We start from the raw sequence: 144179 nt of genomic DNA, 5'->3' as shown, positions 1-144179 counted from the left end.
TTCTGAAGGTGCTTGATCTCGCGACGGAAGTAAACTTGACATGATCTTTATTATAATATATTTCTAGGAATATTATTCTGATGTATATCTGAAACATTATCGTCTCGTTAATATATGTGTATACCTATAATGTATATAAGTTCATTATACTACTAGTATAGTGAAGTTTATTGTCTGCTAGTCATATCGACTCATATCACTCTTCCGGTTATACCTGTTCGATAACAGCATTATCAAAAAGTAACTACAAGTGTACATTTTGTTTATTTATTTTTTATTGAAATTTAAGAACAATGTGCTTCTTAGTATTTGTTTGTGAATTTAGTAGGAAGTCTTATATTTGATGTAAATAATTGCATAAAATGTTTTTTATCCCTTAAGTTAATAATTGGCAGGGTAGCAGCTGATTAAATTGTTCTCGCAAATTACTTAGTTAATTTAGATGGAGAAAAAATGGCCACATTAAATTTAATGATACAATAGGCAAACTACAATAAACTATATTGTGATGACTGACTCTTTTCGCCGCTTGTATAGTCTGGATCGAACTTTCCAGATTATAGGACTTGAAAAAAGATAAAAAAAGTCGCTTTAAACAGATTGGAGTTTACTTGATTCTCGACAATGTATATTCTCACCATATTTAACTAATCAAAATTGAACGACAAATGGCAAAGTTACAAGAATGTTACCCTAAACTTAAAGTAGTAATCGATAAATTCAAGTCATGGTGGACCATTTTAATCTATACATGGGTGGACCATTTTCAACTGATATGGCTAATAGCTACTTTTATAATTAATTAATCAAAATATAACTTAAACAAAAAAACAGCCTGAGGAAACCCCCACCCTCCGGGTTGCTTTAATAGTCCATTTAGGGCCTAAATGGTAAGAGAAAGAATATTAATTTAAATTAGAAACTTTACCCTTATAAAAAATATAACATTTAACTTTCGTAAGAAAAAGCGTTTATCGATAATTGTAGGTCAGGATGCAGGATGCAGGTCATGGACACAGGTGAATGTCCTCTATTTCCCTTGATATCTTTTGGCTAAAGCATTTTTCCATAATGGCATATTTTTATATCGCATTTCCTCTGAAAGCTGACGATTTCCGAAAAAATTGATTAAAATGAAAAATGTTAGCTTTTTAATGAGGACCAACTTTCTAATTTAAAGTGTTATTCTATCTTTTACCATTTAGGCTCTAAATTGACCATTAAAACAACCCGGAGAAGTAGGTCCAGTCTGATGTCAGAAAATGTTGTCTCCCATCAAACACTGTAACTTTTGTTTAAGTTATTTTTGCATTGGTTAACTACAAAACGAGTTAACCAATCAAATAATTGATTAAAATGGTCCACCCTATATGTCAAGTATTTAAACAATCAAATATCACTTACTTGATTGCATTTAATTAATTAAAGATAAATTTTGGTGGATTGTAATTATAGAATTGCAATTAAAATAATCTTAAAAAAGTTGTCTTTAAGACATTCGACAAGGTTATTTGTATGAAAAACATATCATGACAAGGTGAAATCAATTTTTATTTTATTAATTTGTATTTGATTAATTTTGTATGCTCTAAGCACCGCCAAAGTGTCTTTAAAAATATTCACTTTCTTTATTTGAGAAATCTATACAAATAAATAAAATTAAAGTGTCTGTTTGTAATGTCAAAATAACAGCTTTTTACTTAATACTTTATGTAATATAAACTTATAATCTGTGCTTAATATATATATTGTTTAAACGGTAAAAACCAATTTTTTACGTGCTTACAGTCCTGCACCTCCACACCCTTTTTATATAGAAATTCAATATAAATATTTTCAAGAATAATGAATGAGAACTTTAGGATATTTCGAAATAAATTTCTTTTGTCCCAATTTCCTCAGTCAATTTTTTTTACTGCAGTTATCCACCAAATTAGCAACGAGTAACATACACAATAAAGGTAATTACGATTAGCTTATTCATACTGATGATGACTACTTGGTAGTTGAAATACCAAGTAATTTTTTTTATTATATAAATAAAAATTTATATAATACAAAAAATTGATCTAGGAAATTGGGGCGAAAATGGAAATTTATTTAGAAATTTATTTTTTTTGTGATATTTAAGGATTTGCTTCTTACCTCCACAGCTTCTAAATTGAGTTAAAGGTTCGACCATAGTACCTATATTCGTTGTGTGCGTAGTCATAGTAGGGACAGTAAAATCGATGCGAGCGCTTCCAGTGAAAAATTTTGGCGTTTGAAAAATGTCAAATCAAAATTATTGAAAAACACTAATAAATAAATTAAACTTTAAACTTAATGCACTAAAAATTATGAAAATAAGAATTCAAATTGCATAAATATTATTTTTTAAATGTAAATTATCATAATTATTTATTTAAATTTTTTGAGACAATAATATTAAATTTTCGTAGTAAGTCATAAATGCAATCCATACAATTCTATAATTAAAGTAGTGTATCGTTACCATGGAAACGCCTCCTTTAAAACTCACGCACGGAGCGAATAGATAGAAATAATTATACTATATAAAATTTAGTGTATAGTTGACTATAATTAGAGCTCGTGTAAAGTAAGTTCACTAAAGCTATAGTTAAAACTATACGCTGAATTTCTGTCCCGCTTAGTAGCTTTATGGTCTAAGTATGAATAAATTAATTTTAACAAACTAAATTGGTAAGGAACTAATATTGTCAATCTCACTTGTTATACCCTATAAATATGAAATATATATCAAAGTATACAAGTTTTAGTCCCAAGTTTGTAACGCTTAGAAATATTGAGGCTTCAATGCTTTCATTTCAAAACAAAAGAGTTGAGTTTTCTGACTTTTTTCCGGAAATTTGGTATAAATACTCCCCTGTGCGTCTGTCGTAATTCAAAAACAAAAAGATCTATCACGCTGAAATTTTTATAGCGTGCTCAGGACGTAAAAATTGAGTACGATTTCGTAAATGAACAAGAAAGGTAAATTGGGTCTTGGGTCTGTAGGAACCATTTTGTAAACCGTTAGAGATAAAACAAAAGTTTAAATGTAAAAAATGTCCCTTATAAAAAAATAAACAACTTTTGTTTGAAACATTTTTTCGTATACATCACTGTTTACCCGTGAGGGTGCAAATTAGAACAAAATTTCTAGAAAATACAATCGAAAATTTTCGAAAACCCAATTGTGTTTTTAAAATTTTTCTAATTTATTAAAAATAGTGCAAGCACTGAAATGAAACACTTCGAATACAGTATTTCAGAGTATTTCCACAATTAACTTAGTCAATTGTTTGTTTTCACTTGTGTGTTTTATAATTTTTGGTGTGTACAATTAATTAAAATACATTGTAGATAGATAGTAGTTAGTGGTGATTACTAAAAGTAGGTTTGTAGTCTCAACAGTCAGCTCAACTCAGTCCAATTGATGACATCACGTACTAAAATTATCTCACGTATGTTATAATAGGTCTCATTATTTTCTTGTTGATAACACATTTATATTATTACGATGCGATGGATGGATGGATAAATAGATATGTATGTAATAATAAAATAATGTGTTAGTTATTTAATGAAAATTATTATTTTTATAAAACTACGTTTCCTATAAAAACAATATTATAGCCTTGACTACAATCATAATATTTACCATTTATTTAAAATCAGAAAAATTATTTATTATTTACGTAATAATAAATTTTATGAAAATTAATTTATAATACTAATAAACACATAAAAATATCTTTCATCTTATTTATTTATTCTACGAAAATATTTCCATTTTATTATGAAAATGAATCAATTCATTTTTCAATCAAGTTTTCCTTGATGACATTGTTTAACAAACTTTAAATTAGGGAGCGCCCATAAACCATGCGTCCCAATCGAGAGGGATGCCCGGTCAAGATGTGTGGGCTAAGTTCAAAGTTGCGAAAGGGGGAGGGGTAGCAATGGAATCAAACTAGGTAATTTTCTTGTCTTTTTTTCGCAAAATAAAAATTATTTACAGTTTTAGTTGCGATATATGGATCTTTCATTTCAAATATTGTAGTCCCCTCAGGTTCTCTCGCAGCACGAGTTGGGAATTTTAATTTCGCTCGCGTACGTTATTAATGCTGTTTTCCCACTAATATCGCAAACTATTGTTTATGTAAACTAAAAAAGCAAAGATAATGATTTGTTATTTGTCATTACTCAACACTCAACTCAACATTTTGCTCTAAACTTGTCCACATGTACCTAATCATTTTCACAAGGTTTGATCGACACATTTTAATTAAATATCAATTTTTATTATTGCTGTTTTTAATAACCAGTTTTATTTTTAAACAGTCTGAAAAACAAATAAATAAATAAATTTTTGATAGCTTACGTAACTAAATATCAAATTCAAAATAAGAATTAATTTAACGCCAGGCGCTAGTACCATACACATAATTCTTGTTTTTGGTATTTAGTCACGTACTATGTCGAAATTCATTTTTCCGTTTTAGTTTGTTGAAGTAAATTAAATTGTATTTATATATAAATTCAAATATGGTTTTATAGTAGCAAATTTTGGTTACAAAATTTATCGATACATGCAAATATGAGTCATCAAATACTTTTAAGCTAAGAAATACAAACTTAATATTGAAATTGATGTCTGACTCATAATTTCTTGGATTGAATAAATCATAAATTTTTGGGTAAAGTTGGCTATGGGTTGCCTATGGTTTCAATCTATTCATTTGCATGTGAAAGTTTTTTAAAGTTTGCATCAAACAAAATTTTCTTCTTTATAACAAGCTTTTATTTAACGTGCAATGTTCGATACGTTGGATCCTAGATGTAAATTAACGGTGTAATGTTTATATGTCGTTGTGCATATAATGATTTTATACTTTTCCCGCCGCTTCCACCAAAATTTTAATGTTAAAAATGGATGTGCAGTCAAAGCAAAATAGTTATCTACAAAACCACACAATACATTATTCCTACTTTGGACTAAAAAAAATTTTATGCAAAGTAATTTTGGCGATATTTAAAAAAAATTATCATGTTTTTTCCCTATTTTAAACAAAAAATTTTAATACTTTAAGACAAATAAGGCAATATTTCCTAGTGTGCCTAGAGCATCTCTTAAACTAAATCCGGCTCTGTTCATGAATGACATTTAAGTTTGTAATTTCAGGGTTGATTTAGGATTTATCGGTGTCAAAGGCAAATGAGAGAAAACAAAGATCATACAAAATCGATGAAGCATATGAGAATTAAGCTCGTACGAAGCTGAGATTGGTTGAATTTTTACGAATGCCACAGAAGGCCTTAGATTGCTTCTTGATTGTTATAAATCCATATAATCTTACAAAAGGTTTAGAATATAGAATTTTTAGAATGTTTCAGAGTGCTCTAAAGCGCATTGGAATTCGGATTGTGTGAAATAGTGGCTAGTTTAATAAAATTTTATTTAAAAGTAGATAAATTTTTGTTTATTAAAAATTTTGTTCACAGAAAGGGCAACTATAAAAGTGCAAGTATCAGTGAATTTTAGACCAAAAAAGATTTGATACAAATGTAATTTTTAATTATGAACTATCATATATCGGTATTTAATATTTACATAAAGATAAAACAAGGGCATCGGTAATTTTAACGGAACAAAATGCGCGAACACCCTATTAACAAACTAGTACTAATTAATTGTAATTCATATATTTAAATACAAGAGTCTATTTTTAATATAATAATATAATGTTAAAATTTACATATTACATAGTTTTAATTTTCAAATATCTTTTTAAAATTCAAATCAGCAATGTCAAGCTACACACTTTCCACATTTGTCAATATATTACAACATTTACTGCTTAACAAAAACGTGATCGACTATCAAAAATTCGGCAGGGTATACCATCAAAATAAAAAGAGAGACAATAGACATGCAGGGTGGCCCATTTTAATATATTATGACTAAACGATTTGTAGTTAACCCATCAAAAAATAACTAAAACAAAATTTACAGAGTGTGATGGAGGATAACATGTACTGACATCAGATTGGACCTAGTTCTGTGGGTTGCTTTAATAATCAATTTAAATTCTAAAAAGCAGGAGATAGAATAACACTTTAAATTAGAAATTTGATCCTCATAAAAAAGCTAACAAGTTTTGTATAAACATTTTTAAAAAACATTAGCTTTCAGAGGAGATATGTCATTATTGCATATAATAAAAAGAAAATAAGCTTAAGCAAATTTGAAAAAATTTTTAAAACAAAAGCTATCAAGAACAATAAAACCCAGAAAAATAATTTTTCTGTGTTAATAACTTTTAAGCCCAGGTAAATTTTCATTAGCATTTGAAGATCAAGGCCAAATGATCTTGAAACTAGAATTTGAGGTCAAAGTCATGAGCACAGGCAATGGTCCAGTATTATCTTAGACAACTTTTGGCTAAAAAATTTTTTCTGTAGCTAGTGTGTTTTCTTTTGATTAAATGTAATAATAACAGATTTTGAAGTCATTTACTACAAAAGCTAACGATTTTCGAAAAAAAGTTTTAAATGAAAATGTTAGTTTTTTTTATGAAAATCAACTTTCTAATTTAAATTGTTGTTCTATCTATTACTTTTTAGGATATAAATTAATTGTTAAAGCAGCTCGGAGTGCTAGGTCCAATCTGATGTCGTAACACGATGCCCCTACAAAACGAACTATTAGACATATAGATTAAAATGTTCCACCCTGTATACCTTATAATGACATTTTATATTGATATACATGGTTGCCAAATGTCATGTAAACATACGTTTAAAATATACAAAAACCGTACGATCCTTTTCGAACCACTTACAATGCACGACTGGCCATGATCGTAATCAAGTCTTACGATGAGCACGTTTCTTTTATATAATAAACAGTTAAACTTAGACTCTTTCCAAGAATTCAACCTGTTTTCTTACTATCAATTTGCCAATCAAATTGAAATAAATGGAAATAACCACAGAAACTTGCTGGGTGCAAACTATTTTCGAACTGGTTTGAAATCTAAATTTCAATCGTGTGAAGAGCCTTAGTAAATTTTGCACTCGAATTCCACTGCTTCCGTAGGACTTGGGAGCTGTAATCAAATTTTTATATTAACTTTAACAAACTCGCATACTATGTTTTAAATTCATTTATTTTTTTTAATTCGAAACTACAATTTTTAGGCATATAGCAATAAATCGGCTTTTTTATAACTGCCCTGAGCCTAGATATACAGGATGTTTCTTTAGATGTATACATCTTTGAGTAGGCAACACTTTTTTGTTTGACTTCAGCAGACAAAACTGTCTGCTGCCAACACCGATTTGGCAGCAGACAGTTTTGTGTTTAGTTTGGTTTGCTATTTTATAATGAATTTGTCTCGCCAAAGCTATCCGCTTGTAAATTGTTGAAATTTGTATTAAAATAATGGTTCTGTTTGGCCACATAAACGAAATCATGGTATAAAATTATCTCTCCATTAAAATCTCTAAAAAACACCTTGACGTTACTAAATATTGAAATATTTGAATTATTTCGTAAATACTCGAGATTAATTTCTCGATTTAACTTCTTTTATTTCAACTCTTTCGAATTATCTCATTTTACTTTCATGAAGTTCTTTCTCGCACATTTAAACTGCCTTAAGAGATAAATTATATGGTGTTTTTCCTATGAATAAACAAGTAAAATATTCATTTATTTATTAATATCACCTTGATCCTGAAAGGAGCGCCTTGAAAATTAATAAATATTTATAAATTTTTTTTAACATTATATTATAATTTGTGACATCTTTTTAACATGAAGTGTTATTACATTCCATTGTAGATTAAAATCATTAAATATTTTATAGGCATAGTTTTTAATATCAATTACAACTTACGAAATATTTAATATTAGTCATTTTATTTCTGTCTTTAATAACTTTAAAACGTTGCTCCCAAAAACTATTAAAACTTTAATGACTTGGACACTAAGATAGCTTATTTGGCTCGTAGTTCCAAAGGTACAAACAGATACAACTAAACACGCCCTTTCTGCCTCGAAGCATTTGTAAAAATTAAACGTAGGCTCAGAATTGAAAATTTAACACAAGTTTCAGAACAGAGTATAGAGTTAATATGCAGTTCCGTCTGAAGTACATTTCTTATTTTTCTCGCTTTGTATTTTTAAAATAGGAGATCAGACTAAATTTTTTTTATCACTTCAGGTGAAGAATTTTCACTGAACGTGCAGAAAAGTGAAGTTGGTTTAAAAAAATCTTAATTAGTATGCCAGATATTTAAAATTCCTAATAAAACGAAAGAGAAAGATACCTACTAGAGACGTCATTTGTGGGTATCGTCTAAGAGATTACACATAAAACTTTGTTTTGCTAAAAGGAGATAGAAAATCTTTGATTGCTTATAACTTCTTTGTTTTTTAATTAATTTTAATTTCACTTTCAAATTTTGTCATGGTATTAAGTCTAGTTTTACATTTTTTTCTTTGGGAAATATGGCCAATTCGACATTAAGATTATCCCCTATTGCAACACAAAAATGTCTTTTATTTGAGTGTTTACGTGTTCCTACAAATAAAAAATCAGATAAAAGCACCAAAATTGATGCTATCTACATATAAACTACAAAAATTGGCAGGGCTTCTAACACCACCACGCGTATTTTTAATTTATTTCGTTAAGTCGGTTTGGTTTTACATTTTTTAGTTTGTTTGTGGATACCTGCGGTTGACCCATATATCATTTATGAATTGTTAAACATAACATTCTACACTGTATATATATTTCTTGTATATATTTGAAAATATGAATAATTGTTACTTAATCTTAGATTATTGAATTATAATATATTTTTTAGTTCAAGTTCAAAATAATTTAATATCACAGTCAGTAATTGAATACAATACATCCTAAAACTATATATTAGGCTAGTGCGTAGCCTATACTTTACCTATAAGACGTATCATTAAATTAAATACTTCGAAATTTATAAACATTATTACATTTAAGAAATGGAAAAAGTAAATTCAAAAAACCATTGATGACAAAATTTAAACTAAATTAGATGGACGAAATCAGTTGTAATCGATATCATGTGAGCATGCGAGTGCTTTTCCTGAAGAGCATATACGAGTTAAATTACAGTTCGTGATTTCCGAGAAAGAATTCTTGCGAGATGATTGAAGAAAGGATTATAATCCTTTTATATAGTTTTTCACCAAACTGCGTAGTTGGATTATGTCAATAATTTAGCATTATCAGTATTCGATGTTTGACCATGCTGTGGATAAAGATACAAATTCATATCTTTTATCTCATTTCTTAAAGATATAATATGATGTACAGCTGTCATATCGTACCTTTTAGAAAATAATGAAAATATACGACTTCGTACTTCGACACTAAATTCTTAAAGATTATTCCTAAAACTAAAAATTATACCTGGAACTAAGCTAAGTTCCAATTGAATTCTACAAAACTAAAGCGAACATAAAAAATGGGCTCGCATTTCTACTGTTGAAAAAAAATTACGAGATATTATTCGGTATTTAATCTTATCGAAAATCATTCATTACATTGAATGTAACGTAATTAATTTGACGGGTTTTGATGAATCTGTTTAAAATATTTCCACTCATTCTAAAAAGCTTTCTTTAATTCAATGGTTCTTAATTTATTTAGTTAATTGACTAAAAAATTTTTTTTTTCATAATTATAAACTAATCATATTTTTTCTTTTGTTTTAGGTAAGTGCTTTCGCTAAATCTCTAAATATGTATGGTAAAGTATTATCGTGCGCCCGGACTTCAGATAGTCAAAGAATGAAACTTTTGCAATTTTTAGTTCAATTTGCAATTTCTAAACGTCATTCCGAATCCAACGAGCTATCACACGTATTTTTACGACCATTATTTCCATATTTCACCAATTTGAACTTGTTGTCTAGAAAATGAACGAGTAATAAATGCTCAAATTGATGCGAAACTTTTTTGTATCGAGGATGTCTAGTATGCAATATTAAACACTTAATCTTTATCTCACACACATATATAACTATTTTCAACCACAATCCATACAAAAACTACTTTTCGGAATTATAAATCTTTAAATATTTAATACAAACAATTTTCATTTTCGATTCTGTGTTTTAAAAACACACATATACATACTCAATTAAAATTTTTGGCAAGACAATATTGTATTATAACACATATTTAATGTGTTTTTATGGATGTGTGTACAAACAACTCAAACTCAAACTAGTAGAGCAAATAAGGGCGCACCCGTCGGAAAAAATTTAAGATTTGATTTCTTTGCAGATTCACTGCAAGACACTGCTTAATAACGATCGACAGTTTTCCAGGCGAAAAAATCTAGCCACATTTTCTTTCAATGAATTTTCTTTTGGGCAACTGGAAAATTTCATTTTTTCGTTCAACATTTTCAAGTTGTTAACATGTTTGTTAACAATATTTAGAGGCACCAAAAAAAAAATACCACTTTCAAATATAAAGCCAATCCTTAAAAATTAAATTTATATGATTACCTAAACCCTTAAATAATCTGATTCCGTCACTCTAAAGTCTTTATTTTGAATTATTAAAAAGATTTTCCTATGAAATACAGGGTTGGGGCGGGAAAAGTTCAGTTTTGAAAATGCCATTGTAAAATTAAAGGCCATCAATTTTTCCAAATTTTCATTTTTAACCCCCGAAACAAAATAGGGGTGTTATAAGTTTGTCCGCTTTGTGTGTGTGTGTCTGCCTGTCTGTCTGTCTGTGGCATCGTAGTGCCTAAACGAATGAACCGCTTTTAATTTTTTCTGTTTCGTTTGAAAGGTGATTTTATGGAGAGAGTTCTTAGATATGTTTCAAGTACGAGTTTACGATTCTGTCTCCGAAAATTTTTTTTTAAAACGAACTCGAATTTTTTCCCCAACAAATGCGTCCGTATATGCTACACTAACTAAACTCTCTCTCAACTTGAATCTGAATTTATTTAAAATTTTATTGATAATTTATTAGAAAACATAATACTACTGACTGGTAGACCGACTGACTGACTAACTGACTAATTTAAAATATGTGGGTGTTATTATATTTACATATTAATTTTTTTAAACTTATGTTATAACATCTTTAAAAATAACAAAGTTATTTTTGTTTTTTGTTTTTTAGTTATATGTAAGTATGTGTTAAAATTTTATTATGTAATTCTTGTTTATTCTAAAACAACAACGTGGTGATTGAAGTCGGAAAAAATAAAACCTATCAATTATTATGTAATACTTTCATGTAAGCTTTTGTTGTAGCGCGTTTTCACTCATCAGTCTGTTTCGAAATTAACGGACATAAATTGTGTATTATCATTAACTGATCATTGATGAGACAAATCCGACTTTATACTGGCAGAGATTCCGACTTTACAAGGGTCAGTAAGACTTATAAACAAAAGGAATCAGTGCAGTGATTTATTGTTTAGAACTGGACTCAAATAATTAAGCCTTTAGACCGTGGGATTGAAAGGGTGCTTTGTTAAATGATAGGCACATACTTGAAACTTCGTGACGGGCTTCTTTTTGGCGAGTCTACCAAACTTCTCTGTACGACTTTTTCGAATGTGCTGCGTATCCAAATGAGCATGAATGATAACGTCATATTTAAGCTGATACGGACCCAAGACTCAATTGACCTATGTAACTCATTTACGAACTCGACCTCACTTTCTTCGTCTTAAGCACGCTTTGAAAATTTCCGATTGATATCTCTTTTCGTTTTTGAGTAATCGTGATGAGAGACGGACAGAAAGACGACAGACAGACAATCAGAAATGGACTAATCAGGTGATTTTATGAAGCGTTACAAACTTATTACTAAACTTAGTACACCTTGGTATATTTCATATACATGGTATAATAATTGGCTTATGATATATTCTCACCACAATATCGAAAAATCCAATAATCAAATTACATCTTGATTCTAAAACAATAGAATGGATCAATATAACACGAAAATATAACCAACAGTTGGATAGACCGAATTTTGGATTGAAAATTTGAATCTATGATGCTTCTCGTGTTCGGTTAAATAGAGACATACCTAGTAGAAAATACTATTAAATATATTAAATTTATAAAAACTGTTGCATTAACTTTTAGAGGCCATCAGTTAAAAATAATTACTTAGTAATGTACCAAAAATATTAATATAATAAAAGAATTATCATGTATCTGTGTGCCAGTTTTCAAAACTAATTTTTTTAATATTAACTGTGCATTAATGAATATTATGAACAATTGGTTCATTATTAAAATATTTGAATAATAATACTTAGTGGCGTGATTATTTGGGGAAATATGAGAATATTAACGTTAAACTATCAAAATATACCGAAAATACCATACAGTGGAAACTCGGTAATCTGGAAAATTTGTCCGATTTTTAGAGTACTGTCTAAGACCTCCTGTAGTCCGGAATTTTTTACGAAAGAGTACCTTGTAATCCGACAAATCACAAATCCAATGATAAAATTCTATATGTTATATGTTTAATAATATGTACCTATTTACTATCTTTGAATAAAAACAAATAGTCCGGATTACAAGGGGCACCAGATTAGTTAGGGGCCGGATAACCGGGGGTCTACTGTATATACCTATTACCTATATAAGAATGCTATGTGCGTTTGTGTATGCTTCAAAAACTCAAAAAGTTCCGCATCGATTAAGCTCAAATTTTGGCAAGATATACAATCCACTTCAAGGTTTCTTGTTTGTCATTTTTAACCCCGGAATGGAAGCGTGGGAGTGGAAGTGAGGATAAACATTGGAATAACTGTCTTATCGGGAGTCTATAAAATTTACTAGCTGTTAAATTTTTCTCCTATTTGGTCTAGTTTTTAATAAATATTGATACCTATTACCAAATGTAGAAATATTTAATAAATAGAGAATAATGGAAAGAATGCACATTTATCTTTTATTGCACCTTGTTTATTATCATTAAATTAAAGGTAATGTCATTTGGTTACAAATCATGTTTAGGATATGAATAACCGCTTTAATTGACTCTAAGACATTTAAATTTAAATCAAATTAAATTATAAATGAAGTCATAGTCTTTTGTATATAGGTCAATAATGTATACACAATATAAAAAAAATATGAATGTGGTGTGGTCACCACTTAACCTCCATACACTACCACAACTGCTAAATATATATGTGTATTTTTCTAAGTATAAATCGAAACCTATATGTATATATAAAAGAAGAAACTGACTGGCTCACTTACTGACCGAGCAACGCCCAGCAGTAACCACAGGGTTAGGAGTATAAAATTTCGCAGAAACGTTCCTTTTGTGATGTAAGTGTGCACTAAGAAGGGATTTTTGGATAATCATATATGTGCTCTTTGCTTGAGACGAAAGTTTACTGTATCACATTTTTATGAAAATTCATTCTCTAAGGGGTAAAATAGTGGATGAAAGTTTTTAATCCACCCATCTTGTGAACCGTTAGAGATAGAACAAAAGTTTAAATGTACAAAATGTTCCTTATAAAAAAATAAACAACTTTCATTTGAAACAATTTTTCGTCAACATTGTTTTCTCGTAGGGAGGGGGGGAGGCAAGCGTTTATTTGAAAATTTTTTTCGTATAGATACGTCACTGTTTCCCAGTGAAGGTGCAAATGAGGACAAAACTTTGGTGTCCATTTTCTCCGGAAGATTCAACTAATAGTTTTCTGAAATATTCACGAAAAAAAAAAAATCTTGAAAAATTTTCGAAATTTTCTAAAATCAAATTCACATTACACATATATACATGTCACACATACATAACTGATATTCCCATACTGTTCAATTTGAGCCTAATTTGCGACCTCACTAGTAAGCAGTGATGATTACGAAAAAATGTTTCAAACAAAAGTTTATTTTTTATATGGAACATTTTCTACATTCAAACTTTTGCTTTATCTCTAACGGTTAACAAGATGGATCCAACGGATCCAAGACCCAATTGATATATACATGATATATACAGTGTGATATATACATGTCACACATACATAACTGATATTCCCATACTGTTCAATTTGAGCCTAATTTGCGACCTCACAGGTAAGCAGTGATGTTTACGAAAAAATGTTTCAAACAAAAGTTTATTTTTTATATGGAACATTTTCTACATTCAAACTTTTGCTTTATCTCTAACGGTTAACAAGATGGATCCAACGGACCCAAGACCCAATTGACCTATGTTGCTCATTTACGAACTCGACGTTATTTTTTACGTCCTGAGCACGCTATAAAATTTCAGCTCGATATCTTTTTTCGCTTTGAAGTTATCGTGTACACAGACGGACAGACGGGCATGAACACCTATATCAAAATTTAGAATTAATATTTTTAAGCGTTACAAACTTGGGACTATACTTAGTATGTATACCTTGATATATATTACATATATACATGGTATAAAAATTCAGGACTGATATTCAACACTTTCTATACATGGTATTTCAACAATTAACTCAAGTCAATTGTTTGTTTTTACTTAAAATGTAAATAATAATCAACCTGACTATTATTATTTTCACTTTAAATGTACAGAGTGTGCACACTTATCAGGTGTGCATAGAGGTATAAAACCTATTTATTTCGAACATTTTATATTTTGGTTGGAATATACACAATTGTTGACGTTACTACTGGATGAACTAATATTTAACATTTATTTTTAGTGAAATATATACTACTGATATATATTGTATGCATGTATATGTACGTATGCAACTATGTATGTAAATATATGTATATGTTTTTAAAGTAAAATATAACGTAAACGTTTTTAAAATGTTAAAAAAATTTAATATTCTACAAACGTATAACGTAATTTTCTAAAAATATAGAGAGCATTAGTTGTAGTCTAGATGTCATTTATAAATCTGTTAGTTTTCTTTATATATATATATTAAACTACGTGAAAAACTTTATTACAGGAGAAAGTTATCTAGGTGGGGTCCATGTCGACTCAATCCAATCTTTAAATTTTCGTTTTGGTACTATAAATTTGGCTCTTTCTTTCTTTAAATTTGGGAAAACTTCATAGGTTTGTTTTGCTATCATGGTATATAAATTAAAATTTTTTTAATTATGTAATTGGAAAAGAAAAATGAAACCATTGTGGTAAGTATGGTGAATGTACAGCGAGGCTCATGTTTGGAAATGTGTTATTCAATCGCATGATCTGTTTGGATGTGGTAAATGGTAGTAACTAATAAGACAATTTCGATTTTATTCGCTCTATTTTCTGTCCTAATATTGTCAATAAGCTTAAGTCTTAATAGGCATAATAGTCTAGCCAACAAGTTCAAATTGGTGAAATATGGAAATAATGGTCTTAAAAATATATGTGATAGGCCCTTGGATTCGGAATTATGTCTAGCAATTGGTTAAGATGCAGACTAGTAATCCATATGTCGCTGGTTCAAATCAGGATCCAAGCTTTCATTTTTTTTTTAAATAAACCTATTAGCATTTATAAACCTTTTATTTTGTTTACCTGCTCATGTAGTTGTGACAATCACATGAGTATCTTGTAATATTTATAAATGGTAGAACCAATCAAAAAAAGGTTGTTTAAAACTATGTTGCATTTCGAAACAACAATTTTACAGAAAAAAGTGTTGTTACAGTGACAGTATATTACTTTCATATAAAACTCATGCGTTTGTGTCAACTTCACCGCTGAATCGTAGTTGTATCGTACGGTAGTTGTATCACATTCATGGTACCATTTGAGACATCTTCATATCGGTTGATATTAAGAATTTTTTTCATTGTACATTTCTTAATTTTAAGCGATATCCCTTTCAATTTGTAACAAAGAACAAATTAAAAAAATACTATTTTTGTCCAAACCTCTGCAGACATGTGCTTGAATCTTCCAAATTCTTAAAAGAAAAATGTGTATATATATGTAAAAAGTACGGCTGACTTTGACAACCTTCCCATACTGTACTGTGTTTTTATTAAAGAAATATTGAAATTTATAGAGTAAAGGTGGGTATTATAGGATATTTTTTATTGTTCATATTGTATTACAAATCTTCTACACTTAGACAAATCCTTCTACACAAATATTAACGTACACATGAGACAAAAAATATGTTATTTACTCCATTTATTTTGTACGTTTTTGCAATCTTCTGCAGATCATTTGATATAAAAGACAATTTCTCATTCTTTTAACTTGATCCTTATAAACTTATGTCAACTCAAAATGAAGAATATAAAAACGTTACACCCATAATATAAATGCTTATTAGAATGTACGGACGCCTCTCTGTAAAATTCTGGGAAATTATGATTAGAAAACTGTCGAATCAAATATTTTACAATTATTAGGATAGTCAATACAGATACTAAAAGCAAGAAGTATTTCCCAATAATTAAGGAAAACTTCGGATATCCTAAAATTATAAACATTTAAATTGTGAGAAACGTTCAGAGAAAATATTTCCCCTATCCGTATGTGAAAACAATTTTTCACTCCTGGGATTGATAGAAGAATATTATTCAGGACTACCTGGAATTTTATTTAAAGTCAAGTTTCAGTTTTATTAAATAGAGAGTTTAAATTTCAGTTTAAAATATCTCACTTCCGAATTAGTTTTTCCTTAGTTAAAATAACTTTTACAAACAAAATGATCAAATTGAATATCTTTTTTTTTACTTCTTCTGTAAAATGAAAAATAACAAAGCTATTGTTGATTAAAGATCCCGCGTCCAAATTCTTAAAATTTATATAAAGGATATGCTTTACATAATTGAGAAATTTTTAAGGGACGTTTTTTAAATCTATCTAAAACTATTTTTTTTATATCTTTTACATGAATCTACATTCAAAAATAAGAGTTTTTGTTTGAAATTTTAAAGTTTTTTATCAATAGTTTTTCGTTTTTCGAACTAATCAAACATTTTCAAAAAAAATTGAAACTCATCTCTTGAAACGACCCGTTTTTGAAACTGAATCGAATTAATTGTTTGCCAAGTTTTACATTGTAACTGCAAGAAAAAATTTACTATTGGCTTTAAAAAAAAAGTTAGTTAAATGTTAAAATTTTAATAATTATTTTCATTGTTTGACATTTTTGGGTTACGTTAATGTGTGCCATTATTATCAAAATTTTATATACTATTTGGAAATCGTACCATTTACAAAATTATGCCAAAAATATGAATAATATGTTCTTAAGTGATTTCAAGTAGCTCGTTGTCAGTATAAATTGCATGTTTTTCTGTTCGCTGGCTTTGGAACATTGTCTAGACCACAATTTCACGTGTCTCAACCGAAGGTCAACATTGATTTTTATAGCATCAAATAATACCTAGTATATTTTTTTCTGCAGAATAAGATAAAGAATAAATTTTATAATGGTCTCAATTGACATAAACCAATTTTTTTAACAAATCCAAATGTGGTTTTATTATGGACTTTTGGCTATATTATCGAAATTAATGAGAATCGTATTTGTAAATTTTTATTTTTCATGGACAAATGAAAACTGAAACAAAAAGACATAATTTATTTTATAAACTTTTGATCATAGTACAGTTGAAAAAATTACTTTAAACAAACATTGAACGTCCAAAACCTGACCAGGTGTACGTTGAAACCCCGTAGCGAAGGCTTTTGTTCCATATATAAAATTTGAATTACCTTTAACTAACATCACTTTGTGGCCAAACATATTTTTTGTATTTATTGACAAACTATGAAATATGTTATATTGAATATGACTTGTATTTCCAGGTAATTGGTACCATTTTTTAAGCATATTCAAAACAAAAGGAGGTCAATATTTGCAACGTCCTTGTCCTTACTCATACCTGTGTTTTTCATACAATATAGAGGAAAGTGTTGTACCTGAAATTAAATGCACGTTTATTTATTTTTTAAAGCCATTCATTAAAATATCACAATGCAAATTGTTTATGTTTAAATTACAGTTATTCCTCAACACTAGACAGTGTGTCGCATTTAAAATAAAGATACCCTCATATTCGTTATTTATAGGAACAGCGATTTGAAATTTTGCACAGTTATCCAGGTGATGATGTCACATTTTTTAAGATACTTAACCGAATTCACAACTTTAAACCCAGCCTACTACAAATTGACAAATAGGGCTGATTCTTAATATTTTACCTAACGTTAGAGATGGTTAGAGATATCGAAAAAAATTATTAGAAAAAGTTGCTTATAATATTTTTTTTATACTTATATACTGACTTTCATGATAAAAAATTCGCATTCTTAATTTTTCACGCTAGGCAAAATAGTAAGAATTGGCCCTATTTGTCAAATTATAGTAGGCTGAATTTATAGTTCTGAATTCGCTTAAATATTTTAAAAAATGTGACCCATCGCTTTGTATGACGACGAAATTTCAAATCGATATTCCTAAATTAACAAAAATATGGGGGTGTCTTCATCTTGAATGCGACACACTGTGTATTATGTAACAACTATCGATAAAACCGTGTTGCAAGATGTGTAAACCATGGTACAAAATCATAATGTATCATAGTTCACACCCAATTGTACCTGGAATCACCTCTACCCAATATATCTGCAATTAACTCTAAGAATCAACAAAATATTGAAACATTGAAAATCCTACACGTTTCTCTTTATTGCAAGCATCCGCTACTTAGAGCGTTTAACAACAGTGTCAATTGATAGTTTTAATCGGCATGAATCAAACTTATATTTTCTACTCATACTTTGTTTACCTATACTTGGAAAAATAATTGTAAAATTCATTGCATACATATTACCAGGCATCGAGGGTATATACATTTTGTTAGATTCAAGGTACATCACTTTACGTATTTGAAACATAACCACCTCAAAATTTAACCTTATCTTTAAATCTTGAATATGGTATAACAATTTAGTCACCCAAAAACCAATGATATACACTGGATGTAATTTATGAAACAATGTGCATCGGCCGCTTTGTAAGTAGATATTGTAAAAATAACTTTTTTTTTCCTGAAAAAAGTATATTATATTTATTCGAAAACAAAACCCCATTGACGACCACTCTTCAGCCCATTTGCATTATGATAAAATAGTATCATTTCAAAAGTAAATGGCAATATCTGCTGTGAAACTACAGAATGATTCAGAGCACATAGTATGTACTCCAGGTTCTACATCTTGCCTAATAAGATTTTCTAGCTTTTCAATTTTATCTTTTGAAATCAATGTCAATGCATTAGTTAATAAAAATTTGAAAGCATTTTTGAGATACAGTTTTTCCGATCTATGATATCATCAATAATCCTATTTTAAACACTTTGTGGGTGTGGATCCCTAAAAATCAAAATCGATACACAGTGTTTTTTTTTTTTTATTTTAAATTATAATTCAAGCAAGGAATATATATTATTTTTAGTTTGTACATAAACAATAAATATCCGGAAGTTGTCAAGAATATGGGTTTGGTACTTTACTATTATATTCGTACCTATTTCCGCTTGTTAGCTGTTAATAGTAATGGAAATATGTATGAAATCATAGTGTATTAACTAAAAAAATATTGTAATAGATTCCTAATCAATTGTTTCTTTAACAGTTTGATTAATAAACATTGTATTTTACATGTAAATGTTATTCTGAGATATATATAAGAGCCAATAATTTATAGATTTCGACGTCAGTATAATAAATCTTTTTATCAGAATAATCCGCCTATAATATAAATGGTTTTCCATGAGTAAAAAGCATTAAGGTTTTTAGCACGCTTTTACTAGCTTGACCTATAACTTAATGTTAATTGTTAACGTCTTGATAAAAAATTTAGAATTCTTGAAAACAAATCTTACATTTTAATTTCGTCCCAGAGCCACTATAGATTAGGATCCACTCACAATGAAGTGAAATTTCTTCTTGATTAAATATACGGAGTGCTTTTTGGAACATCTTGAGCATGCATTAAACTTGGCCTAGAATTTCAATCTCAATGAAAAGATTACTGTACCTACTCCATAACTGGTAAATTGATTAAAATAGTAACATTTTTTGTTCAGAACCTTTTTCCGCAAATCGTATTGTTTAGGCAAAAAGAACTGACAAGTTTTACCCAAAATTGTTATTTCTTATAATTGTTTTTGCGAAATCTAAGCATTCTTCGAAAAAAAATTCCCAATAAATCCAATAAAAGTAATTTATTTTTCTTTAAAGACCTTTTTTGTTCAAATTGAATCAACAAACGCACAAAAAGAGCTAGATTTTTGCTGTCATTTGTTGCCTAAACTTTTCGGTTTACAATAGAATGTTTCAAACAAAATTTTTTTGCGTATTTATATAGAACAACTCTCTTATTTAAAGCGTTCATCTAATGTTTGCCAATTATGAATCAGAGTGAGGTTTTAATTAAACCTGAAAACTTAGATCGAATTCGATGCCGTTGTAAGATGTGCCGATGCCGATTATTTATCGAGTTTCAAGCATGTTAAATTAAAAAATCATCCTGTATATGAAGGTATACTAATTTTAGTCTCAAGTTTATAACGCTTAAAATATTGATGGTACGAATAAAATTAGGGTATAGATGTTCATAAAACCACCTAACTACTTCATTTCCGTATGCCCGCCCGTTAGCCTGGCAACACGATAACTGAAAAACGAAAAGAGGTATCGAGCTGAAAATTATATAGGGTGCTTATGAAGTAAAAGGTGAGTTTGAGGGTCATAAAATTGGCTAAACGAAAGATATACATTTGGCAAAATTTTTGTATTTTTCGCAATAACAGAAGAATCCGTGATTGAATAAATGTATGTGTTTTTGCAAAAACGTTAATATCGAGAATGAAAAATCGATAAACGTGTTAAGAAGATAAATTACATTTTCAACATGTGGTAACCCTGAAATATTCTTACAGTTAATCTTTATTGATTATTTAATCTTTCGTTAACTTGTTTGTTAACACATGCAAGTACTTGTGCTACAAAACTTTAATACAATGGATATAGTCAAAATATGTTTATACTTAAATTGGAAAACTTTTATTCAAATTAATATTCAAACTTAAAATGAAGTACACGAAATGAGAGTATCAAGGATGACCTCAAGGGAAGAATAAGTGTTGTAACAATTATCCTCAGAGAATCGTATATTGTTCAATTTTACTTTTGGTTACTTCCATCAGTGCAATACTTACAACATTATTTTATTTTATTATACTGCTTACTATCTCTACTATTATAGGGTGGCCAACTTGATTAACCCCAAGATCTACTGTTGACTGACGAAATCCTGTGCGATCACCAATTACACAGGTATTCCTTGAAAATCTATCAAGACCTTTGTTTTTTCTTAGCTGTCGAGAAATCATTATTTACCTTTTTTCGCCGTTGTGGATATACTTACTCCAACTTCATATAAAAAAATCAAACTGTTTATTTAAAATTGCCTTGGTGTTCGGACATCCTTAATCTTCTTAGTAAACAACCCTACATACGGAATGTCAGCTCATCTGAACAAAAGAGTAACTAAATATGCCCAAAAGTTCATAAATCCTCAAAACCCCCATTTTTGGTTAAATAAAACTTCTACAATAAATTATGTATAGGAAATTTAAAAATGTGAAAACAAAAATCTTAAAAAAAACCTAACCTGATTCAGCGTGCCAAAATCGTATGACACCAAATTCAATGTTAGGCAGTGAAGGTTAAACGAATTATAATTCAATTTTAATCATTAGCAGAGCCGGATTTAGAAATTTTGTATCGGTAAGCAGTTTAAAAAATTAGCGATTAATAAAAATCTATCAATAAAGACTTTTAGTTTTACTTTTTTTACTTCTTTAGTTTCAAGTTCTTTATTTTTTAGAATCTGTAAAATTACGTTGGTTCGTTGCAGTTCTCCATCTCGACTCGAGGTATCGTTCTTAACTAAGGAAGTAGATGGATATATTCATCAAAAAAGCACTTTTCTTAAACCCAAGAAAAAAATCTTTACTAACATACTTGCCCTATTTTAAACTTCTTCAGTGTTCAAATTGATCCAATTGCTTAAAAACGAAAACTTACTTTCTGTACAATACTCGCCTCTTTTGAAGTTAAATCATAAGTATGTCATAATGAGGAAGTAGCTTTCCTCGGCAAATTCATCTGCTGTGAGCTTTTCCATTCTTTTCTTCGTTGTGCCCTTTTCGTATTCTTTGACTACTGGAAATTCCAAGGCTTCCTGTTTTTTTAAATTTTTCCTTTCTGTAGAAATTATATGAATTAGACTGTCGTCATAAATTTGAATAACTGTGCAAATGTTGATATCAACGGACTATAATTTTTACATACTTACTTTCACAGTTAATTGTACGTTTGTTTAAAAGTTTACACGCGCGTGCCCTTTTGTAACCTCGTGTCTACAGGCACGCGACTTCTTTGCCTTATAGGCAATTCACCTCTGATCATTAGAAACCAAATTTTGAAAAATAGAAACATAATTTCGAGACACCGTATATGCATTTTGTTATCCAATAGGATCTAGGACTAGTATACGATATTTGAAATATGTAAGGACAACATATTTTCTTTTACAAACATGAAACAGCTATTGAGGCTAAGTGAGTGAAGTGTTATACAGTGTTTCTCAACCATTGGGTTGCGACAATCATTAAAAAAATAAAATATAAATATTTTGTCGCTTTTTTATAATCACTAAATTCAACAAGTAACATAATAAATAAACAAGATAATTTTTATTTAATTATGTTTTTTAATTTTTTTAATTTATGCATTAGTATCTTATTTCTCAGTTTCTTTTTTAAAAAACTTAAAAAATCTTTGTAAATTTAAAGAATATTTTATACTCTTTGTACAGAAAATTATGCTATTTTGTGACTCTAGCTCTCAAACTAAATTCTTAATATTTCTGGATAAAAAATTATGGCAAATTTTTGTTCAAACAATTCAAAATATCTCAATTTTTCTAGACAAACTGCTAAAAATTTTGAAAATGTTTAAAAACTTTTCCCAGATTACCTACTTATGGAAATATTGTATAAAATTAAACTAAAAATTTTCAACTTCCTAACTACTTTTCCTTCTTTTTTATACCAAAAAATTATTTATTTTCTTCGAAGTTTTTAATGGTTTGTAAATTTTTAAAGGTTTCTTTTTTTTATGCCAAAATATCATATATTTTCACGGTTTTTATGGCTTTGCACACCGCCAACATCCTACCTAATTAAGTTGGAAGAAAATGGAAAATTTTTATATAAATTATAAGTTAAGTAAGTGTCAAGAAAGTGCCTTTTTTTTGGGTACCGACTTTATGTACTCTACACGTCTACACTCTCTCTAAATTGAGAAGTGCCTTTTTTAAAATAGACGATATTACCAAGAAGTGTACCGGTTGGTGACAAAATGTACGAACATGAAAAATGTTGAAAAACACTGGTATAGTAGTGTAATATAATTTTTAATAAATGTTTTATACAACAACGCAAATATCATATTTATATAATTATTATTAAATTCATTCTTGAACACACCCTATTATTACATACAATATGGTATATGGTTTGGTATGGTAATGGTAATGGTAAACTATAACTTGGTACTTGAACTAGCTACACATCGAACGAATCGGCAGCGGCAGTTAGCAACATATTACATCAATATGAGTTTTATTAAATAGGTTAGCCATTACAGAAGGATTATGTAGGTCACTTGTTTTTTTTTCTGCTTTGGTAAATATATTCTGAAATTTAAATGAATTTTGTTTGTATATATCTTGAATTGAATTGAATATATTGAATGCTCATACAAGTGGAAGATTTTAATTGGCTCGTCATTTTATGATACAAAGTGTTCAAAAAAAAACATGCATGGATCAAGCTATGCCTAAGCATATATTGGGAGTGGGAACGTCATAACATTATATACCAAGGGCCAAAAGAACTTGCCAAACTTACGTCATACGGATAAGTCACGGTATCTCATTATATTTTCGCTTTAACTTCTGAAAGACAGTCTGTTTTAAGAGCCAAGCTCAGTTCGACTAAATGCAAACAATAGGTAATAAAAGCTACCGTACATTTTTTGAACTTATTTTCAACTAAAAGATGGTCAAAAATTTGTGGGGATGTAGTCCTTAGATAATCTAACAACACTGAGAAAGAGCGATATTAAAATAAAAGCGAAAATACGCTACAAAATAGAAATTAGGTAGAAAAGCAGAAGAGTGTAGATATCATTTAAATCAGCTATTAAATATAAAAATCTATGAGCACTTTCATTTGATAAAACTGAAAAATCGGTAAATTGGAAGCTACTGACACCATGAAAGGAAGAGAGAAAGACCAAAGAAAACTTTGAGGCAAAGTGTAAAGATTGTAATTTCTGGCCTTACGAATTTCGAAGACGAATATTGGTCTCCTTGATATTTATACATATTCGCTTGAAATTTATTGATGGTAATAAAATTCGTTAAATAATATAATTAATTTTCTCTGGAATTTTTATATTTTCTTCGAGTATTAGTCTAATTCACTCTACAAAAGTAAGACTAAATTTTTAATTATTATATACACATGTACAGCAAAATCGTTTACTGCTAATGTAAAAACTTTTTTGATGGGTATTTGCATAGTTTATCTCTTACTTTTTATTTAATGCAATTTTTGCCGCGATGATTTTGTAAAGAGTATAAAGTTAAATAGAGATGACAAGCTGAGATGGCACTTTAACAAATAAACCAGAAATTTTTTTTTAAACTGTATATAGTTTAATTGAGTTGATAAATAGAAATGATACTTTAACAAAGTTATAAAAAAATTGAATCAGAGTTTTCAACATATTTTAAATAGGAGCAAGTATTGTGCCTTTAGACACAGAATAACATTTGAAATCAATAACTCTCTGTGAATTAGTTCAATTTGAATACAATGTAAATAAATATATTTTTTAAAATGGACATAAAAAGTAAAATTTTAATTGTCAATAAAAAATATCAATTCTTATGTTTCGTAGATGCTACTGTTTTTCTTCGTAGATGCTATTGTATTTTTCATAATTTTCGTTTGTGAAACCTACGTGTACAATTGTTTGCATGTAATTTTGAACATGTATAAAGCATATGGCTAGGCTATTTAAGATTTTGCTTGTTTTCAACTAGCAAAATCGAAATCTGATTAATCGATAGATACGATTTCTATTAATTTATTATTACAAAATAGAATGATGTTAAGATCTAATTAATTATTAAGAATAAGGTTGTGTTTATGGATCTAAGAATTTTTGAACTCGAGTATACCTTTGGACAAAAATCCAGGATTTTGTAAATATTGTTTTACAAAAATATAGTAGGTACTATCTAGAGAAACATTAAATAATATGTATAATATTAGATTAAAATCTCTAGAACTTTTAGTTAAGCATAAAATCACTTGAAAAGTTTTTCTAAAAGTGTATAGGTACAATTTGTCCCTGCTATTACTCTTTAAAAAAGCTTTAAAAATAGAAATATAGTATAGCGTTTCTGCGGCTTTACCCATGCTTTTTATTAGACTATACATTTATTAGGAAAAAAACGAATGATTTTGAAAAATAGCAGAGAAAAGTTCCATAGAATTATCACAGAAAATTTTGAGAATTTCGTATTCGCCACGTTAGGGAAATGTTTCTCGATTTTTTTTTATTTAGTATGATAATATATATTTAGTATAATAAACTTTTAATGAAGAAAAAAGTGAAGTTACGTATCTAAATATTTTTTTGTCTCATTATATTAATTTAGCGAAATTATTAATTTGCAACACAATATGTACACATTATAATTATTTTATTAAAAAAACTTTAATTTTTTATGCCGTCTTGTCTCATTAAACAATTAAATAGTCATTTGAAAACAATTTGTTTAAAATAAAAACTTTCAAATTACCAATGTGTCAATATTTAGATAAAAAAATCTCACTCATTTGACGTCTATATACTGACAGCTATATATTTAAAAATTTCAATAATTACTTGTAAATACTTACAAATAAAAATAAAAAGTGAAATTTTGAAAATCTTACAACGCAAAACAACTAACTAATATTTTTACATATAATATTAAAAATTATTTTATCTTTCTTATGAATTGATGGGAAAAAATGATTCAGTTCCGACCGTACATAAGTCGTTTAAAAGTGTACACTTTGCCCCACAGATTATAGTTTTTAATTTAAAACAGATCTGTGACTCGGAAATATTTTACTATTTTAGTTCTTCCTCTGAAGGTACCTTACTCAAGGTGTCTCTATACACGTTGTAATTGTGTCGGGTCATCTATTAGTTTGGATAATAATTTACCTATTTCAATGGTTATTGGAGAAACAATATTTTATATATTTTTAAATAAATAAGTAATACGTCTTTCAAAATTCATTTGTATATCGGTCAAATTCGTTAAGTTTTTTTGTGTGTATTTGATTGCGTTTATTCTCATTGATTTAAGTGTTCAGGCCGTTTTCATTGTATCCCTGCTCATTAACTAATTAGTGTAATTTAGCTTAGGAGTTTATTTTAGTGTTTAAGGCTTGCTAATCGTGTTGATTAACTTAAGGTCGTGTTTATTTGTGATTATTATTGACTATTAATGAACTAAAATGGTTGGACATTGCATTTAACTGACATCAAACTAGTAAATAATTGTTAATAATAATGTGAATATAATATTAAAATAAATGCTAATTTGTTTCAAATACTGCAAAAAATTATTATTTAATTATTGTTATTTTATTTAAAAAAAACGTCACTTTATTTTATAAGAATACAAATAAATACAAAGAAATTAATCAATAATAAAGTGAATAGAAATAATTCAAATAGTAAGTAATTCTCGTCTTTTTTTTAATCAATAGTTCACAATCTGTGGTCTGCCCTCTAAAGGTGGTATTCACGACTTGATCAGACATATAATTGTAACCAAACTTACTTCTTGTGTTTATTTCTAATTAGACCACTTTACAAATAATATATTAATGGATATATATTCATTAGAATTAAAAAAAAAATCGATTTATTGAATTACCATTGAAATACGTTTGTTTATTGAATTATTTCAACATTAATTAATCTAATACACTGTAAATTATCTCATAAATCAATTAATACTCTAATTGAATAAAAAAATAGGCTTTGAAGTTAATGTAAATATTGATGTAATTAATAAACATCATTTTTATAAACAACTTCAAACGAAATACGTGTACATCGTTTGTACATATTATATGCAGATGATTATATAGCTAGGGAGCAGGTGGCTGAAAAATAAAAATGAATTTATTATATAACAAAATATTAGAATTACAGATTGTAAGTACAGGTGCCCATCGGCATATATTTTCATAAATATACTTCTAGAAATTGCTGTATGGTTTAGTGGCTGAAGGTTTTAAGCCGCATTAAAGAAAACAGCCTACTTACATCAATTTTCGTAAACAAAAAAAGTTGTAAGACTAAGCATAGTTAAGTCACAAACCAATTTCTATCAGTATATTTATCAATACAATGTATGCTAATGAACAAATACAGTACAACCTTGCCTTGTTGAATGATGTTGAATGTCTTGAAAAAATCTGATCGAATTAATTTTGGCGATCCTTTGAAATGAGAACCGAAAAACCTAAAAATGTCAGGGAATTTTTAATTTCCGGAAATGTCAGGATTTAGTCAATGAATACATGCTTTGTTCATTTATGTCAATAATTTTGAGATTTCAAAACAAGTCCAGAGAATATTTACTACCATCAAGGATTTAAAGAGAACAATCGGTTATAATCCAGGAATTTAAATTTTTTTGGTAAATCAGTATATTTGTACTTATTGAATTGGTATAACGAGATTGCACTGTAATCTTTTTTGCTTACGACACCAGTGAATATCAAGTGTAATTATTCAAGTGTTTTTTTTTTTTAACAGATGTTAATGTCAGAGATCAGGACCTTTTTTTATTTCCTATTTTTAGGGATTATGAAATATGTCTTTAAAAAATTTGTATTATTGTATACTAAATTATATTCTATCGCAATATTGAGAAAATCACTGATAAGGATAAGCAGTCAATATGGCTGTCATAAGCCGGCTTAAATCTTTTAAAAAAAGCAGTAGTGGTCTGTGGAATAACTAACTAGACCACTGAAAGAGCGGACTTTGATTACAACTAAATTCATTAATCACATTTTAACAATTTTGTTGCAAATTATTATGGTTTCTTGATGTCTTTGATATCAAGTATTCAAGTGTTAATTTTAAACAACTCGTAGGTTAGATATCAGGGCCTTTTTTTTACTTTTTTCTAGAGATTATGAAATGTGTCTATGGAAAATTTATACTACTGTATACTAAATTATATTACTCTCGACGTCAAGCAGTTTTCATCTATTTGCTGGAACCTAGTTTACGACGGACTGTTACCGTTCTATTTTAATTATCCGGTTTCCGCATCCCAAAATGATTTTTCCAATAATCAATATGAAAACTTCAAGAGGAAAAATTATTAACAGTTCTATAACTCAAAATAAAAGAGCATATGCATATTTTGCTACTAAATCTCGAAAAACTAATCATAGGAGGTCTTGGGCCGAGACCATTCGGAATTTGCAAATTATTAGATTTTTTCACTATGTAGGTGAAATTCTTCCAGAAGACAAACTTCTAACTCGATACTTTGGCTACAAATTACCCTTTCTAATAACTTCTTCTTCTAGTTAATAAATAATCAATAGAAAAATATCTTAAAAAAAAGTTAAAGAGTTAGATGGGGGACATCATATTCTGACATCTGATTGGACCTAGTTCTCCGAGTTGCTTGATAGTCAATTTAGATCTTAAGAAGTAAGAGATAGAATGACACTTTAAATTAGAAATTAAAAAAATAACTAATATTTTTTTTCTAAAACATTTTTGCGAAAATTGTTGGCTTTCGAAAAAATTCCCATGCTAGAGGAAAAAGCTTTAGCCAATAGTTGTCAAAAAGAATAGAAGACATTGGCATGTGTCATAACTTTGACCTGAAATTCTAGTTTGAAAGACCTTGATCTTCAAATGATCTTGAAAATTTACCTGGGCTTAAAAGTTATTAACATCGACGAATGATCTTTTATTATCCTTAGGTATCCTTGATAACTTTTGCCTAAAAAATTAAGTCACATTTTCTCCGAAAATTAACGATTTTCGAAAAAATGTTTCAAATAAAAATGTTAGTTTTTTTATGAGGATCAATTTTCTAATTTAAAATGTTATTCTATCTCTTGCCTTTTAGGATCTAAATTGATTTTTAAAGCAACCCGGAGAACTGTCCAATCTGATGTCAGAACATGATGCCCCCATTCAAACTCTGCTTTTTTGTTATTTTTTTATTGGTTTGCTACAAAACGAGCTACTAGCCATAATATATTCAAATGGTCCACCCTGTATAAACATTGTGTGATGTGTACATAAAAATTTTTTCTATAAACTTATATGCCAAGATTTTCTTGATAGTTACGCTATCTAATGATTTTTATAATATGCCATAAACCTGATAAGGCTTGTGAAATGTTATTAAAATTTTATAAAAAATATTTAAAATAGCTGATTCTCTAAACTGAATGTTCTTATCAAAAACCATGCAAGACATCGATGTATATTAAAAAAAAAAGCTATGTATAAAGAACATAAAATACTATATTTTTATGTTTGTTTTATCAATAATCAGAAGAAAAAGAAATAACAAAAAATTCAATTTAGTTTCGTCAAGCTAAACTTAATAAATTACCATGTAACACTTGTTTACTCTGTTAGTACAGCGGCCAAAGGCGGCTCACTCCATATTTCGTGTACCCTTTTCCTCTCAAGCTTTTCCTTTTTGACCCTCTGATTTCGAATTTTGAGGGCAAAATATCCAAAAGTGCAACCGTCTGCAATTACCTAAAACAAATTGTTATAAACAATTGCAATTTTGTCATTTTCTGGTTTTGCCAGAAAAATTTTTGGTTGAAATTTCTAATAGATAGAGAATCGCATTTGTTGTGAAAATTTGTAACAGTTGATTAAAAATGAGTAAACGCACTTTTCCTAGGAGTTAACTATACTTGCTGTGGTTTCGCAGAAGTTGATGAAAGTAAGTTAATTTAGTTGAAGTGTAATAATATTCCTTGTTGTATTGAATGGTAGTCTACGTTTCTATTAGTTTTTTTTTCCGGTAAGGATATACAGACAGTATTTTTTGTTTAGTGTGTGTTTTGTTGTCGTAAACAGAATATTATCTATGTTTTTCGAGGAAAAATTAATATATTTTCCGTGTGATTGCGTTCATTCACTGATCCATGAGTTTTAGCGTGAAAGCGTAACAAACAAACAAAAAAACATGCTTACTTTCGCATTTATAATATATAGAGATTACACATCAGGAAATTTCAAAGAACATGATGTTCTTTACTACAAAAATTTGTTATAAACAATTGACGAAATCACTTATGGGCATTCCGTCCTCAAAATCAATGCATCGAAATACTAAGGAAAACCAAATACGCAAACCGCCCATGGAAATTGTATTATCTTCTGTGTTTCCGTAATTAATAGAAATCTACAAACATAAAAAATTAGATAAAACAAAGTTTGTTTTTCTCTGTGTATCTAGTTTAGCATGTACATTAACACACAAATGGATACAAAAAATTTCAAAAAGCTATTTTTTCTTACAACATTTATCTCAACTCTTATTTATCCTGGTGTGAATGAACATATATGAAGTTACGTAGTCATTGAACCAGGGTGTGTGGTAGGGGAGACCGAGGTTGGAAGTCACATTTTCGTTCTTTTGTATTAGTATAGTCTTAGTATAGTATTGGCATTTATACATCAATGGACAGTGTATCTAATCTAGTTTAAAAATAAATAAAATCTTTTTGGCTATATCATTTTCCATTGAGGAAATATTACATTTTTGTGATAAAGAAAAGTGCGATTTTTATCCCCGTGTCAGGGGATTAAAAAAAAAAACATTTATTTAAATCAAATTAACAGACCAAGCAAAACTCTTCATCCTCTTTCTTATCTTTGTCCTTGCAAACTAGGACCAGGAATAGGTTCTCTTCCAGTTTAATATTGCAATGATATCTTGGTAGAACTTAGGGGTGTCAACGTACGAACGTTAAGGTTAGAGTTATTAATTTGTTCAGTGATTGCGATATCTGATTAAAGTGCGATAATTAATTTCAAAAACCTTCTCGGCAGACATTATAGATTTGCCATGGTTTTGTAGCTCGTAGCACCAAAGCTGGTGAAACAGGTATAATTTTATACACACATGAAACTTTGCACTTTCTCTTGTTTACACTAATATGATTTAAATAACCTATAAAAACATTCGCACTTACAGTGTGTCGCAATTAAGAAGACGACACCCTCATATTTTCGTTATTTATAGGAATATCGATTTAAAATTTTGTACAGTCATACAGGGTGATGGGACACATTTTCTAAGATACTTAATCGAAATCTGAACTTTAAACTCAGCCTGCTACAAATTCACAAATTGGGCTGATTGTAAATATTTTGCCTAGCCTCGAAGATGGTTAGAGATTACGAAAACGAATTATTAGAAAAAATTGCTTAGAATATTTTTTTAAACCCAAAGGTATACCGATTTTCATAACAAAAATAGCATTTTTATTTTTTTTCATTATTTTGGTCTTTACTCGAAATTATTACTCAAAGTTAATTTTTTAATTTTATAACTAATGTGCTATGAAATGTAAAAACTGGACAAATTGATAATTTAATAGTGTTATATTTGAAATATTTCAATAAAGTTGTAGTAATTTTGAATGTAGATTAAAATATTGAAAAAATTAAAAATGCGAATTCAATAATGGAAATTGGTATATGGGTATAAAAAATATTATAAGCAACTTTCTAGAATAATTTTTTTCGATATCTCTAAGCATCTCTGACGTTAGGCAAATATTAAGAGTCTGACTTTTAAGTTCAGATTTCGGTTAAGTATCTTAAAAATGTGTTCCATCTGTACTACTGTTCAAAATTTTAAATCGATATATCTATAAATAATGAAAATAAAAAAGTATCTTTATCTTAAATAATACACACTGTATAAAAGATGCATAGCTCATTTGAGTAACTTTCCATATAATATATGAATATTATGAATACAATGAGTTCACGGCAGCAGCATGTACTTCTAATAATTATATGATTTTATTGTTTTATTAAATCATAAACGAAGCGCCGCATATTAACACATATAACATTATCATAACTAATAAAGTAAAGTGTCTTCGAATAATAAATATATAGACACGAATATCAATTATAAAATACGTGACATCGATTGCAAAAAAATGATAATATAACTTAAAAACTGATTTTATCTCATCTTTTATTAATAATAAATTGTTACCTTTTATATTATAGAGAAATCCATTCGACACTTTCTATCATTTATTCACATATTTTGTTTTCAATGATTTTCTTTTAATATATTTGGATGATTGTATCGATTTAGACACATAGAAAAGTAACAAATGGAATAAGCCCATGTATTGAAGGGCTTCGCTCACACACGCTCTCCGTTTTTTATAAAGGCGTCTACATCCTATAAAAAACAGGCAAATGGACTAAAAAAAATAAAAAAGATGAACGGTTTAATTCAGACAAGTTTTTGAATTCGATTACCATTATAAGACATTCGAAGCATAATTTTCTTTATTACAAAAGTAACCTTTTCAAATCCTTTATAAGCAGAGAAAAAAATTCCTAATTATTCATTTCTATATGCACATGTCATTTTTCAATTGGCTAAAATATAATTTTAGAAGCTTTTAATTAGGGAGAATCCATAAAAGAAGTGGTTCAATTTCCGAATCTTTGGAACTCCTCTCCATAGCTTTTCCGTTTTTCTCTGTAGCTTTTGAACAAATTCCTCCCTCCTCCTGGATGTTATGGAAGTTGCTTGCCTTCTATAATCATTAATCAGTAATCAGATAAACTCTATATATTATTTCTCAACCGTGTTTTTTTGTCGATATAAAATATCTATCCTCCTTCCCAATATATCATCAATTTTAATGAACGTGGTGTCATTTTCACCACTAATGATGAAAAATAATTTAAACAATCGAAAATTATTGTTTTCGTTACAAAAAAGAAATTTTTTTTTAATGAAATGAGATTCTCATTCGGTAATATTATACTTGCTTCTTCAACATATGTAAAAGAATGCCTCTATTTTAAACAATTTTTGAATATGAACAAGTGATAAGAAACAATTGACTAAGTTAATTGTTGAAATACCATGTATAGGCAGTGTTGATTACGGAATCGTTTGTTTTTTCATGTAAGTAAAGAGAGATAGCCAGCCATAGGTACATAAACACATGACCATTTCCATATAATACATACAATACAATATTTGAATCTAATTTGCGCCCTCTCGGGTAAACAGTGATGTTTTCGAAAAAATGTTTCAAACAAAAGTTTATTTTTTTATAAGGTACATTTCTTACATTTAAACTTTTGTTGTATCTCTAACGGTTTAAAAGATGGATCCTACGGACCCAAGACGCAATTGACCTATGTTGCTCATTTACGAACTCGACCTCACTTTTTACAACCTGAGCACGATGTAACAATTTCAAATTGATATCTTTTTTCGTTTATGAGTTATCGTGAAGACACGGACAGACAGACAGACAGGACAACCGGAAATGGAAAGATTTCCTCTATAATTGAATTCTAAAAACCTGATTCTTCATCAATATCTTATAATATTATATTTATATTTTCATCAGGGTTGCCAGTTCATTTTATTCATAAAGCTGTAAACAAGTAAGAGATAAAGAAAGTACATCCTAAATAAATGTCAAGTAAGATATTGGCAATGAATTTCCATAATATTTTGACTTTTTATGTGCATAAATAATAATTTCTATGAAAATTTGATATTTTTTTTTGGCAGCAAGTCAAAAGGCATGAATAAAACGAAATTCTAGTCGTTAATATCTACTAAGGTTTGGTTTTGAAAACTGTTTTAGCTATCTTCGCAAATATTGCTAGCTAACAACAACAACTGCTAGCTAGAAGTGGCTGAAACCAGCCTCAATATTTTCATTGTAACTATTCATTATACCATGTATATACGAAATATATCAAGGTATACTAGATTTAGTCCTAATTTTGTAACGCTTGAAAATATTGATGAAACAAACAAAATTTTGGTATAATTAGTGCATTTTCGGTTGTCTGTCCGTCCGTCTGTCGACAGGATAACTCAAAAAAGAAATGAGATATTAAGTTGAAATTTTATAGCATGTAAAAGTGAGGTCTAGCTCGTAAATGAACAACATAGGTCAAGATCTTGGCTGGCTCCGTAGGACCCATCTTGTAAATCGTTAGTGATAGAACAAAAGTTTAAATATAAACAAGTGAAAACAAACAATTGACTGAATTAATTGTTGAAATACCATGTATAGACATTGTTTATTACGCAATCATTTCTTTTTTTGCATACATGTCACACACACATAACTAATATACCCATATAATACATACTATGGAATTTGCGCCCTCAGGAATAAACAGTTTACGAAAAAAATTTTCTGGCAAAAGTTGTTTATTTTTTTATAAGGAACATATTTAAACTTTTGTTCAAGCTCTAACGATTTAAAAGATGGGTCCTACGGACTCAAGACTCAATTGATCTATGTTGCTCATTTACGAACCGGACTTCACTTTCTACGTCCTGAACACATTATAAGAATTTCAGCTTGCTATCTCTTTTCGTTTTTGAGTTATCCTTTCGACAGACAGACAGACAACCGAAAATGGAGTAGTTAGTTGAGTTTATAAACACCTATACCAAAATTTTGTTCGTAGCATCAATATTTTTAAGCGTTACAAACTTGGGACTAAACTTAATATACCTTGATATATTTCACATGGTATAAAAATGTTTTTTATAAACAACTTTACTTGAAAAATTTTTTCGTTAAAATCAGTGTTTACCTGTGTCCGCGTAAATTAGCTTAGAAACATTATATGGTATGTATATTCAGGTACTTTATTGTTTATATTTTAAAATACGTTACATATATTATGTATGTGTTTGTTTGTTTATCTTTCTTTACTTACATGACGTAAAAAAACAAACGAATGCGTAATCAACACTACCTATACATGGTATTTCAACAACTAACTCAATTAATTGTTTGTTTTCACTTGTTTTTAATGAAATTATCTTTTTATATCATTTTATTTCGATTTTATTGTAAAAAAAACTTCACTGTTGTGAGGCTGTAAACATGAATTTCATTAGGAAGCTCTTGTTTAAAGTAACAAAAAGTAATAGAAAACTACATACACGGATTCGATAAAAAATCTCTAGAATGAATAACAAACATAGTGAAATAAGACAGAATCTTTAAGCCCAATTTGTTGATAACTCTTCAAGCATAATGCATAAATATTTTCTAAGAACTAAACGTTGCGTTATGTATTTACATCTTACATATATTATATTAAATAAAATAAAATAAAAACGTTAAAATTATAAATAGGTCATCATACATATTTTCAAATGTATATAAATAAATACTTCACTCATGATATCCAGCTACATTATACATATAGACCGGGATATAATGACAGAAAACGTTCTCCCATTTTCTACTGCATGCTTTTTAAGAATTAATAGTTAATCCTAAAATATGAAAGATAGAAGAGTTATTGGCAGCTGCACGTCATAAGGCATTTTTGTAAAAAAATTTAGTGGTTTTTCGTGATATTATATTGCCTACCTTTGTAACATAAGATAGTTCAAACAAAATCAAGCTTTAATAGTTGATGGCATGCAATTCACAACGGCCGAATGGGCTCAAAGGGCTACGTAAAATGATAAAAAAAGCAGGACATATCCATATTTTCAAAATGCATGCCGATATAAAACATTAAAATTTCCATCATAAAAACACTCTGCAAAAATTGGCATGCGATCCTCGTATGACTAACAGTGAAAAACCACTAAATTTCTAAAATTGACGAAAAACCATTAAAATTCTTAAAAAGGTATGCGGTAGAAAATGGGAGAACGTTTTCTGTCATCATCTCCCGGTCTAATAGTACTGTACTATACTGTACTACTGTATGAGTACGTGTATGAATGTATTCTTTGTAAAATATTCTAACTCACAGCATAAGCTATTAACGATGCATACAAAAAACATTCTAAGAAAGTAAAATTGTTGGTACTCTTCGATATAAAGTTCGTCCTATACTTCTCACAAATATTCTCAAAGATCATCCTAAATATTTCACCCCTACAAAATCCTGAAAATTTTTTTTAATTTTGGCCTTTTCACAGTAGAATATAATGGAGAAATTTTTGTGCTCAAAATTGATTTAAATGGACGAACAGACAGAAGCATGTTCTGCTCGTGGTCTGTAGTTCTTTGAATGTTGTTGTCATTATGTAAAGGGGCTGTTGGGGGAGCCTTTTTCGGTAATGGCGGATAAAATCACTGATGCGCAGGTGGAGGATGTGACGGTGAAAGTGAAAATCTGCTCGTAATATGTAATATGTCCGCCCTTTTTCCAATATGATTTTCCCTTCATTTGCCATCATTTATCCCCTTTTTGTTCAAAATTTCTTTGGTTTTTTTTTTTGGCACGGATCCCTTATTTTTTTGAAAATAACCAAAATTAAATTCAGTTCTGCTAAAGAATGTTTATGTAAACTTTAAAGAAGATTGGACCAAGAAATCACGTTATTTCCATACGAATTTGCGTCCCCTATTTCAAATCCTTACAGTCCTTTTTTCGCATTAGTAGCTTATGTCCTTCCTCAGACTCTAGACTATCTCTGTACCACATTTCAATTCAATCGGTTCATTAGATTAGGCGTGATTGCGTAAAACACCGACAGACAGATATATTATTATAATATTAGTAAGACGTTACGTGATTCTGCAATTATAAGTTGCAAAGTTTCACTGGAAATTTGCTTGCTCCATTCTTTTACTTTTGCTTTAAGCTGTTCTTATCTCTTAATTTTAAAAGAAAAAGAGCAAGTTTGCGCAGGATTTTTTTTCATAAACATATTATAGAATACTAAAACTTTGCTTTGTTACAAAAACTTTTGCCCGACAAAACCTGGCACATAAACAAAAGCATTTAGTAAAAACATTAAAATTAATTAAATATTATAAATGCGAAAGTAACTCTGTCTGTCTGTCTGTCTGTCTGTCTGTTACTCTTTCACGCCTAAACGGCTGAACGGATTTTGATGAAATTTGGTATGGTGATAGATGATAACCTAGAAATGGTCATAGGCTATAAATAATCACGCCATCGTTCTTAGGGGGTACGCAGTAGGCAGATAACTAAATTGAGTTTGTGATTTTTAGTCGTTTTTGTTGGGACTTTTGCTCTTTCACGTCTAAACGGCTGAACAGATTTTGATGAAATTTAGTAAGGTAATAGATGGTTACCTAAAAACGGATATAAGATCAAAATGATCACGTCATCGTACTTAGGGGGTAGGAAGTAGGCAGAAAACTGAATTGAGTTAGTGATTTATGGTTTTTGCTGGGAGTTTTGCTCTATCATGCCTAAACGGTTGAACGGATTTTGATGAAATTTAGTTAGGTGATAGATAGTAACCTAGAAAAGGATATGGAATATTATGGGAGGGGTTAAAGTGGGAATGTTGCCCAGCAAAGCGGGTAATTCACAGCTAGTTTAATATAAATACTCCACTGTGCTTCTGGCTAAACAGCTTGAATTAGTTCTGCCAATCGTACTTACTTTAAAGTAAAGTACATCTATCTTATTTACATTGACGGGTACTTTTTTTTGTATTGAATAAAATGTGGTTACCAATATGGTTACCAACACAGGCCTAAAACGAATGCTATTAAACCAAACCCAACCGCAAGGAAGCCCACTAAATTCAATGAATATGCGGCTCACGGGGCACAAATAACAAACTCAAATTTTTTTTTCATAGTGCAAATAATCAATTTTGTTATATCATCGATATAAAATAAGGTAAAAAAAAAAGATATTGCGTTTTATTTCGGGAACCCTAATAGAAAAGTTGGATCTAAAATTTGTTTAATTTTTGGTGTCACGTTAAGGACTAATAAAATAATGAATATATTCAAAAATATAATATATTCTTCGTGCCACATACAACTTCCAAAAAAGACGCTGATAAAAATTTCAGTTATATAAAAATAGAATGATGATTGGGTATTTAAAAAAATACTTAAAATATATACCAGATGTTTTATTTGGTGCCCTTGTAAGTGTGAACTCAAAAATAAAACCATTTTAATTAAACTAATTTTTATTTATTGACCTTCAATAATTTTTGTCAGTATTATTTAATTAAACAAGAGAGCTCACATTCTTCATTTAAAATTAAATTATTTTATCGGTAGGACGGAAATACTTTTAGTTTTTTTAAGACTTTTGATCTTTCGTATTTGTATTTTTTTTTTTTTTTTTTTTTGACATCGAAATACCATTAAAAATTTTACCGAAAATAAAATGAATTGTCATTTTTGTTAATAGTTGGAATGGAGTCAGTGAAGCTTAAAAATTATCAGTTTTTAATCTTCAATATAAACTCACTAACTCATATAACCAAGGATATAAAAACAATTAGGAATATTTTAAAATATTTTTGGTATGCTGTAACTTCGTGAATAATAATCGTATCGAGACGAAAAAAATTCATCTTTCTTGGACATCACGCTCGACGCTATTCACTAATTGCGTAAAGAAAGCATTTTATAGATTTTTTGTATTTTTCAAAACTCCCCACATAAAGTAAAATTTTTCTGGTATAATCAATGTAAGGATATAAATTGATTCCTTGTAGTTAATTGTCGTAGAATGCTACATTACCGATCGTGCAAGGCTTTTCCGAAAAACCTTTTTTTACATTTTCGCAAATTTTGCTGAATCTTTATATTATTTTGTGACGAAATGTGACCTATTTTACAAAAAGATTCCATTAAAAGCTACTATTTGAGCACCAAACGGATTTCTTGTGAATCATACAAGCTGTGAAAATGATTGGCAAAAAACATGAACAACGTATACTCCGATTTTTTCCAAAGTATTTGTTCTTAAAGACAACTATTTTTCTCCTTAGTAAAAAAAATCATGATGGCCACATTACTAGAAAATCTGGAAATGTCAGTAAATTCATATTGTAATGGGAATTCCCTAATAAAATAGAATAGTCAGGGAAGTTAAATTAGTTTCGTAACAAAGATGGACATATAACTCGATGGATAGCATATATGATTTACATTGAAAATTTAATATTATTTTCTAACAAATTTAAATAAGTAATTATGTTACTTTACATTTAAAAAATATTATTTATACAATTTCGTCAATTTTGATACAAGAATTGAAAATTAGTCATAGCTCAAACACCCAAATTATCCACCGGAATGGCTGGCGTCGATTTGATTGTCTCTACTGCGTACTACTTTCAAAGCAATTTAAAATTAAAAATTTTTGGATCAAATCACCTTCAATATTTGTATCGAATAGCCAAATTCACCTTATATAACATTTTCTAAATAAATATAGGTTTCAGAATATTAAAGTTGAGAGAAATAATTAAAAAATAAATACCTATAATTTTTTTCTTTTTTTTTCAGTGCACTTAAAACCAGAACCAATACCGGATCAACTCGGTAGTTATTATGATAATCTCCCCAACGATGAAGCGTCCGATGAAGGAGATGAATATGATTCGTATGATGACAACGAGGGTATCATATCTCCAACCGATGATGAAAACGCAAAAATTATTAGTGTACCTAAAAGAATTTCAGCTTTAGAAGGAGATAATGTTGAATTTGAATGCCAAACTGACAAACAAGGTAAATATAAAGTTTGAACATTTTTTTAAATTATTTCTATCTATTTTAACCGACTACGCCAGAAGAAGGGTAATGATTACGAGTGTATGTATGGATGGATATTTGTTTTTCACGCTCTGTATACATCTGTAACCTAAATGGATGAATTTTAGCGGAATAGATGTCGTTAAATTCGTATTATTTTTGAGACTAATACAATTATATATAAAATTATAAAAATTAAAATCAATTTTTGGGTGCCATATTATACGTATATTAAAGTCGCTATGTAAATGTTAATAGTAAATTAGAAAATGGAACTTTTTTTTAAACTATATACGTATAACGGTGTCTGCGCAATAGCGGATTAGCCAGATAGAAAGAGTAGCAGATGCTACAGAGCCCTCGCAATCCTATTTCTAGAATTCTACAATTAATTCATAAATAGCCATACTTTGCCTGACCCGCCTAGCCCACCCGCTAAACACAAACTTTACTTGCATCTCTTGGTTATAATTAGATATCTTCAATTCATAAATAATTATAATATTTTGGCATTTGCCCGGCTGCCTTCCTACCCCTTAGATGGGGCCTTGATGCCTAATATATGCTTATTTAAAAAAAAAAGATGTCATAGATCTTTTAGTGATTACAAATTCGAGTGATGAAGATCTTTCAATGACCCTGAAGATCGAAGTCAAATTTAAGGTCTTTCAGTGTTATTCAAACTTGAAGGTCAACAACTTTTGCTAGAAGCATTTTTCTATGTCTAGGTTACCCTAGATATTTCCCATTTCCTATTATAAAGTGGCTAAGGAATTCTGAACCATACTGGTTATTTATTATTCTTGGATAGTTAAAAATATTAAAATGCCTTAGTTATTAATTTTCTATTTTCCATTTTTAGGCTTGTCATTTGTCGTACAATGGTTTAAAGGGAAACAATTGATATTCCAAGATGATTTGTTTGCATTAAGTCGTGATTTAAAAGGTCATTATCGTAAATCTGATAATAATACATTAACAATATTAAATGTAACAGCTGAAGATAAAGGTGATTATATTTGTCAAGTTAAAGCAGCAAAAGATTTAACCATAAAGCATCATTTAACTGTTAAAATTCCACCAAAAATCGTTCGGATTTTACCAAATGATAATTATCAAGCCGTATTAAATGATCGATTAAACATGGTTTGTGAGGCTACTGGCTCACCACCACCAAAAGTCAATTGGGCAAAACAGGGTGAACGATTACCACAACTAAATAAACGAAACTCAAGTATAATTACATTTGAAAATATTAAATTACATGATGCTGGTACTTATCAGTGTATGGCTGATAATCAAGTTGGCGATCCAGCTATTTCACAAATTACAATTCGTGTTGCACGTAAGTAATAATTTTCATATTTTCATTAGAAACTTTGTTACATCGAAGGACCTTATAAAATTTTGTATAGGATGATCTTTTCAATAAAATTATAAAATTTAAAAATAAAAAATTTTTGCGAATTTACTAGTATAGATAATTTATAAAAATTAAATATTCTTCCAGATAAACCACAGATAGAAATTGAAAAATCTACAATTAGTTCTGAAAAAGATTATACATCAGTGTTAACATGTATTGCACGAGCAACTCCACCAGCTCTTACAGAGTGGTTTAAAGATGGTAAAAGAATTGAAACAAACGAAAAATATAACATCAGTAATCAAGGACACTATCATATATTGCAAATAAAGAAAACTGAACAATCAGATTTTGGAAAATACACATGCGAATCGAAAAATGGTTTAGGTACAACAAAAAAAGTTATTGAATTGACAGCGTCACCAGTACCAATTAAATTTGAAGCAGAGCCGAAAGGTCATAAAGCCATTTTCAAATGGTCATTCCAATCACTTGCTCCTATTTTATTATATGATTTACAAGTCAAATATCCCAATGTAAGTTGCTTCTATATTTAATCCAATATATACTTTATACAATAACCATAAGTACACTCTCTGTCAAAAAAAAATCGCAAGAATTTCAGATTGTACTTCCTTTAGATCTTGATATTTTGTCGAATTTCGTTTTGTTATAATAATTATTATTGTAAACAGACGGAAGCTGTAATTGGGAACCTATCATCCATACCTATGAGTTTTTTAGAATAAGTTTCCTTGAAGACGAGCTTTATTCGAATCCAGCGGCGGTGAAGAACATTCCCAAAACACCTATCCACGTTTTCGAATTGAAACGCTTCTTAAAAGTTTCATCACCTCCACATGCTATTTCAATGAACAAATTGTTATGTGAATTACTCGTTATCATTTAATATTTGAATCAGCACAAATCATTTCTACGAGAAGTTTCAATCTACTCCTCTCGTGCTAGGGAATATATTCGAAAAAAGATTAAAGATATTCGAGAAAAGATTAGTCACTTTTATTTTGAATTTTATAGGAACAATTGCTACTTAAGCTTTTATCGGCAACTGAAGCAAAACGATATTCAAAAAAATCATTAAAACAACTAATTTTCATAAAATATCTAAACAACAATCCTTATATTTTTAGCATAAGTGACACTGCCTAGTTAAAAACTTTTAGAATTAAAAAATTATTTCGATTTTTTTTTTAGTCACATTATATTGGAGTATTTAATGATGATTGTAATCCTGGAAAAGAACCAGTTGGAAACATTTACTCTGTACAATGTGAGTATGACGCTCCAGCAGTAGGGGAATATGAAGCAAAAGTTAGTGCAAAAAATACTTATGGAGAATCTCATTATAAAATCATCAAGTTTAAAATCGGTGAGTTAAAAATTATAATTTGTTAAAAATGATAAACGGTTCTGTGAAGCATAAGAGTCTCCGATTTAAAGTTTTTGACAGTCTCCGATTTAAAGTTTTCAAAATTTCAATTCTTTGATATTCAGAATTGGATCGATTTTATCAATATAGTAGAAGGCAGCAGATATAGAATTTGAATATAGCAGACTCGACAAACCCATTAACATCCAAGATGTTGATTTTTTTTTTTTTGCAAATAACTTGTTGAATTTTTTTTATGCATAACAATTAAAATGAAAGCCAAGAAAGAAAAACACTTGGGTATCAAATAATATTGGCCATTTAGACACTCAGACATACTTGGGCTCAAATCTACCAAAAGTTTAAAATATTTTTTAAATTAGTTTTTTTTCTTTTAAACATTAAAGTTTTAATTTTTTTTAGATCCAGCACCGGAAAATATTTCTACTGGCTCTGGAAACAGTTTACAAACTACGTTTGTTTTATATTTATTGGCAGCTGTAACAGTAAACTTGTATTCAAAACTCTAACGTATAAATTTTATACTTCCATAAGAGAATCCTCCTTAAATACAAAAAAGTTAATAATATTAGTGTAAAAAAATACTAATCTATAATTTCAAATATAGTAATCAATAATATTAAGGACTCACTCACTGTAAATGATCTTGTAACAGTTCGTCCTTACAAAGATTGATTACTATACTTGAATTGGAAAATTATTTTAATAGACAAACCAAAGATTCTTCTCACAAGTCAAAAGTTACAAATAAGTTTGTAACATTAATTTTTTGTACACATAAAATAAGAACTAAACAAAAAAATTACATAAAAACTATCCGCAAGGCAAATAGTCTGGTAGAATAAACCATGGCGTAAAGAAAACACAAAATCAGCCGGTGTGCAAGCTACGTATAATGAAATGCGCAGAATGAGACGAATTGCGTACTCAAGAAGTAGCATACTTTGCTTTCTTTACGCTTTATTTATATATTCATGAATTACCTTCGATCCACAAATCGTGAGAAATCTATGATATAAAAATTTACACAAAGATTACGTAAGTAATTATTTATGGTATAATTTAAGTTAGCATAATCGAATAATGTGTACAAGTTCAGCTATAAAACAAAAATGCTATATTTAAGTTAAAAATGCTTAGCTTTAAAAAAAAAAGTACATTATAAATTCTTAGACAATTTTTTATTTTTCTGTATACAATTTATTATACCTTGCTAGAAGAAACAATAACAATTTCTTTCTAAATGTTTTTTTTCACACTAAATTTGAATCAAACAATTTTAAATAATAACAATGGTCCAAATTTCAAGGTATTGGAAAAGAATTGCCAATTTTAACGAGTTTTTAATTTTAATAATCGTTTCACTTAAAACAAGAGTTTATAGTTGCCTGTAATTTGATTCCACTTGTTCTTTTAAGTGGAAAGAAGTTGGAGTGTTAAGGAATTTAATTCTTACTATCACAGTAAATTTCCTTTCCATAGGCGTAAGCGCATCACGCTTTAAAGGAGTTAAAACTAAAAAATGATACCTCTAAATACTCACTGATCGTTGAAAACGATCTCGAAATCGTTGTTCGACATCTGAAATGTGCATTTTTAATAATAATTTCTATTTTATTACTTTAATGAAATCTTCACATGTATACTTTAAATTTTCAGTAAATAATTAATAGAGAGTAAAAAATAACCTGGACGTACAGTATTTGAACGTGACGCATGTACACTGAGAAATTCTAGCCAAATACAATTTCATATTATTATGATCCTCAACACGATTCGTTTCGAAATTCAATAATAAACGAGACCCAAAAATGTTTATTGTTATATTTTTTAATTTTATTGCTCTATATAACTTTTGATTAAAATAAAGTACGATACGTATCATACTTTATACCTCTAACAAGCAAGCGAACGTTCTTTTAACTGAGATATTTTTCGTTGTTGATGGATAAAAAATATTAATTACTCATTTTTCATAATTTTGCTATAAACTAACTTTATGGCGAGGAGAATGGAAGCAATATATTCATTCTGTTTTCAGACAACTATAAACCTTTCAGTCTACATGAAAATTATCTCGTTAAACACTTTCTAATAAATTTTTCACATATTCTAGAATACGATTGAATTTTTTACAATTTAAAAGTTCAAAATAAATAAATTGAAATTATTATTTTATTGATAACGTAAACATATAATTTGACGTATTTTACCATTCTAAGTGATATATCTATAACATATCATATGGAATGGTAAAACACGTGCACATTTTGTTACGCAGAGATGATACATCATCTTATAAAAATGCAAAATGAAAATTAATAAAAAATATTCTTTCTTTAACCTTTGCCGTGAAAGAAAACATCTCAGCTTAATTAATTGTTATGGCTTTTTTAAATATTTATTTAAGTCCTTCATTATTCTAATGTCATAGAATAGGTACATAGAAATATATTTTTAACTAGTCATAACTTACATTCTAATTATTTTCGTTAGACAAATAAATTGTATCATATATTTTTTTAAATTATAATTTAACTAAACAATTCCGAGGAATCTACATATATTTTTTATTACTAATATGGAATCAGCACTATTTTTCGTACAACATATTAATTACTGCATTCGATAAGTCATTGAATATTTGTCGTTGCACGGAAAATGGTACACAATGAGCAAAATAATCACCCATTCGTAATAAAAACTGTAGAAGCAACTCGTTTGAGTTGTATACTATCCACTCAAGTGGCTCATAAATCCTCGTGGGCAATTGACAACAACGGAGTCGTTGCAAAATATACCATTACAATTCTTTTGAAGGTAATTTTTTTTTTACAATCCATTGAAGATTTAAGTTAAATATTTTTAGTCTTAGGTGATAATAGAGGAATCTCTAGATTATCCATTGCTTTTAATGTTCTACTTTTATACATTAGGTTTATGATGAGGCGACGAGAATATTATTTTTTAATTATTCAAAGTCATTTTCATGAATCAGCCAAATTTTTTTTAGTTCGATCAAAAGCAAATTTTTTTGCAACCCCCCAAAAAAATGGGGGTAATAAATAGTAGCATCACATGTCAATTTGTACAGAAAGAAAATAAAAGTTGCGTTATTTAAATTATGAAGCGATCCAAACAAGGATAATTAACTGAATCATCTACGCCTCTGTGAATAGCATTTACTACCATAGTAAATGTAATTTATGCAAACACACGCATTTGATTTCAACACAATTTAAGTCATAACAATCCATTAAGAATTCCGTAGTCCGATGATTGATTCAAATTAGAAATAGGTGTAATTATAGTCTTTTATCAGCTTGAAATAACTTTGAGACCAAATTAAATGGTATGAGATTCGCCCATACTAACATTTTAATTTATGGGAAATATTTGGAGATTAAATGAAGTAATGAAGAAAAAGTAGACCGTCCGATCGTCTGTTACCTTAATTTTATGTTATCCTTAATGCAAGGACTTTAATTCATCGTCGGAGCTTAATAATTAAGTGCTTTAAAACATTTGGTTAATATTTAAAACAAAAAATATTAATTCTCATATGATATTTTATATAAAAGTTTTGTAATGAATTAAAAAAGATTTTTGTACAATTTTTATTTGAAAATTAAAAAAGAAAATTTTAAATAGTAATTTTAAAATTAATAATTACTAGACAAATACCTTATTAAAATTTTAATAATATAAACTTTTATACAATTACATAGATTATTATGTAAAATTCGTAGGGGCTTTCACAAAACAATAAATAGTTTTTTAACAGTTTAAAGTGGATAAAGTGTATTAGATTTCTACCAATGTAGAGAATCCGCGGTGGCAACATAACGTGATTCTGCCTTCTGAACTTCTAAAAGGACGCCTTCCAAAAGGACATAATTTTCTGAAATATTATATCTTAAAAATCTTTAAAATAGCACATTTCAATTCACTATCTCCAAGCTTAAAATGGGTACAAATTTATTGACTAAAATACAATTGTCAATATGAAAAACATCAAAATTGTCAAAATTATGATAGTATTCTGCAGAATCAGTGATAGATCACTAAAGGGTGTGAAAGCTCTTATTCAGTACTTAGATAATCTGAATACAGCTTGTGTTTAATTTTAAATTTTTTTAAAACTGTTGTTTTGTGAATGCAGTTAATTTTTGAATTTTAGAAGAAACTTCAGAGAAGCTTGTCTACCTACATTTTTGTACTTTATAATTAATTTTATCTAAAACAAAATTTATACGTTAAAGTTTTCCTGAAAATGATTTAATAAAATAATGTATTTCATTGGTATTAGAGGCCTTTTATACTTCATACCTCATGTAGGACTTTTTAGCACAAACACGTCAGTGGTCACAGACCTTTGATTATACTAGACACTATGCAGGTATGTTTTACGGTTTCATGGTTCACGATATATAATTAATTAAAATTATACAAAAATATATGAGGTCTTATATGAATGTTGCCTTGTTCAATAACTCCGAAAATCGAGGATTTATAAAAAAATATTTTCAATAGATATAATAACGAAGTATCAAACGAATATTAGAAAAAATTCAAAACGATTTGCTGTATACTTTCTATTTAATTTTTTATATAATAATAATCAGCCTTCTATCTCTGTTGTTTATCGGAAGCATTAAAATGCATTATAACGCGTTAATGAATGGTATCATAATTAGTGCCAAAAAATATTGATAAAATATATTATAAATTTTATTTTATTCATAATAATATATAAATTAAAATTACGGTGCCTTTTATAAAAAAAACATAGAAAATTTTCAGATTATGTTTATGAATTTAAATAACAGATTAAGTATCACTAAATTTTACAGTTAATTTTAGTCAACTTAGTTTTTAAAAGTGTTTCTACGATTTTATTGTTAATGCGTATTAAATTCGATCAATAAAATATTATATTGTATTATTTTAATTTATTATAAATTTTTTTGTATCATTAGTAGAAGTGATTGTTGATATGACTAAAATGTTTCCCGCCTCGGCACTGATAAAATTACCTTAAACTGTTGCATTATTATAAATTGCCTCTAATATCAATCAAATTAGTCCTGCCCACTAAGAAACAATCTTCATTTATTATTTTTTTATAACAATAAATAATTATAATTTGATACACATCGAAATGAAAATTTTACTTAAAAACCCTTTACAAGCAAGCACAAATTAATTTACGTAAGAAAATGTTTATAAGTCTATAATAGTGCCTATGTAAAATAAATTTTTATTAAAAATTTTTTGTTTAAATTATATAATTTTTTTTAATTAACAAAATAGTGTAATTTATGTATGTATGCTTATTATTTGTAAATATATACATGTATAAATATTTGTTTTCAAAAATAGTTATATTAAATACTATTCAATAATTTATTTATGTTAAAATTAATGTATTTTGTAAGAAATTATATGCATCATTTATGTTATAGTCTAAGACCTTCATTCATCTGATAACCAGATGAGATATATTTTTTATGAAATTTTATTGATTGATAAACACGTCTATGATAGGTTATCTATCGAAAAGTATTCATAGCTATTTTTAATTACGTTATTTTTTTTTCATAAGGGTTCTTTGCAGGCAGGTCTGTACTATTATTTTCGATTCTAAATTATCTTTCTTCTGATACCAATTTTGATGAGTAACAGACGATGTAGTTACCTATGTTAACTTATCTCTTTATACTGTGTGACGTAACTACTCCGATCTGTTAACCAATCGAATTTGGTATCAGAAGAGAGATAATTTAATTACGAAAATAATGGTATAGGCTTGCCTGCAAAAAAACGTTATGGAAAAAAAATGATTAAAATTAATTTAATTAAAAATATCTATAAAGGCAAGCTATCATAGGCGTGATTATCAATCAATAAAAGTTTATAAAAAAATGTGGCTATCAGCTAGATGAACGTCATCCTTATACCGTCTCCTGAACTATTATATTAGAGTGGTGTAATCACTACATAGTATAAAACAAAGTCGCTTTCTCTGTCCCTATGTCCCTTTGTATGCTTAAATCTTTGAAACTACGCAACGGATTTTGATGCGGTTTTTTTTAATAGATAGAGTGATTCAAAAGGAAGGTTTATATGTATAATAACATCCATTAAATAGTGGAGAAGTACTGCTATTTTTGAGGTTTCTAATGTGATGTCGTAAATAAAACGTTCACAGTTTTTCTGTAGTGTATTTAGTATCAGCATTGCACCCGTGCGAAGCCGGGGCGGGTGGCTAGTATTATATATTATGAAAATCCCACAATTTCTAATTCCTCAATAAATTTTGCATTTTTTTTCTTCGCCCTACTGACATATTTGATTTTTGTTGAAAGCGTAATAATTAAAATGACTACCCTTTAATGCAAACGGAAACCCTACTTACCCTTTAATGCAAACTTCCTTTTAAGGCCAGATAAAGAAAAATTAATCAGCCGATATTAATTACTTTTTCATTATTTGACCGGAAACCATTCAGAGTGAAATAAAAGAGACAAGAAGCATACAGCAATTTCAAAGTAAATTTTCATTTTTAAGCAATTTTACAAGGGCCGACGATAGATTCACGTTGGCTAAAAAATGCTTTTAAATAATTTATTTTTATTACAGGGGGCGCTAATTTTTTAATTTGCCTACGAGAGTAATATTTCTCTCTGTACATAAATGATCAACGATCAAACGATAATTTTGATCAAACATTAACGATTAATCAAATTAACCATTAAAATAAGCCGTTTAGCGTTGATATATTAATAAATTTTTGCGTTCAAAAATGGGACACTATTACAGAAGACGGAGGTATTATAAATATAAATATAATAATATAATAAATATTTATATTCATGCAGTATCATTTGATTATATCACAGTTAGTATGCTTGAATCGGCAACCATAAGATCATACTGTCGCGTCGTGAGGCACTCGTTCTTTTTTTGGATCTATTATTTCCCAGGTCTATTTTTTCCAGATCTATTTTTTCCGGATCAATTTTTTCCAGACCTATTTTTTTCGGATCACTTTTCCGGTTTATTTTTCCTAAATCGTCTGAGGATGGCAAACGATCTTATTCCGTATATACATACAGTGTGTCTCCGGATAGAGGTAACTATACTTGTAAATTTTCTTATTTTGCATTTTAACAAAAAAAGTCATTCAAAAAAATTTTTTTTTTCGTTTTTCGAGAATGTTTTACAAGACCACTAGTTGAAGCTACCTGCAATTTTTCAAGTCTCTATCTTTTATAGCTTTGAAAAAAATGGACACCAAATTTGATTGAACCATACATGTCAGTTGCTAATCAAACGCTCGCTCGTCCCCCATTGCTCTGTGTGTGAATTCATCATTATAAATTCATAGCTTATTCCATGAAGCTTATAACCTTCATGGCTTATTCGATCGGTATCATTCATATTCTGAAACGTTATTTATGAAAATATTTATTCTAAAACGAGCGTTAACATCGTTTCACCTTTTTAGACATTCTATATGCACCAAGCTAATAAAATTGGAATACTGGGGTGACATGGTATCATACAGCGGCTAAGTTTTTTATTTAAAAGTTGTTCTAATGTACCTAAATAAATTGAAATAACTTATAAAAATATTTCAGATAAAAAATTAATTTATTTTTGCTGCCTTAATTTATTATCTCCCACTATTTTATTTACCTCATATAAGACCCTTAATATCAAAAGAGTATTGAAGTAATAAAATTGAAGAATATGTGACCAAAGAAGTATAAATAAGTGCCAATGAAAATATCTAACCAAGCAGAAACTTTGAGTTAGGTACCTACTATTATAACCCCAATGATTTACAAGTTGATGAATCCCTTTTAGGGGATAAATTTCGAAAAATATTTTCTTATGTAACACCTACAGTATAAAATCAATACCTTCTCGAAATTTCAAACTTCTATCATGAGCAATTTAGACTGGGCGTCGATATCCATAGAATAATAAACTAGAGAACGCCATGGTCCAAAACTTGCGATATGATGAATTTACTGCCAATAAATTCCCCTGTGTCCTTGTCATAACATAACATACGTACATAAGTGTATGCATTAGTAAGTATTAGTATAGATATTAGACAATGACACAGGGGAACTTACTGTCAGTCTTTCATTCATGATATCGCAACCACCTACAGGTTAGCAGATCCCTCGCGTCCTCTATGTATAATATTCTATGTCGATATCAGTTGGGACATTGCCTATTCCCCCTCCATTTTATTTCCTCCCTGTGAAATGCTTCTGATTTTAAATAATATACAAAAAGAATCATTTTGAAAAATAAATAATCAAAATCGGAGCTGTTATTGAGGGCTCCCTAAGAATGGTTATTTTATGTATTATTTATCCGGCTATATTACTGTCTGTCCGAAATAATATTTGAGTGCAAGAAATTTATTTTTCCAATTTTTTATCAAAATATGAAGCGAGATGACAAAAAGTGAAATTACAATCAGCCAAGAAATACGGATGATATAGCATTTTAAACAATGACGTCAGTGTGTCTATCGGCCATATGCTATATTTTTACTTTACACTCCATAGCCCAACGTATACCAAGTATGCATATTTTGACTTCAAAGAGTAGATTAACAAAGACAAAAATACAATATTCAAACAGCTGACAGAGAAACACAATACGAAAGCATGGTATTCAATGCACATAATCATATTGACGGAAGTCAGTCCTTCAATAGTTACTGTTTGTATAATTAATTCTGTATAAAAGTTCTAAAAAATAGTTAGTAGTTGTTTTATTTGGTTGTAAATACGTGCCAGGATATTATGTTGCATATTAAGACATGCGCATTAATAACCATGCTTTCGCATTTATTATCCTTGTCAATCTACTTTGAGACGTGATTCTCACTCTGTTGCCGATTCCAGTAGTGTATTTTAGGTATACCCGTGGTATACTTACCATAGCTACTCCATGTTAAATTCTATTTTGCTAGAATGAGATAAAAACAAAACTTTGATGGATTTTATTTTGATTGTTTTTATAGTTATTCGAAAAAAAATATTTTCTTGGCTGTTTGTTACATAAATAAGTTTTTAATAAAGAAAAAAAAATAAAAATAAATAATCATGCAAATACTCAATTTAAAAGAAAAGGTCTATGGATGCGAATTTGAGCGATCTCCTAACAGATCCCTCGCGTTCTCTATGTATAATGTTCTTTGTCTTGGAGAAGTGGTTGGCACTCTGTTGCCGGTTCCAGTTACTACATTTTCAAAGGCAATCTCGATAGCATCATGACAGAAAATAACTATAGTTATCGACAGTCCTGTTTTTATTCACTATGTTCATTATAATGAATTTGATACGTTAACGTTATTTCCAGTTCGTAGCTACTTTCACACGAATTAAAGTTTGTTTATAATTATTTTGAATTTGTAATAAAAGTTTCGTTGAAGCATATGTGATGGTTATGTGTAATTTTTTCGTAAATACATTTGCTTTAATTAAATATTGTAAAACATTATGTTCCAAATGATTTTTACTGTGGTTTAGTGTTTAAAGTGACCGTAATTTTATGAAATAAATAAAAATGGCAAACTCAAAATCATCAAGAAAAGATGATTATTCAACTATGAAACTTAAAAATTTTGTAACAAGATCTGGAAGAAAAAGTACTCAATTTAATGTAAGTGTTACGGAAAAAACCAGTGAAAATAAAAGAACACCTGTGTCGAAAAATTTAGTGTCAACTGGAAAAAAGTTTACATCTTCAAAAACTCCTCAATTAGAGAAAAATTCTGAAAAACGTGAGATAACAAGATCTGGAAGAAAAAGTACTCAATTTGATGTAAGTTTTACGGATAAAACCAGTGAAAATAAAAGAACACCTGTGTCGAAAAATTTAGTGTCAACTGGAAAAAAGTTTACATCGTCAAAAACTCCCCAGTTAGAGAAAAATTCTGAAAAACGTGAGAGTCAAAATGGCAACAATTTATCACACAATTCTCCAATATCAGATTTGGAAATAAGTGATACTATTAATTATTCTGACAATGAAGAAAAAACTCTTAAAAAGCCAGCGCTTCGTTGTAGAAAACGTATCGATTATGCTGAAATGTTTAGAGGTAGTAGCATAATAAATGAAAAAGTTCCTGTAGTTTTACTCAACAAAATACCAGATCAAGAAAAGATAGTGAGCTCAACCAAAACAGAATGCTTTGTTAAAGTTCACAGATTACCACCCGAAGAAGTGCTTAATTTAACTAAAAAAAGACATAAAGTATATTCAACAATTCACAACTTTGAAGAAAATATTCGGCCATCACAAGTATATGAATTTAATTTTGACCCAAAATGTGAATCAGAACTAACAAAAAAATTAAAAAAAGAAGCTAAAGTTTTAAAGAAAAAAATCAAGGCCAAAGTTCATTTAAAAAAAAATGCGGTTAAAACTGGTGAAAATGCTAAAAAAACCCAGACAATCTCAAAAAATGCTTTAAATGTATTACATGAAATATCTGAAAATGATTGCAGTACTAATAATTCTACAAAAAATCAATCAACCGAAAAACTAATGGATAAAGAAAGAATTATACATTCCTTTAGAAAATCATTTCAAGTACCTCAAAGTACCCCGAAGGATAAAGAAGCTAAAAACATAAATAAATCTTCTGAAATTTGTAAAGAAAACCATTTAATTACAAATCAAGTGAATTCATTATCAAAAAATTTGCCAACCCAAATATCACGAGATAATTCCACCGTACATGAATCGTTTGACAAAGTTAGAATTTCTAACTCATTTGGAAATTCGTTTAAAGCACCTCAAAGTACACCTATCCAAAAAGGAGTGAAAAATAATACATTGAATAAATCACAAATACCTACAGAAAATGTAAATATTCCAAAAAATGCACCAATCCAAAACACAAGGGATAATTCCACTACCCACGAATATTTTGATAAATCAATAATTTCATTCGGAAATTCGCTTACACCGATGCAAAAATCAATACACCAGAATGAACAAAATCATTCTAATTTTGACGTAACTCAAATCGAGCATGATTTTGACGATTTCGAAGATATTTCGACGCAATCTAATCGAACAGAAATAGCAAATGAATCGATACCATGGCGTGCTGAAATTCCAAGAATTCGAAAAGAAAGATTTTTCCAAATAAAAAATTCAAGTTTGCCTAGTTATAATCAAGACATTCTTATCAAACCTCAAGATGTTGAGAATTTATCCATTACAAAAGGATCGAATTGTGTAAACAGTGAGAAAAAAACTCGTCAATCGAGTATACTATCTTTTGTACAGCATTCAAATTCGATAAAAAGTACAAGTAATAACGGAAAAGATTCACCAGCACCTTTTACTAATAGTTTTGAATCATCTTTGAGTGATATATCTATCGAAGATAATCCAAGGATTGTGGCTATTGATAAGACAAAAAATAAACGAATAAATTTTCAGAAAGCGATTACATCCTCACCTTCTGTGAAAAAAAATATATTGGGCGAAAATAATTCCTCATCCAAAGTTCAAAACATATCTACAAATAAAAATAATGTTAAGTCACCGACGAAAAAAATATTAGGGGAAAATAATTCTTCGTCTAAAGTTCATAACATCACGAATAAAAAAGTTTATGACGAAAATAATAAAGAAAATTTCTACTTTGGAAATAATGTAAATATTACAAATAATTGTGTAGTTGAATTAGAGAAAAGTAATTCATCATGCGATTTCTTTGGATTTAATTCATTTGAACAAGAAGAGGCTAGACAAAGTAAGAAACCTTTTCGATATCCAAGTCTTTTGCCAGCTATCTCATCAAGAACCAAAAAAATATTACAACCGTTTACTGTACATGAAGAAAATATTGATATTCCAAATGAGGATATGGTTGAGGAACCTATTGATATCTCAAATGAAAATGAAGTTATTGACGCGGACTTTCAATTATTTGACGAGCCTAGATTTTCAAATTACGTACGGCGAAGTTACGCTCCGGCGACTAAACGAAAACGAAAGCAGATTCAATCTATATCTTTTAGTGATCATGAAGATGAAAATGAATTACAGCAAGAAGTAAAAAAAAGAAAAAGGAATAAAAAAACTAAAAAAGAGGTGAGCTTTTAATTTTGATTGTAATGTCATTATTCTAATGTAGATGGGTGGAGCAACTAAACGTTGTGGATGAATTTATTAGTTCAATTGTGAGAAATGAAATCTTGCAGATGAGAGCCACTATATATTTTGATAAGAGGAATTTACTCCGTATATTATATATAGCTTAATTTCCCGTACGGTTACTCTTGATATTTTTACTGGAATTTTAGCAAATTAAAAAAAATTTAAATTCTAAATATTTTAGAAGTTTTACATTTATTATCAGAATTATGTTCTTACTTATTTTTCCCCTCAGGTTACCAAAATTACCAATAATCATTGTTTATAACGAACCTTGAACTTCGTGGATTGGTGGATTGCTAAAATTCACTTTTGCATTTTCGAAGTAAGCCTAAAAATAAAATATCGCATTATGCATTAAGAATTATCTCTGTATTTTGAGTGTTCAAAAAGACAGGTTCTATTCCAACATGTTTTTGTTAAAAACTACCAGTCTCACCATTTTCGGCTTCCAGTTTACTATTTAAAAACATAAAAATTCCTTTTCAATGTTGAAAAGCAAGACAATTTTTTTAAATTACAGTAGATTCTAGTTTTCACTTCTTGGCAATAAATTTATTAATTTATTATTTACTCTAATTACAGGAGGAAGAATTTAAAAAATGGGCAAAACAGTTTAATTCAATGTGTCAAGAAGTTGATAAGGAAGAATTGGTAATTGAATAAAAAGGAAAATATAAATAATTTTCAAATGTCAAAATAACTGGCAACTGCGATATTTATGTATAGTTTTTAAAATGCTTTTGTGAATGCTGGCAAACAATTTTTATTTAAAACTTTCCTCCAATTGAATACTTTAAAAAATTTAATTTGAATTTGAAATTGAAAAATAATCTTGAGAGGTAAAACAGGCTTTTTTCGATTTTATGATGCTGAATCAATTTTATTTTATTATATATTTTTTTTTTAATTTATAAAATTCCTTAATTATATAAAATCTCCCTATATATTCAAACCTGGCCATGAGGTGCGACTCGTTTTATTTGTTGAGCAACTCTGAAAGAAACAACGCCAAAGAGAAATTAAATAGGGTGCTCACTAAATAGATTCTAACATATAAAAAAGAAAAGGGCAGATGGATCTCTCACTCTTCCTTCATAAGCGGTATAAGAGGCTTTGTCAGATCTAATTTTCTAATGATTACTACCATCTAAATTTATGGTTAAAAAAAATCAGTAAAAGGCCATATCTCAGTGCCATATATACAAGACATCAATTTTAATTACCTTAGATAAGTGCTAGGTAATAGAATGTAATTTTTTTCTCAGTGTTCATCTTCGTATAAGAGTAACGTAAAAAGCCAATAAAGCGAATGAAATCATTGATTTTTTGCATAAAGTTAGCTTATAGCAAATTACATTTTTGAAGCCTTGCATCTTGGATAGAAAATTTTTCTACCCATTACAGAGAAGGGTTTAAGTTGTAAACCAATAATACCCTAAAAAGTACCTAATTTTTGCACTATCCAAAATGAAAGGTTAAATGTACAATGCATACAATCATGTGTTCAATTTGGGAGGCATTTAAAATTAGTTTTTATTCTAAATATACAATAAGAATTTATTTTTTTTAATATTAATATAGTTTATAGAAAGAGAATTAAATTAATTCATAACTATTTAAATAAAAAAGTTAATGTAAATCTTATGTTTGTCTTTAGTTATCCTTATATACTCTATCTTATCTATCTTTGTCGATGTGCTTATTTTTTGTTGAAAAAAAAATGTTCCTATTTTCGGAAACAATTGCTTCAGCAACAAAATTAATTAATATTCAAAATTATTTTATGATTTAAAAATTTTTTTGAAAGTCTGAAACTAGTGATGATTTTTACAAAAATTCATTTAATCCTATGATTTTGAATCAATTGCGTATAAATTAATTTTTTTCTATTGAACTATGGAATATTATCAAATATTTAAAATCAAGAAACGTAAACATCAAATTGCACATTTTCGGTAACAGTACGTCATTCTTATAGGTTCTTAAAATAGGAAATTTGATCAGAAACTACGTGCGGTCTTTTCTTAATTGAAACTATATTTGACCCAAACTAATTTGTTACAAACTTGGGACTAAACTTAGTATACCTTCACATATTTCATATATACATGGTATAACAATGGAACTCTCCAAAGTATATCATGACCATGTGCTTTATTAAAAAAAGGTTAGAGAATTACTTTTAGTATGTATGTCTCGAGATATCGACTTTTTCGATATTAATCAACTTTGTCGCTTACATCTTAACTGTATTAAAATTCCTACATGCACAATCGATTTTTTGTTTGTTTATTAACATTTGACAAATCTTGATCAGGCGTTGAACTTGTTGCATTATCTTTACATAATTACTTATTATATATAAGGCTTAAGCTTGAGTAAAAGCAGCTATAGCGGTTTTAAATCTGTGATAATGTCCTATGTACTTACATTACTGTATGAAATTATGATTTTTTTTTATTGAAAATCATGTTGCTTCATCATAATTTTAAACTGTTCATAAAGGTATTTCTGTATCATAGAGTACAAAAAGCTACAAACTATGCTAGTATCACCGCTTGGTCAGGACAACTTCCCGGTGAGGTAGAGACTTGAAATTTTGAATATAGATAAAACTGGATGAAAATGCATGAAAATAAAATAAAAATACAAAATAATTAAATTATTATAATTGTAATGTAAAATTTGTGTGAAATGTTAGAAAGCGTGGGGTAATCTTGCATTCTTATTGAGATACCCGATTTCGAAAAAATTTCGACTAATTTTTGTATCAATAAAATATCTTTTTGTATCATCAAAATACCGATGGTCAAATCGTTGATCACATTATTTTAAATAACGCCTTGATAGTACAGAAATTTCCAGGTATAGATTAGATTTTTATGGAACAAAAAATCGACCGAAACGAATACTAAAAATATATTTCGAAATTTACATTGTAAATATTTATAACAAAACGATTGCTGTTTCGAATATGACTATGGGTGTTTTGAAGACACAAAAATGTTTATGAAACAATCAAACTTTCTTAAAACGAAAAACTTGTGGTTTTAGCCACATTTTGATACACTAATGCAAGAAGTCCATTATCATACGAAAAAATTTAGCAGGCTTTTAAAATAAATTTTAATGCAAATAGTTTTAGTTTGAATTCAAATAATTTATTATTCAAAGATTTACAAAAGGTCAACTTGTTTTTATAAAAGCTTTAAACAGTTTTCTATATTCATTTTCTGTACAATTTTAATATTTAATTCGATAAATAATATGAAATTACACAAAATGAACTAGACAGATAAATGATAACTACTTCATAAAATGGTTAATTTTTAAATTACATGTAATGGATTTTTTTTTAAACAAAAACAATTTACTTTCTGTATTTGTAACTTTCAATGTAGTTTTTACATATTTTTTTTTGTTTTATGTAAATTAAAATAGTTAAATAACTGAACTGCCCTATCTTTCACTATAAATCACATTTATTACATTTAAAAAAATAAAAGTACAAATTTAAATTCTGCTAAGACCCGTTGAAAGCTCACTGTACAAAAAAAAAAAAAAAAATATGACTGCATTAACCATTAACAAAGATAACATTTAACATAAAATGCAATGTTATAAAATGAATTCAGCTTTACATTTCATTATGAAAAATGGCAAAAAAATTAACAATAACTTGAACACACACAAAAAACAAAGTTTAGAGAAGAAAAACAATGAATTCATCTTATCCAAAGTTTAAGTCTTAATGCATCTACTCCATTCAAATAATAGCGAAAAAGACGTTTATCTCTAACAAATCCAAGAGCTTCATACAGTCGTAAAGCTGGTTTGTTGGTCACTTCTGTTTCGAGTACAACTTCATCGGCACCACCTACAATCATTTCACGAATAGCACGTTTAACTAACGTAGAACCAATACTACGATTTCTATAATTTTGATCTACAGCCAACATTGCTATGTATCCTCGGCTCATTACTTTTCTATGAATGTCTAATTTGCAAACAATTGCACCAACACATTTATCTCCACACATAGCCTGAAAAAAAATCACGTACATGAAATGATATATAAACAATAAAATACTTCAAAATAGGTGCTGGTAAAACTACTGGTCTGTGGCCAAAAAATAATTTTGGCCACATTTTTATTCTTATAAAGGATTGAAAAAAATCATGAAAATACATGAGATTTCATTTTTCTGGACTACATCTACAGCCCTAAAGCTTTTTAAGGACTTTGGAAAATTGTATAAATCTTTTACCCCTTAAAAATATAGGGATATTAATTAATATAATTAGTATTCATTTTGAGTTCATACAAATAGTATTAATTTATAAGTTTTGTGAAAATTTCTCATTGATCAAAGTGGTACGCAATAAATTTCGCAAGATCCAAGGTAGGAAAATTTTGTAAATCTTTCTCATAAACAGTAAATTTTTTGAGAATCAGTTTTCAGTATTTTTAAAAGGATCACGAAGCGTAATTATGCTTTCAAAGATGACAAATTGAATATATTTAGTTACAATTCTAGCTTAGAAAACTTGTAGTGTGATCAAATAAAAAAAAAAATGGCGTCAATTTTTAGATAATTCTAAGTTCGGAGAAAAAAATTGAATTAAGTAGATAATTATGATACAAATTGAAGAAACTAAAATCGAACATTTTTTGATGATCGGAAAGGGTCGAACAAAAATGGTAAAGTGACCTAATCCGGTCTTTCGCGTCAGACACCGTCGAATTGAGTTAAAAATAGAAAAGCTTTTAATAAGCTTAGGCGCCGTAAAACGACAAAAAAAATGAGCTGCGAATGAACCCGATTGGTCCATCGATGTCCCCACAAATTGCTAAAAACCATCGATTTTTCTCGAAATTTCAAAAATTCATAACTCTTGTTTTTTTAAAGATTAAAAGCTGAGATTTAAATAGATTGTAGCTTTTGTGCCCATGAAGTATTAAACCAAAAGAACTCAGAATTAAATAATTCAAAAAGTTAATTTGATCACACTATTGGCAAATGTTAACTATTGATTATAGACGCATTGTTAACAACATTCCACAATTGCTTAGTAAAACGAACTTACCAAAAAACAAAGTTTCGGCCATTTATGTATAAAATATCTATAGGTATAAATAGAATATGGTTCAGAAAGATCTTTTTGGATAATTTTCATAATAAAAGGCATTTGTAATTCTGATTCGTATTGTACATATTTTATACAGCAATCATTATTTTCTTTATCACCATCATTCAAATGATTTTCAGGCTCTGTGGTCCCATTTACCACAGGTTCTTTGCTACTTTTTAATAAAAGCCTGTCTTGTAATTCGGATGATAAGTTGTAATCGCCTAATGGAACATTGCACGCATCTATTTTCGTATTTAAATTGTCTAAATTGTTGCTAAAGTATGGTATCTCAGATGTACTCATCCAAGAAGGTCCGGCAGTCTCGACATCCGAGTTTTTCGAACAATGTGTTGATGATAAGTGTGATTGTTTTGATGTACCAGATTCACTTTGACTTGCGGAACTTGAATGCTCAGTTTCAACATTTTCCATGACTTTTTTTCAATTTTGATGAATATCAATTTAATTGCCTTAAAACTTAAATTAATTCAAGAACTAACTAATTGGCAAATAATAGTTATAAGTTAATTTTTTTTTAACATTTTGAATTTATTATTCATTCATAAAAGCAGACATCTTGACAGAGAGCTCTCACGACAAAATTGCCTTTTTGGTTATGTGTTATATCACAGATTTGAACCACTGAGTGTGTTTTGTGAAAATGATTGATTCTGTGAAAATATTTTAAAATTTAAACCCAATTATTATTAATTTTTGAAAATTAAGTTTATAATTTGAAAATTTGGGCAATATTAAATCTGAATAATTTTATGTGCTTTCCTTTAAACAGATTTGGGCCCAGATTTGTTTGGTTATGATTAAATAAATACCTACAATAGGTAAATTTTCGAAAATTGAAATTTTATTTTAGAATCACTCCCGGAGACGAGAAAGCTATGAAGGAGTTAATTTCTGACTACATGATGCAAGTGTTAAAGGAAGGACGAATGAAATATGTAACGATCACTCAAAAATTACCCCGAAAATGAGTACCTATATCCTTTACAATGATATTTTTTTTACGATAAGGCTATTCGTATACAATCGCGTATTCAACTTGAATTCTTTTTAAGATAAATTATTTGAAAATTAGCGTGACTATTAAAAATTATCTTCATTACGAGTTGATTGAGTAATGAGTTCTGAAGTTTTTAGCCCTTGTTTTCAAAAACGAGACACTATTCCAGAAATCGGACACATTTTGAGACCCGTTTGTGTACGCACAGCTTCAGTGTTTTACCTTTTTTTTAATCAATGCTATTTTGTATTTTTATCATATTTATAATGTTGTAAAAATTTCTGGTATATACAGTGTGTCCCCGAATAGAGGTAACTATACTTGTAAATTTTCTTATTTTGCATTTTAACAAAAAAAGTCATTCTTTATAAGAAGTTTTGCTTATTCTGAAAAGTATGTAGGTATATTTAAAACTTCTTAATAATGTATAATGTATATAAAATTTGGTATAATTTTTTTTTTTTTTTGGTAAACTACTCTTCTTTTTTATAAGTTGGCGAAATGTTACTAAAAAAAGTTACTCGAAATTAACAATTATGACTATACATAATTTTAAGAAGATCTTTCCAACTTTGACAATTACATTCTTAGTGAATGTTTATCCGAGAAAATAAATTTTCTTTTTAATTTTCTAAACTAGTCCACAAAAAATTACACTCTCGGATAGTACATGTTAATTGATTTATAATTATTTTCTTACGTTTTTTTTTTTATAATTAGAGCTTTTGTTCAAATAAAAAATGATGCTATATTTAAAGTACACGGATCTTCTTGATATTTTGTATAGAGTCATAATTGTTAATTGCGAGTAACTTTTCTTAGTAACATTTCGCCAATTTATAAAAAAGAAGGGTAGTTTACCAAAAATAAAAATATTGATTTCAAATTTATGGCTACCCTGTACATTATTAAGAAGTTTCAAATATACGTACATACTTTTCAGAATAAACAAAACTTCATATAAAGAATGACTTTTTTTCTTAAAGTGCAAAATAAGGAAATTTACAAGTATAGTTACCTCTATCCGGGGACACACTATATATAATTGCCAATTTTCCAGGCCGGAACCCGCCGTAGTATTTGCTGATCAAAAATGTTTAATATGTCGACTCTACTACTAGAGTTTCATAGTTCTAAAACCGAACTTTTTATCGCTATATTGTTGAAGCAAGTATATAAGTATATAAAAAGTAAAAATCTTCCAGGTGTATTTGAAAATCACAGAAAAAACATTCTTATTAGAAAAATTAAATTCCTTTATCATATTTGGTTAAAAGAATGGACCACTATGAAAAAATTTTCGTTCTTGGACTTATTTGCAAACTTCTTTCTGCAAATACAAATGCAATAAAAAATTATAAAAAAAAATTTTATGCTTGAGTACATAAATGTTTATGTCAGAATATGAGACTGCTTCATAGCCTAAAGAATATTTCGTAATGTCTAATTAGTTGTTTACTGCTTCGAATTGAAACTTGTTTCGTTAACGAAAGTACTACTCTTCTTATAATTACCAAAAGATAAATTAATGACCGAATTCATTTATTCCAGAATAAAATGTCTTTCCCCAGTAAAGACGAGCGAAATAGTTGTTGGAATTCAAGAGACGAATATTGGAAATGTTTGGACGAAAATGCATCACGTAAAGATGTACCTGATCCTTGCTTGGAATTAAGAAAATTGTATGAAACGAAATGCCCTTCTACTTGGATCAAATATTTCGATCGAAGGCATAAATACTTAAAATTTAAGGATAAAATGGAAAAAGAAGGATATGAACCAATTGAAACCTTAAAGTAATTTAGAAGAATTGTATATTTATTATTGTTAAGTTCTTATGAAACGTTGTACATAAGTTTTTGTATAAATATACTAGTCGAATCATTAGATAAGTTGAAAATAAAACAGATTTGTTTTTATTCGAAAGCTTTAAATAGAACGGTGTTTAACCTAAACAAAGTGTTGTTACGACTGACTCATGCCTTACAAATATCAAATTTTTGAAATTAATTCAAATAACAATTTTAGCTGATGATTAGGTAGTTTTCATTGAGACTCGCTCCAAATGACAATTCTAGATCGCCCTGTAGTTTTAACTCAGTTTCACTTAGAAAAAAAACGAAATATTTTTCGGTTTAAGAGTTAAGAATAAGATACTGAAACGAAGTTAATAATTGACGTTCGGATTAGTTGATTAATTTAATATGGAATTTTTAATCAATACAACTTTCTAATTTAAAGTGTTAATCTATCTATTATCAGTTATGGAGTAGAATGAGCCTTTCATTGTGCTTGAAAACCTCGTTCAAATTTAATGCCTGCGTAAGATGTCTGCCTACACACCCAACATTCTTTGCTTGAAGTATTTTTATCGATAAAGCTTATTGCTCGAATTTCACCCTGTATATTTGTGATGCCTGAGTCTTCATAAATTCCCTACAATTATATCATTAACTTTAATTTGAATTAAAGTTAAAAAATGGTAAGTATAAGTATTGCCATCTGGTAGTCGAAATTGTAACTACTGAATTCGGGTCTACTTCTGATTTTATTAGTATAATTTTTTATCACCAGTTGGCGAGTTTCAACTCTCCATTATCAATACTCTTTTGATTATTAGTTTATGACAAATAAACATTCAAAGTAACTTTTGGGTTTAACTTGTAAGTTTCTGGCACTATTTTTAGAGTTAAAAACTTGGAACGCTACCCTGGATAGAGACTCTTGTGCACTCTAGAATATTAAAGCTGTTTATGACAAATAGTTTACGTTATTCAAATTAATTTACAAAATTTAACTCTTGATCACTGATTTGAATAAAAGAAATTTTATGTAGGTATTGATTTGTCACGGACAGCTTTTTTTATTCTACCATCAGAATTTTTTATTCTACCAAAGACAAGAGTCACTTCTTGTTTGTATTATTTGTACTTATTCGTTTAATAATTACAGCACATGTTTTTCTAAAGTTTTAGATAAAACATCCCGAAGCCTAAGAACTTTTGAGATTTATGACTATTAAGATTCTACTCTTCATGCTAATATTTCCAAAATTTAGAGAAAATTTGAATGAGAGTCATCATTCTCTAAAGAATGATATTTATATAGTAAAACAATTTTTATACCCTTTAAGAGATCATTTTCAATTCTCAAATAGAAGCTTAGATCTTATAATCAAGTCTATGATAAACAAAATTGATTTGTTAAAAAAAAAAAATATTACAATCTAAATAATATCTATCTACCTCAAAAATCAAATTAATGACGCAGAAGTTTTAAAATTAGCGCTTAAAATATGATTTAAATTTTGATTTTCAGTTGTTGGTATTTTTTGAGTGGCAGGTACTTCAGTTTTTGTTATTCAAATGCAAAATTGAAGAAAATCTAGTTGGCTGCACTTGACAAAATTTCTTATATAAGAAACAGTCAATTTGCAAAACTAATTTCTAACACAGAAATTAAGTAACGATTAAAACATGTTGTCCCTTGGGATGAAAATTGCTAAAAATGTAGCATTTAAAAATAGTCAACAAATTGTCCGTCATTCATCTGCGTATGTATTTCTTTAATTAAATTTTTTTTGTCATGCATTTCAAAATTAACCTTTTGCAGATGGGTTTATCGCTCAGGACCAAAACCATTACCAAAATCCACTTACTTCGTTGCAGATTTTGTTGGTGCAACTATGTGGTGGTGGATTTTATGGCATTTATTTACAGAACCTGAACACATAACGGTGAGTTAAGTCATTTCCGCTCAATTTTTCTAATTGATAATATCAATCAAATTATCACTGAAGTATTTAAAAAAATAAGTTTCATTTCTTTAATTATCCATTTGGGGATGTTTTTCCAAACTGTTTTTTTTTAATGTTATAAGCTAAGAAAAATTTTGTTCTTGTTTTGCTTCAGTTTCTTAAGGTTCCAGTTGGAGGAGATAGATTTAACATCAAAATAATCTCAAAAAAAATTGATAAAGACGAAACTGTAAAATTTAATCAACTTCGTACATTTTTTTGGAGTAACAACAACCAGGGTTCGCACACTTGAGCTTTGGATACTGTGTCCAACATCTCAACTGGTTGGATTGCTATTGTATATTTTATATATTTTTGATACCTGTGTAGTATCTGTAATATATCAACAAAAAAGTTTTTTATTTAAAATAAATGATCTCATACTAAAAGTTTAGAAATCTTTTTTGACAATATATGTACAGGAGTGTTTTAAAATCCAAGGCACATTGGTCACTTTGTTCAATCGATTTTGGCTTTCTCTTTTGAAGTTGTATAGATGTTTTTATCTGCAATTCTTTTATTCATTGTTGGTAGATGTTTTTATCTGCAATTCTTAGAAAGTTTTGAGCTGTTCTTAAGCATAAGAGCTTAAGTATGCTCAGAGCTTAATTTCCATGTAGCAAAAGTAAGTTTTTAAGGTAGTTCTCACGAAAATAAGTTTATAAGAATATATCCAAAGATTGTGTCTAATTTGAATCTTGGATTCTTTTGGAACACCAAGAAATAATTATTTTGTCCAAGAAACAAGAAACATCAAAAAACCCTATTCTGTTGATAATTTGGGTTAGAAAAAGTCTTCCAGGCATAGTGTGATTGGTACGCTAATATGTTCGCAGACAAATCTGAGTGATTTGTCAACGTAAAAATTTGGTTGCATATTTCATAAACAATTAAAATTATACATTAACTATATTAGTGTGCATGAAGTAGTTTGTACATATCTACTACAAGAGGTGAGAGCTAAATAGACACCCTATATACATACATTGGTGTATATAGGGTGGGTCATTTTAATCTATAATGTTTAGAATCTAAAATGGCTAATAAAGAAATTCGAAGAACTAGGTCCAATCTGATGCCAGAACATGATGTCCCCCATCAAACTCTGAAACTTTTGCTTAAGTTTTTTTTTATTTGTTACTACAAAACGAGCTATTAGCCATTATAAATTAAAATGACTTACCCTGTATTTCATAACTAAGTTATTTGTGTATATAATAATAATATTCACTAGTAATTTCTCATATATTGTGTGGATAAGGTAGACTTTTCGGCGAGCATGCAGGCGTATCAATCACATTATGTGTGGTCAACTCAAACTTATCAGGGGCTTGGGTTAGAGTTCGTAAATGAATGCTCTACCAAATATAAATGTTGAATTAAAAAAATGCCAAAGACAATAATCTACCAACTCAGTTCTGCAAAGTATATTCAAGCTTTTATTAAGCATAATTAGCACAGTAATAAAAAACATACAGATTACAGAGCATCTAATAAGTGCCGGACTGATCAAATTTTTCAGAACAAGAAGAGTCCTGGAATCTAAAAAAGATCTCTATCATGGTTGTTTCATTTTAAAAGACAAATTTAATATCAACCTTGTAGGTTGTATGTAAGTTTAAAAACCTAAAATTTTGAGCGCAAAATTTTAGAATATGTATCTCTGTGAACGTTCTTAGTTTATATTACCTCTAGACGTTGGTTTAAGTCAGATCTACTATAGGTTAAAGTTTTTAATTATTTTCTAAAATAAAACTTTTTTTATTATAGGGCGAATTCCCATATCCAGATCCTAGAAAATGGACTAATGAAGAATTAGGAATTCCAGAAGAGTAAATCGAATTTATTTAATAGTGAATGAAATTAAATTATAGTTAAAATATTCGAAATAAAATTGTTGATTGTTTTGCAACAGAAAAATCTCATTATTGTACATAAGTAGATTTTTTCATTAAATTGATTTTAACTTAAATTGATTTAAACTGATTTTGAATTAATATTTTAATTTTTTCGCATTCAAAACATTTCATAATTATGCGTTTTTTACTTAAATATTTTTATTTTCCACCCAATCATTCTTGGCACTAATTTTGAATTATTTTGGATGAAAGTTGAAATTATCCAAAGATGCTGGCTAATAACGGCTAATTTAACATAATTTTACATACACCAGACAAATTTGAAAAAGCAAACAATTTGATGCAGTGACTATGTGCAAAGAACGATATTGTTGTTTTCCAAGCTAAAAATGAAACTCATGATTTACAGTATAGGTATATGTAGCCACCTATACCGGAAAATAATCAGAAAGATAACTGTTAGGCATCAAATCTAATCTGGTGTCTCTGTATTATCATAAAGAAAAAAATGTGAGATATTATGTCTATAAATAAAATCTTTCGTGTTAGTCATTCACGTGTGTAAAATTCAAATTGAATCGGTCATTTCATTAACATCATAAATCACACAGTTAAAATTTTTCATAAATTAATAAAAAAAATAGACTCATTTGCAATTAAACTAGTTTTGAATGGCTCTTTTGCTTTAGATTCAATCTATTAACAATAATTGCACAGAAATCTGATGGTCTCATTTCAAATGAGAAGGTCTTTTCTCTCAACTCTTCCATTCTATTTTGTCTCTTAGACTCGAGTTTCAAAAACATGCCCAAAAACGCCATAGAATTTAGCACACGTTCAAAAGTGTCAATTTGACCCTTTGCGTCAACACCTCTGTCAAAAAACACGTATGACAACTTATAATAGTGCTTTTTTAAGAGAAAAAACAATCTTTCTATTGCTAATATTGAATTTCCTGCAAAATAATTTTTGCATTCTAGACGCGCTTTTTAGGTTCATAAAAAATAAAAGGGAGTAAATTTTTCTCATCAATAATTTAACTCACAATCAATGTATCAACGCCTTTTTCCCTTTTTCATTAGAAAGAAAAGTTTTCCTTTACCGTAGCCAATAGTATCTAATAGTCAACATTTTAAGTGGTACATCTCGTTCATTTAAAGCTTTACTTTCTAAGTAAAAAATAAAATAAAATTTTTCTATCATCCCCAACCGTTTTGTGCTGAAGTAGAAAATGTGATAGAAATTATTCCTTGTTTTTTAGAAGCATTGAAAGCATAGAGTGGATACAAAATTTTTTTGAAGAAATCCAATAAAAGCCAACTGTTTGAAACAAAGCAATTTCATTCAGCTTACAAAAGTGTCTATTTTGCTTTGAAACTGCAATCTGCAAACACAGGATTGAATAAAACACATTTAAGGTAAGAGAAAGTGGTGTACCTTAAGACCATTGCACTTTTAGACAGTATCCATAACTTGAAATTGATAAATATCTCTGATAAGTAGAAGGCACTAGCAGTAAAGGTTTTTTTTTTTTTTTTTTTTTTCTTGTAGTATGTATTAATATAGGAATATCAGTTATGTGTGTGTGGCTATTTAAGAGTGGAAATCTTTCTTTATTTACGTGACGTCAAAAAACAAACGATTTCGTCATCAAAACTGTCTATACATGGTATTTCAACAATTAACTCAGTCAATTGTTTGTTTTCACTTGTTTAAATATTTAAACTTCTTCTGAATTTTCCAGTGTGCACTTTTTAGGTGGGTTAAATATTGAAAGCCCCCTAGGCCAGCACCTCATCTGCGGCCCTCTAACTGCCATATGGTATATATATATATATATATATATATATATATATATATATATATATATATATATATATATTATACATTTGAACGATTTACTGAAGAAATTAAATATGTTTAGCTTTCAAAAAACTTGAATCATTATCCGAAGTACACTTCTAATTCAAATTAAAAAACAAGCTAAAAAAGAAATTTGTGTTATTGAATGGCGTGATATATACCTACGTAACTGTCTATATGCATCATAACTTACTAATCTATACTTTATTTATCATAATATCATAGAAAAATTTTGTGATTTGTATATTTATAAATAGAATCTTTTGTTTTAGTCCCTATCGCACCTTATATTATAAAATTAAAAATAATTTCTTTAAAACAGCTATATGATTGTTTTGATCCTTAACTTTCAAGTTAATTTTTAGTCGTATTTTTTATTATCCCCGAAAATAAAGACTTATGTAATATCAACGGAGGGGGATGTGACTGTGTTATAAAACCGTTTTATAATCCCTTTTAACATAATTTAAAGAGTTTTGGAGAAGTCTGATACAATATCTTTATCGAGTTTTGGTATAGTAAACTTGGCTTTTTTATAGAAATGGCTTCTTTACGAGCTTTGTTCTTGGGTAAACTTCATTCATCTAAATAGCTCTTACAAATTAGATAAGAGGATTGGAAATTGGTATGGAGGTTGAGTAAGTTGCAAGGAAGTGATTTTCGGGGGTGTCAACTTCTTAACGCTTTTTCCCTTTTTATGACCAAATATTATGCATCTATTAAGCTTATGTGCATCTTTCCAGACTCTCTAAATTTGGCCAGAGGAGTGAAAATCGGTATGGGCGTTGAGTTAGCGTCAAGAAAATATCTTTTGAGGGTATCAACTTCTCCGTTCCCCTTCCCCTTTTTTGTGTCGAAATTTTTTCGCTATATATCTACACAGATGAATCAATGGCTAAAAATAGATTTTTGTAATTTGGAGAAATTAAACGTAAAGATTCGTTGATAAATCACCCCCAATTTTTTTGGTGTAAAATATTACTTTTATATTACTACGTTTAAAGGGATAAAAATAGAAAAATAAAAGTCCATAATATGAATAACAATTTGTACATGCCAACTACGAACAATGGTTTGCATAAATTTGACCTTGAATAATAAGCATAGGATATAATAATGATTTTCTTTTAAAGATTATAGATTATTTTATCTTTTTCAGCGCAAATCATATTGTGCATACTTAATCTACGTTTATTATAACAAAAATTTTCTAGCCACTTTAAAAATACGTACATACAGTAGACTCTAATTAATTTGGAACATTTCAGACCATGTATATTTCGAGTTTTCGAAATCGCCATATTGCTGTAAGGAAAATAAAAAGGTAGGTAACTTACTCGCTGAGGGATAACTGAATTTACCGCCCTGCACGTAAATATTTATATGACTTCTATATCTTTTCATTATATATTATTGAGAATTTTCACTATATTGACTTCATCATTTATGTGATATTATTGCCTAAACCTTTAATTATGTTATCAATTTAAAAATACAGGCAATATTATTACATAAATAATGTAATCACTGTACAAAAACTTAATAATAATGAAAAGATATAGTATAACTTATTATATACAGTGTGATCATTTCAAAAGTATCCACTCTTAATAACTCTTGACCTGATGTGATTATTGTTTTGAATGAAAAAAACACACCGTTTTAGGTATCGACGGGAAAGTTCAAAAATGGTACTTAACAAATTTTAGGTTTCATTCCTTTAACCCCTTTTTTTCATTCCTTCAGTCCTAATATATAATTTTTTTGCTTCCAGCTGTAATAATATAAAAAATTGAAATATTAGAATTCTACATGAAATATTCAGAAAATTTCTTATTTTCTGATTAATTGCATTATTCCATCTTCGAATTGTATGCATTTTTCCCTTACCTTTACAATGTTACGTATGTCTTAAATATTGAAATTTTTCACGAAAAATCCAGAAAAATTCTTATTTAACTTCTGATATGATATAGAGATTTATTATTATTAAGTTTTATTTTGGTTTCACAAACACCCAAAAATTATTTATAGCCACAGACAGAAAAAAATGAGAAACATTAGAAACAAGTGAGTTTTTTGCTACACTTTTCTAGAAGATGAGATTAACTATAGGTACAACCATAGGACCTTATTAATCTAAAAAACAGTCATTTCCTAGATTTCCTAGAAGAGGTAGAGAGAGAAAGGCGTTAGTGAAACAAAACATCAAATCTTTTGAGTTGTGATTTGTAAAATTAAAGTACCTACATGAAGTAAGGTTACTTTTACGAAGATAACTTTTAGTTTCTTATTTCTTCAAAACTATAAAAGACAAAAGTAAATTTGTAGATGCGAATAGTGGATCTATTGATTTAATAATATCATACTAACTAAAACCATAAGACAAACAAAAAATTTTATGATTAACAATTTGTTTCAAAACTTGTACAATACAAAAAACGAAAAATCCTAGAAAATACTTCGACTAGAGCGACTTTCGAAAAACAAAAGAGATTTTTTAATCATAAATATTTTAAACATTATCATTGAAGCACATGTTGGCTGTATAATTTCCCAATCAATTTTTCAAAATTTTTTAACATGATCTCGTGATCTCGATAATTGAGAAACGAAGGTTACCGGTGAATGCCAAACATTATAAACATGATATAATAAAATAGACTTGGAAAATCCAGACTAGTGTAAGATCGTATTACAGAGAGGTTACTGTAATTTAAGTATTTTAAATTAAATAGATAGTGTTAATCTACTATAATCATTAAGTAGTCTACTTAAACGTGTTTTGAAATTTTGTACTACGTAAATATCATATCTGTAATTATCTTGAATATCTTCCCTCTCCGAAAAAATCTAAAAATAATGTATAAAATATAAAATCTTTCATGCAATTGTTGGCTGAAACTTGAGTACAAGCAATAAATTAAATGCTTCCTTAGATACCTGGATTTTTATTTATAGAGCCTCCCCCCCATCCGTCTTAGATCATTCTTCTAGATAAGAATGGTTAAAGTTACATTTAAATTTCAAGCACTAAGATTATACCCATTACTCTATCGATTTGTTTGGATATGTTATAGGTACTCATATTCTATCTGCCCTGGTTACTTTTATTTTTCGAAAATATATCCTGTTAATATTCACAATGAAAATTGTAAAAATAAACAGGATTTCCGAAAATTAACCAGGGCAGGTAGAATATGAGTATACTTATAACATATCCAAATTTCAAATCAATAAAGTAATGGGTATAATCGCAGTGCTTGAAATTCAAATGCAACTTTAACCATTCTTATCTGGAAAACCGCTTTTCTTTATGAATATTTTTTTTTTATTTACCTCTTGTACCTTACCTTTTTATTTCATAGAATATTAATTATACATATATAGAGAACGCGAGGGATCTCTTAGCCTGTAAGTGGATGCGATATCATAAATGAGAGAGAAAACTGTCAGTGAGTTCTCCTGTGTCCTTGTCATAATCATATTTAGATATATACTTATTATATATATATATATATATATATATATATATATATATATATATATATATATATATATATATATATATATATATATATATATATATATATATATATATATATATATATATATATATACAGTAGAATCTCGATAAGTTAAAGTCCAAGGGAAACACAAAATATTTTAAGTTATAGAGGTTTTAAGTTATCAAGTGTCTATGTTAGGTAAAGGTTAATATAGAGGTATGTACATGTTTCTATGTAGTTACTGAGGGCCTATACAGAGATTATTTATTTAAGTTATAGAGGTTGCGTCTTTTAAGTTATAGAGGTTTTGGGCTCTGATGGGAAGGGAACATAGTATTTTTTGAAGTAACAGAGGTTTTTATGTTACCGAGGTTTAAGTTATCGAGATTCTACTGTATATATATATATTAGTAAGTATAAGTATATGTATTAGACAAGGACGTAGGGGAATTTACTAGCAGTCTTCTCTCTTGCTTCGCATATCGCATCCACTTGCAGGCTAGCGTTCGCTATCTTCATATCTCTATGGTTTAAATAGTAGTATTTATAAGAAAGTATATATTTTGCTTTATAAAGGAGTGTTGAAAAATTAACGCAAGAAGTTCGAATCAGACGTTAATTTTAGGACACCCTATATTATTATTATTATTATATTAAAGTGATAGAATTTTACTTATTTTATATTTTAAATTTTGTTTTATTTTTTAAATTTTCTACCCTATTTTTTCTTTCAGAACAAAATTATGAATTAATTAATTTTTTAATAAAGGTAAGTATTAAGTTAATTATATGATTATAAACAAGACGGTTGGCTGTGTGGGAATAGCAATTGCTTCTGAAACCAAAGTACGCTGGTTCGTATCCTGGTGTGGTTGACATTTTTACTTTTAAATTAAATGAATTTTTCCTGATGTTAAAAATTTCCCACTCTTTTTATAGTTTAAATTATCTATATAACCCACCCTCTTGTTATAAATAATGTCAATTATACATATGTCACAAATCACTATTCTGTCAGGGGGTGGGAATTTAAATAATCATAAATATATTTCACTCTTTAAAATCATATTCTCCTATTACAAAATATTAAAATTTGTATTTATAAAATTAAAAAATCGCTCGTTAAGACTAAAATTTGAAATTTTGTAACAGGAGAACATGTTATATATTTTATCCCACTTTTTTTTTATAACATATTCGCCTATTACAAAATATTAAATAAATACTTATTTTGCTTGAGCTCCGCGATCTTAGCACCTCATGTGCGGAATTTCGATTGACCAATTATACCATCTGAAAGGTCAGAAATTGGTCATAAAAGGTCAGTTGGTCTCATTAATTGGTCAGCATCAGAAAATTTTTTATTAAAGATTAAAGTTTTTCAAGGTCAATTAATAAGTTTAGCACCTCATTCGCAGAAAAAATAAAAAACTCCACCTATGCGCGATCGGGAAGCATTCGCTGATAATTGGTCAGCTAATATAAATAATTGGTCAGTTTAATTTAATATTAAAAAAAATTAAAAAAGTTGTCTCTGTCGTAACGCGCATGCTTTGAGCCGGATGGTTTTATCAGGGCAGTGAGTACTTACGCACAGCTCTTCACTATAAACCAGACAGAGTAGGGGAAATATTTTTTTTATAATTTTTTTTTTTTTATATGTACTACTATCAAATATACATGTATATTTGATAGTAGTACATATCAAAAAAAAAAAAATGGATAAAATTTTTACTTTTAAAAAAATGAATTTTTCCTTTTATTTAAATTTTTCACTCTTTTTATACCATGTATATATGAAATATACATAGTATATTAAGTTTAGTCCCAAGTTTGTAACGCTTAAAAATAATGATGTTAGTATAAAAATTTTGTCATAGGTGTTCATAAAATCACCTAATTAGTCCATTTCCGGTTGTCCGTCCGTCCATCCGTCCGCCTGTGGACACGATAACTCAAAAACGAAAAAAGATATCGAGCTGAAATTTTTACAGCGTACTCAGGACGTAAAAAGTGAGGTCAAGTTCGTAAATGAGCATCATAGGTGAAGTGGGTCTTGGGTCCGTAGGACCCATCTTGTAAACCGTTAGAGATAGAACAAAAGTTTAAATGTAAAATTTTTTTTCATAAACATCACTGTTTACTCGTGAGGGCGCCAATTAGACGGAAATTTTATAATACTTAGGTACTATACTTGATTATCAGTTATGTATGTGTCACATGTTTGTATGTGTAATGTGATAAATAAATCAACACTGACTATGCATGGTATTTCAACAATTAACTCAGTCAATTGTTTGTTTTCACTTGTATTATATATATTTGTACATATGTCACCTATAAAAAATTTGAATGAATAATAATAATGGTTATTTTATATAGTAAAAAATCAATTTTCGGGATAACGTTTTCAAATTAATATAAATAAATAAATATCGTTATATATTTTAAATTTTGTTTTATTTTATTCTATCCCATTTTTCCTTTCAGAACAAAATTATTAATTAACTAATTAATTTTTTTTTAGTAAAGGTACAAACAAATTCTTATAAAATATAGGTGAGATAAAGAAGTTGGATTGTAAATACGTAATATTCTTTTTGGATTTTCATTTTATTTTTGTGTGGTATTTGGTTTGTAAAAAAAAAAGTTGATGCAAAAAATTTTTTTAAGATGAAATTAATTATATGGAATTATGTGCAAGTAATTCGTAAATAGTTTTTATGTATTTTGATTTCATTTAAATAAAGTTGAAAACTCAAACCCTGTTTTTATTTTATTTTTCCCCATCTCTCTGTAGCTATACAATATTATTTCAGTTAAAAATAGGTAAGTATTTCGAACTTCACGATAGGTAAGTATTTCAAACTTCGTTTGCCATTTTTTTTTGGTAATAATACTACTCAAAATTTTCCGAAAATGAGTTTTACTTTTTGTTATAATTTAAGAAAGTCGAAAATATGAATATAATTATTTATTAATACGAATAACAGAGCCCTAATGGTATAATGGTTAGCGTATCTGACTTCGAATAAATAGTCCCTTGGTTCGAAACTAGGTGAGGACATATATTAAAAAAAAGTTCATTAAATCTTTTAAGCAAAATCTGATTTTTATTTTCATTTTTTTTCAAATTTCCACCACAGCATGTTTGCCTAGTAAATGATGAAAAAATTAGTTTTTTTTCGTTCAAAAACTTCAATTTTTTTCACATTTCTACTAGGAGAACATCAAGGACGGACGGAATAAGTAGTACCTGATAGCAAGGTAATTGTTGTCACCTCGTAAGTCAGAAAGTTAGTGGTCTGCACACCCGTGTTTGGTGAGTGTGACCTCTAGTGGGCAGACCAATAACTTTCTGCCAAAATAAAATTTTAGACTTTCGGGGTGAAAACATTTACTCACCTTTCTCCTTATCAGGAACTACTAATTCCCACTTATGTTCTCCTAGTACAAATGTTGAAAAAATTGAAAATTTTTTCGAAATTATATTATTTTTTGAATATAAAATTAAACTGACCAATTATTTATATTAGCTGACCAATTTTCAGCGAATGCTTCCCGATCGCGCATGGGTGGAGTTTTTTCAATCTTTAATAAAAAATTTTCTGATGCTGACCAATTAATGAGACCAACTGACCTTTTATGACCAATTTCTGACCTTTCAGATGGTATAATTGGTCAATCGAAATTCCGCACATGAGGTGCTAAGATCGCGGAGCTTTTTGCTTGCTTTTTTGTTGTAACATGTTAAAATTTATTCTTGTTAAATGAAATTTTATAAGATTTTGTAATAGGAGAACATGTCATTTCAAAAAAAAAAATTAATTATATTAGTCCCACTTTCCTACTTATGTCATAAATCACTCTTCTGTCAATTATCTAAAAATATGACATTATCTCGGGATAATAACTTATTTAATTAAAAAATAATCGGCACAATGCTAGATACGAACCGAAGTACTCTGTAGGCGGAGGCGACTATGCTAGCCACTACTCCACCTTTGACATATTATAATCATCAATATTGTAATATACATACCTTTTACTCACCTTTTTTTAATAAATTTTGTTTTTTTAAACTTAGTATTTATTTTTCTCTTACTGACCTCTTGTCACTGAAATTACCCATTATGTATTTCTATTTACTCATTTTTTTTTTCCATAAACTTACCTATAAATGAATAAAGGATAAAATATAAAGGTAGATATAATATTGAATAATAATAATTAAACCAGAAAAATTGATAAAAACAATATTTTATTATTTATATTTGTACATATTTTATCTGAATAATGGTTATTTTATACAGTATAAAATTATTTTTCTGGGTAACATTTTCATTTTTTATAAATTTTCAACAATTTTATCATTAAATTTTGTTATCAGTGTTTTATTAAGTTTTATTTTTGGTTTTGTTGAACATGTTCTCCTAATACACATATACAAAAAAATTCATTAATTAAAATTACCAATCAATAAACCCGCGCTTATCATTCAAACATTGGCGATGACATATGTTGCAAGCGTGATATTTAACATTTTAAGTTGCATTGGTTGCACATGACTTAAAAAAATTATTTGCTGGGTGTATTGATTTCCAGTTTTTTGCACTGGCTTCAGAAAATTATCCTAAAAAGTCTATATGGTTTAATGCGGAACCTTTTAGTTTTGATCCCCACACCATTGGGGTGATGGGGGTTTAAATCGTAAAGTAAATCAGATGAAATTCAATAACTTTTAAAAGATTTTTATAAGCTCAAAATGCTAGAGTATCCAGAAATTTAAGATATTTTTATCAGTAAACTCGTGTATGTATCTTTCCTACTTTCGGGGACCTGAAAGACTCAAAATGAAATGCCATCTCTTTTAGTCTGTATGTATAAATAAACCCCCAAAGGTAATACCCGTTTTCTTATTTTTTTATTTAAGCCTTTTTAAAGCATGTAAAGAGGTTTTAAAAGTTGATGATGGGGGTGGAATTTTCCCTCCACCCCCGTCGTTTAGCTTTTTAAAATCTTTTAAAAGTTATTTTATTGTATCTGATTTACTTTACGATTTAAACCATCTTCATCTCAATGCTGCGGAAATTGAAACTAAAAAGATCCGCTTTAAACCATACATACTTTTTTAGGATAACTTTCTGAAGCCAATGCAAAGGAAAAGGTTCGATTATTGTATTATAGTAGTTTTTTCAATTCTCTTTTGTTATAATAAATCCGTACTTGGTTGAATACGATAATAAACATATTTGTAAGTCATTTTAGGTCTATTTTATTTATTTTTGATAGTATTTTGTTGTTTGTTTATAGATAAAAATTTGTTACTTTGATCTTTGGTATCAGTGATCGAATTCAGATAACGCACCTATGTTTAGTTTTTACTTAAAACACAGGGCATCATAATAACATCTGGGCCGTATTAAATCTTTGCCGTTTCTTCTACCCTTTAAAGATTCACAACAGATAGAGGTGTGTATGCTTGTTATATGATTATTATAATTTAAATTCCCCCCTTTTTTTAATTGACGGGTTTATTGGTTTATCAAAACTTTCATTTACGTATTCACTATTGTGAATACTATAATATTCCATTATTTTTTTTTTTTATAATATTACTAATTGAGATAATAAAAAGCGTAATAATTGAATGTACAAATAACCTATAAATAGTAGTAAAATAATTGATTTTAAATGATAAACTAAAAAAAATTTTACAATCCAGTAAAAGTGTGAAATATAGTGATGTCGCTCACATTTTCAATCGAATTAGAATCATCAAAACTAATTGATTATAATTTACTTGAAAAGTTCACAGAAGTAAAATTTTGTTCCTTAACTTGGCATATTGATCCTAATCGAAAGTATTATTTTACAAAAAATACAGATTTTCCAGTATTAAATTTATCCGAGTTTTTAATTAAAAGAAATAAATGTGTTTTGTTGCATATTCCGTGTCGAACTTTATCTAAATATGAAGCACTTACAATATTAGATCGTGCTAAGATTATCGGTGTTAAGTATATTTTAGCAGTTCGTGGGGGTAAGTTTTGAGTATTTTGATTAATTTAAATAATCCTAAGTACTTACTGATTATATAGAAATCCTTATATACGTACTTTATGCGATAAGTCATGCAGGATATATCAATTATCAATTATTATTATTAAAAGAATGTGATAATGATAAAGTAGAAATATTTTTTATTTGATAGGTTTCTCTGACGCCGTGAATTCAATTAATGGCGTACCAAGATAAAGAGTAATAACAATGTCTTATTGCTCTTTTTGTACATTCCCAAAATAGTTATACAGAAGTATGGCACCATCTATTTTTTAATTGAGAAAATAAATTTTTCAATTGTTAAGAATAATAAATTAAAAATATTTTTCGTTTATATGTTGGAAAAATTGTTTCTCATTATTGTCTATTTTTTATATCAAATTTTCTAATGAAATTCTGAAAATGATTTCCAAAAAACAGAAATTTTTCATCTTCAGTTATTTTTCTATTCAAAACCTTCTAAAAAATAAATTTTGGGACCATCTAAAACTATTTCAAACTGGAATTAGGATAAATATACATTTCAAGATAACTCATCACTCTATCGGATTTTGAGCTTTCTAGTATCTTAAAAAGGCGTATTTTTTAGACAGATTTGGAATTTTTTTTAGAAAATAGTTAGAGTTAGGGCTATTTAAATTATGATAGTAAAATAAATCTAAATTTAATATTATTGGATTAACTCGGTTCGTGGAATAAAAGGTATACCTTATTCAGACTCTTAAAAGTAGGTCAAGTTTTCAGCAGGGGGACGTTCAGGTCAACAATTTTTGGAGATATGTTCTGCAAATCTGCATCTGCAAAAGATTGAGTTATAGGCAATATGTACATGACATTTGATATTGGTTGAATTATGAATTCAGTTAAAGAAATTCTGGACGAGCAATGGCACCTGGAACAACTTTCGCTTCGATTGCCTTTGAATCAACCAAAGGTCGCGGGACCATTTAACTTGATTTCTAATGCTATTAACATTTGTTAATACAAATGTGTAGTATGTAGAAGCTTTAATATAATTCCACCATTTATTGCATCGACTAGATTTCATTTGCATGATAAAAACAGTCAAAAAATTAACCAAAATATTGAATTATATTTAATATAATTTTTATTTATATGGGAGTTAATCTCAAATTAGTTATTTTCAAAAATTAGTTTTTCAGACACAAAACACAAGTTTTGGCTGCAGTTTCGTCTAAAAACTTCAGCTCAGACTTAATTTTAAAAAATATAACGAGTAACGACATCTAACAAGATAAACATTTATGTTGTAATTAATTTTGTGATAACAGTAGATAAATTGAAATATTTTTTACTAATTAAAGTAATACTTATTGTAATTCAACCCGAAAAAACAAAGTTTTAATATTAATTTTAACAAATCTAAATAGATATCGTTTTCGTTCAAAACCAGAGCAAAATCCGAAATTTTGGTTTTGATTTCGGTTGAAAATATGATTCCGAACGTTCATTACCTTGGATCTAATAATTATATATCTTTTTTTGCAGATTCGAAGAATATTAAAGAATGCAATCCATTTTTCCCAAGTACTATTGAATTTGTAAGATTTATTAAAATGTATTATGGAAATTATTTCTCGATTGGAGTCGCTGGTTATCCACGGGGACATCCTTTATCACAGAATTTGGATAGTGATTTAGAATTTTTAAAATCAAAAGTAATAAAAATGCATTCAAATTTTATTTAAATATTTTCTATTTTTCCTTTTCGTATGTTGTTATGATGGTGGAAGCGCAAGTAAAGAAATAAAAGAATTATGGCTCCCAGCTTCTGAATTATGACTTTCGACTGCCTGTTAATTTTAAGTTAAAATTTAATGGGTTATTTTCAGTTCAATATATTAAGGTTTATTTATAGTTTATTTTTGTAGTTTTAGTTAAAATGGTTGCATAAAAAAAAATTAAACTTCATATGGGCAAGTATGGGCAACTTCATATAATAAAGTTCATTAAACAGTTTAGACTACACATAATGTCAAAGAAATAGACAGGCATAGAAAATAAACCTTCTTCTGAAGCCCATAAGACCCCTCCTCTAAAATTTTTCGGGATTGGTTCTTAATTACCTGATTATAACCCGTTTCTAACAGTGCAGGTATAAGAAACACGCTTTTATTATTATTTTTCTGTCAAACGCTTTTACACTCTCGCCTTATTTAGATTTGGTTAATATTTGGGCAAGAGCTGGCAAAGCAAAATATGATTTATTATTTTTGGCCAAAACATCAACAAAAATTGGCAAACCAAGGCTTGATTTATTAGATTGGTTGAGGGTTGAGTAAGGACTGGATACCAAAGCAGGATTGCTCAATGCTGGCTCAACCTTCGCCGTGAAATGGTTTATAATTATATAAAATATATTATTTTTTCTTTTTGTTTGTTATAGGTATTGGCTGGAGCTAATTTTATCTTATCACAATTTGAATTTGATTTTCGAAGAGTTGAAATGTTTTTACATCGTTGTCAGTTACTAAACATAAATGTACCAGTGATTGTTGGAATTTATGTTGTAACTCCAACAACAGACCGAATGGCTAGCAAATGTGGTGTAGTATTACCAAATAATATATCAAAAGTTTTAAATCAAATTAAATATAATCCTTGTGCTGTTGAAAATTTCGCTTTATGTCAAGTACTTTGGTTTTTGAAAAAGATCTTGTTAACTAAACAAGAACAATTAAAAGGTGTTCATGTATTTTCAATGAACAAGTTATTTAATGTATATCGTATTTATAAACATTTAAACTTTTGAAGTATGTGATCATTACTTGTTTTATTAGTTTTTATTCTAATAGACTACAAGCCCATACAAAATTTTTTCGCGTGAAATGACCCTCCAGGAAGCATGTTGAAAGGTCGCCCTAATTCATAATCAGTGACGGATATATGAAACTGGCTCAGTGGCCGTGCGAGTTAAAACACAATCCGCTTTATTCGTTTGGCTACTTATTTAAAGATTACGGGATCGAATCCAGGCAGCCGCAGTCCGATCAATTGGGTGTGTTCCGTAATATTCACTGACCATACTGGCCAGTACTGACAACATCATAAACCGACGCCATACTGGTGAATCGTTCCGAAATATACTGGCCAGTGCGTATATATATATATTCTTATTGTATTCGTCAATTACGAGTAAGTGTTTTTCAGACGCCATTATTTCTTCTTAATGAACAATAAATAAATGAATTTCTTGTACAAACACCCGGTGACCACATTGGCACTGTCATGCCCGTGTTACCAGTACAATATGGCGCCGATTTCTGACGCACGCCATGAGCACTGGCCAGTATACTGGCGAATATTATGGAACACATCCATTATAATTATATGTAATGGGGCAATAAATTGATCACACTGTCATCGCTTGGACAAGAACCAAAAAACCGACTCCACCTACATCATAAAGTTATTTGTATATATGGATACATAATAATTGTTTGTAATTGCAAGTAATAATTGTTTGATTATGTCCGTTAAAACAATATGGTACTTACGATAGTAAAAAAAATTATGAAATTTGATAAAAATTAAAATTTATGTAGAAATATATTTAAATATTCCGATTTTGAGTCATAAAAGCACATAACTGTTTTATTATATTAAAATAAAAAGTCGTAATTTTTCGCTCGACAAAATGAATAATGATTATAGTTATTGGTTAAAATTATTTAATTATTTAATTATTATTATTATTTTTAAATTAGTTATTATTTGTATGATGCTTTTTGATCGAACAAACTAGAGTATTAGCCCCAAATTTACTAGACATAATCAATCTATTGTTGGATAATTGACATTATAGTTTAAGCTGTTTAAATCAATGTTTATCTGTAGTTTTAGCTGTTTAATTAATGTTTATCTTAAAGATGTTTAGCAATAAGCAAACGTTTAAAACACTGCAGCTGTGAATTTTAATTGTAAAATATTTTTATACCATCTTGTAAAAACAATAAAATAATGATTCGTTGCCATAAATAAAATGATTGTTGAAATATAATAATTTAGTGTTTTGATTTATAAATAAACAACGCCTTTCTGAATACAAAACCTTTTCCGACAGTTAACATGTTAAAGTATTATTGAAAAGGTCATAAAGACATTCCACGTGTAATATTAATGGTTAACTTACGACAAACGGATCATTGAATTGATCATTTAAAATTTTACAAAAGCTGATATTATGTGATCATAATGATTTTCATTCTCGAGTTGCGCATTATAAACAATCCTTGGTGACGCATTCACAAGACATGAGTTTTCCATATATACAAACACACCCATGAGTATAATAATTTATATATATATATATATATATATTCACGCACGTATATATATATATACATTTATATTATACTGTAAATGTATTTGGGGGTGGAATGCTTATTGCTATGTGTTCGTGAATGTATAGAAAATTCATAGATTGTAAATGTGTCACCAAGGATTGTGTAATTTTGTATTGCATACATTATATAAATCATACTACAACTATGTAGAAGACTGGACTGCAATGTCTTATAGTTTTTAACCAATAATTAAATAATAAATTATTTTACTTGCCACACAAAAAGTCTAGTTTTACAGTGTTTAAAATTGATTAGATTTTGAACAGATAATTTTATTTACACATATAAATAAATACATAATTATAATATAACCACTAATTTAAAAAAAAACTAATTTCTGTTGACGTTTATGAGGGATGTTAATCTTACAAGGTATTTTATATTACACATATAACTGCGACTATATAGGCGTTTAAAAAGAAACTTTTCAAGAATTTATCATATATGATATTATTCTTTGATTTTTTCATTTATTGCTAAAGTCATTGGCAGCTAGCAAAAATCGTGAAGGTAAAAGTTAGCTTAAAAAAAAAATTGAAAATAAGAAATTGATTTAGTTAATTGTTGAAATACCCTGTATAGTTGAATATCACTTATTGTATTTTTTTAAAAATTATAGTTAAAAAAACATGTTGGATCAAATGGAAGCCATTTTTTCACTGGAAACTCCCTACTTGATTTTCTTATGTTTTCGGATGAGTTTAATTTGAAATTAAAATCACTAATCTCACTACTTGAAGATACATACACATTTCCAACCTTCGTATCTTTTATAGTTTTTGAGAAAACGGAAACTTAAGTATTATCCTAATTTGCACCCTCGGGTGAGTTTAATATGAAAAAAGAATCATTAAGCTCACTATTTGAAGCTACCTCTATTTTAATAGTTTTTGAGAAAATCGAAACTTACGTTTTGTCCTAATTTGGACCCTCAGGAACAAATAAAGATATCCACGAAAAAATATTTCAAACAAAAAGTTGTTTATTTTTTAATAAGAAATACTTTTTTCTATCCCTAACGGTTTAAAAGATAGGTTCTACAAACTCAAGACCCAATAGACCTATGTTGCTCATTTAAGAAGTCAAACTCACTTTTTATGTCCTGAGTAATCTCTAATCAATTTTTAGTTATCGTAATGACGAACGGGCGAACGAATGGAAATGAATTAATTAGGTGATTTTATGAATACCTCTACCAAACATTTTGTATGAATCATCAAGATTTCTAGGCGTTACAAACTTGGAACTAAAATTAGTATACCTTGATATATATATATATACCTACAATCGCTGCCAATTTCTAGAAATGCATTTTTCTAATGTTTTTTAAGGACGTTTTATTCATCTGAATCGATCTTTTAATTGAGATCGATCAATTTCTCGGTTAATAGTTAGTGAAGAAAATTATTGATTTGCACATACAAACTTAGTCTTATACTTCATCCAAGTTTATGATGGTGATGTCACACGCTTAGTTTTGTTCTTGTATTAAATCTTACACTTAAATAATTAATTGGTTTAGAACATAAAATCTTTTGGTCTTTTCGTTGGTCTTTGGAAGAATTTTATAGTCTTGTTAGTTACATTACTTAATAAGTTTTCATTCCCTGTATTTTGAATAAAATACTATTCGGAAATAAAACTAAATAGACGATATAATAATTAATTCTGCATAGTAGTTTTTATCGCATCGTTCTTTTTGCTAAAAACAGATAGTTTTTACTGTTATCTACTATAATTTTCACCATATCTTTACTATTAAATCCTTTTATAACTTTCGCTCTGTTTTTAGTTTAATTAGTTTAACTATAGTTTAAGTTTAAGTTGCAGTAACATTAATTGCAAAACTTGGTCAGAAACTGTAGAAAAAATGATTATTAAATTAGAGGAGGTAAAAGTTTATTTAATTACCATTAATATTTTGTTAGAATTGCATATTATTTTAAATAAAGGGAAATATTTATCAGTCATCAAAAATGTCGTAGTTTACTCTTTTTCTTAATGTCTTAGTCTCGCAATCTCACCTCTTACTCTTAGTCTTGTAAACATGGTCCTGATTCTTGTTCTCAGCCTTGATGTACTTCTGATCTTCACTAAATATTTGATTTGCTATAAACTCCTTAGTGGTTGTTTAATTTTCTCTTTTGCAGATTTTATATTTTCACCCCACTTCAATTGTTTGAGAAGCGTTAATGCTCTATTTTTAGTCGTCTTGTAAAAATATGGAAGTTGTACGTTGTGTGCAAACTGTGTTTGTCTTGGTGTTTACATATGAATTTTACGTCAGTAAAGTTGTCGAAAAGTCTCAGTCTTCATTTTTAGTTTTCCATTCCTTTGGAAAGCTTTGAGGTTCTTTTTATAGTTACTGACAAATATATGAGAGTCATTAGTTTGAGACATTTGTTTCTTGGCGTGTTTTATATTTGAAGATCCTAAGCTCTTTTATTTGAAAGGGAGATCATAAGAGGTAGATATTATTTACCAAGGCTTCTATTGTACAAATATCATAATTTTAATATCCAACACAAAAAGATTTGCTGCTACCACAAGCTGCTTTCTTTTTTTTTTTTACTTCTTATGCATATTAGTATACCTAAGTACATTAAAGTGTATAAGAACAACCGCGCTCGCGCCAACTTAGTTCGATACATTCGAGTATCAACAATATAAAATCCCATAGGATACAGATTTTTCAAATGAACAATCTGTATTTGTACATTTATCGTAGAATTGATGCCATAAAATAGATGAAACTGTTGTATATCGAAAAAAATCAGATATACTCATTACAACTGAAAAGTCAAATTGTCTGAAAGAGATAAATGTTTTAATCCATAATATATTAGTGATGGTTGTCCTTGTTACGTAACATACATTCAGAAAATTCACGAATGATGTTCACGATGAAAAGGAATCTGCGATCCAAAGAGAATATCATTAGTAAATATATATATATCCTTGTTTAGTAACATACTTCTGACCGTTTTCGTTACGTGAACTAACGTATTATGTGCAAACAATTGTGGGAAACGGGATGTATATGCCTGTTCCATTTTCCTTGATATTCTTTTAAATGAAAGTATTCTCTTTCTAGTAGTTATTTTTGAACAGTCAATGTGATGTGTTTGAACATATCTTGTTTAAGTGTCCCCTGTATATTATCCACATATTGTTGTAAACACGCAACACGACAGGAGGTTATTAATTTTGTTGTTGTAAATGCTTAATGTGTGTAAATATTAATTTAGTATTTGAATTATTTAACATAAAAATTTGTTACTTAAACCATAAAATTAATATTAAATATATGAATAGTGTATTAACCAGTTAATAGTTCTAACATTCCTGTTCTAACCTCAAATTCTTTTTATGCAATTGATAATGCAAATTCAACAATTACATTCGTTTAAATTATAAACTGTAAGTATCTTAACTGATTTGTATTTATTTTTTAAAAGGTTATACATTGTTTATTGTTAATCAGATATCAAAAATATGTATTTTATGTCTATATGTAATATAAAATAAAATTATTAATATAAAAATTAGGTTAATATTTATGAATTATGTTTCAATTTTAGAAGATGTTGGTTTAATTTAGAATATTGATCGTTGTTAAATATTACATTGCTATTACTTGCGAATTTTTTTTTTTCTAAAAATTTTATTTCTAGGAGAAAGTGGCAAGTAAAGCCAGATATTATACAGACTTCTTAATGTTTGTGAATGAAATCTATTTAAGTACCTAATCCATTATACGAAAATAATTTCAGAATTTTTATGCTTGACGTAAGTGAGAAAGTAACTTATTTTGTTTTAAACGAAAATTAAATTAATTTTAATCACAGAAACTATCAGATAAACAATTTGATTTTGTTGAAAATTTATACTTTAATATTTGTAAGAATTATCTTGAGCACATCATTTAATTTCTTTGCATTTAAAATTAGTTTATTATACATTTGATACACGCAAAAATAAATCTATAAAGCTGGCAAAGCAAAATCAGTATCTATAACAAAAATACTCTCTCTTTTTAACAGATAATTTCATCATGTGCTTCGATATGAACTAACTAAACGATAACTGTTGTTAAGCTTGTATTAATTAAGAGAATATTCGATGTATCGTCAAGACCAGCCTTGATAAGAGCATTTCTTTATTGAGACATTTTTGTTGTTATTGGGGCTCTGCCAATATTTTGGAAGAACTAGCGCAAGCGTTGTTTCTTTCTATATATTTCATAAATCTTTGCTGTTGCTGAAGAATATTCATTGTTAGACATAAAAAAATAAATTGTATATTTTAAAATTTAATGACATATTTAAAAAATAGTTTATTTCTTCATTCGCAATGTTTAATTTCCAGAGCATTTCACTTTCTTTGCATCAAATTGATTAGGTAGGTACTCTATGCATCGGATCAAGATATCTGTAAGGCTTTTTGTGATCAAAACCAGAAACATGAGTTAAGTGGTGGGTGTTGACGGAGAGGACTTAGTAGTAGGGATGATCCAAAAAATATTCACTGTTGCAATTAACTTTAAACGTTTGGAAATTTAGAATAAAAAATATTTTTCTCCCTGCGAAAGAAAATGCTGCTTTTTGCCACTATCGAGTAGAAAAATAGTACATACACCACGGGAACAAAGCCTCATTAATTATTATTTTTAGATAATGAGTACTTGCTATGATGTGTAATAGAGTACTTAGTATCAATTTGAAGCAAATCAGAGGCCTCCATTTTTGGAGGCTTCTGATTTGAAATTTTCCAACTTCAGTCAAGAATCCTGTGATACTTTGGCTAGGGCTTAGGTAGTCAATATTAGAATGCTGTCTTTGTTTGACACTAGGTATTTTATAGCTCATCCTATAAACATTCTATCTTTACTGTATTTGTCTTGCTAACTTTAGAGGTACACAACTTTTTTCCGTTTGGAAAATATAAAAATTTATAATCCGTGAAATACAAAATAAATATTGTAAATACTGCATATGATGGTTAACCAAGTACATATTAAACTGACTTGAGGTGGAACATATTGGACATTGTGTGGAGACAACAAAGCAGATATAAAAATTTACGAGGGAAATACACAAACAACCCATTTTATGAACAGGGCACATCTGGTACTCAATAAAAATTTAAGAACTCGATTTTTTATATTTCTGTTGTCTTGGAATAGAACAAATAATACCGAACAAATTTGGTCGACCAAGACGTAAATAAAAAAAAAAAACTCTTTTGATGAATATGTTGAATCTTGTGTTCAAATGGGGAAATTTATAAATCATTTTTATACTCCTGTATATTACAAGAAAGCTGTAATGAATATGAAAATTATAATCGCCATAGCAATTGGTATCAAGATCATGCCTCATGAAACTAAAAAAATTTTTAATAAAAAATACTTTTTAAGGGACAAGCTTTTATTGTACTAAAATTTTTTTTTGCTCAAACTTTTAATAAATATATGCCTTAAATAAGCTTGTAAAATATATATAATCAAATATGGTGGAAGCGAGGGGGAAACCAGGATGCTGCTTACCTCACTATGCATTGTCATCCAAACTTAGCGTACTTGCAAAATTTCACCTCAATCGTTTCACGATAACTGCTTCAAAATTGAGTTTCAAGATACCATTTGGACAAACATATACATAAATCAAATATGGTGGAAGCGATGGGAAAATCAGGACGCCACTTAGCTTACTATGCATTGTTATCCAAAGTAAGCATGCATACTCAATCGGTGGATGATAACTGCTTCAAAATTGAGTTGCAAGATTCCACCAGGACAAGCATATATTTATTACAAGTTAAATAAAAGCTTGTAATAAAAATGATTGAGACATAAAAGATTGAATGACGGTTGATTCACGGCCAACTTAGATTTGGTTGAATATGAAGTAATAATGGATTTGGGAGCTTGAGGAACTATAGTGTCAGTATAAGAACATTCCTCATTAAGTAATTGTTAAAGAATCGATTATGAATGCGGTCTAAATATTGTTTGAGATATATACAAATTGGGTAGAGAATATTACATAACCTATTATAATAGCAAATTATTAGAAACTTTTATATTTGGAACGATGCCAATGGAACGAATTTTCTTATGATGAAATTTTGAAGGCCATTTCAAGATAAAGTTTTTCTTTTTTTCTAAATAGTAGGGTATTTTTCTCTTTGAAAGTAGGTAGCAGATTATACAGGGTGGAGTATGAATATTATGTATTTTTTGATCGGGAAGAACTCCCGAAGAGGTCATTAGAAAGGACAGGGATGTGTGGATTACTTCATTATAAAGTGTCACCATCGTGGATGCAAGAATAACGCATATAGAGTACGATTGTCTTATTCAGAGTCGAACACAATTACTTTGGTAAAGCGAAAATTTCGCCGGAGATTTAATAAGCAATCAAAATGACAGTTCCCGCCCGAAATATAATTGTACTTTAAATTAATAATTTTTGTTGATGCTGTTATGCTACCAATGTTACAAGTAAAAATATTAGATGCTGTTTGCCGATATCCAGATAATCAAAGGCCAATTATTTTAAGTATTATTATAAAGAAAGGAAATTGCATTCCTAGAAGAGTTAACACGTAGATTTTTAAATTTACGTGTTCTTATCCACACTTACTGCAACTTTTATGCATAATTACCTTCTCCTAAGAGCTGTTACAAATAAATGTTGAGGAAATGATATAAGTAGCAGAGAAACCACAAGTTAAATTTATTTATTTGTTAAAAAAATTATTAGAAAGCTTTAAAGAAAATTCAGCGTTAAATATCACTAGAATGATAAGGAGCATATCAGAAAATTGGTATCATAATCCAACAAATAAATTTTAAGTAAAATTCTTTCGTTCATGCAAGCTAAGAAAGTTACGTTTATTCTTTCAGACCATAATGAAGCGAGGGATCGACGTGATTTTAAGGTTTTTATTTCAGAGGAATATGTTTGTTACATATTATAGATAGATAATTTTGTTGTTGTTGAGAAAAATTGATTTTTTACGAATTATAGAGAGCGAGAATTCGATATCTTCTATGGAGGTTACTTTGTGTTAACGAGAAAAGAATATCCACCTATTGATCATTAAAAAACCTTATAGCACCATTTACAGTTTAGTGTTCATGACCGGTAACTAGTAACTACCCATAACCATAGGATTGAAGCCGGTAAAAGCTAATGTAAAATAATTCTTTCTTATTTCATAGTTGTTTTAAAGTTGTTATATAGGATGCATTTACCCATTATTTTATACTTGTATTTCATAAAATTTATGAATTTAGTTTAGCTGTCGAAGTTTTTATGTTACATCTAACGACGTTCGTGTAAAGAAAAGGAAATGAAATACTAATGAAAAAAGGATGAAAATAAATTGGAAATTCATCGATTTATCTCCATTGATAATGTTGTCCATAAAAAAGTAGTTTATTTTCAACTTTCGGAAGTAAGTTGGAGAAATTACTTCTACTGATTGTTCATTAAAATATACATCAAATTATAAGTGAAACTAGCTGTTTCTACCAGCTACGTCGGATAATTTTTTTCATGAACCTTGATACAAAATTGCATTCGGCACATTACTCAAATTTTATAAAAATGACAAAATGAGCTCCTATTTCGGAAAGGTGAGAACTCATTCTTATTCCACATTCAGACACAAATTCAAAAGAACTTCAGAATTTTTCTCAGATTAATTTTTCTTGCAGTTTATAATAAGATACAGGGCTTACTTAAAATGAAAGCCATATTCAGTTTTCCTCATACACAGCTACCTCAGATACCAGACTTAGTTTTTTTTTTAAATACTTTTCCATGTGGCTAACCACGATATCAGTTTCGTTTCAATGTAATCTGATTACATGTTTGTTACAGTATGTCTACTTGTTGTATGCATGACGCCTGTACTTTCTCGGCTTTTGACTTTACTTTCAAAACAGCAAAAAAATAAAAATCAATAAGAATTAACAACGAAATCCTTTCCGGAAATTTTTCTAATTTTGAATAAGGCTTGGACAAGGAATGGAATATGAAAGCTGAATTGCTCTATACAGTTTTTTGTGTAAAAAGATACCAAAACTGGATCAGTATCAATCTTTATTTTACTTGGGAACTGCGACTGGAACGACCAGTTAGTTCGTTTCCATACGACGTTTCCTGGTCAGAGATTAAGATTTCATTTCTACCGCAATATATCAATGTATGATTTAGCGGGAAAACCAAAACTATAGCTTTTGAATGACACTTCTTTTTACATATTTATAAAGAAGCTTTCAAAATTAGTTTAAATTTACCCCAGTTTTAAATTTTGAGAAAACGGTCTCGAAAGCTCAAAGATAATCCACTATCCATTCATTAATTGCCTGATTAAGTGATTGGCGTTACTTATTATGAATCTTTCTGTAAATGATTTTGAATTTTCTTCGTACTATGTACTCATATCAAAGTTAATGATTCTACTCAATTGCAAGAATAATGATGCATATATTATATACAGCTTATAGTTCGTATGTAGGTACCTGATATAAAATTGAAGTATTTCCTGAGGTGATCAAACTTCAAACAACTTTTTCCTTATGAGGTGTTTTTTTAATGAGTTTCACAAATCATTATAATTTTTAAAAAAAATACAAGTGTTGGTTAATAAAAACAAGACCGATTGCCTGACTAAACGGCATTTCAAAGTCATAAAACGATTCTCTTTGAACGATATTTATTTGTCATTCAACTTGTCATTATCCTCGACGCCATATGCTGTCATTGCCAAATATATGTCATCAACTATTTATTTATTTTCGAATTGATTTTAATGATTTACTATTTAAATTTTGTATTTTTTCTTTTCTATCTGCTTTTATAATGGTAATGAAGTATGGGTATTTAAACTGAAATGATACTGTTCCAACTACAGAGGATATGCATGTGTAATAGAGTATATTTTCTCTTGGTGCAGTATATTTTCAGTTTTAACTATAGAATTCTAAAGGAATGTTTCTAACTATAAAATATTTGGGCGTAAGTTAAACATTAACTAAGGATGCACTTTAATAGTTTCGATATATTTTTTCTAAATACAAAAAATTCTGTCCTGGCCCTGGTTCTGAGCGGCAAATTTATCGGAAAGTCAAAATATTTTTGCGCACATGTGAATTTGATCTTAGACATGACGAAAAATGTTGAAAAAATTGTATACTTTTCAATTTCAAAAAGATATTCTCAACCAAACGTATAATTTTTAAATCCTGGTTCATACGCTGTCTGAAATAATGACTAATTCTTAAGCATATAGCATCGATTTGCGTGAAATTTTTCTCTTTAAAATTCAAATTGTATACGCTTTTTATTGTATCATAAGTATGTAAAGAAACTTAAGGTGGCATTTTTGAATTGCCCAACGGCGGCGCTCCGTGTAAATCCGGCCCTACTTCTAGATAAATTTGGAAGATAGAGCTTAATTTATGTGTATGGTAGCTTCTTTACGAGGCAGAAATTGAAAATATCATATTTTTTCTAAAAGCGTCTTAAACTAATATCACCATATTCATGAAATCTTTTATAATTTTATAAGAATCCCTATCCTACTTATTGAAGATATAGAAAATTTGTAACGAAAATGACTACTGGAGCGTATAGAAAATTATTCAAACAAAAAATACTTCTGGAGAGAATGATGAACTAAAATTGTTTCTATTAAATCTTAACATAAAAAGTGTTCACTCTTTCTTTTTGGGAAGGTTTGGGAATTGCTTAATTTTTATAAATTAGGTCGAGTGAAAAATAACTTCTGATATTGACAAGTAGAATTGTTAGTATCTACCTCTTAATAGCCATCAAAGCAGAGAAGTTGTTTCTTGCATTTATACTCGAGTTTTACTTCAGAGGTCAGGTTTGTGTATCATATTTGTATATCATACAGTCATTTTTTTTTAAAGAAATCTGTAGAAAACTGCTCAAATTCGCAGAAATATATGCTGTTCTACACATTCTAGTTTACATAGGCAGAAAAGGGAAGTTGCACTATTATAAGACTTTTTCTACTATTTACGCAGATTGTACCAACAGGTTGCAGTTACAGTAATCTTAATTTAAAAAAAAATGTACAGAAAATTGTTGTGAAAACAAGGGTAGCAAGAAAAAAGGCGCCTATCTGGGCGAAGTCTAGTCCCCGGTCGTTGCGTACTTTGTACTGCGCATCTGGTTGTCGTCTTTTGTTTTCATCAATCAAGTGATTGAAAACAGTTTCAATTGAAAGTGATTGAAAACAGTTTCAATGATTAGACTCCGCCCAGGTAGGCGAAGTAAATTCACCCATTGGCGCTTATAGCTCGGCATAAGAGAATTCACGTCTTATATATATATATATATATATGTTCTTGATTCAGCTATATTGATTGTTATTATTTTGAGTGAATTTTAGCGCGACAACATATCCAAAAAGAATGATTCAAGATCGAATTTGCAGACCAAGAAGAACTTTTACCGTACTCACCTTATTTGCAATTCTTTTCTCCATCTAACATGTTTTTTATTCCTTACAAAGAACTTTAAGATGGAAAATTTAACAGACTGTTGGAAATTGGTTTCAATCCAAACCAACCAAATTTTATACTGAAGGAATTGACAAGCTGCCAGATGAGTGTAGGTCATACATGATGGTGATGAATACATAACATCCTATTTAATGAAAGCAAAATAAATAATTATTAAAAAAGAGAAATTTTTTCTATTTTTATAAATTTTATCATAATGAATCAAGTCATACAAAATATGGCAAAAGTATGTTGTTAACCTTTCGTTATTTTCAAATATTTATGTTTCAGATTTCTTCAAAACACAACTTTTTTCCATTTAAGCTTTTTCTACTTGCAATATTTCCAAAGTTATACATTACCTAATTTTACCTTGATATATACGTATACCATGGAAAAAAGTAGGCTTTTTTATCTTCTGTAGTCTGTTTACGAGCCTACACCAAGTTTTACTTTAGTACCAAATTCATTATTACTAATTTTTTGTCCATATCTCAAATATCATTTTTTAAGTTACACATTTTTATTTTTGTGGTGGCTGTAGGAGTCTTGTATTTAGTTATGTGGGGCCCTTAAATTGTTGAGTTGAAATGAAAATGAGAAAAAACGGTTACGGTTTATGAGAAATGTGCCTTTTTTGGTAACAAGATCTAACTTTGATAGTTAATTTCTTCTAAACCTTTCAGAGAATCGATATGAATTATTCACAAAAAACGTATAAAAGGATGATTAATTGATCAATAAAAAATCAAAATTTTTGGATCATTTCAATTTTTTTTTGGCATTGAAATACCTAAATACTACTTGTTTAAAAAGCGATAAATAAGTCAAAATAATTATAGCTTCTGTGTCTCTCTACCTTTAGTTTTACTTTATACGATATTACGATTATAATTGAATATTATTATTATAAGTTACGCATTATTTTGACTGTTTTTTTTTTAAAAATAACTTTTAAATATTTTATATTATCTCCATTAAAAAAAAAATAATAAAATTGGTGAGAGCAGGCTGACAATGCCTTTTTCCTCTACCAGCTTGTAAATTTAGTGGGACCTTGATCTATAAAAATAATCGTAATGATAATAATTTTTAATAATTAGGAAATGCTTTTGTTATATTTCCAACTAATAAATTTTCATTATGATAAATAACAGATTTGCACAAAATTGGCAGCTTCTAACAACATTGTAGGTACTATTTCGGGTGAAATCTATTCTCATACATAAAAGTCATATAAAATAAGTTTTCAAATAACATAATATAATATAAATGGCCTAGTAAAAAAAACTTTATGACAACAGTAAATTTTCTACATTCATTTTCAAGCTTTATGATTTAATTACGTAATTCAAGATGCATCAGATGATAATAGCTTACAATTCAGCGGGTTATGACTCGTTGAGTGACCATATACATGTAAACAGTAATATTATTACTTACGTGAAGCTTATTCAAGAGCTTACAGAGCGTACAGAGCTTATTATTATACAGAGCGTACAGAGCTTATTATTATAAAATGTTGGAAGAATGCACTTACGAGACCCTTGCTGGCCTTTAAAATTGCATAATACATACATTTACAAGACTCTCATTGGCCTTAAAATTTTCAGTGAACTATTCACAAATTATCCGTGAAACGCACAAATTTTCTGCTAGACATATTAACGCCTAATTATTGTGCTAAAGAAACAGTATATAAATGGTGAAAACGCAGGAAAATTGTATGATATTTGTTTATCTGCGTCACTCATCGTCGCGGTTATTGTGTTTCTCGGATAATAGGGAATAATCCTGATGTCGAATTGTGAAGTGAAATTAAAATTGATTAAAAAACGAAGAAGTTTTAATAAATATTCAAAGATTGCATTCAAACGTTGCCCATCTTCATTTAGCAAAATAAAGCAATATTATGTGTAATCTCTATGGCAGGCATGGGCAAACGTGACTTACAGAAGTCCCTCGTACTCCTAACTTAACATACGAGTAAGACAGCGATAACCTAACCAGAGACAACCTAAAATACGAGTAAAACAGAGAGACAACATTTTTTTTCTACCTATCTCATTAATACTCGTCTCGCTTCCTCCTCTATGAGCAATGCGGACTTGGATAAAGAGACACACAATAAAGTTATGACAATGCTGACTTTGACTTAAAATAACTCGCCCATGCCTGCCCTATGGCGATACCCACGTATGACGTCAGTAGTAGGTATCTTCCTCTTTGTTTAATTAGGAATTTTAAACGTTCATATCTTTCATACTAGTAAATATTTTTAAAAACCAACTTCACTTTTCTATTCGTAAAGTAAGAATACGTCATATGAAGTGATAAAAAAAATTTCAGTCCGATTCCCTATTGATGGACAGCTTACGAAAAATTGCAACCCTTCCTAGAGTCTCATAAATTCCTCTCTTGAAGAGAAGTAGGCTTCAAGACAAAGGTAACATAATCACGAGAAGAAAGACACCTACTAATGTGGTCTAAAAATTTGATACAACTCTTCCGAAAAGAAGCATAAATATTAGCATACCTTCTGACAGATGGTATTTGAAACATCTGTGTACAGGGTACAGAAAATTAGGAAGTATGTATGTATTTTTGTATCTTTCACCAGACACGGCTATAAACTGTCTTGTGAAGTTGGCAGATCACTTAATACTACGTCCTTCAGAATATGATACTAATAATTTACTTGGTACCACGTTAAAATGGTCGTTATATCTTCAAAGAGGTCAATAATAATATTATATACTAATAAGCCCTGTATAATAATAAGCTCTTGAACAAACTCCATGTAAATATTAATATTACTGCTAACAAGGTATGGTCACCTTATGATTCATAATCCGCTAAATTGTAAGCTATTATCACTTAATGCATCTCGAATTAATTTTAATTAAATCAAAAAGCTTATTCATAGATTATAATATTTTATTAAAATAAAAGTTGAAAATTTACTACTATCATAAAGTTTTTTTACTAGGCCATTTATATTATTTTCTTTTTATATTTATGTTATCTAAAAACTTATTTTATATGACTTTTATGTATGAGAATAGATTTCAATCGAAATTGAAGGAGTACCTAAAATGTGTTGCCAATTTTATAAAAATTCAGTTGTTTATCATAATGAAAATATAACAAAAGCATTTCCTTATTATTTAATTATTATTATTACCATTATTTTTATAGACCAAGATCCAAAAAAATAAAAATAATGCTTACTTGCCACAATGTCATACTGGATGAGGACAATCAGGAGACGGTCTACTGGCTCGTATCAAAATTTTTTTATAAAATCAAGAATATATAATACTCTGTCAAAAAAATAAGGTGACATTTGAAATTAAACTGCGCGCGTTTGTTGTGCATTACGAATTCCTTCCGCCCGGCCAAACAGTCAACACGGAATATTATTTGAACGTTATGCGTCATTTGCGTAACGCTATCCGCCTAAAAAGGCCGTAATTGTGAAAAGACAATTCATGGTTTTTACACCACGATAATGCACCATCCCATACCGCACTCATAATTCTTGATTATTTCGTCAAAATCAACCCATATCGTTCCGCAACCACCGTATTCAATTCTGGCTGTTTAGCAAGCTCTAAAGATCGCTCTGGAGACACCGTTTTGATACGATAGAGGAGATTCAAGCCGCAGCGAAGACGGAACTGAAGGCAATCCCGGAAAGAGACTACAGCCAGTGTTTCGAAGATTGGAAAATCCGTTGGCATAAATGCATTGCATCGGGAGGGGATTACTTTGAAGGCGATGAAATTGATTTGGAAGAATAAATAAACAATTTTCAAAATAAATACAATGTCACCTTATTTTTTGGGCACAGAGTAGATAAAGTTATTTTAAAAAATGTCAAGTTATTTAAAAACCCGACATTCAAAATAATGCGTATCTTATTATAATAATCAAATATAATTGTAATATCGTTAAATGTGAGTTCGAAGGTAGACAGACCTACACAGAAGCACAAAACTATTTAAAAATGGTTTCAAGAATTAAATTATTAAAGGGTTCCCTATTTACACTTTTTGTCAAGATAAGAATATCATCCAGTATCTAGAGTTCTAGGAAATTTTTTTGTTATTATAAATGAATAATACATTTTTATAATGAGTACGTACAATTTTGTATTTTAGTAAAAATTAAAAAATATATTTCTCGAGTAACCCATAATAACGTAAAAACCTGAGGCGATTAATTTAAAATATTCAGGAAATTGATTTTCGTTTTATTTTTAATTTAACGTTTTATATTTAAGGACAAGCACCTCAAGGTTTTTTCATATAACCTAGTCATTGATGATTGAAAAAAAAACAACATTTCAGTAATTACTCTATACTCCTCTTGCATAAATCAGATTCAATAGTTGGCTTTGCAAAATCCGGTACCTTTTCGTTTTAAGAAGTATAAGATAGTGCAAGATACTTAATTAGAGAAATTTACTGAGAAATTATCGAAATAATTCCTTAATTTTTTGATATTGAGCCTGTGACAACCTATGATTAGAAAAACATAAAGAAGATATCCCCGCTCTTTTTTTTAGTGAATTGGAGTATACTTAATAACTCGATTGCTATATTTATTGGAATGTTTTGATGTAAGTTTTTGATGTCTTAAGACATATCTCCAAAGCATGATTGAAAATTACGATATTACTGTTACAAAATAAACCAAGTAAAAAGTACCTACACTTTTTTCGATAAGAAAGACTCCATTTAGAACAGAAGGAAACAAAATGTGAACTATAGGTTAGAAAGGTTAAAAAAGGAGATACTTCTCCGTTGATGAGTCTTGTAATATTTATTGTTCCATTTTTGTCATTTTATCATAAAGTAAAAGTTTAACGTTTTCGAGTTATAAACAGTATATTGTTTGAAAAACGGAAAAAATTGGCTTCCGTATCTAATTTTTTTTTTTTTTCGGAAGTTCAGCTAGTTATAAAAGTTTGTTTTCTTATATTCGTTTTTTTTTTTTTTTTTTTTTTTTTTTTTTTTTTTTTTTTTTTTTATAAATATTATGTATTTTCTACGTTTTAGTTCAGCCAGTTAAAAAAGCGTGTTTTTTAGTTTTATAAACAATTATGGATCATGAAGATCTTGATCAGGATAATCGAGCATACTTATTTAATTATTGTATTGTGATCGGTACTTGATAAGCGTTCGAAGTATCAATTCAATCCGACGTTTTGAAGTTGGTGAAAATCACGTTAAAAGAATTCGGAAAATACATACATATAGATACATGTCAAGCTAACAAAAGCGTGTTAAAAATGACTATCATATAACTGTAACTATCTGAATCATACAAACATTATTTTTAAATCATAGAAAAATATGAAAATGAAAAATGAGAAATTATCAGGAAATTTTAAAGAAGATTTCTGTCATCCTCCTAAATAATCTGTGAACAATCATTCAGAAAATCGTGAGTTATTGTCAGTTACGACATTTTGGTGTAAAATTTATTTGTTCAAGGTGTAACATCTAATTGTTAAATAAACACTATTTTAAGAAATATTATTGTATAAAAAATTCAGGTTTATAATGTGTGGGTGCCTAAAATTTTATGTATTGTGTGCATAGTTTTTTGAAATTATAAGAATAGTTTGCAACTATCAAGCATTTTTTCAACGGAATTGAATCGTACTATACAGAATGATTTTTTAACAAGTTTCCAGCTAGTTTGGAATATCAAAAACCGGTTAAATACCGGTCTTTTTTGGAGAGGAATGAAATAAATGTTACTAGTTTTATTTTTCGAGGACGCCTTGTGGGTCAAACAGTACTCAATTTCCCTTTTTTTTTTTATTGAATTATGTATACATATTTTAGTTTTATTAATATATTTTGCTTTTTGCAAAAAAGCAACTTTTGTTAATATTTTTTTCCTAGACCTTTATTTTCAGTTGAAAATAGCCGCAAGACGCCCTCAAAAAATAATATTTTAGTTATTAGACAAAATAATAAAAACACTCGTATTTTACCGTTTTTGTGATATTAAAATCCGTTTTCACAAAAATTAACAGGTTGCTTTTTAAAAAATCAACTTGTACATGAGATGTACATATTTTAAGACATCTGAATAAAGAATGAGAAAAGCAGTAAACTCTGACTGCCTGGAGATTCTAATTTAACAATTTATATGAAATGATTATGTAAATACATATAACAAAAAATTCATAAAATATTGTATTTTCTGCACATCGCACCATTTTTATTTCACCCATAAAACTAACAGAGTGTGACCTTAACTGATAAATATTTTTTACCAGAATTGTTGTAAATATCATAGCTATATATAAAATATATATAAAATGTTAGGATATGTTTCTATGATGGATGAGAAATGTCGTCAAAGTCAGTCTTACGCCTGAGTTTTGTTCATCTCTTGGATTCTTGTTTAACAAAGAATTTTTAACAATTCAAGCATATTTTTTGGAAAATTAAGAATGCATTTTGCTAAATATCGTAAAAAGATTTTAATAATAAAAGCAAAATTGCTGTGATTGGTTTTCCTATTTTATTATACCCAATTACTTACAAGTAAAAAGATATGATACAGCTCGCAGCCAAAAACCTATTTTTTCTACAGAAATTTCTACCAATATTGTAATAACCTTGTTTTTAGTGCCATCGTTCGTTAAACATTAAACGGCGTAAACTTTAAACACGATTTCTATACTTTAACCAAAAACTTTATTGGATTTAATTATCACTATGGCATTTTTTTACATAAAACATTCACAATACTTATCATGGTTTTGTTTAATTTATATAAATGATTTTAAATGATTTAAGAAAAATATTGTTATCAAATTAACATCGTTGAATTTAAAGTTTAAAAAGTGATAAAAAGTAAGATTATACATGAGACTAAATGGTTAAGCCCACTCGCAAGTCTGAACGCTATTTACAAATTTTACTACTATCTCCCTTCGAACTGGCTGAACCCTTTGCGATGGAGCTTACTATGCTCGCATACAGCTATAATAAATACCTATTAACAATAAATAATACCTCAATACTATTTAAATACCTGTTCACAATTCTAGATAAATATGGCGAGAGCACAAATAAATACATAAGTATATAGTATGGTAACATTATGCATTATTTATATGCGTTTCCACATTTATTGCATTTAATATTTTTTCTTAAACTTTCTATTGTTCTGCTCAACTTCCGTAATTTATTCTTTCAGACAAACTTTCTCCTGACAATAATTAACACAACAAAAAAGTTTTACATACTGTTTCCTTATGAACGCACAAAGCAAAGCAAGTTCGTAAACGTTTTGTAAAATGAACTAGATATGATTATGAACCAGTACCACTTTGTGTAATAAATTATGAAACAACACATACAACTAAATGAAAATATTTTTTAACTTGTCATTATAGGGAAGTTCTTGTAATCTGTTCGAAAATCCAAATGAAAATCGACATTTCAAAATTTTAATGGTTAAGACAATGTCTTAATACCACTTTTAGGTTGATGACTGTGTGCACGCATTTTGTGTGTGTGTGTTTATGTTCGGAGATTTATTTTCGTTCAAGAAACAGATAATGGTGAGAAAAATAAAACTTGACTTATTTTTGTTAAAATTAAGAAGCTGAAAATATTTATAGTTAGTGAAGTTGTAATGTATTAGATGATCTTATAGCAAAATTTTGTTCGCAGCATCAATATTTTTAAGCGTTTCAAAACTTGGGATTAAAGCTAGTATATCTTGATATATTTCATATATACATGGTATAAAAACTAAAGAAAATTTCATAAGTCTAGACAAAGAATCTAGACAGTTCCTTTCTTTATTTTTAATATTTGTTTATTGGAATTTTGATAGGAAAAAATAAAGCTCGTGAATGTCTTGTGGTCCGTGTTCGACACATTTGAAATCACTAAGTATACCTTCTAATGAGTTAGTTACATGTTTAAAGCAAAATCGAAATTGTTGTTAAAGAATTTTCAATTCAATTTCTTCACTACAGATTTAACATTTCCTTTAGATCTCTTGGCTTTGCAATGGATTCTAGTCCAAACAAGAGCCAATGCATTTAATTAAATTTTAAAAAAGCAATGACTTACAAAAATAATTTTCAATGTTTTTTATAAATTTTGAAAACAATAAACATCAAACAATGAATTTTGTATTTATGATACAAATGGCCGTACTCTGTTAAGATAAATGAATGCTGAATGAGTTTAAAGTAATAGAGAGTTGAAAAAATATACACAAGCTAGGAATGGAAAACTGGAAATTCTGTATTCGTGGCAAGAAAAATGTATTAATGAGATAAACGCCTTAGTCAGATAAATTAAATAAAAGCAATAATTAAAATAATAAAAGTACCTATGTATTTGAATTTAGAAAATTTTTTTAATGCAATTAATAAGATTAAAATTACAGGGTATATACAGATATACTTTCTATTACAGCTCTGCATACGGTGTATCAGGAGTCTGATAAGAGTTTCGTGTATTTTTTTGTGAAAGAAATTACACATTATCTTCTTAGTATTTTATTTTTTGTTCGAAACGTTATCATTGTATATCTCGAAAAACGGAAATTCTTTGACCCTGAGTTTATATGAACTCTTTTCCTTATTTTTGTCCAAAGGGTCATGATGATATATCTTACATAGAAGATGAAAATCAATGATTAATTTAGATATTAGTTCTTATATTAGTTATTGAACAGTTCCAAAACTATCAAATTCTATTGAACTGAATTTTCTCTAAATTGATTTTGAACATTAATCTCAGCATGATAAGAGATTATTTTAAACTTTATTTAAATCAAAATTTAATATCAGTTTTATAACTTATTTTAGATAAATCAATAATGCTGCACGATTTGAAAAGTGATTGACAAGTTTTGGAACTACACATTCAAACTGGCACATCAGTTTTGGTTCTCGTACCCGCCGCCAGGCGCGGGAAGCGCTAGTGGAAATAAAGATAAACAAGCCCAAACAGAAGAAGAAAAACAGCGGTCCCAACGAGAACAACGACAATTGGATCACGATTATAGTGTAAAGGTGATTTGATTCTAACGTTTCCACAGAATTTTATTCATTCTTGAAGTTGAATTTATTCTGTAAATATAGATTAACATAGACTGTAAATATAAACTAATAATCGTATTTTGTGTTTTTTCTTTAATCTTGGCGTTTAATTCAGTTTGTAAATATTGTAAAAGAAGATTTATATTTATTAGAAATTTTTTTATTTTGTTTAGTTTGTGTTGTGTATATAGATATTGTAACGTAGAACTATTAAAATTCTAGAAAATCTTGAAAAACGGATTCGAATTTTAAATTAATTGTATGTATGTTTGCAACCATAAACTTCTTATCACATCTTAAATAGCTAAATGTATTTTATTCCAAAGTCTTTTCTCAATTAAACTTAATTGGTAATCTACAACTTTGTTATTCAAACTAAGCCTAAATATATCTCATGTCCCTCAGTTTTCTTATACTCTCGATTATCAATCATAAACGTATTATCAGTAGAATGTCAGATAAGTGAAAGGACCTGAAGATAAGAAAACCATTTCTGGATTTGTAAACTATATAAACAATAAGAAAATATCATAAGGGATAATCATTCATATGTAAAACAGGCAACTGAATGCACCGTTATTCAGCCTTTAAAGAAGTGTTACCTGGTATGTCTGCACATGGTTTTAGAGAAGAAACAAAACAAATTGTAAAGAATACTTAAATTGTAATGATTCAGGTATGGAAAGGTCGGTCAAATTTTTAATATTTGTCCACAACTTTCGTTTAACAAAGAATTTAGGAAGTTCTAGCACATTGCTGCACATGAGTAAAAGAAGTATTTAACTATACTTCGCAAATCAAAAAAAGTATAAAAAATTATATACTACTTTAAGAAAAAAAATTTTACTAGGGCATGAAAGAATTACCACTAGGAAGAATATAAAACAATATAATTTTACTGTAAACAAAACTAAAAAATTACAGTGGGCTGAACTGTACCGTGCCTAACTAGACAAATTTTCTTTAGTTTGGGTTAGGATGAAGGGCTTGGTTGACAGTGCCCATACTCAGTCACCAGTAGGCCTTAAGACCCATTGTTATTTTCTATTACTTATAATCTAATTATATTTTTCATAAAAAATCTTGTATAATCCATTTAAAAAATCGATTACGTTTTTGAGATTCTGATCAAAAGCTCTCATGAATACGACACAAAAAATGACAATTTTTCGAGTTATTTGAGCTCTAATGATGAATGTTACGTGGATTAAATGACTTTATTATTTAGACCAAATGTCTCTTAATTCTGTTCAATGCCAAAATTAACGCCGGTCGACTATTACGTCCTTGATCTTTTTGCTGCAGAGTTCAAAACATTAGCTTTTCTCTTTGTTAATTGTTTCAATATGCCTCTCACTTAAATTTTATTTTATGTATACTCATATTATTTTCATGCAGCGCCTGTTAAAACAGAGAATATATTCTTTTGGTAATGGTGCAAATACTTGCAAAGGTTTACCTATTCTTTCAATCTTAAGGCTGCTGTCTCGCTTTGGGCAATATAAAAATACAATTATTATAAAAATTTGATGGCAATTGACTGTCTCTAAAACTCTAGATAAATTTAATTAAAGTTCGGATAATTAACATAAAGTGTATAAGAGAGGTTGGATTTTTGACAAGTTTTTAATTCTGGAAAAAAAACTAGATATAAGATATTTTTAAAAAAATAACTGAACATTCATGTATTTGTACTGAGTTTAAAAAAAAACCAAAATTATTGACCGTTCCATTCTTGAGATATAATTACTCTAAGTTATTTAATTTTATTGTTGAACAGAAACAATTATACTTAGACTATAAGCAGTTGAAGAGAGATGTCTATTATAATACAGACTTTAATACAGAAGTTTGACAACGAGAATACCTTGCGTTTGTACATTAAAGTAAAAAGAGAATACTTTATTTGACTGTGTATGTATATTAAGCATGTGTACTATTGTTGTTCAGTATACAACAAGATCACGAAAATCGTTTTTTTTTTGCAAACTCTTCCTGTGTCCTAAATAGTATTTTGAAGCCATTATGAAACATTTATAGTTGCCTAAAATTTATGTTCTAGTCATTTTTGTTATGTTCTAGTTATTCACGCAGTTATTAATATAGAGCTGTATGAAAATGGCAAGCCATACGGCATTTCTCTAAAAATTAAACATATACAAACATTATTCTAAAACATAAGCTACCTTTTATTATGAGACAAATCTAATGATGCAAGGTTTTGTTATACCATGTATATATGAAATATATTAAGGTATACTTAGTTTATTCCCAAGTTTGTAACGCTTAAAAATATTAATGCTACCAACAAAATTATGGTATAGCATATATTTTATGAACAATAAAATCAGCCAAAGACTCCATTTCTGGTTGTCTGTCTGTCCTGCGATCCCGATAACTCAAAAAAGAAAAGAGATATCAAGCTGAAATTTTGATAGCGTGCTCAGTACGTAAAAAGTGATGTTGAGTGATGAGCAACATGAGCAACATAGGTCAATATGGTCGTAGGTTCCCATATAATCTATCATTTAAACCGTTAGAATTAAAACAAAATTTATATGTGAAAAATATTCCTTATAAAAAAAATCTTTTGTTTGAAACATTTATGACCCGTGAGGAAGGAAATAAGTACAAAACTTTGGTGTCCATTTTATCCAAAACTATAAAAGATAGGGAGCTGAAAATTTTCAGGTACCTTGAATAAATGGTCCTGGCATACATTCTGGAAAACAAACAAAAAATTCTAGAAAATACTTTCGAAATTTTCTTAAACCAAATAAATGGCTGCCGAAAAGCCGCCATAATTGTGTTAAATTCTTCTAAGATATAAAAATGTAACGCAAGCGCTAATCCCTTACTATGCATGGTATTTCAACAATTAGCTCAGTCAATTATTTGTTTTCACTTGTTTTAATTAAATTAAATAGTTATGACATTTTGAGGTAATGGACGCAGACATACATAATATATATATATACTCATTTTTTTAAAATAAATTGTGCTAGTGCCAATTTTGTATGTACAACTTTTGTGTAACAATACAGGTCTGCAAAAAGAAAAGCTTTTTTCAACTACATGGAATATTTTTAGAAAATTATATATTTATTGGGGTGCTCAACAATAATATCATTTACATCTATCACTGCAATTTTTCTTGTAAAAAAGCCTAAAATCGGATATTCGATTAATTGAAGAAGTTATTATTGATGATAATAGCCCCTGACATTGAATTGGATGATACTAACCCCTGAATTGTCAGTTTAACACAAACTAATTAGATATCGTTAATTTGTTGCGATATGATCATATGACAATGTCAAAGATTGTGAGATTCTTATTTGACTCAGCATTCTCCTATTATCTCCGAACTCCTCGAATTATCGATTTCTTAAATAAGTTTTGTAAAAAAACTGATTTGATGAAGTTTTTTAATAAAGAAGCAGTTAAAAAATCCTGAGCAGTTTTTTATTTGCAGATCTGCTTAATTAATTGTCCCATGATGATCACAATTTTGCATAAAATGTATGGGAAAATTGCAACACTTAAAAGAAATCACTGAAGAATTGTATGCTTTTTCTATTACATCACTATTTCTGGTTGCAATCAATATGGCATTCTATTACATCACTGTTTCTGGTAGCAATTGTCCACAGAATGTTTTTTTATTTCACTATGAACAAACTTACGATAGAAGAATTGTACAAAATGGCACAAGTCGTTAGAAGAAGGTGTAAATTCTTTGGGATACTGGATTGAAATCGATATTTGTCACGTTACTATTGATGCAGAACGTCTTATAAAGCAGGTGCTAGATAGAGTTGAGGGTGCAAAAATCGAGGACCGCATTTTTTCAATTGATTCTTGTTCAGAAATTTTTCTATTATTTGAAGAAATATCGCTGAAACTTGGAACCCTTATTTTACGTTTACAGTCCTTTATAATTAAAATACATTTGGCCTTACGATTTGGCTTGAAATATTCGTCATTCTTTCATCTGTACTAGCAAAATACGTAATGGATTATGCCATTGAACTAAAGTCGTTACACAATTTCAAATCCCCACTATACATTCATAATACTTGTTGATTTCATATTTGAGTTTCACTAATACATTATGATGGGACATTGTTGACGAGTGTTTTTTGAGCGGAAAGTACTCGGCTGTTAGAAAAGGAAGAGATACGTGAAGTTTGTTGCAACACATTCTGTAACTCTCATTAAACGTTTCTTTTTCAGTTATCTTAATGGAGTTGTCATCAACGTGGTTACTAACAACTATGATTGTATGGTAAGTCGGTAACTGCAATACAGCGTGAATTGTACTGGAGATTACAGATCAATTGAAATGATTCTGAACTCGCTAAGGCATTGTCACAATTTGACTGAATAATCACAGACTTGATAATAAAATAAAAAGTCTCCTCTTTTTTCCATTAATGAGCTTTCTGTTCGACGATTATTCACCCAATTGTGTTTTTGTGTGGGATGAATTCAAGATGTAAAGGTGGTCAGGCTTTGACTATGTTGTGCCCTGAGTGAATTTTAGCCAAATTAGTATGCTCCGAAGTGAGAGGGATGATACTCAGTGAGAGTACCTGCTACTACCTTGAGAGCTGAAATGTTCTGCACAGTAACCATTGCCCACGACTGGTACTGTAGTATACATCCACAACGATGACAACTTCATTATGATAGGTGGAAGACAATTGTTTCGAAGTAAGGAGTGCTAAAATACTATCCAATCCAAACACGCTTGGTTATTGTCTCACCCTGTATTGTATTTTGTAAAGACTTTGTTTTGTAATGACACGAAGAGCATTCATTACCACGACGAAAAAAAATTTAACCAAACAAATTTTACGCTTCCTAAATTAAAACAAATAAAGGCAGAGGGCCGACTTAGACATCGGACCTACCTTCACGACTTTTCATGTTGTGTGTATGTATAAATTATGTAATAAGCATGTAAAAGCAATGTGTATAAATAAAATGAACCAATGCTTGTGTAATATGTGACAATATGAATTATTGTTAGCTCTTATTAAAAAATGCATATTAATTTACAGGAACAGCAACGCACTCAACGTGAACAATGGGAAATACGCCAATTAGATCATGATTTGTTACAACAGAGACACAATGAACAGCAACGTATTGAACGAAATCGTGTAGAAGAAATTGAAAAAGAAAAAGAACGTGAACGTAGTCGATGTGATTATGATGATGACAGTTTATTATCAATGTAAGTCAAATTTTTTATTTTTTATTGTATGGAAGAAAATTTGGTGCCTCTCATCCCGAAGCAGTAGTCTCTCATCAGCATTCAATTTGGTGGTTGAAGCTTATTTTGTCATTCCTAATCAATATAGGAAACAGTTAGAAGATACACCAATAATAATTAAATATATAATTTGTGATCTAAGAGCTGGCGACATAAATTACAAAAACTAAATGCGATAGAAGACTGTTGTAAATCAGTAGCGGTTAATATCAGCTGTTAATGTTAAAATAAAGTAATACAAATCATAAAATTTTGTATGAAATGGCAGACGGTTTCTTTGAAAAGACATGCGAGGCGACTGGAATGCAGAATGCAAGTCTAGATTTGATGCAGCTATAACAAAAATCTGAATAAATGGTATAAGACATTCAAAAACTGGCCAAACTAGTTTTTTTTTTTTTTTGCTATTATAACAATTACTCTCAAGCCGCTGATTAATAAGGGCATAGAGATTTTTTAACACCTCCTCTCCCTCGGGACCTTCACGTGAGTAATGAATGGCCCTTAGTCTGCTACAGTAAATGCGACTATACATATATATCTCCCGAAAAACTCAAGATAGAGATGTCTAGTAAAGTGGAAAATATTTATCATTTATTGGACAATAGTACGGCATATACATATTATTTTTGGTATTTTATTTTTAACTATACTATCTCACTAGAAGTATAACATGAAGATTGCCCCAATAAGTCTTAACTGAGCACTTAATCAGCAAAGACCAAGAGATGATTAGCCACAATGGTTAGGTTAGGTTCCCTAACCTAGCCACCTAACCATTGCATAAATTTCCGACACTCTAAAATATATACTGTACTTGATTTTGTAACCGTAGATAAGTAGCAGTCTTCGACTTTCTGCAAAAACAAAATGAAGACGGTGACGAAGACTAATTTATTAAAAATCTAATAAAATTTAGGTTTTTTTTATACGTTTAAAACGCATTCCTTCCTACTGTTTTCTACAATCTTTTCGTTTTATCCTGTGTAAACAATTCAAGTTTTAATTAAACTTTTGTTGTGTTGTTTGTTGTTATTTAAAAGTAGGTAGGTATACATGTAAATGAGAAACCTGATAAGAGCAATCATCTCTAGCCTAAATAGAAATACACACTTTATGGACAAGTACTAAAAATAGTATTGCTTCTACATATTCGCGAATGAAAATAAGGTTCAAGAAAAATTCATACATGCCGATTACAATTCCAATTTCTGGATGTAAAGTTCGTTAAAGTCCAACCATTATTTTATATGAGAATAAGATACAATATCTTATAGAGAAAATAACAACTGGGCCAATATTGCTTCATTGTCGGAGAAAGTTGAGTAGTGTACCAATCATGGAAACCCAGATTGGCACAGAATGGAACATAAACAGTAAAAAAAAAAATTATCACATCTTAAGGAGGGTGACTCGCCATTAATAAAAAATAAATAAATAAGTATAATGATCCGGATTTTTAATATGTTATAGTTAAAAACTTGGGTACCTTACCGATCAATTAGAGAGTAGTTATTAATTGACCTACTACACCCTTACGGATGTAATAGGTCATTAACAAAATAATTTATCTGCGTGCCAAATTTTAGAGCTTCTTACGACAGTATCATTCTGTGGCTATCGAATACACATACTATGATTTAGCATTATGTATGTTATATTATAGTCTCTACTTTGAAGTACAGATAGCTTAGTCAGCATAAGTGGTCTATATACGATTAAGGGTAAAATGATTCCGCTTTGGTTTAAGTGAACCATTAAAGCCATCTACTATATTTATCGTGATCAAATTAATCGTTCAACAAAGACTTATGGCAATGTATAAGCTTTTTTGCGTTTAGTAATTTTACTGCTTATGATCTATGGTAACACAAATTTCAACGAAAATTTCCGTTTGTATTAGTATTAGCCGGTTGCTTGTTTTACTTTTGGCATCTGTTAACTTTTAATAATATTATAAGAAATTTTGACAGGCGTATAATAAATTTTAAGGTAAGTTTTTATGACGATATTCAAATATGTTGTTACGAGTAAAATGATCCCCTTTATATACGTTTAAATGATCCCTATTTTGTGTGTAAAATTATAATAAGTAAAATGATCTCCCATCATGTGACGGGTTTTGAATGTATTGATTTACATGATTTTACCAGTGATTTTTATTTCCATACTAATCTTTGATACAATGTCAAAGAACAATTAATATTTTATGTGAACTGTCTGATAAAACAATGGGATCGTTTTACCCACCTATTCTTACAAGGTTGGTACAACGATCCCTTTTGTGACATATTGAATAGTTTGAACAAATCAAAAGAAATTGCTATGCCAATATTGCAACACTTGAATAAAGAAACCAAAAATATTTCGACGTTATACATATCTCGAAAAGTTAGGCAATAAATTACATTTTTTCTTAGGGGAATTATTAAAGGCTATCTTCCCTAACTCTATTGAATGTTTTTATCTATTTCATTTGTGTTATCTTGAACATTTCTTATTTTATTTTTTGATAACTCTATATTGTTGTAATTACAAATTGGTTGTTTTGAGTTTGTCGACTATAAAGGAGTTGGTTGGGTTCTGAAGTTTTTAGCACATCCGTTCAAAATTTGAACATTATTACAGAAAATCTAGTAACTATTCTCATCGAGTCACGGCACCCTGTATAATAGTTTAAAGTTAATTAAGTAAAACTAAAGTTTTGAATATTTAAAAATGAAAATCTTTATAGACCACAATCTGTATAAAAAGCTTTATTTTTAACGTTATAACTGATGCGATCGAACTTCAGAACACAGACATAGGAAACAATTATTATCAAAACCCGGTCATAAACCTTTTTTCCCTTTCTTTTATATACCAATTATTCAAAATGTTTTCAACAAAAAATAATATAAATCTGATAAAAATATGAATTTTTTAGCAAAATTAATTAGGTTGTTTAATCTCAACGCTTTTTATATAACTATAATTACTATTTAGATTTTGTCCACATTATAGTAAGTACCTAGAGTTATCATTTTTGTCTGATTTTTTAAGGATTAAAAAAGATAATCGAAACAATTGAAAACAAACAATTGACTGAGTTAACTGTTGAAATACCATGTAAAGGCAGTGTTGATTACGCAATCGTTTGTTTTTTTACGTCATATAAGTAACGAAAGATAGCCAAACATATATACATACATGTCACACACACTTAACTGATATTCCCATTTAATACATACTATATAATTTGCAGCTAATGTGCGCTCTTATAGGTATACAGTGACGTTTATGAAAAAATGTTTCAAATAAAAATTGTTTATTTTTTTATAAGGATTTTTGTCATTTAAACTTTGGTCTATCTCTAACGATTTACAAGATGGGCCCTACGGACCCAAGACCCAATTGATCTATGTGGCTCATTTACGAACTCGACCTCACTTTTTATGTCTTGAGCATGCTATAAATTTCTGTTAGATATCTTTTTTCGTTTTTGAGCTATCGTGTTGACAGACAGACAGAAGTTCAGACTAACGAAAACGGACTAATTAGGCAATTTTATGAACACCTATACCAAAATTTTGTTCGTAGCGTCAATATTTTTAAGCGTTACAAACTTGGGACTAAAACTTAGTATACCTTACTAAACTTAGTATACCTTGATATATTTCATAAATATGGTATAAAAGCTTTTTATATTTGCCACATACTTTTAAAATACACAAATAAAATGTCATACTTTTATGTAAAATTTATTATGCTATTCTGATAGTTTTTCATAGTTTTGTGATTGTGTTGAAACTTTGTACAGTTATTGACAATCATTTATCTGTAGCTGCAATGCAATATTAACGCATAATATCTTCGATAAGATTAATTTTAAAAAAAAGTTTATAGTTAAAGTTTTAGAAAATTTATAGATATACAAGTTAAATTATTAGCATTTTATTGTTTAAACAAATATTAGAAGAGATATCGGTCAAATAATCAATAAGTAAATCGTCATAGTCGTATAAGTCATAAACAGTTATATAAAAAAAAAGCGATACAAAAAAAAATTTACAAAAAAAGACAGGAAATTTAATTATCTACAATAAAGACTGTTACCATTTTTGGTCTAGTGCACGGTTATGGAGATGTGACCCAAAACGGTTTTCCTTAAAATGAAGGCTCTTCCCTTTATTCAAACTATTAAAAAAAAAAACTCCTGTAATTTAATGCAGAAAAAAATTCTCTGTAGTCTGTAGTATAAAAAATTTCAATCTACCGAGTTTTACTTTCGGGTAATTTTTACTTTGAGAATATATAAATTATATGTATAGATGTACTGCTGTTAGAATTTTTTGATACTATAACGCTATCTACCATCGAGCAAAGAAAGCAAACGCACTAATTTTAAACGGCGGCGTGTGATTATTCGATTTATAATAATAATATCCCTCTAGTAGATATAAAGTAAATATAATAATATGTGTCAAGGTCATTATTATTGGGATGGTGGTGGACGATTTTATTCGACAATGTATTAAAATTATACTAATTTAAATTTAAAAAATTATCTTTTCTTAATTTATTTAGGTAATTAATTAACATTTGTAGATAAAATTTCATTCTTCTTGTGTTACAGACATGAGAAATAAGATTTATTATTGATTTTGATATGCGGAAACCGAATCTGTTTTCAGAATTTCTTTATAGGCGAGGATTGAACATTTTACCGTGAAAATTTCTATAGTAAGAGGGATTGTGATAGGTTCTAGAAGGAATTTAGAAACTTTGTAAACATTGAAAATTATGGGGAGATAATTTTCCTCGTTGTAAAAAATGAATTTTGTTTTCGTTAACGTAAAATTTTTTCGCTTCGCTCTTCTTATATATATACTTAATAAGATCACATTAAATGAGTTTAAAAAAACCATTTTATTGGTACAAAGCCAGTTAAAAAAGCTACATAAACCATTTTCTAAGTTATCCCTTAATGTCAGTTTTTAAAAAGTAGACAGGCTAGATAGACAATTACCTGAATAGATAAATTGTACCTAGATGACCGAGGAGATGGCGACTTTGCTCGTTATTTTTTGTTTGTTTGGAAAACCGTGATTTTTCGAGATTAAAGTTTCCGAGATAAAACGACGTTTTCTAAAAATCATACCTAGCTAGATCGAGTTTTCACGCCCAAAACCCCTTGCATATTAAATTTTATGAAAATCGTTGTAGCCGTATCCAAGATTTCAAATATATATATACAAGAATTGCTCGTTTAAATATATGTAAATATATTTATATAAGATAAACTATATAATTTACTTGCGCTCCCACCATTACGTAAGATAGATCAGTTTCTTCAGAGATCATTTTAAAAACCTTCTTTTCAGAACATAAAATTTTAAAAAATAGGTAAGTTGGTGTAATATTACCTTCCATGCGGTTTTAGTAATAGCTGAATATTTAGTTTTTTCACCCTTTTTTTATGTTTGGAGATTTTCAAGCAGCTGAATCTAAAAATAATGTTGAAAATGTGATCGTCCATATTATAGCCATAAAATGTAGAACAGAAATCAATTTTGGTCTCCATATTAGACCGTGATCTCATAATGAAGCGAAATTTAAATGATTTTCTTTCTGTCTGCCTTTCCTCCCCCGTTAAGTTTGGTAATAAGGAATTAGAAGTTTTAATTTTGGTTTGATTGTTTGATAACAATCAATAGTAATTTTAACTATTTGCTGTTTTTCTTTAATTTTATTTCACATTTAAGTGATTGCTTGTTTAATCACTTTGTTATGTCACTGAAAACTAAATCCCAACGTTAAAATAGCGGCGTATTTATGTCTAGGTTGACTTGCCTTTTCACCTATGATAATTTTTACGCATTCCCAAGAAATATGAAATTATTTGATTTTTTTAATGTGTACTTGATAGAACCAGGGTTAACATTAGTCACACTACGTTACAATGGATCAAAAATGGCAGGAATTTTGCAAATATCGCAAGGCTTGACAAGGTTCAATAGTAAAAAATTTTCAATTTTTTTCGTATTAACAATTTTACTGACGTGTACGGCAGGCAAAAAACAATCAAATTGCAGGCAATACTACTTTATTACCAAACTTTCCTTTATCGATTTTGAAAAAACAGACATCTGAGGACCCCTTGGCGGTATTATTCACCGGTTTTTTAGCAAAAATTTGTTAGAACTGTCCAATGGTTCAGAATTACGATAAAAAGTGGATTTAAAAAAATAATTTTCTAAAGGAAATGAGATTTCTTTTACAGCTTTTGAATTGAATTGAAGAATGTTTTCAGCAATGGTATGTCCCATTTTTGTTGCAATGGAGTTTAATATATGGCAATCCGATTTCTGGATCAATTTCGAGTTGTATTAAATGAAATTTTGAGTTTTTATTTGCGGTCTAAACCAATTCAATCATCTGCAAAACTTGTTATTAAATTTAAGAACGACATATACATTTATTTTTATATTCATAATTCGTAGGCTTAAATAAATTTAGACAAATAATCATTTAACTATAGAATTTATACCATGATAAGTGTTCATAAAAAAATATCTCTAAAAGTATAATTCAATAAAAAAATTGAATCAGGATTACTTTTCGATTAAATATCGATCTACTTCTAAAACAAAACATAACTTAAGGAAAATTACGGTTGATTGTAATTTTGAATCAAATAATTTTTATAGGGTAGAGTACCTAGAATACATGTATTTCTAAATTAAAAACATTGATATTTATATACAGAAGTTCTATCAAAATGAGGGTATTTTACCAGAATGCAGGTAGGCTGAAGACTGGTTGCTAATGTAGATTTGAGTAAACTAAAAAGAGAAAAAAATCTTTGCCAAGAAAGTAAAATGTGTTGGTTCTTCTAATTGTCTATTTATGACTGCTGAAGCTGACCTTTGCATATTGTTTTATGAATCATTCACAACGTCTTAGATTATTGGAGAGTAAACTAAAAGATATATTGAACGAGTCGCAAGTCATACCTGATCATTAATTTAGGTACCGTCAGAAATCGCATAGTAAATACGATTACGAAAAGTTTTCAAGAAAAAAATTGTTCAACAGCCATCCTTGACGTCAGCAAAGCCTTTGATAAAGTATCAGACATACAAGCCTGTTGTAAAAGTTAAAACATCAAATTCCAAGTTCTTATTTCTGTGTTTTAAAATCACAATTAGAAGACAGATACTTCCAAGTCAAAATTCAAGAAAAACTTTCTGATCTGTTTCCTATCCAATCTGGTGTGCCTCAGAGCAGTGTTCTGGGCCCAAATCCTCATTTAATTTATACCGCCGATCTACCGATCGATGACACAAACATAACAGCTACATTTGCAGATGACACTCCAATTATATCCATTGATGTGGATCAAAATTCAACTTCTCAAAAACTACAGACAAGTATCGTTAAAATACAACATTGGTTGAATAAGTGATGTGTTCAAGTTAACGAGATGAAATCCGTTCAAATAACGTTACGTTGAAAAAAGAAACATACCCAGCTGTAATAATGAACGTTGTCAATTTTCCACAGTCAAATGAAGTCAAATATCTATCTAGGTATACACCTTGATAGAAGGCTTACTTGGCGTAAACACATCTGGATGAAAATGAAAAAACAATCAAACTTGAAATTTTCTATTTTATACTGTCTCTTGGGTCAAAATTCTAAGTCACCATTATAAATAAAGTGTTAATGTATAAAAAAAAACTTAAACCTATGTGGACCTATAGCAGTCAGCTATGGGGAACTGCTAGCAATAGTAATATAGAAATTCTGCAAAGATTTCAATCAAAAGTATTGCGAACAATAAGGGATTCTCAATGGTATATACGTAATGACAATATCAATCAATCACCGAAGTCTCGAAGTGCCCACAGTGCGAGAAGAAATTGCGCGTTGCAGCGAAAGATACTTGGCACGCATTGAGCAGCATCCAAACTCTGAAGTGGTCATGGACAATTGTGACAGTGCGAGCAGACTAAACAGACAAAATGTGCTAGATTTAAAATTTAAATTTATTTAACAGTCATCGTGAACAGGCTAAACAGACTAAACGTGCTAGATTTAAAATTCAGATTTATTTAACATAATCATTAGATTAAGTGAATTTATATACTTAGTTTAATCTTATTTAGGTGACCACCAGTGTTATTTTATTTATAGTTCTTTTAGGAACTGTTTTAAACGTAGCGTAGTTTGAGGAGGTTTAAAATACACAAAGTGATGTACCTTGAATTTAAAAATAATGTACTACAGAGTTGATACATGGTAACATTAACATGTAATTGTAATGATTACATGTTGAAGAGAATGATTTTGGGTAAAATCGATGTAAGTGATACTAGGTACAATAGGATGTGCTCAGTGATTATTCAAAATATTTAATTTCTGGAACAAAGTACATAGTATTAAAGAATAACAGTGCTAAAAACAGAGACAATTTCCATTGGGATATTTTAAAAAATGAATTAAAAAACACATAAATGTAAATTTTGATTCTAGATACCAATCCTTACCTTAATTTATACTACGCCCACTACGATGGACGATTCCAACATTTTCAAAAATAATTTTCAAAATTATGGTTAAGAGAGAACTTAATATATGCAATACTAAACAATAAACAAAATTTGTCCTCTGTCCTGGAATCTCTGACTATCACAATACACAGTACTCTATAATATCTATAAAAAAAAACCTCTAAGGATTTTAGGGAGCCTAAAAACAAACATTTCAAGCAAAAAAAATTATTTATTTTCGAAATACAGAGTATTATAGTATATATAGATTATTTTTTTGAAATAAGTAAATGTTTTCCAAATTCATACCGGTTATTTTGATGCTATACTTTAATTTCGGTTGTTTACATCGGTATACTCAAATAAAGAGTAAATGTACTTCGCATTAGGAGCTTAATTTGAAAATTTTCTAGCTTACATGTTTTTTATAAAATTTAGTCTAAAGATCTCGCAGCCCGAATGGAAATTCTTCACACGCATGGAGTTGCTCACCACTGTACTATATAAAATAAAATAAAATGTCTATCTATAAATTTAAGTTTTTTGAAACCAATTTTTTTGACAAATATGGTGGAGGCGCAAATAAATCGATCGTATACATTAAAAAGTAATATATTGCATATGTTAACTGCGCTCACACCATTTGATTATGTAAACAAATAAGTTTTAAATTATAAACAATTATCATTCCAGATATCAACGCATTTATATATCCTACTGGCATCATGGCTACAGAGCAAATTAATTAGCAATATTCGAACGTTTTTGTGAACTGTCATCAATTGTAGAATTTAAATGCATTTTTTGGCAATTATCGATTGAAAAAAAATTTTTTAAGTGATTTTTAGCACTATATAATTTAATGAGACAGTTTTCAAAAATGGATGTAATATACAAAATATCAAATTCGGATTCGCTCATTATTTACGGGCCAGTTATCGTTTATATGATTCGAAACTTTAACTTTATATTTGAATAAAGAAAAATTATATTATACATAAATATCATTGAATAAGTTTATCCAAAACTGAAGACTTTTATAATTATAGTTTATTATAAAAGTATATACATCCACTTCAAAATTATCTGAAGAGGATTTTAGTTTGACCTCTATATTTGGTAATAATGTTCACTAATTTCCCAAGAACTTCTAAATTGAGATTAATGAATGCTGTACTAAAACAATCTTTATAAGAAAAATTTACCTCACTTGTGTAGTAAAACCTATAGCTGTTATATAGCGTTATAACAATTATATGTATAGGAATCGAGGAAAGTTTTTAAAATGAAAAAGTTACTTCCAAACTACATAACCGATTTTGATGATCCTCTCGTTGGGGTAATCTCTAGTCTATACCAATTAGAAGATTTCATATAAATTTAATCGACTTTAGTATAGTCATCTGATAGTTTTACTTAGAAAATTTGCTCGGGAGATTTGAAATTGGTTGATTTTATAGATTTTGAGTTGCTCTTTTCGACTTTCTATCTTGCTACCTCGTATCTTTGCCGCTTGCGCCACCATATTGGAAAAATGGCGTCGAAAAGCAGTTTTTTCATCAAATTTCCTTTCCGAGTTATTTTACGAAAAAAATATGTATATACGAAATTAAACTAAAAAAAATTTCCTACCATTTTGTGTCTTAAAATTTTTTTATCTAAAATCAATAGTTTTGGCTTAATACATGTTTTCGCGTAATAACTCGTTTCCACGCCAACTTGAGGAAAAGTACACTGTGCGTTTTGTTTAATTAGGTTTTAATCGTTTTTTCTTAACTTCAGCTACTTTACCATCAGTTAGTGATTTTCACAAATAAAACAGTCTCCTTTATTAGAAGCCATGGCTCAATGAACGCAAACTAATTATGCGAGTTCTGTCGGCAAACAATTTTTAAATGGTTTATCGAATATCAGGCGATAATCTATTGCGTACCAGGTGATAAACATATGATACCTTATGAGCAGGTACTCGGTAAAAACTTAAATGACAAATTGACTTTTATTATAACAAAGGAAACATACCACTTTTAAGCGGTATGTTAGACATAACCAGCATAACTACAGTACCATGAAAAAAATGGTTAAGACAGAAATTGTAGGGAATTCACCAGTTTGTATTTGGATATTTTACTCGTAAAATGACTCGAAAAGAAGATATCGTCAAAAAACTGCTTTTCGATTCTATTTTTCAATATGGCAAAATCTATAAAATCATCCATTTTCAAAACTCCCGGAAAATTTTTCAGGCAAGCCCCTTTTATAACCAAAATATCTAAAGTACTTCTCCAAAAAGTAAGATTGGGTTGTTTTGATGTTCTTTTTGTTTCGCGTTAGCTCATGCAGACTCTGGATGATTCTACGTAGTCACCTCCCCTTGAAATTCTAACTATTCTACATTATCAAAAGCTAACTAACTATGGCCGATAAAGGTACACAAAGTATTTGCCTTAATTTTCGTTATGCCTACGATATTTTAGTGTGTTTGTGGGGCAAGGGAACATTGTATATATATGTATACTCTATTTATGCTTAACAACAGATTACAACTGCTGCAGTGCGGCGTATTGCTGTTGTGTGACTGTCTGTCTTTCTACCTTGATAGTGAATATTGATGTTCGTTAGTTCATTCGTTCCACATAGCCAAGAAAGACGAGCAACTTTTCAGTGACGTCAGTACCATTTAAAGTAATCGAATGACGTCATTTATATATGATATTTTTCTAACTGTATTCTATACATGTGTGCTATCGGACATGCGCATTTAGACAAAACGATTTTGTTTAGTGGAAACGAACGGTGTGGAAACACATTGCTGTTATAGCCTAATATTGTGTTACTTAATGTAGCGACTTTCTGTTTCATAATATGCATGCAGTGTACTAAACTTTATCAATAATGTCGAGTTGATTGCTAGTTAGAGTGTTCGAAAAAAAACAAAACTATTTTTAAAAAAATGAAAACTATTCACTGATTGTGAAATGCAAACGTGTTCTTTTAAGTTTTTGGTTAAAATATGTTCGATTGTCGAATAGTCTAGTATTTAATTTTATTGCATGAAATACAACGACCGTTTTTTTTTGGATGTTCGCCTGCACTGTTTTTTTCACTAATGGAAAATTGTGTCAGGACATTTGAACAAATTTGTGCAATTGTGGAACGTTATCAGCAATCAAATATGGGAAATTCCAAACTTTTTATTTTTAAATAAGTCTTTTAGGTTACTTAAAGAAATGCAATAATTAAATTTTGAAGTGAGATTTTTTTGAAAACCGTGGCATAAATAAAACGTCCAGTTGTATTAATAAATAAATAATTTGTGATAAGTTAAATACAAAAAAAAAAAAAAAAAACTTTTTTTCGAAATATACAGCACATAATAAATAAATAATTTGCCTTATAGTTATCACTAATAAATTAAATAATAGTGCCTATGTTCAACCAAATTAATTAATATTCGTTAAAGCAATATATTTCAATTACTTTTTAATAATTTTTAATTTGGACATAATGTCACAGTTAGTACTTTGCAGTTTATCAAGCAATGATAATAACAATAATACGGATAATACAAGTGAAGATTCGACGCAAATGCCAACAATATATCGGTAATTTGATTTGAATTATTTAACATTGGCAATTCATTTATTTCTTTTGATAATTCACCAATTACAAACGTATTTTTTCAAAAATCAAGATTGCATGCACATAATCAGTGTTCCGCACTCTTATAGATTAATTCATACACACAATATTAGAATGGGAAATACTTTCGATTAGAAAAAATAATCGTGAATTTCAGAATACATTTTTGCATATGCCTAGGTAAAACAATTGCTATTTACCACATTGGTTGATTGATAAGCAAATGGGAAAGTGACGAGAATTTAAGAAAATTGTGGTCAAGATTGCTTGAAAATAATTTGAAACAAGAAAGCAAAATGAAAATTACCATAAAAAAAAAAAAGCATTTTATCATATTCCTAATATTTTAACGGTATTTCTCAAAATATCTCCGAAAAGTAGTTCATGCCAGTTTCATGACATTGTTGTATAAAATTTTCCAATGTATCAGCGTCGAGGTAGTACGGATCTGTACAATTTTTTGCTTTCGAGCGATAAAAATACACAAGCCTTCTACGAATTCTTCTTTTTGGCTCCTGTTGACAACAACAACAACAAACAATTAAGTATTAACAATAATACTTAAATCCCATGACTAACATAAGGGCCAAAGATCTACAGACACGCGCTAACTCGACACCATAAAAGCATGGCCAGCCTATGGATCAGAAAGTGGGCGTAATCACAGGGTAAAACGTTAGCAATAAAACCCGCAAATCCGATCTAACTTACTCACTAACATAATAGAATCAAAGCGAACCAAAACATAGAACCTGTAAATGCTTGGACATTTTAATCGGAGAGTTAACGCACAAAAGCCTTAAAATCAGCAGACCCGTTCCAAGTCGACCTCATTAAATTGAAAACCTTCTGGGTCAAAATTTTTTGTTTTCGTCAATATGTATCATGCAGAAGATTATTAAAATAAAATATGAAATTTCTGAAAATTGAGAAACTCGAAAAATTTATCATGTATTTTTAGATAAATATAAAATTTCAAATGTAAAAACGTGTTTTCATGAAAATTTTATATAAATATTTCATGAAAACCCATTAAAGTGAAAAAAATCGGAATATAGCCAAATACAGAGGGAGCCCCATTTTGGCATATGTTGTATATCCAAGGAATAATTAATTTCACATAAGCTACACGTCCACTTTTTCTCAAAAAATTAACTGCATGTAAGATAAAATCTATAATGATCGTAATACATAAATGTATACAGATAGAGTCAAAGCCATTAACAACACAATATATACAAAAAAAAAAAAAAAATGGCAGGATGTTTACAATAGCCAAAATGGTAAAAAATGAAGTGTTATTATAAAAAACAAAACCATTTTTGCAGGTATTGTGTTGTCAATGATATCATATCATACATTTCAGTACGACACACCAAAAAAAAACATCGAAAAATACGATTTCGGTAAATAAAACATCTGAGCCAGTATTAAAACGTTATTTTTCTTTAAAACCAAACTTACATAAATCCTTTAAACGACAGATAAATAGTAGAAATAGACAGGTAGAAATTTCGCTTCATTATGAGCTTACGGTCTATCAATTTATAGCCTTTTTGAGCAAATTATGTTCAAGATATTATCATTACTCCAGTAATTAACTTACAAATTAAATTTTATTAATTTGCCTGCCTGCGCTAATGAAGTATACATAACATCAAGAAGCTATGCTTTTATTTAACTAGAAGTGGTTTGATTAATTTACGAATTCAATCAATTTAATATTGGGTACAATATTATTTATATAATAATAATATACATACCGGGTATATAAATAAAGAAGATGCTATATAGTAAAATGCTGCTATATATGATGCTATATAGTGAAATGAGCCAATTTTACCCGCATTCAAAAATATAATGAATTTTTTGTAATTATTTTGAACGTAATTTCTTCTCATAAGATACATGGGTATAATTTATTTAGAAATATAGATTTTAATGCGAAGAAACACAATATCGAGGGTCGACAAGTCTAATAAACCCCCTTTGCGAGTTGCCGTTTTTTCATAATGTTTTTCTCATCTGACTTCCTAAGTTATCGAATACATACAAAGTATAGTATCGAAATTAATCTACAAATTCTAAAATTACTAAAAAAAATAGGTCAACAATGCTCATTCACCCGGAACTTACTGTCGACCGTCGTGAAGTTCAAAAATAGGCAGTTTTGAGTTTGTAGATTAATTTTTGAGTCAGTTTGATTTTAAGTCAGTTGAGAAAAAAATCATGAAAAATGCAACTCCCAAAGGAGATAGATTAGACTTGTCGACCCTCGATATTCTGTTTTTTCGTGCAAAATAATTACAAAAAATTCATTATATTTTTGCATGCGGACAAAATTGGCTCATTTCGCGGGTGTCGTCGTTTACATCTAGGGTAGTATTATTCGCTCACAAACCATTCATGTATCTGATCCATAGGATATTTAATCGGCCCGCTCTTGGACTAATAACACATTTGTTATAAGTATGCTTTAAAATTGAACTTTATTCTTAGCTTATAATAAATTAAATCAAGAACATTTATTACTACCTCAATATATATTAAAATAGAAAATTAAAAAAAACAAGTAAATATAGATCGAAAAATCGATTGAACGTTTTGAAAATAACTTTATAATGTTATTTACATTTAAAAAAATTCACAGTGCTATTAAAATGTTAATTTATTGTAGAGCGATGGCATATAAAGTCTGCAATCTAGTTTTGTTACATGCAATTAGAAAGTTTTCAGTTTTATAAAATTATCGTTATTTGATAATACCTATATATGGAAAATAAACAAGTGAAAACAAACAATTGACTGAGGTAATTGTAGAAATACCCTGTTCAGAAAGTCTTGAATATCTGTGTTTGCATAGTTTTTAATAAATTAGAAGAGTTCAAAAAACCAACACAATTACGGCAGCCGAAAGGTTTTTTGGTTTTTGAAAATTTCGGAAATTATTTTCTAGAATTTTTTTGCGTTAATGCTTCATAAGATCACTAGTTCAAGCTACCTGGAAATTTTGTGAAAACTTGTCCTAATTTGCGCCCTCACGAATAAACAGTGATGTTTACGAAAAAATGTTTCAAACAAAAGTTGTTAATTTTTTTAAATAACATTTTTTACATTTAAACTTTTGGCCTATCTCTAATCTCAAGACCCAATTGACCTACGCTGCTCATTTACGAACTCAACCACACTTTTTGCGCCCTGTGCACACTATAAAAATTTCAGGTTTTATATCTCTTTTCATTTTTAAGTTATCGTGTTTACAGGCAGACAGACGGACAGACGGGCAAACGGAAATGGCCCTTTTTAGCTGATTTTATGAGCACCTACACCAAAATTTTGTTCGTAACATCAATATTTCTAAGCATTACAAACTTGAGACTAAACTTAGTATACCTTGATATATATTACATATATACAGGCTATAAAAATGGTAAACAAATTTTTCAATATATTTAAATTTAACTTGTTTTTAAAACTATACCATAGTTTCATACATTGTTTATTGTGTGGTTTGTGACGGATGATGTCATAAACATTTGTTGATAACATTAAAAACATTACCATTGAAATGTACACAAAAATTGAAACCTACATACGAGGTTTCGTAAAAATAAAATTAAGTTTGTATCACTTATGAGAGCAGTGTAAACTTCTTTGTGTATAATATAAACACAAGTATATTAAAAAAAAGAAACAAATGTACGTTTGGTTTCATAATAAAAATATAACACATTACCTACTTTATAAAAATATTATCTAAAAATCAATTATTGACCTAAAAATGATAAAAAAAATATAAATTGATTAAATATAAAATATACTCAGATTCGCATGATTTTTACATTATAACAATACTTATTAATTATTTAAAAACTTGTAGTCATGACAATCTGTAGTCAAATGATGTTTTTGTTATAGGTAAAATTTAAAACTCGAATTATAAAGCATCATCCATCGACTATTTTTTAGAATATTTATTGTTGTTTTACAATTCATAATTTCGAGAACTTAATTAAGCGTAGGAAAAAGCAGACCACAGTGAAACAAAAAAAACCGGTAACATGTTCAATTTAATAAATCACAATATCAAACTTAAGAAATGTGTTTCCAAACTAAAGTTATTGATTTTCTTGTAATAAAACACGAATATGATGGGTTTTTACTGCGTCCCTTATTTCATCGTGCCCCACGTTCCCGTATATTAAACAAAATGGCAACTTCCTAATTATACATTAAAAATTTATGCAAAATAATTAATTATTTAAATTAATTAATGAAATTAATTATCTACACTAGCATTGTCCTAATTGATATAACAAAATGTTTCCTCTCAAAAGTTAATTGAATAGTACATTTATGAATATTTTGTATTCAATTCGAACTCGGAGTTGGTCGGATTAAAAAAATCTTGATTTACTATTCTAAGCGATTTTGGCATTAAATTTTTTTATTTAAGTCTATACTGTTTAGAATTTTATCATTTTGAGTCTGGTACATCGCCTTTTCTCTGTTTCTTCCCCTATTTTTGAATGTTTCGTTTAGATAATAAAGTCGCCCTATTAGCACAGTTGGTTAAGGCGTAACCAATTCCGTCCGCGGTATGCGAGAAAACTTTATAATACCGTTAAAAATAGCTGGGAGGACAGTGAGTTTTACAGGTTTTGACCTTCCATATCGAGAACTTTTTAGCTGATTATCTTTCGATCTAAACGGCCAAAAATTCTTCAACTTTGGGATCTCACAGCTAACATTATTCTGAGTATGTGAAAAAAATAAGCCAAATCTGCCGACCTTAAAATACACACTTTGTTCATAAAGCAGCTTAAAATCATTTTTCTTATCAAATCGGCAAAAACCTTGCTTAAGATTGCAAATTTCGAGTAAGCCGTGAGAGAAAATAAAGTCCCACCAAGTACTTTTATAGTGACCAACTCCCCTCCTCCATTCGAATTCTATCAAATGATTTACCCCAAATGAATTCATATTAATCCTGATTTTTATATACCAATAGGTTTTATATATCTAGTAAAATAGTGCTTCCATGGCAAACGATATTATTAAAAAAAAAAAAAAAAATGGAACTTTAGAGCAAATTAATACAAAGATTAATCTTAGTAAATCGTTGTTCACATAACAAACTATATATAATCTTGGTTTTACTTCTATTTTAACATAATATATGAATACAATTTTACAATATGGGATATTGTTTTATGTTATGTGCTCGGTTCATTGTTTTTAGAAAATTCAACGTTCCTTAAAACATAATTTTCGTGTTCAATATACGATAGAGTTCATTTAGAAGCTTTTACTTACACATACGATTGAGAAGGTACCTTATTAGAGTCTAATATCGAAGCTTAAACGCTCTGCAACCAATAATTTCCCATATTTCATATACGACAAAACTTTTTTCATGGTAAATGTGAAGTCAACAGTCATGAAAAGTTAAAAAATAAAAAAAATATACATTTAGGCATATTGTCTTTAAATAAATGAAAAAAATCTATAAAATTTTTTTCGCATGGTTACGAAAAAATAATAAATCATGATTGAAAGTAAAAATTAATCTATAAAAACTTTTGAGAAATGAATTTAATCAGATATTATCAGATCTTATTCCAATGATAATGACAAAATTTTATGTCATGATAGAAAGAAAGAAAATGAACAGACATAAAAAAGAAAAAAATGGACTTACAGAGTGTTGTTTAGGTAAAATATAAAATTCATCATCTCTGCTAATTAGTTTGAAAGAATTTTATATTGTAATGAAAAAAAAAGCATAAAAAAAGAAATACTGTTTTAATAACTGCTTTTGTGTAATATGTAGTATTCATTATCTCCGATAAAATGTTTTTTTATAATAGGTACTAGAAAAAAATTAACATTTATACAAAAATAAAAAAATTAAAATTACTATAAAATCCAATGACTATTTAACAATTTCTCTTGTTTCAATCGATAGCCACTGTTATACCTTGCATACACTTGCTAAAATCTGTAAAAACTTATATTATATGTTAGAAATTCGTAAAATAAGATCGAGTATCGAGAAAAATGCTTCAAACAAAAAACGGTTGGCTTCATAGGCGCACAACTTCCGCAAACATTATATTCGACCTAGGTTTTCAAGTTTACTTTTTCGAATACCGCATAGTTTATTTAGATAGATACTAAATCCAAAGTTTTACCAAAAAACTGTTTTTTCGTATGTATAGGTACTGTGAATTCGAAGCGCTTTAAGTTAGAATCGCTCAGCGAAACTCATGATCACATGATCTAATTAGTTTATTTAAAGTTGTTTGTTCGGCTTTTGCCTGTCCTTCATCATAATTCAAAATAGGAGATAACTAAGTGAAATTTTAAAATCTTGCCTACACCTTAATAGTCTACACCTTAATAGGCTACACCTTCAAAGTGACTTCGGAAGAAGAATCAAAAATCGAAACATTGCAAACCAATATCCATATACAGAGTATTTAATTACCGCTAGTCGTTACTGTTGATGTTGAAGATACTGATGAAGTTGCAGTTAAGGAGTAAACATTTCACATTTGTATGGAATCGGAAATACATAGCTTTAAAGTTTCCTTGTCTAAAGAAAACTGATAATGTAATGACCTGGTAATTTGCCTTTTGTTTTAGAATTTCACTACGTTTAAGGGAAAAGAAACGGATAATGCAAGGAATAAGATCCACAGGTTTTAGATTTCTCAATCATTTTCAGTTTTGTTTCCGAAAATGTTTTTAATTATATTTTCTTTCATATAAAATAGCTCCTTCGAGCAGAAATTTTCCTTCGAATAATGAAAATTAAAAAAAAAAAATTAAATAGAAAAATGTAGCATTACGATAGATAAAAACCTGAGCCTCCAGAGTCATTAAAAATTGAAATTGTAGGTTGTGGAAATATTTTATGAATAATTTCAACGTTAGAAACTCTATGACGTATCTAATTTTCAATTTCTCACAATAATAGTGTAATTCTATTAAAAAAAATATTACAATGAAATTAAAAATATACTTTATTATGTAGATTTTAGAATAAAGATAAAAAATTATATTCAATTAAGCCTGCCAAAGAACAAAATAATTGATTAAACATTAGGATCGATATTATGATATAAATAGGTATTTGTCTTGGTTTTATGCCAGTTACTAATTTATTTATTTTTAGTTGCAGAGCGCCAATAGCAAGCTTAGACTGTATGGAGGAATTCAGTGCAGGTAGTGCACCAAGTGGTCTAGGGGATATAACCATCACCAAAGAACAATTATTACTTTCTGGGCTAAGTCAAGCAGCCGTAAATGCTACGGGTCCAAATCCATCACAACTGGCTCGGCAAGGTTCTGTCACACCAGGATTGCGATATCGCAATCTTGGAAAATCGGGGCTTCGCGTATCAAATGTTGGACTAGGTTAGTGCACTTTAACTTGATATAAAACTAAACACAAATATATAAATATAAATTGTTATATTGCTAGAATAAGCAATTAGTTAAAAATATGAATATTGAGAATGTCAATTTCAATAGACTTTTGAAATATTTTTCATACAGAGTGAACCTTTTTAATTAATAAGTGGGAAAATAGTGGAAAAATTTTGTAGGGTAACTAAATTATATAAAAATATGTTGGGCTCAAGAGAGACGAGAACTGACTGACAGAGAGTAGCTATATGCGTTTTGTTCAAAACAATTTTAATCTAATAATACAAAATTTATATAAAATTATAATTAAAAAATAGAAACCCACTTTCCACATGACTACTTCAGTCAGTGAGCCTTTAATAAAGATCATTGTCCGGACTCCTTTCGAGGAATCTAACGGACCTACGTTGATTCCTTATGCGTCGTGAAATTACTTTTCCACTTCCACTGAATGTAGACACCCAGGTAATCATCGATTGTCGGTGAGGAATAGAATTTGCAGTAGCCAGTTTCAAGGGAGTGCGAAAGGTTCACGAATTAAAACGATTGAGATGATGCACATTGAAAAAGTAAGCTTCTAAGGCCTCAACTTTCCAAAATACTGTACTTCAATACTAAATACTATTCAACGCGAACTAAAAAAAATGTCGTCATTTTACTTAAATATAGATGAAAATGTTAATCAGCTCCATTAAATTTACAAAATAAAAATCAATTTTTTTAATGAGATAATACTTAAGAATCATAATTCAAGAAAACAATAAGTCATTAAAAGAACTTATTAAATTTTTATTGATTTACCTTAGGTACTTGGCCAACATTCAGTCCAGGAGTTACTGAAGAGCAGGCTGAACAAGTACTTCTTCTAGCCGTTGATAGTGGTATCAACGTATTTGACCTTTCAGAAGCACACTCAGGTAATGCACTATTATAGATAATACGATAAAGTATTACTATTCCATACAGCATTTTATTATAACTTTTGCATGTATCTCTTTTATGTCTCATGAATAAATTAACTAAGCATCTTGGATCGAATAAAACATTTTTATTTTAATATCAAGTTTAAACTGAATATATTATGCGCAATTTTATTTAACTTGAACAGTATAATATGTTTAAAGTATTAATAATTAATTAATTTTATTAACAGCACAAAATTATTCAAACATCTACTTAAAAATTGTTGGTTTTTCTCTACGCCTACAAAAAAATCAAGAAAATTATAAACTAAAGTAACTACTAGCTTATTATCTTTCGATTTTATATTTTTCAATATATGCAATACAACATCAATTTATTATCGACTTGCAAAAATGCGGTTAAGTGCATACTTAGAATATCGTTACTCGTTAGAACCCCTATAATATTTATATTTTCATTGAATAATTAGAGTAGAAATAAAATATAATAAGTTTACATTTATCATTAAATTTTTAACCACTTAGGATAAAGAGAAGTTTTGATTTTGATGTGACTTTCATGTTTTAAAGCTCCTTGTTAATTTAGGCCTTGCCTTTATTTATTATACTAAAATATTAACTCAAAAATCAAATTTAAAAATGAAGATACTTCTTAAAGTCTGTTCAGAAAGTGAGGCTTTTTCTCTAAGAAACAGTCTTAATTAGCCAAGTCCGAATTTGATAATAGAACATGAAACATATTGGTCATCCCATCGACTCATCTTGACATTACCTAACCACGTCTGATATCAATATTGTGGAATAAATTCGTAATCCTGGAAAACATCCTAATAACAGTACCTTTAAACCACTGGCCAAGTAAATTTTATCTAATAAAAACTCATTCTGCATTTTGGATATGTTCTAAATACAACATGCAACATTCTAACAACTTGCTTTTCTAAACCTTATTTATTGAGCTTTAAATCATCAAAATATGCTTCCAGGTAATATCTGATCAACTATTGAATCTTTTATTTCCTCAATATCATGATTTAAGCTAGTTTAACTATCTTTATTTTACATATTTTGAACTTGCATTTTAGACTTACTCATTAGTCTTGGTCGTTTCATCATTCACTATCTCTGTCTTGCAAACATGACTCGTGCTTCGGTCTTACTCTTGCACATTAGTTAGACGAAGAAATATTTGCAAGACCAAGAGTAACATGTGAGCCAAAAATGTCAAAATCATAAGACTTAGAGAGTAAAACCAGGATAGTCAAAAAGTTTGGCATTTTCATATTAAAAATCTAGTCTTGTTTTTGATATTGGTTTACCAGTATAAAGTGTTACCAATTTTTACTTAGCTTGTTTGACATCATTTTTCGGGAATTCTTCCACACTTGATTCCAAATTACGTTCATACTGCCAGTCTGCCGTGTCACTATTTTTCCATAAAAGTAAATGTTGTAACAAGAAAATCGCACTTGAGTTCATCTGGTTAGGATAAACAAACAAACTAAAAATAGGAAACAAACTAAACAATACAATCGTAAAGCTATTGAAATAAATACCACGATACTCGAAATAAAATTGTATATTAAGAAACTCTATTTAAAAAGTACAATTAAAAAACATACAACCGACTAACATTTCGCTAAATATCGATATTTCGATGGCATCGCAATCATCGTTAGTACCTAAATTTATTCATATTTTTCAAAAAATTAAAAAATTAAAAATAAATATGTAAAACATTACCAACAATTAGTAATGATTTACAAAAATAAAAACACAAAAATTATCACAAATTTGAAGAAAAAAAATTACAGGTCAAACACCAATTTTTTCCACAATGTGAGATTTTTTTTAACCAGAAGAGTGTTTCGAAGAACAAAGTAATAATGTGCATACAGGCGTGACTTAAATAATTTTCAGATAGAAACAACATATTCAAAATCCAGAATGCATAACTTTCGTCAGATAAACCTCAATACTTGATCACCCGCTTAGTAGCAGCTCGATATAATGTATATGCGAAGTAATAGTAATGTAAAATAATATACTGTATGCAAAAAAAAGTACTACAAAATATTGGTCCGGTAGATGTACGGGAATTTAGCGCCTAGATTTTGATACCAATCAAAGTTATCGCCCCATCTGTCATTTTGAACCAAAATTCAATCTCGAAACCTCAATGGAAGATAGAAACTCACAAAGCTGGAATAATTCCGGGGAGGCAGTGGTAGCCTTAATGCCACTTTACTACAAATTTCACGCACCTTCCTTTATGAAACCCTTGATTTTTTTTTAATAAATTTGAGGTCTTCAGATTGAAAATCGGTGAACGCAATTTGAAGCATGGTAGCGAATAGATCAATTAATAGTTATGTTCTTGTTTCACTATGCAGCCATGTCAAAAAAAATCTCCTTGGGGCTATGAGAGCTTGCAGATAGGACTGGTATTAAAATCTCGATACAGTCATCTCGCATGGATTTTTCCCATATTTAGATCAGACCAATATATAATATATGTCTTGTAAAATTTCATCAAATTTTTCATTAAAGTATTTGTTCATATTTAGTTTTATATTTAGGTTTATTAAATAATCTATACTTATGTATCTTTTATGTATGTCTAGAAAGCGTGAATATTTTTTCCTTCTAGTTTCAATCAAAAAATTATGTTTGTATTTTAAGAAAAAATCAAAAAAATTTCAAATATGTCTTCTCTCCTTTGAAAATTTAAAATCGTGCATGGTTTTTTGAAATTGAAAACTGTTCGATTGTTTTTACACTGCACAAAATAACGAGTAAAATATGTTATTGCACTGAAATTGTTTATCAAAGATTTTGAATTTTTGACGTAATAATATTATAATCTTATAAAGTAGAGAAATTGTATTTTAGGTACACGAGCTGAAACAGAACTAGGACGCATTTTACAAAGACGAGGATGGAAACGAACGAGTTATATTGTTACTACTAAAATTTACTGGAGTACAAAGTAATTTCAATTCAATATTGTGTCTATAGTCTAGTGCCTCACGATTTCTTCATTTTTTTAGATCCGACGAACGAGGTTTATCAAGAAAGCATATCATTGAAAGTGTTAAAGCAAGTTTATTTCGTCTTCAATTAGCTTATATAGATGTAGTTATTGTTCATAAAGCAGATCCCATGTGCCCTATGGAAGGTAAATAGTATTACTTCTTATTGGTCAAAAATAATTTGCTGGGGGGAAAATTCTTTTTGAACAAAATTATGGTAGCATTCTCGATAAGATATATTGCATTCCCATACAAAAATAACAACCGCGCTAATATAGGTTCAAGTCTGGGAGGAGATTATTGAACATTGGGCTAAACTTGGAACCAAAACTGATCCAATCTCGAATTAACATCAATCAATTACATCGTGAGAATTTAACCTACATTATTTTAATGTATGTTAAGTTCTCACGTAAAGGTTCATAGCAGGTTTAACAAGGTTTACGCAGATTAGGAAGTGTAATTATTTAATTAGTTTTACATAAACGAGGTTTGAACAGGAATATATGCTTCCTATAAGTTGGACGCCATTATTCTCACGGCCATTCTATCTACTATCATAACATAAAAAAACATAAATGTGAATAACAAACTTGGTCCATTAGCCTTAAGATTGGCTATTTATACTCTTGGCAGAGGGTTGACACATCAAATCTTGATTGATTATCCTTGGTTCAAAGCTTAAGCAAGCCAATGCTTGAAAACTAGCCTTGTTTGATGCTTGGATAATAAAGCTGGTAAGGACTAGTGAAACATTGCTAAGTCTGGAGTATCCTACTTAGTTGATGCATAAACACACTTTTACACTTCATCAAACTTTTTCATTAGTACGGTTATTTACTGCGATTTAGTAACTTAGTTTTCTCATTTTTTTTACATTCGGCAATATTTCAAATAAACGTTTCTTGAAATTTTTCAAGAGGAAAATTATAATTAATTTAAATGATCCAACTCTTAACGTCTCCAATTTCGTCACAGCATAAAATTTTCCATAAAATACATTCGTGAATCAATTTTGAGTTTGACTCTAAAATTTCATTTCTTCACGGCATATTTTATCAATTTAAAAAAAAAATCATTGATTTACAGAGGTTGTGAGAGCTATGAATTATGTTATATCCCAAGGATGGGCTATGTATTGGGGGACTGCAAGATGGTCGCCAGTAGAGGTCAGTTGGAAATTTTTGATTTTTGATAGTATAATAAGTTATCTCTTCACAGTTATTAAAATACCATACAAAATAATTCAAACCAGGCACGAAACAATCAAGATTTTATAGGATTTCTAGATTTTGAAGTCCCCTGATACTACAAATGAAATTAATTAGTATTTATCTTTACAAACCATCATTTTTAAATAAATCAGAAGCTATTTTAATAAGAAACAAAAGATGTTATCGTTAACAAATCATATCATTTTAGTTACATTAACTTATTAAAATGTTTATGTTAAATATAAAAACCATTTATGCATTTCGCGTCGAAACTATGAAAGCAATCGCAATTATATATTTCATTCCCTCTATAGGTCATGGAAGCTTACACCAATTGCCGACAGTTTAATTGCGTAACTCCAATTATGGAACAAGCCGAATATCACATGTTTTGTCGGGAAAAAACTGAGCTTTATATGCCAGAATTGTACAATAAAATTGGCGTAGGTGAGATGATTCTTAACAATTTCTACTACATTTCTTATGAAATATTATATTAATAAAATAGGTTTGATGGCATGGTCTCCTATTACCATGGGTATTTCTCAGAAAGATGATACGCTTTTATTTTCACGATCAAGCTTTAAAAATAAGTATAGTTCATTTTCATGGACGGAAGATGAAACAGCAGCAGCAAATAAAGAAGTAAGACAAAATTATGAAATAAATATGTTTTATATATAATATCGAATTATTTTGTTTTCAGAGTTATACTTGGCTTAAAGATCGACTACAACCTGAAGAATCACGGCGTCAATCTGATAAGTTACGAGACATAGCTAATTTGGCTGAAAAATTAGGTTGTACTATTTCACAATTGGCAGTTGCCTGGTGTCTTAAAAACGAATCTGTACAGTGTCTTTTACTTGGAGCATCTACGGTTGAGCAACTTTATGAAAACATTCAGTCGTTGCAGGTACAAATTATGAATTTTTGCACTTTTACATATAATCATCAATCACCAGGGCAAAAAACTACACGTTTCCTGTATGGTAAACTGTTGTAATTGGTTTTAAACCGATAAGAGTGATAAGAGTAAATTAACAATGTAGCCCATTAATATCTCAGATATATTGACAGATATTGACCCTGTGAACACATTTGTATTGGCTAAACCTTAAATACCTTTTACCGTTTAGGATCTAAATTGGCTATTTTAATAGGCCCGAGGTCTTTTTTAATAGGCCCGTCTCTGGCAAAGTAATTCAAATGTATATATTAAAATAGACCACCCTTTATGTATATCAGAGAGGACCCTAGTGTTGCATGAATGCATAGAAGCGCGTATTATGCAATGGGATAAACACTGCACTCGCTTTATTAATTTAACTGGTCAAATGTTTTTCTACGATTGCTAACGTAAAAATTAAAAGAGCAGATTGTTTTATTTCAACTCTGTTAATTTGTACTTGATAATTTTTTTTGGGTTCATTCGCTTTTCTTTAGTTTTCAACATTTTTTCGCTTTCCGAAATTTCTCAAACAGTCAAACATTAAACAGCCCAGAACTATTTTATGGATGGTATATGAGTCCAACCGCTCTTAGGCAAACACTCAAAGCCAAGACCAAGTTAAAGCTCTAATAAAAAGCTTATCATGGCTTCAGAGCATTTGCAATTTGGGAAAAATTCCCTGGCGATACTTACTGGCCATTAGAAAAGGAGAAAACCGGAATACACATTCTGTTTGAATGCGATAGCCTCCTTCTCAAAAGAAACCATCACTTGGGATGGGCTAATCTCTACACAAGTGAAATAAAGTATGGTCCCGAAATGCTCCATAGTTTATTAAAACTCTTCTGAAGCATCTTTAAGCTAGGGCGATACATTGAATAACAATTTAAAACATTGCATATAAACTATTGAATAACAATTTAAAATATTGCATATGATTTTAATTTAAACAAATGGAACTCTCCGAATAAACCCACAATTGAAAAACATATTCACCAGCCATTATGGATATGGTTGTTGATTGATTTATCATTAACATATAATTTATTAAAAATAAGGTTGGGGAATTACTTTTAGTATGTATATCTCTAGATATCGGCTTTCGATATTATTAAAACTTTTTTGTCGCTCATTTTTACAATTTGATGCTAATGCTTGGCGCTGGACATAACTATATTTTCAGCTACCCTGGTGGAAAAATATTTGAATAAAGAATAAGTTTTAGAAAATCTGAAAATCCTAGGAACTCTGAATTTCTGAACGTTTTTGAACTGTCTAATTCAGATATACTAAGACTTATTAAGACGCTATTAAGTCCAAAAACGTTGAAAATTCAGAGTTATTCAGAGAGTTATTCGAAGACTTTTTCAGAGTTTCTAAGACTTATTAAGACTTAATCTTTCTTTAAATATTTTTTTAACCAGGGAAGGTGGAACTCTAATTTGACGCCCAAAGCCAGCGTCCAGCATCATCATGAGTATACATCTTTATTGTCAATTTTTAATATATATTTCTGTAATTCAAAAAATGATATTTTTCCAGTTGTTACCGAAATTAAATACAACAACAATGGCTGAAATTGAACGAATATTAGAAAATAAACCTTCAAGGCCACCAATGGTGTCAACTCTGGCGCTTAGATGACAATCAATGTGCCCACCTGGATCCATTAGGTATTACATTTTTAGCAAGATCATATGTATACTATTTGTTTGATTTAAATATTGTTTCTCTTTTAAAGCAGTGGTGGTGGTCCGGGTGGGCAAAGTAATGCTGAAAGTCCTAAAGAAATTGATGAAATAAGCAATGCTGAAACAGAACCTAAAGAAAATCAAAAATTACCATTTTGTGAAATTCAGTGACAAAAGGTTAGCGAGTTAATTAAAACTCGAAAATCGAAGAAGAAACAAGAAAAGAGTCCTGATAAATCATCAGATGATATCAGTCCAATAAATCCTATTCAAATGGTCACTGCTAAAAAATTAAGTAAAAACAATGATATAAGTCCAGTAAAGGTATGAAACCAAAACTGTTATTTAATTAACTTTTCTACATAAAAATGTCTTCAATATGAAATTTATTTGCACCGCTACAATAAACAAAAATAATAAGCTTAAGTACCGCGCTCCAAAGTAAGTAAGTGCAATGATTCAATGATTTAATAACTAACACTATTTATTCACATAGTAATGGAGTACGCTGAGAAATTTTGTATCTGCAGAAAAAAAAAATTTAAACGTTCAATAAAATCCAAGTTAATTAATTAGACAATTAATAATAAAGAGTCTCTCTTTAAAAATATTAATAATATTGAATACAAATGTTTTTTACTAATTTAATGATTAAAAAACTAAATAAATATATAAACACTACTAACATTATTCAAGAAAAAAGCATAAAAATTCAATTTCAATGAAATTGCTTTATATTTGGGTCGTATTGTTATTATAGTTCTACTACAAACAAAAAAAAAAAAGCATTATTAGAATCATATCTAAATCAAAATTCGCTACTCCGCTCAATAAATATAATATCCTAACAAACCTTATTCGAATATAATTATAAAAATCTTAGTAAATTTAAAATAATACGAGAAATACGGGACTCTCGTCAGTTAATCAAGATTTCTTGATTTGAATTTAGGAAACTGTGTTGAATATTGACAAATGGAAACATAGTTTTGAATATTGACATAAGGTGATTCGATGAGAGGTAGGTACTAAGATTAGTCTATTTGTAAAGTATCAAAGATTAACAAGTCCGATAGAATTATTCAATTTAGTCAATTATTTATTTAATTTGTGTAAGTTTCAGTTTTATCATTACATATACGGTTTTAAAATTCTCGCTCAAATTTTGCTCAAATGTCTACAATATGATAGTTAATAATTAAAAATATAAAAAATAAAGCGATATTATAAAGTTCACCGAAGGAAATATGTCAAATGAAAAGATTCGCATTATAGATAATTCACGCCTTCGTCTAAAAAAAAAGCCGCGTGTGGTGTCGGATTAATCATTAGGCGGCGTAAGGCAACTGCTTAAGATCCCCGGGGAAAGATGAAAAGACAAATTTATAGGAAAAAGTCGTTAAATTGATTTACGAAGAATACAAAAATAGGGCGGAAAGGAAAATTTTTATGAGAAGAGCTCCACACAAGGAAAAGAATCCCAAGTTGATTTTTGAAGGCTCCATTCGATTTTCCCATTTGCCAGGGGCCTCAGAGAATTGCATTGTCTTTGGGCTCCGACATGGATAAATCCGGCACTGGCTACGTGGGCGTGGTTTCCAAAATGTATTCAATAAACTATTCTTATAAAAACATTGTTAATATTGTACATAATTATTTAACGTTTTTATGGGCAGCCTGGCATAAGTTTCATATTATAAATTGATCGAATCACCTTAAATTGTGCAAAGCATAATGATACCCTAGTTGAATCAGTTGCTCTAAATAAATCATCGTTTAAATTGAGGTCATTTTATACATGGCGAAATATCACTCCTTGTAAGCAATTTAAGCCTATTAAATGAATTGCATGAAAAAAGGAAAGATTATTTGAAAACGGTTTAATGATTTACTGGTTTTGGGCAGGATATAAACTAAGTAAACTTAAACATACAGACTATAAAGATCTCGCTATCACTGATATAACTGGATATAAAATCGCATGTCTCGAAATCGATCAAATTTGAGGTAGAGGCCATGGTTTCATTTAAGGCGTTTTCCGAAATATTCATCAATATACTAGTCATGGGTAATGACGTCATGAATCGACGCCATACTGATGATTCGTTTCGAAATACACTGACAAACACCTAATTTTAACTGTAGTCTATTTCAAGAGAATGGAAGTGGTAGCTATTACGACAATATTTCGTGTTGTTTTTGAAACATAATTTAATAAAATTATTATTTCACACGCTCGGCTAAATAGTTATCTGCCACGCTGTTCGCACCGGCACAATTTGGCAACATACCAATGCAATATAGTATCGAACTCATGACGTCGTTACTACAATTGCTAATGGCGCATAGTTTGTTTACGCATAGCGCAACAGTCAATTTCATTGACCCAACTGTATTTTCAAGTTTATTTGTATTATATTTACCAGACAGATTTAACTGTTTGAAGAAGCTGGCTCGTGCTATTTCAAACATATTTTCATCTACCTATGCTTGCGAGTCATTATTTTTAGAGAAGAATAACATTAAAGACTTGCTTAGAAACTGTTTGAAAGATGACTCTAATTCAGCATAAATTCTCTAACTCTTACAACCCTAATATAATTTATTTGTGATCTAATCTGCAACAACAAAAATCACACTAATGTCACTTATGCATTTTGTGTGTGTGTGTGTGTGTAGTAGTAAAAAAGAGTTTTGAGATTTTAACGCTAAGATGTCATCGCCATGAGTAAAAAAAATGTAAGCCATACTTGAACAACTCAATTGATATTTCCGTTAAAAATTATACTATGTATCTATGGGCGTTGCAAACTATAGTTCTTTTTTCTATCGCTACATACAGTCTTTCTTAGTATTAAAATCCATTAGAAAAAATGACACGTTGATACGTAAAGGTTCGCCATCTGTTCTCATTGACATTATGCGTTTCATAAAGAAGACGTGCTCGTGCTCTCGGAATACATTTACTTGATGTAATGTTCTCTGTTTTCATTCCGGATGAGAAACTTGTCTATTTCATGAAGATGAAATGACGTGAGTTCACTTTATACGGCATAACTGATTTCGCTAGGGTGGGTGTCCATTCGCAGTGTATTGCATATTATTAGGTATTATTAAGCAACATGTTAGGATACGAATTATATAAAATTAAATGACTTAAAACCAATTTGCTACAAGTTGTTTTAAGAAACAACTAATGTTTCTGAAATTATATTCCATTATTTAAATATATAGGATAGTAAAACGGAAATCATATTTTTATAATTACGAATTTTAAATACTCTAATAATATACATCTCTTATATGTGTGATAAGTCGAATACTCGAATAATTAAAAAAATATATATATTGGAACAATTTTCAAATAAAATTTCATCCGAATATTTAAAAATTATGTAGATAGGTTTTAAAAAATAAAGTCTCATTTACGGTTGACCAAAGTAATACGCATACCTCCGTAATTAGATAACATAAAGTGAAAAGAAACCATATGCTATTAAAATAAATGGCGTGTGTTTATAGATTGTTAGTTAAATTAATCGTGCTTTGTAATTATTTATCTGTCTCCGAACGTTAATGATAGGCCCAAAATGGGTCAATAAATACAAAAAGAAAGAATTAATACGAGCGAAAGTTCTGAAGGATTAAATATTGTCATACATGCGTAATTATTATACGTATAACTGTAAATGCAGACGATGCTTTAACAATAAATACGTTCAAGTAAAAAAAAAAATGAAATTGTAAGCAAACCATTTGATTACGTGTAGTTGAGGCAGTGACGGATTAACCATTAGGCGGTTTGAGCAACTGCTTAGGGTCCGCGCCGAAAATACAAAAGAGCAAGACAAATTTGTACGAAAAGGGCGACATAAGGAGGTGCATAAGTTGATTTATAAAAACTAGGGATCTCGGCATGGGTTAATCCAGCACTTAGTAAAGACATCGGCAACCTCTGATCCGTGAGTGACCCAATAATAAGTTTAGTAATTTTATGACCCATTTACACCACCAAAATTAAAGTACAGATATTAAATATACATGACAATACCGCAAATACCGTCAAAATAAATGTTACATAGATAATTAAATATATAGCAGAGCTGACCCGAAAATATTTTCAATAGGGAATATTCATGAAATTTAAATTTGGTTCAAATATTTTTTTTCCGTAACTTTTTGGCTGGACATTTGAGCTATACCATTATTTTAGCAATTAATATCCTTTTAATTACTTAAAATTAATAAATAAAAGTACCAATTCAGTGACAGAAATTCAAATTTCTAAAACGGACGTGACGTCATAGTATGTGGCTTGTCAGACTTGTTGACATACTGTATGGTATTAATTACTTATATTTTGTATAGTATTACCATGGAGATATACTATAATTACTACATCCGTGGGTATTACACCTGTAGTAAACAGTGCATTAAACTGTCACCAACTGACAGATCACATATTAATATGTTATCAACAGAGAGCGCCAAAAGGACTGCGTTTAAACATCTCAAAATTATTCTCTTTTATTTTTTTCACTTAATTACAGCATTTTTAAACAGTATTTATATTTTTACTATGTTATAACGGTGTAGGTAAACAATGAATTAAAAATGTTAAAAAAATACAAGAATATTTCCTATTTGGAAAAATTATTACTCGAAGCCAAAAATGGTTGCCGATCGCTTAATCGTATACTTTAATTGATTTTAGTTTATAGTAATGGTGCTTAAAGTGAAGGGTGTTCAAAATATATAAAAGATTGATACTTCTTCTGTCCAGTAAATAATGCTTTGATTGCTATTTGAAATTGATCAATACATTGGCACTTTAGAATGGAGAATTGTTCAAAAAAATTAGATAAAATTTTGCTGGTAATAACAGCTAAAATGCATTCAAAAGTTTTTTATTTTTGTGTGTATATTGCGTTTTTCTTTTCTATGGCAGTATAGAGATATAATCAACATCTTAGCGCCATTAAAGCTTTATATTTTCTTCTCATATGTATATATTTATGTAGAAGATTGTAGCTCCGTAAGACATAAAATGATTATTCCTCTATACTCTATCAAAACTTTATATTTGTTAAAAAATTGCAATAATACATTTCAAAATAAGAATAATAGTCCGATTTTTATTCAACGATGAATCAAAATATTTAATAAAACATTATTTTATATTGTTAAAAAAAATCTAAAATCGAAATCAAAGAACAAATGTTCCTACATTGAGATTATTTTTTGTCCATAAAATTTGGACGTTGCTATAAAGAACATTCATGTTTGTTAATTGTATGAACTAATACAAATTGAAATAAAGAAAACAATATCAAATACAATTTATTAATAGTAATATTATGTGTAGTAGTTCTCTTCCAGAAAACTGACAACTGACCTGGAGTATTATTTTTGTATGGATAATGGATTTAATTATACAAACACTGCTTATTGTTTAATATTAACGAGTTACTGTAACGGAATTACCGTTACTCATTTTATTTAACGATTAAATGTTAAGATTCAGGAAGATGCACAATGAAATTAAAGTTAATTTATCAATATTAAAACACAAATAATTATAAAAATATTCAAATTATTTTGTCTATTTCTCATCAAATGAGTAATTAAATGAGTAATTGACTAATATAACTGTCTAACTAATGTAACTGTGTAATTAATTTATTCGCACGTTTATTCGACAGAAACAACACTTGTTGGTGTTGCCAACGAACAGATTTTTCGACAATATTCCTTTTGCTCAATCAATGATCTCTATAGCATAGCTAAATGCTTAACCATCGATGTTTATGCTACGGTTAGATCCCTACAGTTCAAAGTAACGATAACAATCATAAGTTTCTCGTAATGTGTAATGAAATATCATTAATATTTCGTTAATTTAATTTTAATATAATTTTGTGTTCAATTTTAACGAATTGAGTAAACTCCAATTGAAATCTTGATTTATTTGTGCATTCAAATTGTTTCCGAATTGCTGAGTTTTACAGTGCTTACAGTAGAAGTGCTACTTTTTGAAAAATAACATTAATTTTTCGAAAAAGTCACTATGAGGCGTTACAATATAAAATAAGTAACGGTAATGTTTTCAGCAGTATTGAAAAAAACAGACACTTCTTCTCAATTGGTAACTAATTTTTCTTTTGTTTTCGTCTCATGATTATGTTTATCCATTTACAATGATTTGTACTGATAAATAACAATAGATCCGTATAGCAGAGCGCCGATTCGTTAACTCTATTACAGACCATTTTGACCAGGAATTTCTTAAAGTCAATTTTACATAAATAGTTTTGTACCGTAAAAAAAAAAAAATAGAACTACTTTTTACAGTCTGTCATGCATTTGAATAAAAGGCCAGATTGTTCAACACGCAAAAAATCTATTGGCAGACAGTTTTCTCGTGTACAAACTTAAACATAACAATATTACTTTTTTTTAACTAATATTGATATGTTAAAGTTTGTACACAACAAATTCGTCTGCCAATAAATGTTTAGTGTATGGAACAATCTTGTCTTTTATTCAAATGAATGACAGATTGTAAAAATTTGTTATGTTTTTTTACAATCAAATCATTGGCAGATTGTAAAAAATTGTTCATTTTATTCTGTCACTATCTGGCAGTCTAATATTTCGATTAGAATAAGCCAGAGTACTTATATACCGACTCAACATAATACGGTCATGAGATCAAAATTATTTAAAGTATTCAAAAAACACGGGAATAAGTTTTGCCGAAAGTTGCTGCGTGTTTTGTGTCATAAGGTAGCCCACTTAAATTTTTGTTCAGTAACAAACCAATTTTATTAATTAAACTAAACGTAATAAATATTAAATAAAAGTAGCCAGACTCGATGGTGAAGTCGTCGCTTTCCGTTGTTTCGGCGATATCGGTATAAACAACGGAAAACAAAGAAGTGAAGAAGCCATTCCGATTTTGTATTCTCTATAATCTTTGCGCGCATTAAATAGTACATGAGAAAAATAGTATCTGAGACATTCTTTACTTGCTCCCGTGGTGTGTATACTATTTTTTTGCTTGATGGAGTTGTTTCTAATTGGTTGACACTTTCCGTCCGGAGGGGAGAAAATTAAATTTATAAAAGTGAAATATTAATAAAAAATAAGTATTTGTGAACCGACCTTTTAGTTTTATTGAAATTTTCTCCTTTTTTAAAGGAATCATTCTTACTTGTCCCGTTCACTCACAGTCTTGTTTGTATACAATTGTTGTAAATTTTTTGATTTCCGTTAGAATCATTGTAATTATTATTATTATTGCCTACTAGAACATTAAGTAATATAATACGACCCTTCATTAATAATGAGAAATGTTGACAAATAAAAGAAATTTTAATAATTTTACATTTAATATTTAATAATTCGAAAGCTAAAAAATTCTCAAAATGAGTAAGCGTAAAAGTTTTATAACAAAATAATAATAATAAAAAGATAATTAGATTAAAGCACGCTTTTTCACATAATTCTCTCAAAAAAGAATATTGTAGTGTATTTCACAACGATACGAAAATCTCAATTTTACATAATAAATTTTTTGAAAGAAGTTATTATAGATATATTATTGAAAAAAAAAGTAATAAATATAAAGAAATTCATGCATTTGGACAAAATATAATTTTAAGCAACTATGTTATAAAAAAAATGCATTAAAAATCAAAGTAGCTATTTTAATAAATTTCTAACGAAAGGGTATATAATCTAAAAATGTTGAGAAAATATAAGGAGTGATTTTGTGTACAATATATAAAAGAAATTACCAAAACCATAATTAGCGGTTCTCAATGGAAGGTAAAGAAATGATTTTTAAAAACTTAAAAAAAAAACCTTTTTTCGCAGTTACATATCGTAACCGAAACCGTATTATATAATAAACAGTAGTGCCAACTATTAAAATCTAATGCGAGTGGGATTCAATTACGTCAGTACGTCATAGAATCTACATTAGGGATGCGATACCTATTACCAGTAAACTATATATTTTACTCATGGAGATATGAGATATTTAATTAACCAAATAACTTAAAAGTAAATAACCTCTCGAATCACTAACTTACATGGACTCAGGACTGTCATTTCCCCTATTTGCCCCAGCAAACGCTCGCGATCAAACATAGAGGATTGTACTAACATCAGCCCGTGCCAATATAGCACAAGGACTACTAGTATAGTACATTAACAAGAATACTGGTACATATTCAACTTTTTCCAAACGAAACTCTTTTTTCAAGCCTTAAAATCGTGAAATAATATAATAATAAAGGGATAAGTGAGAGCAAGAGAGGTGGAAGCTCTAATTCGGTGGCCTTTATCCATGTTTACTTTTAAACCCAGCGAAGCAGGTGGGCATCACGCTAGTTATATATAACTCTCCTCCACGATGTTATATAATTAGATTTAAAAAAATCATCTTTTGTTCTCTTACCTTTCTAATGATAAAATCCGCTCCTGCCAATCGGCTAAATATACAGAAAAATTAGGCTACCTTGTAGATATTGGTATTACCTTATACCAATTATTATGATCTTCCAATATATCTTTATTTTTCTCCATGTTCACCTGACTGGTAGGACTCCTTTTTCCTGCTGGAAAAGTCACAAACAATTTTAATTAATGACATCTTAAATAAGAAAAGAGAGCTTCAAAGTTTCAGCGAAGGTCAAAACTTCAAATCCTTATGAACGTTCTTACATAATCGAAACAGTACCTACTTTCTTATGACCTATCCTATATGAAAATATGATTGGAGCGTGAAATCTGTACCATTCAATGATAATTTCATAGAGTCCATTGGAAAATATGCCGCTCACTGCTCTTGCTCTGGAGTGAATTCACGATATTATGTGTCCTAAATTTCCCATATGAAATAATTGCTCTTTATACTTTCTTCGCACGTCTGCATTATGTCCCCTATATTTTTCCAGTTTCAATTATGTTTTGGGAAATAGACCGAGTTTACCGCAATTAAAATAAAAACATATTGGTGCAAAAATTATGTAGATACATAACAGTTTGTAAACTTGAGTATTAAATCGTAATCTGTGGAATCGACTTGAAGAGGATTTTGAAATGATAAATAAAATTAATATGCATTCAATAAGTTGTATTGAATTCAAATCATTTACATGATTTGTTCATTTTTAGAAATAAAAATAATTTCGAAGTTTATATTAATAGTTCTT

The 144179-nt window shown here is 28.9% G+C and overlaps 7 protein-coding genes across 14 annotated transcripts in view; 6 read left to right on the top strand and 1 right to left on the bottom strand.

Annotated features, from left to right (window-relative positions):
* The window catches only part of LOC123291847 (protein amalgam-like), a 57408-nt gene extending 13464 nt beyond the window's left edge, over nt 1–43944 (top strand). Inside the window, exons 2-7 of one of the 2 annotated variants that reach the window (XR_006534982.1) lie at nt 39772–39996; nt 40883–41365; nt 41531–41922; nt 42602–42776; nt 43200–43674; nt 43730–43944. Coding sequence is in view for 1 of the 2 variants with exons in the window: in XM_044872277.1 (XP_044728212.1) it covers nt 39772–39996; nt 40883–41365; nt 41531–41922; nt 42602–42776; nt 43200–43306 (1382 nt within the window). In the remaining variant the exon portion in view is untranslated. Of the gene's footprint in view, nt 1–39771; nt 39997–40882; nt 41366–41530; nt 41923–42601; nt 42777–43199 lie in introns of both variants that reach the window. The other variant, XM_044872277.1, reaches the window with a different exon arrangement.
* Nucleotides 43945–52315: 8371 nt separating this feature from the next.
* Nucleotides 52316–55756, top strand: LOC123291942 (uncharacterized protein DDB_G0288805-like). Its single transcript, XM_044872409.1, has 2 exons — nt 52316–54941; nt 55590–55756. The coding sequence occupies exons 1-2, from the start codon at nt 52395–52397 to the stop codon at nt 55668–55670; spliced, it is 2628 nt and encodes an 875-aa protein (XP_044728344.1). The 5' UTR covers nt 52316–52394; the 3' UTR covers nt 55671–55756.
* Nucleotides 55757–58289: 2533 nt separating this feature from the next.
* Nucleotides 58290–60764, bottom strand: LOC123292054 (N-alpha-acetyltransferase 30-like). Its single transcript, XM_044872562.1, has 2 exons — nt 60096–60764; nt 58290–59050 (listed from the first exon to the last, which is right to left on the bottom strand). The coding sequence occupies exons 1-2, from the start codon at nt 60570–60572 to the stop codon at nt 58733–58735; spliced, it is 795 nt and encodes a 264-aa protein (XP_044728497.1). The 5' UTR covers nt 60573–60764; the 3' UTR covers nt 58290–58732.
* LOC123292055 (cytochrome c oxidase assembly factor 6 homolog) lies at nt 60743–63039 on the top strand. The gene is made up of 2 exons (XM_044872564.1): nt 60743–60979; nt 62710–63039. Exon 2 carries the CDS (start codon nt 62716–62718, stop codon nt 62956–62958), a length of 243 nt encoding a protein of 80 aa, XP_044728499.1. The 5' UTR covers nt 60743–60979; nt 62710–62715; the 3' UTR covers nt 62959–63039.
* A 1489-nt stretch (nt 63040–64528) lies between these two features.
* Nucleotides 64529–66926, top strand: LOC123293338 (NADH dehydrogenase [ubiquinone] 1 beta subcomplex subunit 2, mitochondrial-like). Of its 2 annotated transcripts, none has more exons than XM_044874122.1 (3): nt 64529–64711; nt 64771–64894; nt 65070–65292. In XM_044874122.1, exons 1-3 carry the CDS (start codon nt 64635–64637, stop codon nt 65205–65207), a joined length of 339 nt encoding a protein of 112 aa, XP_044730057.1. In that variant the 5' UTR covers nt 64529–64634; the 3' UTR covers nt 65208–65292. The 2 variants fall into 2 exon arrangements, with proteins under 2 accessions (XP_044730057.1, XP_044730058.1); XM_044874123.1 differs by lacking the exon at nt 65070–65292 and adding an exon at nt 66725–66926 and having other exon boundaries at nt 64537–64711.
* Nucleotides 66927–77930: 11004 nt separating this feature from the next.
* On the top strand, nt 77931–81763 carry LOC123292708 (probable methylenetetrahydrofolate reductase). The gene is made up of 3 exons (XM_044873422.1): nt 77931–78228; nt 79758–79927; nt 80656–81763. Exons 1-3 carry the CDS (start codon nt 77931–77933, stop codon nt 81019–81021), a joined length of 834 nt encoding a protein of 277 aa, XP_044729357.1. The 3' UTR covers nt 81022–81763.
* Nucleotides 81764–85724: 3961 nt separating this feature from the next.
* Nucleotides 85725–135522, top strand: LOC123291704 (voltage-gated potassium channel subunit beta-2). Of its 6 annotated transcripts, none has more exons than XM_044872088.1 (13): nt 85725–85812; nt 102022–102228; nt 107322–107497; nt 126893–127134; nt 127953–128063; nt 130962–131058; nt 131120–131247; nt 132191–132270; nt 132630–132762; nt 132824–132960; nt 133022–133231; nt 134810–134940; nt 135009–135522. In XM_044872088.1, the coding sequence occupies exons 4-12, from the start codon at nt 126924–126926 to the stop codon at nt 134909–134911; spliced, it is 1209 nt and encodes a 402-aa protein (XP_044728023.1). In that variant the 5' UTR covers nt 85725–85812; nt 102022–102228; nt 107322–107497; nt 126893–126923; the 3' UTR covers nt 134912–134940; nt 135009–135522. The 6 variants fall into 6 exon arrangements, with proteins under 6 accessions (XP_044728023.1, XP_044728024.1, XP_044728025.1 ...); XM_044872089.1 differs by having other exon boundaries at nt 85797–85843; XM_044872090.1 differs by lacking the exon at nt 85725–85812 and adding an exon at nt 85976–86035 and having other exon boundaries at nt 126899–127134.
* Nucleotides 135523–144179: the final 8657 nt, after the last annotated feature.

Source organism: Chrysoperla carnea, chromosome 2 (genome assembly GCF_905475395.1).
Source record: "Chrysoperla carnea chromosome 2, inChrCarn1.1, whole genome shotgun sequence".
Classification (NCBI taxonomy): Eukaryota; Metazoa; Arthropoda; class Insecta; order Neuroptera; family Chrysopidae; genus Chrysoperla; species Chrysoperla carnea.
This window is presented reverse-complemented; position numbering and strand designations above follow the sequence as displayed.

Coding starts and splice junctions, on each gene's coding strand:
- LOC123291942 (XM_044872409.1), top strand. CDS start 52,395: ATGGCAAACTCAAAATCATCAAGAAAAGATGATTATTCAACTATGAAA. Junction 54,942..55,589: donor ATAAAAAAACTAAAAAAGAG/GTGAGCTTTTAA, acceptor CTCTAATTACAG/GAGGAAGAATTTAAAAAATG.
- LOC123291704 (XM_044872085.1), top strand. CDS start 119,578: ATGTCACAGTTAGTACTTTGCAGTTTATCAAGCAATGATAATAACAAT. Junction 119,676..126,892: donor CAAATGCCAACAATATATCG/GTAATTTGATTT, acceptor ATTTATTTTTAG/TTGCAGAGCGCCAATAGCAA. Junction 132,961..133,021: donor CAGCAGCAGCAAATAAAGAA/GTAAGACAAAAT, acceptor TTTTGTTTTCAG/AGTTATACTTGGCTTAAAGA.
- LOC123292054 (XM_044872562.1), bottom strand. CDS start 60,572: ATGGAAAATGTTGAAACTGAGCATTCAAGTTCCGCAAGTCAAAGTGAA. Junction 59,051..60,095: donor GGCCGAAACTTTGTTTTTTG/GTAAGTTCGTTT, acceptor ATTTTTTTTCAG/GCTATGTGTGGAGATAAATG.
- LOC123293338 (XM_044874122.1), top strand. CDS start 64,635: ATGTTGTCCCTTGGGATGAAAATTGCTAAAAATGTAGCATTTAAAAAT. Junction 64,712..64,770: donor ATTGTCCGTCATTCATCTGC/GTATGTATTTCT, acceptor AACCTTTTGCAG/ATGGGTTTATCGCTCAGGAC. Junction 64,895..65,069: donor CAGAACCTGAACACATAACG/GTGAGTTAAGTC, acceptor GTTTTGCTTCAG/TTTCTTAAGGTTCCAGTTGG.
- LOC123292055 (XM_044872564.1), top strand. CDS start 62,716: ATGTCTTTCCCCAGTAAAGACGAGCGAAATAGTTGTTGGAATTCAAGA.
- LOC123292708 (XM_044873422.1), top strand. CDS start 77,931: ATGTCGCTCACATTTTCAATCGAATTAGAATCATCAAAACTAATTGAT. Junction 78,229..79,757: donor TATTTTAGCAGTTCGTGGGG/GTAAGTTTTGAG, acceptor CTTTTTTTGCAG/ATTCGAAGAATATTAAAGAA. Junction 79,928..80,655: donor TAGAATTTTTAAAATCAAAA/GTAATAAAAATG, acceptor TGTTTGTTATAG/GTATTGGCTGGAGCTAATTT.